The sequence below is a fragment of the Alosa pseudoharengus genome, unplaced genomic scaffold, assembly GCF_046254945.1.
Source record: "Alosa pseudoharengus isolate Yale_2024_CS ecotype anadromous, Long Island Sound unplaced genomic scaffold, YU_APseudo_1.1 YU_APseudo_1.1_scf_2, whole genome shotgun sequence".
In the NCBI taxonomy this organism is placed as follows: domain Eukaryota; kingdom Metazoa; phylum Chordata; class Actinopteri; order Clupeiformes; family Clupeidae; genus Alosa; species Alosa pseudoharengus.
In genome coordinates this window covers 52380704-52487862 of record NW_027468663.1, presented here as the reverse complement: position 1 = coordinate 52487862, position 107159 = coordinate 52380704, and the positions used below count along the sequence as shown (strand labels likewise).

The 107159-nt window shown below is 42.9% G+C and overlaps 2 protein-coding genes and 1 long non-coding RNA gene across 6 annotated transcripts in view; all 3 read left to right on the top strand.

Annotated features, from left to right (window-relative positions):
* The first annotated feature begins 5293 nt into the window (after window positions 1-5293).
* LOC143135401 (uncharacterized) lies at window positions 5294-13502 on the top strand. Its single transcript, XR_012988935.1, has 3 exons — window positions 5294-5385; window positions 12408-12717; window positions 12865-13502. It is a non-coding gene; the product is annotated as an uncharacterized LOC143135401 (long non-coding RNA).
* A 1669-nt stretch (window positions 13503-15171) lies between these two features.
* On the top strand, window positions 15172-79482 carry LOC143134820 (uncharacterized). 4 transcript variants are annotated; one of them, XM_076295498.1, is made up of 15 exons: window positions 15779-15828; window positions 15941-15972; window positions 20508-20591; window positions 21390-21691; window positions 62024-62075; window positions 63281-63556; window positions 68818-68853; window positions 69556-69591; window positions 69731-69772; window positions 70044-70123; window positions 70330-70426; window positions 70723-70818; window positions 72276-72482; window positions 72964-73045; window positions 79097-79482. In XM_076295498.1, exons 5-14 carry the CDS (start codon window positions 62024-62026, stop codon window positions 73014-73016), a joined length of 975 nt encoding a protein of 324 aa, XP_076151613.1. In that variant the 5' UTR covers window positions 15779-15828; window positions 15941-15972; window positions 20508-20591; window positions 21390-21691; the 3' UTR covers window positions 73017-73045; window positions 79097-79482. The 4 variants fall into 4 exon arrangements, with proteins under 4 accessions (XP_076151610.1, XP_076151611.1, XP_076151613.1 ...); XM_076295497.1 differs by having other exon boundaries at window positions 61961-62075; XM_076295495.1 differs by lacking the exons at window positions 20508-20591; window positions 21390-21691 and having other exon boundaries at window positions 15172-15828; window positions 61961-62075.
* A 5461-nt stretch (window positions 79483-84943) lies between these two features.
* Window positions 84944-107159, top strand: part of frem3 (Fras1 related extracellular matrix 3) — a 35998-nt gene continuing 13782 nt past the window's right edge. The window contains exons 1-6 of the mRNA XM_076295494.1: window positions 84944-89966; window positions 90042-90131; window positions 105349-105495; window positions 106065-106295; window positions 106381-106506; window positions 106697-106948. Coding sequence (XP_076151609.1) covers window positions 84944-89966; window positions 90042-90131; window positions 105349-105495; window positions 106065-106295; window positions 106381-106506; window positions 106697-106948 — 5869 coding nt within the window. The remainder of the gene's footprint in view (window positions 89967-90041; window positions 90132-105348; window positions 105496-106064; window positions 106296-106380; window positions 106507-106696; window positions 106949-107159) is intronic.

Here is a 107159-nt window from a genome sequence, read left to right as displayed (position 1 = left end):
ATGTTGACAATGAATGGTTTTGATGGTTGTTGGTGGCGTTATTGTATCACTTAGTTACAATGCACAATTATTCCCTCATGATTGGGAGGTCTTGTAGCTGCATTCACATTTCAAAACATTGCAATGTGAAATGCCACAAAAGCGGCTCAGGATTGTTTGTGAAAAGGTCTTAGTGAGTTAGGAGTCCTATTGACTTCTTCTAAGCTATCCCACACTTAGGTGCTACTTTTAGGGCTAAAATGCTTCGTGAAATACTCTTAGTTAAAAAAATTAGGAGTCCTAAAGTTACGAGTGACACATTGCTAGGTGTTTCTCCTAAATTCCCTAGTTAGGAGCTACTTTTAGCCTTAAGATTCTTTGTGAATACAGCCCCTGCTCTATAAGCACCTTATGTCGGCTTGGGATTGTTTTGATAGCCTATTGATGCATCTCAACTCTATTCCATCAAGGGTGGTGAAAGAGGCATTTGAGAGTGTGGGTCCCTCCATCCTCTCTATTATCAATTCATCACTTCTGGCCAAGTACCAACTCATTTTAAACATGCAATAGTGCAGCCCCTGCTTAAAAAGCCAGAGCTTGATGACACTGACACAATTATAGACCCATCTCAAAATTGTCCTTTCTTTCTAAAATCCTAGAAAAGGTTCTTTCATCAACTCCAATCCTTTCTATCAGAGAATGAGATGTTAGGCATCTTCCAGTCTGGATTCCGACCTAAACACAGCGCGGAATCTGCTTTAATTAAAGTCACTTAAGACTTGTTACTATCAGTGGATGCAAAGAACTGCGCATTACTTATGCTGCTAGATCTTAGTGCCGCCTTTGGCACTGTAGATCACTGCATTCTTTTAGAGCGCCTTGAGCACTGGGTTGGAATTTCAGGTACTGCACTGAAATGGTTTGAAATGCTCCCTTATCTTATGGTGTTCCACGGGGATCAGTGCTTATATTTGTATTTTAATCTCACTGTACATGTTGCCACTCAGTCAAATTATGAAAAAGCATATCCTATCATTGCTATGCGGATGATACACAACTGTATCTCCCATTTAAATGTGGTTCCTCTGGTGCTCTAAACCCATTGCTTGATTGCCTAAAAGAGATTAAACAATGGATGTCCACCAATTTTTAAAAACTGAATGAATCCAAAACAGAAATTCTATTTTTTGGTTCACATGAAGCTGCAAATAATGCAATTAGTGAACTAGGGTATTTTGCCAGATATGTAAAACCTTATGCAAGAAATCTTGGCTTTCTTCTTGACCCTGATTTTAAATTGTAGAAACAGATTAATGCTGTTGTCAAGTCATCTTTTTACCAAAGCCAAAACTATGTTTTCTTTCAAATACTTTGAAATATTGATTCATGCCTTTATTTCATCCCGCCTGGACTACTGTAACTCTTTATTTTGGTGTCACTCAGTCCACTCTATCCCGACTTCAGATGGTGCAAAATGCAGCTAAAAGGCTGCTCACCAAGTCTAAAAAGACACAACATATTTCTCCAGTTTTGAAATTCCTGATTACCAGTGAAATTTATTCACTTTACTCTACTTTAGAGTAGATTACAAAATTCTTCTTTTTGTCTTTAAAGCTTTAAATGAGCATGCTCCCCAATACTTAAGTGAGCTTGTACACTTTCACTGTCCTCCCAGAACTCTGAGGTCCTCAGATAAACTACTGCTCTCAGTACCTCAGAGTCATCTAAAAAAACGGGCTTTTTCAGTAGCTGGGCCTAAGTTGTGGAACAACCTGCCTTTTCACATTAGATCCACACCAACTATTGGTGCTTTTAAAGCCAAGTTAAAAGATCATATGCTATCAATGGCTTTTAAATGAAGTGTGGAATGTAATTATATATGCTATATATATGTACATATTATTTTAGTTTTATTTTCCTGTTGTGCTTTTTTGTGTCTTTATTCATTTTGTTTAACACTATTTTGGGTGGCCCACGATGACCCAGTGGTTTCCCTGTCTGGCCCACTTGTTAATGAAGTTGAATAGCCCAGAAGGTAATAATTGGAGAGAATTTGTTATAACCTCTAAATTTGAGGTGGTCAGATGCATTTTGTCTACACAAGCTGTCATTTAAACACAACATTTCCAAATGATTTTAAGGACATGGTTTTAACGTTTTATGTGTAGGCATACATGAGGATGCATCCTATTTGTATTGTCATTGCACAAGTAAAATTCTAGTTCATAGATAAAATGCTGTTGATCTGATCTGTCCCAGAATCAGGATCAGTGTCTGTGTGGAACAGGATTGCTGGAGGTGCTCTGATTGTGGCTGTGTGCAGTGCTGCCATCTGCTGGTGGTTGAAGAGACTGCAAAGAAGAGTCACACAGGAGGTAGGCTACCTTATCCTACTGTGGTTCTAAAACTTCATGTCTGCTAAATAATACTGTACTTTATTTCAGATAGAAGTGACCAAGAAAGAGTAAATTCCCTAATCTAACATATTATTTTGTATTATTATACAAACGTAAATATAAATAATACAAATGTTACTATTGTATTATTGTTATTTGTCACTTTGGACAAAAGTGTCTGCTAAATACCATAAAAATAACCATAATGGCCCTCACATTTCATGCTCTGCATGCACTCTGCTCACTCATCTTTCCAGCCATTTCATCATGTGACATATCATGGTTATGGCTAGCCCTTCCCTTGAGGTCAGCACTGCTGTACAGACAGTCATCTGAATGGACACACATGCATACTTCAGATCTGGAATTGCAATCTATCTTCTTTGTCTAGCCTATTTTGTAGCCCAGGCTATTGTCTCAGTCCATTGAAGCCCAGCTGAGATCAGTAGAGACAAAGACAAAACTGTTGGGCAGCGCTGCTTACCTCTGGGCTCCCATGTTGAGGTTCACCAGTTGTAAAGCAGCAGTGTTTATTCTGACCACACACTTTACCTCAGCTATGTGTGTTGGTGTGTACTGTTAATATCAAGGCTTTCAATAAATTAAGTTTGTATAACTTATCAGTGCTACATTGATCTTCATTGCACTTTTATGACATCACGATACATCACTGTATGGAGATCTTTTGTTGCATCATATTGCCGTCAACCTCCTTGGTGTCCCCAGAGTCATGGACGGATTATGAACTTTCGGGCCCCTGGGCCCAGATGTATTAAGGACCCCCCACTAATATGTGTGAGGGGGGGGGGGGTTGGGGGTCCTCCCCCAGAATTTTTTTAATTTGTTTGATGTGATTTCCTGTATCCTGGTGCATTGGGGATGGCCAATACTTTAATTAAATCAGATTCATAGCCTTCATCCTGATGTGTTGATATTGAGGCAATGATTCCATGCAAAGGCTTGGGCTTCAGGGCCCCCTGACCCCTTGGGCCCCTGGGCCTGGGCCCGGTAGGCTCGTGCAGTAATCCATCCCTGCCCAGAGTGCATTTAAAGTCTTGAGGAGTTAATCCCTTTTGAACACATCTGGCTGGAGAGCTTCAAGGCTTCATAAAGCTTCATCTTGCCCCCACTAGCTTGATGTCCTCTCATTTTCTCAGAGGGAACTGTGATGCTTACGGAGGCTTAGGAAGTGAAACATGAGGGGAATAGAAAGAGAAAGATCATAGCTCAGTTCAAGATCCAAATGCACAAATAGGCTGACACCAGACATAATTTCACTGCATTTCTTACTTCCAGTAACTATATGCATGTGACAATAAACTTCCTTGTATCCTTGTATCCTCCTCAGACTGATGACTGGAATAGACTTTTGATGTTGTGTGTGTGTGTAGTGTTAGTGTGTGTGTGTGTGCGTTTCTGTGTGTAAGCGCACGTGTGTGTGTGTGAGTGAGTGTGATTGTCTGTGCACGTGTTTAGTGCTTTTATCCGCCACCATCAAGCTCAGACAAGCCAGACCAATCGAACAAGTACAGTGCACACATACAGTACACACACACACACACACACACACACTCACTAATAAATACACCCATGAGAAAAATGTTGAATATCGTGTAAAAGTCAATTTCTCCTTTCTTATTTATTTCAAAAGGTGAATCTTTCATATTCTAGATTCATGACATATAAAGTGAAAATATTTCAAGCCAATTCAATTTCAATTTTTTTATCTTGATGATTACAGGTTGCAGCTCATGAAAACCCCAAAATTGGTTTCTCAAAATATTACAATAAATTATGTTATCATACAGAAATGTCGGTTTCCTGAGCCTTTAATTTCTTAGTCTTGTTCAGTAAACACAATCACAATTATGGGAAAGACAGCTGACTTTATAGTTGTCCAGAAGACACTCATTAAGCATTTTCCTTCAGACAACGAACCCATTCTTGAACCGGTTCCATTCAGAATTATTTTAACCGTGGTGCTATCTAGTCAACCAGCCCGCGTTTCCACCAGTTTTGAACTGAACCAAGGGTGCGTCATCAACAGTGGGTGTCCTCCTCTTTTCACATAAGAACAAATGTATCATTACATTTGGATATCAGGGTCCAATCAAGGTCCAAATTCTGGAGGAAGAGTGGAGAATCATGGAATCCAAGTTGCTTGATGTCCAGTTTGATGTTTCCAGTCAATGAAGCCTTCTGACAGGAGATTTTAGAACACTTCATGCTTCCATCTGCTGATCAAGTTCATGTCTGTGGAGTTTTCTTTCTATCTAGGGTAATTGACCACAGGTCTCTGCCTCTCAAGGTGTTGTTAGCTGGTCTATTCTCTCTCTGCAGATTCTGTGTTTGAGACTGTTCCTCCACGTATTGACATCTCTGCTGAAAAAAAAAAACAGCCTGATCAGCTTAAGGTGGTTTGCTGGTTGAGCAACTTGTTAACCAGCTTGTTTGACCACCCTATGATGGTTGAGCTGCTAGACCAGCAAAACTGTTGCGAAAACATACCTTCAGCTGGTTTACCCAGCTTACGATAGTAATTTAGCTGGTGTTGCTGGTCTACATTGCTGATTTAACTGGCCATGCCAGCTTATGTTGATCATTCTAGCAAAACAGCATGACCATCTTACACCAACAATGTCAAGCTTAGCAGGCTGGTCACCAGCATGACCATCTCACACCAGCTGTATCCTACACGACAGGCTGGTCACACCAGCAAAGACCAGCTAAAACCAGTATACCTGTATAAGCTGGTTTCTAGCTGTTTTTTCAGTAGGGATGTGGTTGGTGTCTATGCTGTGCTGTACTATTTCTGGCAGATTAACTTGGGACCCCATTTGACCAAAACTAGCATCTCTTCCTCATGTAGTTGGCCATAGGCCATGACATTTTCTGTTAGTTTCAGTATAATGTTCCCTCTTTTTGAATCAAGCACACTCATTGTTTCTCAGTAAAATGGAGATACATCTCTCTGCTTTGCTATTTCTTGTGATCTACATCCTGCAGACAGGTTAGTTGTTCTAATATCTACATACAGACAGGTTAGTTGTTCTAATATCTACATCCTATACAGACAGGTTAGTTGTTCTAGTATTTATCAGACAGGTTAGTTGTTCTAATATATACATCCTACAGACAGGTTAGTTGTTCTAATATCTACATCCTACAGACAGGTTAGTTGTATCTAATATCTATCCTACAGACAGGTTAGTTGTTTTAATATCTGGACTTGTTTGGACTGTTCCTACATCTGTGATGTATAGACCTTGTCAACTTCAATCATTCTTAGAGATTAGATGTCTACTTCTGCAATGAATTTGCATTAGTAGTGCTCTTAATCTAGTGTTCATGAGGGATATACCCTCATAGTGCTCGTAATCTAGTGTTCATAAGGGATATACCCTCATAGTGCTCGTAATCTAGTGTTCATGAGGGATATACCCTCATAGTGCTCGTAATCTAGTGTTCATGAGGGATATACCCTCATAGTGCTCGTAATCTAGTGTTCATTATACCCTTATACCGGGGTGGCAGACTCAGATAGGCAGTGGGCCTACATGAAGTACAATGTAGTACATGTAGTACAAAGTAGTGTGACTTTACAAATCATCATCAAAAGTATTTCATCTGTCAACTGGTTTGTCTATTATTTGATGTGTTTCATTGTTCATAAGTGTTATCATGCTGGACATGCGTAGTGCAAAATCTGGGGAACTCAGTTCCAGATGCGGCTCTTGATGCTACTCTCTCAGACTTGTATTAAAGGTGTCTGTAAAAAGGTTTATGTGAGTTATGGTATGAAAGTGTTGAAATTGACACTTTACATTTTTGATACCTTTGCTGTATCATTTCAACGCATATCCATATTATATAGAGGAGTGTCAAGTTAACCTCTTTAGATGAGAACCCATCCTGACAAATTATGGCGAAATGCTGACTCATAACAGCATGCATCCCTGGTACTCTGGTCCTAATTACATGCACACAGGAAAATGCCACTAAAAGTCTTCATAGGTGAAATACGCTGCAACGAATCAGTCAGTAAACATTGGTTGTAGTGTTATCCAATTGCGTCGAAGTCCGGAATCAGTCAGTAATCATTAGTCGTAGTGTTATCCAATTGCGTGCAGTGAGATTTTCAAATGCATGCTTGGTGCCTTCCCTTGAGTTCAAGTCAAGTCAAGTCGGCTTTTATTGTCAATTTCTTTACATGCACTGGTCATACAAAGAATTGAAAACATTAAATTAAATTAAAGTGCGAGACTGAAATATAGAACATATATCAAAAGATAGAAATATAAGACATATATAAAAAAAATAGAGGTAGTTGTGTTGTATATTTACATAGTCTTAGCTTAACCTTCTGACAGAGTGGCAGAGTGATAAATAACATTGATAACAGTTACATGAAGTTTAAACTTGTGCTTGTGTGACCCGTATATTTACATTGATATGCAGTAATTTCAAGTATATCAGGCTTGATGTGAAGCAGCAACACGTTAGGCTGCACAGTCACAGTGCAGTTCCACAGGGCGGTGTTGGGGGGGGGGTTAGGGTAGACAGGATCCTAGGTTCCTGGCTGGCTGGTGGGTGTGGGGGGCTGTCAGTGATGGGAGAGTGGATAGAGTGTTCAGCATCCTGATTGCTTGGTGGATGAAGCTACTTGCAAGTCTGGTGGTGCGGGAGCGGAGGCTCCTGTACCTCTTTCCAGAGGGCAGGAGGCTGAACAGTTCGTGTGCAGGGTGGGTTGTGTCCTTGACAATTATTAGTGCTTTGCGGGTGAGGCAGGTGGTGTAAATGTCCTGCACGGAGGGGAGTGGTGCTCCAATGATCCTCTTAGCTGTGTTAACAATGCGCTGGAGGGTCTTCCTGTTCTGATCTGTGCAGCTTCCGCCCCACACTGTGATGCTGCTAGACACGATGCTCTCGATGGTCCCTCTGTAGAATGTAGTCATGACGGGAGGCGTGGCACTTGCCTTCTTCAATTTGCGCAAGAAGTAGAGGCGCTGCTGGGCTTTCTTCGCCAGTAATGCTGTGTTGGTGGTCCAGGAGAGGTCGTCGCTGATGTGCACCCCCAGAAATGTTGTGCTGCTCACTCTCTCCACAGCATCTCCGTCGATGGACAGTGGTGGCAGTTGTTTGTGGCCTCTCTGAAAGTTGACAACAATCTCCTTGGTCTTGCTGACATTCAGCAGGAGGTTGTTGTCTTTGCCCCATTTAGCCAGCAGGTCTACTTCTTCTCTGTAGTGAGCCTCATCGCCCTTAGTGATGAGGCCCACCAGTGTTGTGTCGTCCACAAACTTCACCAGATGGTTGGAGCTGTGAGTGGTTGTACAGTCATGTGTTAGAAAAACTGTTCAGGTCATTTAGCAGAGAGGTGTTGTTCTCACAGCTCCGTGGCGCAGGCTTGTAGTCAGTGATGGCCTGTATGCCCTGCCACAGGCTCTGTGCATCTCTGCTGTCTTTGAAGTGTGTTGTTATTTTGTCTGTGTAATCCTTTTTTGCCTTCCTGATGCCCTGGGACAGGTTAGCCCTCGCTGTTCTTAGGCCAGCTACATCTCCAGCTCTGAAGGCTTTGTCTCTGGCCCTCAGCAGTCTGTGGACGTCTCCTGTCAGCCATGGCTTCTGGTTGGCCCGAGTGGTGATGTGTTTTATTTCTGTAACATCATTGATGCATTTGGTGATGTAGGAGGTCACAGTGTCTGTGTATTCCTCAATGTCAATGTGGTGGTTGTGGGTGGCAGCTGTTTTGAAAATATCCCAGTCTGTTGTTTCAAAGCAGTCCTGAAGTTGTGAGACGGCCACCTCCGGCCACACTCTCACCTCCTTCAGAACTGGTTTGGTGACTTTTGCTCTTTGTCTGTATCGGGGCAGCAGCAGGATGCTAATGTGGTCTGACTGTCCGATGTGGGGGAGGGGTTTGGCTTTGTAGGCTTCTTTCTGTTGGGCCATTTTCATTATTCGTGGCCAGACCCTTAAAGGAACACGCCACCCAATGTCAGTAGTAATACTGTATATGTTCTTACCTTAACTTTCACGAGTTGAGTCATACCTCTCCCATGTCGGTACGTGCACTGAAACGCTCTGGTGCGCGGCGCGAATGTTTAGCATGTTGCTATGCTAGCGGGCTCAGACATAGCCATAGAGGGAGGAAGATAGCAGTAATCAAAAACATCCACATTTTCCCTACTTAAATACAGTTGCAAGAGTAGTTGATAAAAATGTGTAAGGTCACACAACATGAAACGTGGCAATTTTCCAAGCGAATAAACAGGAGAACTACAATGTGTGCCGCAATAGCACTTGGGAGTACTTCGACCTAGCGTAGTAATATTAATTAACACCAGGGGTGAAAGTAAGCCGGTACTGGCCGGTACGGAGTACCACTAAAATATTTGGAGAGGAAAGAAAACTATACTGTCTCTGAAAAATATTGCACTTTCAGCATGACAACACAACTGCTAACGTCAAATTACCAGAAGCAACACGTTTCCCCCAAAATATATTTCATATACATCGTTCTGAACTGTATCTGAATTGTGTCTAAACCTCCCGTGCAGCTGGACAGACAACGAGCAAGCTATAGCGCGCGTACAGTAGCCTAATTGCGCCAACGTGCACTGGTATCCAAAGTGTTTTAGCAGACGGACGTTTCTTGGAAAGTCTCCGAAATAAATAAAAAAACATACAGGCTAAAGAAAAATATGTTGATGTTTCAATAGCCTATTCTGGTTTTATGTGTGCAGTGTTTCGCTGGAGAGACAAGAGACAGACAGCGTGTGTACGGCTTAACCAGATCTTGCGCAGCAATAATGAAAGTGTTTTAGCGGACAGAAGTATTGTAGCGACCGGCTGTCAATCAGGGAGTGCCCGCGCTATGCATAACCCCGGGCACGCTCATGGTTGGCAGCCTGGCGAGAGGGGGGCGGGACCCCTGGACAATATAGGCTACTGTTCGAGAAAGTTCTGCCTCTTTCGGTTCTGGGCCTGACACGGCCCGCTGTGTTATATGCTGCATTGTGTGCTTTGTGACAATAAACCAGTTCATGATAGTGAAACGCTACAGTATGTTGCAGTCTCCCAAATAAAAAGGCATGACTCAAAGAAACGTGTTTCATGATATACAGTAGCCTATATAAAAAAACGATTGGAAGTGGGAGCGAGCAGAGTAACTAGGCTAAATAAATAAATAAATGTTGAAATTAAGTGTTTGCAATTTATTCATAATCAAAAACAGATACAGGTGGGTTAAAGATATCTAGTGATACTAGAGTGATAAGAAGTCCTAGTGAATGCTTAGACTATAATACAGTAAATAAACAAACAAATAAATAATAAATAATTAGGCTAAGTGAAATTTTCGGCGCGCGCTTTGCGCGCACATTATAACTCTATATCATAGTACCACCAAGAAATAAAAACTACTTTCACCCCTGATTAACACCTAATTGTAGATCCTATCCACCGTTTGCAGCGAAGCGGAATTCTATGAAACATGAAATCACTATAATACTTCTGCTTGTTATCACAACCCTTCACAATGCATGTTATAACCATGATTGTTCACAATCTACTTTACCACTACCTGCTACTTTGCTAAGTCAGCTCAAACTAACGCCAGCAGGGCAGGTTGTCTCTATTTACGGAAATGACTGTGTGTGTGCCTCGGAGGCGGCTCTGTGGTGGATGAGTGCGCACAGGACACAACATATGCAGCCGCCTCTGTTCCTCCGAAGTCGAACGGTGGTGGACAGAAGGCACTAAGCTCTAAGGGAAGGCACGAGTAGGACGAGTCCATGACCTTAGGAATGTATGCCGGGTTCGGTCGTAATGAGACTTTAGAATCTCCTGGGCCAAACTGCAGACATGATGGATGCACCGATAAGGCGTGTAAATCACCAACTCGCTTGGCTGAAACCAACGGCAAGAGCAGTGCTGTCTTAAATGAAAGCATTTTCACATCCACCTCCAATAAGGGTTCGAACTGATAAAGCTTCCAACACCAGTGGCAAATCCCATCCGGGAGACAATGATTTAGTCACCCGTAAGCGGCGCGCTCCGCTCATGAAACGACAGACCAGGGGATGCTGTCCTACTGTCTTACCGTTTAAACCCACATGACACGCAGATATAGCGGCCAGATATACTTTAATCGTGGAGAACGCTTTTCCCTTGTCAAGGAATTTGTAGGAACGTTAACACAATCCCTACAGAACACTGAAAGGGCACTTCACCAGTAGAAGTGCTCCATTCTTCAAATACACGCCACTTAGCATCATACAAAGTACGCGTGGATGGAGCTCTTGCACTTTGAATAGTCATGATACAATTTTCAGGTAGACCACAAGACGTCAAATTAAACCCCTCACGGGCCAAGCCCAGAGGGCCAGGCGCTCTCTGCACAATGGTAGCGGCCTCGGGTGTGCGTAAAGCATCTGTGTTATCTCCGCTAACCAGTGTTTTTGAGGCCAATTCGGAGCTACCAGAATGACCGTGAAGTTCTCGTCCCTCACCCTGGCTAGGGTGGGGGGTATTAGAGCTAACGGAGGGAATGCTATGGCTAATGTTTGGGACAAACTAGCCGGCAGCTTAGAAGCTAGTTCAGCGAACTCTAGTTTGGAGACTAGCAAGCTCGACTGAGGGTAACCACTGTTTGGGGACAGGCTGGTTATTATAGTTGTTTGGAGACAAGCCTATCTGTCGAATACTATCGAATAGGGACCAGCGCCCGGCGAGCGAGTTGTGAGCCCGACTCTGTGGACAGTTAGCATAGGCCCTTGCAGTATCAACATTGTTTGCTTCTGAGCGAGAAGAGGTAGTTGAATGACGATACGGCACACGGGCTGTGGGATATATAGGGGACCGCCTTTGTGCGCCTTGCGTCAGACGTGGCCAGCCAATCATGGCTGGCGTAGTGAGAAAGTGCTTCTGAGGGATAAGCGGGGAGGCGTACCCCATATGTGAGATACCGAACGAATGCTTGAAAGAGAACAGTAGTATTCACAAGGTCTATAACTAGCCTATAACTAGCTAATACTAAAAAATCAATTAACCACCATGTCCTTATTCAACTTCAACTGCTGCTATGAGTGACCCTGCCACACCACCGCTGTCTGATAAAGGGAGTGGCTGGGTTGCTTTTTTTGTCATCTGACAAAGTAACAAATCGATTGCCATTATGAGTGAGAAAACGGTTGGAAACGATGTTTTGCATTAATGCTCTGGAAATGTATTTGTTTTCACTGACATCCTCGTGTTTTTGCCATTTTCATTTATTTCAGCAAACATTTATAGCATTGCTGGTTAAAAGCATGCATTTCCTTTCCTTAGTAACCATTGTTATAGTAGCCTAGGCTACACAAATGTGATATCGCGATATAGCTGAACTAGCTGGTATTTGGTCGATTCAAACGTCCATTTAATAGGCTATACACATAGGCTAGCACTGTCAACTAAAATGTGTACCAAAAAGCGAAGTTTCTGGCATTTCTATGCCTTGAACAAGCGCATAATATGACGTAGGCCTACACTTTGTTTTATTGAAATAGCTTCTGATGTCCTCCACCATTCTTTTCTTGCCCGACATCCTCGAATCGACAGCCAAGCAAAGATTGTAGAGCTAAGATCTTTGCAGCCAAACTTGTGCAAAAGTGTGCCAAACTTCTAATCGACAGCATAGGCTACAGGGAGCTAACCTGACTCTCGCCAGGAGCTAAGACAATCAAAAAACAGACCTGTCTCAAAGACGTATTTTGGGTGGCGGTACTGAAGTGGGAAATTATTTAACCCTTTGTGTACCGCAAGTTTCAACCTGAATATTGGTGGGGACAATTCAGTCATTATTTGATATTGGTGTGGACACGTCCTTCGGACCCCACGCAAATCTACGCCCATGGGTTCTTCAAAAAGCAAGCAAATAATGACCTGCTCAGCTGTGCCTGCGCTAACAATAGTGTTTAGTGCGCCACAGATTATGTTGTGCACCACTGTTTATGTTTAATTTAACTGAACACAACCTCTGTCTCTTCACAGCTGGGTCTCCTGTGTCCTCTGTGTTCAGCCAAACTGGGGGATCTGTCACTCTGGAGTTCCAGCAACAACAGCAGCTGGAGAGGGAGAGTATAGATTTCATACAGTAGTACTTTGGCCAAGTTAAAATAATAAAATATATTCCCCACAAAGGTACTGTTACAGTATTCACCCATAAAGGCAGAGTGGAGTTTAATAATGAGACCTTCTCTGGAGCTGAAGAACCTGCAAAAGAATGACAGTTGACTCTACAGAGGAGAGATCAGTGCTGGAGAGACAGAAGTTCAGGCTGAGTTCAGACTCTCTGTTCTGGGTAAGTGTGACTGATGCTGTGTTAAATAATAATAACAAAAATACATTTGATCACTCTCCAGCTCTATCATAAGGTGCAATGTGTGTGTGTGGGTGTTTGTGTGTGTGTGTGTGTGTGTCTGTGTGTGTGTGTGTCTGTGTGTTTCAGATCCAGTGGAGGCCCCTGTCATGCCTGTTGTCTCCAGCAAGTGGTCCAACAATGACTCCTGTAACATGGCCGTGACCTGTAGAGGTCATGACCTCTCTCTGACCTCCACCTGTAGCAGCAGCACCTGCTCTCCAGAGGAAGAAGTGTCCAATGACTCCACCCTCACCCTCTCTGTCAGAGGAGGTGTTATCATCTGTAACTATAGTAACCCAGTCAGCTGGGAACATGCCATCTTGAAAATGGAATCTATGTGTTCAAGAGATGCAGGTAAGAAAGAGATGGAGAGGTTCAGACACAGGGTTCATCTGTGTAACCATGGCAATCACATCATCTGGGGCAGTGAGCTGAAGACAGAGCTGAGCAGAGTTGTTCAAAATACATTTTAGTTTGTTCATAAAGTTGATTGTTCAAAACAATGTGAAAGTCTTGGGACAACAAAATGATTGGAAAAAAGTGTTCTTCCCACTGCATATTTGTAAGAATGATTATGTGGTTATAACAAAGATCATAATGATGATGAGGAAGAAGAAAAGGATGTTGTGTATCAGGGCTGGAGAAAAGGAAATCAGCAGGATTTACTTATTACTTAATTATTCTAATTAAATCACGATGAGAATATGTAAGCGATAATGTATAGAACGCCGGTCATTATTGGGAAAACTAGATGTACCGCAGAGCGGTACAAAATATGACCGCCGCCCAGTCCAGCACATTTTTTCCACAAAAATAAATCACGCTGAAAGGCCTATATGATTCTAACTGTCTCACTAAATTGCATTATCCACACTCAATTCTCACTGGTATCTGCTAGACAACAAGTACCAAAACATGATTAGTTCATAGATTTCACATGTAAAATTCATTTTATACAACCCCACCTCCATCTTGCCTGTTCATAATTCTGAGAAATTCTTGAATTGTGTGCATGTGTGCATGTACATGTTTATGTTATGCGTGTGTGTGTGTGTGTGTGTGTGTGTGTGCTTGTGTGTATGCCTGCGTATGTGCCTGTGCATGCAAGCGTACATATGTCTACTGTGTGAGTATGTGTCATACGTATGATTACTGTGAATGTATGTGTGTGTGTGTGTGTGTGTGTGTATCTGTTTGTGCACATGTGTGCACATGAAATGGGTTAACATGACCCCTGGAGGCAAACATACGGAAAAAAATGGTCATCCTAGGCCCTACAGTTCTCAAGATATTCACAGAGAACTGTGTCTGCCCTACCCTCCTTTCGGGGGGTCCAGTCCAGTGGGGGGGCTACAGATCAAAACGAAAAATTACGGTTCCATGCTATCCATGTGGGGGTACATGCCCACCAAGTTTTGTGTACCCCGGTCTTTCAGTGTCCCGGGAATCCTTGTTGGTGTACGTCACTAAATGTACACATAAATTATTTTATTGTAAGGCCCCCCATGAACGAAAGTACACAAAACTTGGCATGCATTCGGAGGGTGTCATAATGATCCTACACTTTTAATTTCGTGCAGTTTTGACCTTGTCAGCCAGAGATATTGTGATGAAAACACCTAATTTTTTGCTTTTTAATTTTTAACTAGGTGGCGCTATACATGAAATAAGTGGTAATGGGATGGGGTTGACATGCCCCCTTAAGACCAACATACATAAAAAAGGTGGACCTCCTAGGCCCTACGGTTATCGAGATATTCACAGAAAACTGTCTCCGGCCACCTACAGGCCAGTTGGTGTATAGTAACATAAATAAATTTATTGTGTGGCCCCCCATGAACGGAATTCCACGAAACTTGGCGTGCATACAGAGGGTGTCATAATGATCCTACACTTCCAATTTTGTACAGTTTTGACTTTGTTAGGTCACAGATACCTTCAATTACAACACCTCATTTTTACTTTTTTGTGTTTAACTAGGTGGCGCTATACATGAAATGAGTCGTTATGGAATGGGTTGACATGGCCCCTTGAGATCAACATACAAAAAAAAATGGTCCTCCTAAACCCTACGGTTTTCGAGATATTCACAGAAAACTGTGTCTGCCCTACCCTCGTTTCGGGGGTCCAGTCCAGCGGGGGGGCTACAGATCAAAACGAAAAACGATGGTTCCATGCTATCCATGTGGGGTTACATGCCCACCAAGTTTCGTGTACCCCGGTCTTTCAGTGTCCCGGGAATCATTGACAGAAATTTGGGCATGCGAAAAAAAAAAAAAAAAAAAAAAAAAAAAAAAAAAAAAAAATCTGACTAAACCTATATGACCGCCGCTTCGCTGTGCGGCGGTCATAATAAGTCCCGACAGGGCGAACCGGACCCCGATGCGCAGTGGAGGGGTCTTGTTCCGACCTGAAGGGACTTATTTTCCCAATAATGACCGCCGTTCTATACATTATCCCGCTTATTACACGGCTACTTGCCAAAACTAAATAATAAACTCCCAACGATATGACTTTAGCCTACATATCCTAGCCTATTTGTTACCGTTCATCGTGGCATTTGCTGAAACAAATAGTTCGCAACAACACACACTGAACTTGAATCAAACATTCTTTAGAACACAGCTGATCAACCGTCTGCTTTTACTTTTGAATGAAGTTCCAGTTTGAATGAAGTTCCTGTATTAGAAGCACAAACTCTGTTACCATTGACAGCGGTCATTATTTTTTTCTGAGGTCCTTTCTTTTGAAATAATGACCGCTAGAACTTTGGTAAATCCCATTCAAGTCAATGGAGCGTTCTACTTGCCTTGTGAAGAGCCGTGTAATAAAAATACGTAAAGTATTGTATATATTTGTACAGTGTGCATACAGCCATGCTGCAGAATAATGAAGGCAATGACATTTCTATTCTCTTCCCTTCTACACCCTCAGCAACTCCCTCCATGAGATTGATTGTGATCGATGTGATCATAGTGATTGCAATATTCCTCGTTGCTGGTGTTGCAACAGTATATGTGTATCGAGATGGTGCAACAGGAACAGCAACAGGTAAAGAGACATTTCTACATCTCTACAGGCACAGAGGCATTTGTAGCATCATATAACATATAACCTTCATTGGGGTTTTGAAAGAGAAGTGATATTCATCATGTACTTACAGGTCCAACTCAAGCAGAATACGCTGAGGTCACAGTAAGCAGAACTTTTCCTCCCTCATCTTCTCACGGCCACAAATTATATTTCTACGATAAAGACCTGCTCCCGGCACCTCTCACAAAAAAGCAACCTAGGGTGTTTCTGTGAATGTACTCGAGTCAAACTTTCATTCAAGGACATAATTAGGTCGGAAGCGGCACTTTTAAGCTTGACTGTATTGTCGTTTTCGAGTCAAATTGCCTTTGAATTGGAGTCGTAGGGGCACTACTATTTTGAATAATGATCACATCAAAATCGACACCACATGAAACTTTGATTGAAGTATTACCAGTGTCTCTACACATGAACTCGAGCATTCAGAACATTGTTTGTGTACACAGAGTTTATTAAAAAGAGAGCTTTTGGACAACTCACTTCTTGACTGGCAAGATGGTAGTGAGCAGAACTAAAGACATGACCTAAAGTGTGTTGAAACATGATACCGAGTGTGAACTTTTGTCTCATAGTTCATCTCGGCTTTTCCCCTGCATTTCGAAATCTGGCGCTAGTTTGCCGATGCTACCAACAGGTTTTCGATGGGGGTGCCTCGGGCATTGGCCTAGCCCTGCAAATAAATCACTGTATTACACGATTTACGAGGCTCAAAGTAGCTCCACACTTCATTGGTAGACTTCCGAGGGCCCTGATATTTAAAACGAGACATCGAAAACTTTGACAAAGCACTGGTAGTTTATTTACAAGACGAAATACAGACAGTACCTTCAGGAAGTTTACCGTTTGCCGGCATCTTGAATTTAGTCATGATAAGTTGAACAACGAGTACGAATGAACAGGTATGATAAGGAATCAGATTCCAAAAATAATTCAGTGGAAATGCATGAATTCCAGTTGCTGCTACTGGAAGCAACTGGAATCCATGCATTTCGACGGAATTTTTTTAGAGTCGAAGCACTGCCCACTGTATGTGGAGGCTACTGGTTGTAGGACATCCTGCGCCAGATTTCGGAGTGCAGGGGACAAGCCGAGATGAGCTATGAGACAAAAGTTCACACTCGGTATCATGTTGCAACACATAGTCAATATCACACCGAACTTCTCCTTTGAACGAAAGTTTCACTCAGGTACATTCGCAAAAAGACCCTAGACTGCATTTTGTCGAGAGTTTAAGACTGGTTTATCAATGAAACCCATTAGGCTACTTAGTTGCAGTCATTGCCGAAAACCCGGCCTCGCATAGATACGTGGTGGGAAACGTTTTCAGCGCTTTTACGGCTATCTCGGAATATTCTGCTTTGGTTTTGATCCAAAAACCCGCCAGAGGGGTTTCCTTATACACACTCTTAAGACCACCGTCATTTGCAATTTCGATCAACTGCTCTTCCTCCTGCGCTGACAAGTTAGGACTATTCGGGATATTGACAAATGGGTTGCGGACCCACTCATTGGTTTGCCGTGGATCTTTGGAGGATGGGAAGTAACGCTCAAACTCATTTGAAAGCGCAACAAGGTGATCGCGCACCAGCTGCGAGAGAAAGGGCCCTGCCTTAGTCTCTCCTAAAACCCCCACTACTGTTTGGAACATATCAAATACACCCTGGTCCACTCGTCGTCCCCAAGCTTGACTTTAAATGCAGCGACTTTATCTGCCAGTTTAAAGACAGTCGTCATTCTCCCCTGGAGTGACAGGTTGAGGTCATTAAGCAACCCTAATATGTCACACAGGTAAGCGAGTTTTGACACCCAGTCCTCATAACTAAAATGTGCAGCTAACGGTGACTTTTTTTCTGTAAGAAATCTCTGCAGCGGCTCTCGCAACTCAAACACTCTGGCCAGTGACCTGCTAAAGATGCTTGTTTTTTTGTTGCTCATTCTAGCAGTTTAGCTAACTTCGTGAGACACTACCGTTCGCCAAGAACTGATCAAGTGAAGTTAGCTGACCTGAGGCTGCGCAGCGCTGAAGGCAATACTGTATGTAAAAGTGTTGAAGGCGGGACAGACAGACGTAAGAAAATAGACCTTGCAAAATGCAAACATGCGTGCAATCAAACAACTGCATATAGGCCTATGCCTTGTAAAAACGTGACATTATTGCGAATTAAATTTAATTTAGTTTGCATGCATTTTTTTTTAAAACTCATGTTGTAGGCTACGGCCCGGTTAGGAATGTCCTGCGGCCCAGTTAGGAATGTCCTGCGGCCCGGTGGTTGGGGACCGCTGTACTACAGCCAGCAGCCTCCACATACAGCACTGTGCAGGATACACAGCTAGCTGCAGCTGATGAGAGTCCCTATGATCATAGACATATACACTAGGGGTGTAACGGTTCATGTATTCGTATTGAACCGAAACGGTACGGGCGTCACGGTTCGGTGCATGAATTTACACGGAGAATACACGGTATAAAAATAAATAAAACTCGTGTGCGGATTAATTAATGTCATGCGCAATTACTGTTAAGTAGCGAGAGTTACGGGAGTTCTTTAGCGACACCTAACGCAATCTTTAGCCTCGCCTTAGCTCTGAAGCTCTGATTGGCGCCTATGTTTTTTTTGTCAGGTCGTCGGTCGAGTCCGTCAGTCATTAGCAGCACTAAGGTTAGACCCACAAGAGTTAGAGGATCCGCTGGTCTCTTTAAGATCGTAAGTTTGAGAACTTCAGTTACAGTAACGTTAGTACAGGCGAAAGAGTGGTGGATAAGATGAAACTGTGTGTCGGCGTTGATCAGCAGTTGTTGGGTATGTGAGTGGAAAAAATGCTACACATATTCGAAGCCATCACCCAGATGATGTAGGCTACCAATCACTGAAACGAGGGGAAAAAAAACTTACCCTGCGCTTCAGCAGCCTTTGGATACACATAAAAATAGGGCCAAAACCTATGGCTTAAATTAAATGATTTCGTAATGACAGAAAGCTATGTAAATCGCGTGGTAATTACCTTTATGTTGGGGTAACTTGTAACTTCTCACATGAGGAGCTGGTAGTGTTAAGTGCATAGACAGCAAAATAAAGTGACAACGCTAACCAGGCTAATAAACAAACCATGCTACGGTGAGTTAACGTCAAAGGGCAAAGTCACGTGACTTCTAGTTGTAGTCTGTTTATGAAATAAAAGGAGCAATTTCGTTTTTTTTAAAAAGGCAAAATATTGTGATATTTTCACAGTTAGTAGGCTAGATTATTACTTTACACACAATACAAAAAAATATTGAGGCAAATTGTAGACCCTTCCATATACAACTAAACACAGATGTTGAAGGTCTTGCTTAAGTGGATTTTTAAAAATAATTTTTCTATGTAATTTGCACTTTCAGAAATAAGAGATGCTGTAGGCCTATTTTCAGTTTTATAGCTGATTGTCTTATTTTGTTTACAAGTTACAGATGGAGTCTGGGTACTTATTGTACTGTTTAGACTACATCTTACACACTTCAGGCTGTTCAGATAGCTAAGGGAAGAGACTGTATGACACTAGGTGGTACAGCCTGAGACATGTACAAAAAAAAAAATGCTTTCTGCATATTTGTTTTGCTTTTCCCTCCATTGTACCGAACTCGTACCGAACCGTGATGTCCGAACCGAGGTATGAACCGAACCGTGACTTCTGTGTACCGTTACACCCCTAATATACACTAGATGTCGCCTTGACTACTGCTGTTCATTGGAACGAATGCGTCAATCGAGACGCCATCTTGCTTCAGTGATCCACTCCTCTATAATGCATTAGCGTCAATCTGGGCAAAGATCTAGCGAAAATAAAATCACCATAAATCGTCAAAATCTCAAGCAATTATCTAGTTTTTTGGGTTGTTCCAACTGACAGGCATGTATTTATGGTTGAGTCTAGAGAAAACTAAGCTTAAGACGATAATAAAGATACATTTTACCCGTCTAGCCCCATAGACTCCCATTCATTCTGCACTAGCTAGCGGCGGCCCCTAGAGGAACAATGAGTAAACTGCAACCAGGTTCGATACAATGAAAGTAAACAGGCTCTTCTAGACAGGCTCTGGTTGAGGCCACATACCCCTCGTCTCGTTTACTCATGTAAGTTGTAATCTCACCAGAAGTTGCTGTAGATCTGTAGAACATTTACCTCTGCTACTACATAGGCTACGCCAGTCGTTACTTTTATAATCATGGGTCAGTGCCATGGGCAAACGAGATGTAGCTGAATTCATAAATGACAAAGCCATGAGAAAGGTGATTTTCTTACGTTTCAACAACAAAGAAGCCGATCTGCCATCATTGTGAGAAGTTCCCAAATTTGTCGCTAATCGCTAAAAAGGTTTTCTATCGCTGGGGATGGCCAAACGTCGCTAAATAGGTAACGCTGACAATACAGGAGAACTAGTTTAGCACTTCAGATCCCTGTACAAAGATGGCGGCGGTGTTGACGCATGCTGAGAAGCAGAAGGCGACATCTAGTGTATATATCTATGCCCTATGATGAGGTGAACCCCCAGATATACTTCCAGTATGTAGTAATCAGGAAAACACTCTTATTACTCCTTTAATGGGTATCTCTGCCTCCATATAACCCAACACAACCCTGTCATCATGTGCCTGTAGATCTGTCTGCAAACCCTTGATGTAGACACATCCTCTCTGGATCCACTCAAAAACCCTAGCAGCAATGGAGGAGTCGTTCCTCAGGTAAACATTTACAAATAAAAGTAAAGTGACTGGCATTTAGGTGACACTTTTATCCAAAGAAACAAAATTAGCAAAGGCAGGTTGGGGTTCAGCATGTTGTAATAGTAGTACTCAGCACAGGTCTGAGAGCATGGTGGTATTAGAGAATAGGTCTATTTTTCGTATTCTCATTTGGATGAGACTTGTGAGGGAACTGCAATGTTGATGAGGTGCTGTGGCCAGACCCAACTAGGTAATAGTAGTACCCAGCACAGGTTAGAGAATAGGTCTATTTTCCGTATTCTCATTTGGATGAGACTCGTGAGGGAACTTGAACTGCAATGTTGATGAGGTGCTGTGGCCAGACCCAACTAGGTAATAGTAGTACCCAGCACAGGTTAGAGAATAGGTCTATTTTCCGTATTCTCATTTGGATGAGACTCGTGAGGGAACTTGAACTGCAATGTTGATGAGGTGCTGTGGCCAGACCCAACTAGGGGACAGGATACACTCATTTACTAACAACTCACTTTTTACGAACAACTTGTTATCACATGATCTTCTATGCAGTATGTGCAGCATATTTTTCACGCCTATAAACCATTTCACACCCATTCCCCTTACATTTGTGTTTAATGTAGTGCAGGTGTACTGAATGCATGCATAGCCTATATGTTTATGATCGCTGCTGCAACACAGCACAGTCATATAGGATCCATGACACCCAAACAATTATTTTTTTTTGGGGGGGGGGCAGGATTTGCCTGTGGCTTGCTTGACGGAATACCCTCCGGATGTATTCTGTATGTTTGTGTGCAGACAGCTTCAAATGTGTCCAGCCAAACTGGAGGATCTGTCACTCTGGAGTTCCAGCAACACCAGCAGCTGGAGAGGGAGAGTATAGATTTCATCCAGTAGTACTTTGGCCAAGATAAAATAACAAAATATGTACCTCACAAAGACACTGTTACAGTATTCACCCATAAAGGCAGAGTGGAGTTTAATAAGGAGACCTTCTCTCTGGAGCTGAAGAACCTGCAGAAGAGTGACAGTGGACTCTACAGAGGAGAGATCAGTGCTGGAGGGAGAAGTTACGGTTGAGTTCAGACTCTCTGTTCACAGTGAGTGTGACTGATGCTGTAATATTGTTTAATATGAAACATTTTCATTTGGTTATAATAATAAATATTTATTTGGTTACTCTTACAATCTTTATACTCCACCATTTGGGGAATTACACTCATTTCACACCTCCCCTTAAGTTAAACAATTGATTTTTACCTTTCTCAAGTTCATCCAGCCGTTCTCTGGGCCAGATGTACTAACGTTTTTGTGCCCACTTCAGGCGTATTTGATTCGCAACGTGCACGTAAAAACACTGCGAGGTATGTACAAACAGGCCGCACTGAGGAAAAAGCACAGACTGCCTGTCGCAGGAGCTGCGAATGGTTATGTGTGCTTTTCTGTGTCATGCATATTCATTCATCGGAGGGTCAGGGGAAAGTGGGAGTATCGCACAAACACAGGGGAGTAGAAGTGCTAACAGCGATTGATTAGGTATTCCGCCATATGTAAGAAAACAGCGCACGTATGTTTTGCGGTGAAAAGCAGGTGTAATCCAAATCGTGGTTAAATGCGTCAATTAGAGAAACTTTTAGGGAAGCTAAATCAGTATTTAGAGCATTGGTTTTCTTCATTGTACTATGTTAAAAGCAACCTTAAAGGAGCCATATGTAAGAAATGTATTTCAATTAATCATAAAATGGCCCTGATATGTCACTAGACATTAAGAAATCATGTTCGTTTCAAATATTTATATCACTGACAACAGTAGTCCAGCCAGGATATTGTCATTTAAGTGGTGAAAGTGAGGTTGCAGCCCTCAACTGATGTTGATGTTGTGTTTTGTCATGTCATGTTGTGTTTTGGCCTGATGCGCCACTCTCTACCTATCTACTAATCACAAAGTCAGTAGTGTTTTGCCATCCGGGTTGGCAACCTCAAGTCAGAGGGGAGGAGGAGGGGATGCACCACTCTACAGTAATTTGAAAGTGATTGCAGTACCATGTTTGGCCACAATCTTACATATGTTCCTTTAACTTTTGTTTGCCTTTCTAATATCGTAGTTTCACTTTCACAACATACACTTCCAATCTGCTATACTGTATTAAAGGTGCTCTAAGCGATGCCACACGTTTATTAGGCTAAAACATTTTATGTCACTTACTGCAAACATCACCAACCCCAAGCTGTGTCCTGAATACACTGTAAAAAAATGCAATCTCTGTGGACAGCCCAGGCTCCAAAAACGGCAACAAAAACAACCTGGGCAAACCTAGCCCATAAAAACATAACAAACTGTTCCAGCAAATCACAGACGAGATGCACGTTTAGGAGAGTTTCAATTGCACGGGAGCAGCACGGGAGGGAGGGGGAGGAAGTAGCGAGCTAGCTCTCTGTTTTGTTTGAAAGTAAACAGAAGTGACGTTACCCAGCATCGCTTAGAGCACCTTTAAGTCATAGCCCTAGTCTACGTGCAGTAAATAGTTTAAGTATTTTTTAAGTAAATTAGTAGAACTACTAGGCCTACTCTGTATGCCGCTGCTCGTTGTATCGCTAAAGTTTTATTCTTTTTAATGTCGCAGTTGGTTAACTTTACATAGTGGTTCAGCTGTTGGCTGAGTCTGGCGATACCACTTTTAGCTCCAGCCTAGCATAGATCATTGAATCGGATTAGACCATTAGCATCTCGCCTGCTAGCATCACATTTAAAAGTGACTTATATTTCCGGTAATTTTCCTATTTAAAACGTGTCTCTTCCCAAGTTAGAAAGTGTAATAAGACTAATGGAGAATGAAACGTGGTGATTTTCTAGGCTGATTTGACATGGAACTATACGACTATTATTCAAGCGTAATAATCCAGTCACTAATCAATTCCTCTGCTGCAGCTTGCTGGAAGTTAGCCTATGGGGACTATTTTCAGGTGCTGCATGATATCATTGTGCTGCTGCGCAGATGGTCTTCCTTGATTATTACACTGGAATGAGAGTAATAAGAAGACAGTTTGGGTACTCTCCATTGGGAAATGTTTCTAACCCTAGCATCATAATGGGTGTAGACTTTACATCAACTTTGAGATCATTGGATTAAAAGAAAACACAGTTCCTTATCAAAGTAAATAATCATTGGTACCAATGATCCCCAGTTTTTTTAGTATGAACACATGTAAATCCAACAGTTAGCTGTAAAAGCTAAAAACAATACAAAACATTTTACGTCATTACAAACCCAAATTGTTTGGGAATGGGAACAAGAAGCATTGAACCGACAATTTAGAGTGCGAGGGAAAGAAAAAGCAGAACTATGGACAGAGAGAGAAGCCAGACATCCTGAAAGTTCCGGGAGTATCCCGCATATTGATAGCGGCTCCCTGACGTCCGCAAATTAGATAAAATCTCCCGGAATCTACAGTGAGCGATCAAGAGCGCGCATGCGAGACCGAGTGTGCATCTGTGTGTAGCGTGCACACGACGGGAGAGAGAGAGGGCGTGTGTGTCTGAGCGCATCCAAGACAGAGAGCATCCTAATTGGCCTGTTTCGCTAAATCAACCAATCAGTTTTCAGTGTGGGCGGGCTTTTATCTCTTTTCTCCCGAACTTAATTAATCAGTTCAGTGTATAGGAACAGAAGCATCATGGGCATGGCAGAATCAGTGCTTCAAAAAAGGAAAATGTTAGAATTTCAAAGTGTAGGCTACCCTTCTCTCATAAGAATGATAATGATAGGCCTAATCATGCATGCTGCACTGTTTGTAACAGTGACTTTAGCATTGCCCATGCTGGTTAAATGATTGCAAAAGAAATGTTGAGGTGAGTTTAACAAGTGTAAATTCATGTGCATAATCAGGCCTATACCCTGCCTACTAGATGGCTAGTACATAAAAAGAACTACCAAAATCTACATATTTTATTTTCACAATTTCTATATATAGGCCTTACTTATTTGGTGTACTGACTAGACATTATTGAACATATTAATCTGTATTGAAGTAGGCTAAAGTTTTTTTTTTTTTTGGGGGGGGGGGGGCTTCGTGATACCTCCCTGAAATGACTTTTTGCAGGTTGGGATGTCTGGAGAAGCAGAGTAGAGAGGGACATTTCCATGCAGATGAGAGAGAGCGAGTGGCTGCACCGAGGGTATCTGAGCATGAAGCCGAAGAGTGGTGACAGGTGCAGGTTGTGTAGCCAGCTGGGGCATTGGGCGCGCGACTGCTATGCTATGCGCGCGACTGCTAACCAGAAAGGGCACCGCACACGCAACTGCAAAACAGGACAGACACAAAATGGTGGATCTTCATCACAGCAGCGTAGCTGTGGTCCTGTGTGGACTCAGAACACAAACCGCGCATAGGATAAGCAGAACTTGATTCAGGAGTCGCCAGGTCCTGAGAATGACACTTCAGACTTACTTTTTGAACTGTATCCTCAACTCACATCAAATCCAACGACACAGTCCAAACTCTCTCTTTCTGTAAACGGAGAATTTATTTTTTGGTTGAAACTGGAGCAGACATTAGCACAATGGGAAAAAGGGATAGCAGCAAGTTTGCAATGTATGAAAGTTTCAAAAGTGTGCATGTGTCAGGAGCATATCCGAGACTTTGTCTAAGCCGCTAACGGTGGGATATGAACATAGTACATTACAACATTCATTTCTCCTCTCCAAAGTTTCCCCTGAAAATTTGTTGGGTCGGGACTTATTATGTAAGTTAAATCTCACCATCACATTGACAGCGGGAGGAGTGGGATTAGAGGGCCCCATTATGATATTTTGTCAGAAATTATGCCCTACATGGATAGGTTATGAGTGTAAATTCCCCAATAGCATATTTGAATCACCAGTGCCGACCCAAGGAGAAACAGACACCTGAGTATTTGCGTTGTATAATGGCAAACTTTACTGAAACTCCACCTCCGGAGTATTTAGAAAGTTGGTACCAAGTAGGAGAAAAAGTCGACTCTATTGTCATTGTTACCACCAGAATTGAAAGATTTGTTTGCCCATGCCAACTCTTATCCACATGTGGCTTTGGCTAAGACAAAGGGTGAATGGAGTGATATTGGCCTGTGGGTGAAAGAGTGTGTGAATGAGAATGATTGGGCACCGGTGCATCACACCCCACACTTATTTCACTCAGCTACATAAAACATATACTTCTTACAAAAGCATGGCTCCCTAACAGTGAAGCCAGCATACAGAGCTATATTTGTACAACCTGAGCCAATACAACAAAGGAAGATGGTAGCTCTGTCTCCTCAGGAAAGCTAAAGTATTTACTCAGCTGTTCCAATAGGCATGGTCGGCTACTGCAGAGCCTGGATCCTAAATTACGCGGAGAGAGCCAAGCCGTTACAGGCTTGCGCAAATGCATGCAAAAATCTGACTGACTGTCATGACTTCCTGGCTCAAGGCCGCCACAACAAAAAAGGGGGAGACCACACCGGAGTATATTTAACGCAAAATAGGTTTATTAAAGAAACTATGTACAGAGGTCAGTAAATGTAAGCCAAAGTAAAACTGTAGTGTATGTCAGCTTAATGAAATGTAATGCAAAAAGGTATGTCAGTGGGGAGTGTGCTGTCGAGCGAGCAAGCAAGAGGTCTCTCGTGGACTGGGAGGTCCAGGTTTTATGCGGCTCCTAATTACGCCACCAATTAGCCACGTCATCAGACTCCTAGAGCTCCCCCTGCAGGCCGAGAGACAAACACAAAACAGCATCCAAAAACTAACCGATCAAGACTTTGTAGTTCTTCAGAGCCCTATTTTTACAACCCCTGCTGTCTATACCACGTCCATTACGGACACTAGGGCTGGGATAAACGATTATTTTCTAAACGATTAATCTAGCGATTATTTTTTCGATGCATCGATTAATCTAACGATTCATTTTTTCAGTCCGATTTCGATTCGATTATCTCCCAATTAATTCACTAATAGCAACTTATACATGTTTATTTACATATATGAATGAAAAAAACATGAATTCTTTAACATTGCAATATATGTTTATTGCTCTTAAGATTCCAAAATAAAAGACAATACAAGTGCAAAGTAATACATTCTTAGTCAGAGGTAGCATTCAATAAAGTTCAGTAGTGTATGTCTAATTGAGTGCCTGTCATTTTAAGACGTTTGTGTGGGAATCCTTGCAATTAACATTAACACAGTTACAGTTTTTCTCAGTCGCTTTGGTGCTTTTCTCAGATCAGAATGAAAATTCTATTAGTTCAACCTCTACAACATTTTGTCATTTGTGCACATCATAGTAGCAATTTCTCCTTCCTCTGAACAAATTGCACATGCTTTTGGACATGTATCAGTCGCTTTGTCATGTCAGTCAAAATAAACTATACTTATGGATGCTGAATAGTCGTTCCCAATAAAACTAATAGTCTTCATTTCATTGCTTGAGTCATTACATACAAAATTGGTGAACTAGTTATCAAATTCTATCACAATGCTGTAGAATTGCAAAGAGCATATAGTAAAAATGTGAAATGTACATCAGTGTCTTGTACTCACTTACTCTCCTAACTACAGCAATTTCTAACTTTACTGTTTTCAAATGGCTGTACAAGTACTATATAGTGCTGTCTTGAGCATGTTCAGGTAGTGTCACCGAGTTCTGACCTTTTTTTGCATGGGAAAACACTGAGAGAATAAACTGCCATAATGAAAACATGACAAAGCCATTTGACTATCTTGTTCATAAACGATGGTGTCAAGACTTCTCATATTGATGACACTGGCCGTTTCATTGACATAAATACTTGCTTTTGAGGAATGGACTATCCATTTTGAGCAAGTGACCTGCTTTTTCAGGTTATCCACTAGGTTTTGCAGTTTGCACTAATTGTTTTGAGAAATGCACTAACTGCTGTGCAAATGTTAATAGTGATGTGAGAAAAGCACCAAAGCGACTGAGAAAAACTGTAAAAGGCTGCTGATGTGTGGATGCAATTCATAACGTAGTTAGTTCAAATAACGGTTCGTACTTCTCCTTTGGACAAGCACTTTTGAGTCTTGGAAAACACTTTTCCATTTACATCGGGATTTTGCAAACATTCAGAGTCAATAAAATGAGCCTGAGTAACGAATACAAGCAGCTGCAAGTAAGCATGCTAAACTTGACATCCAAAAAGTATTCTAACATTAGCTTTGAAATACTGCTTGATTGCATACTGTAACTTAACTTAGTTTAGTCTCCCCAATGTACTATGTTGTGATAAGACCTTAGCAGAGTTTACCTTAACTTTAATGCTGCAGTTTTGATAGGGTTGCCACCTGTGTCTGACAAAAATCCTGGACATTTTGACCATCCAATCGACCTTTTTGTTTGTAAGCAACGGCGCCTTTCGCACATCTAACCCAAGATAAAAACCGTCATTCTAAGCGACAATTGTATAGCTAAAATTAGTAAGAATGACAATTTCTAGTTATTTGTTTAGTTAATTGCTTTATTTAATAGCAGACCTTTATTATTTTTGTTATATTTTCAACAGTTTTTAGTTGTGGACACCTGGGGGCAGTATTGAGAAAAAAGGGGGAATACATAATTAAGTTCTGCTTTTTTGCTTATGTGGAATAAACTTTCCTTTCTCTGTCTCTCCTTGTCCCACACACTCTCCGTCTCCACCTTACCATTTGTAATGAACCTCCACAGTGCGTGCCCCCACCACCACCACCCATGTTATGCTACGTCATTTTTGTAGAGCCAATAAGGCTGTGCATACGTTTATGGACGTAGGCACGCTTCAATTAAACTGAAATACACATTTTGCGCATCATGTACAAAAATCCAGGACATTCAGTGTCCAGGATTTTTATTTTTATTTTCCTGGACAGACCATGAAAATCCTGGACAATCAGGAAAATCCTGGACAGGTGGCAACCCTAAGTTTTGAACAAATTTGCGCAGCATGGTCACGATACTAAGCGGATTTAATAGCAATTTAGCCCACTGTGTTCTATGCAGTGCTTCTATGTGGCAACAACAATCCTTCAACAATCGTGAATAATTTTTTAAATGCACATGCAGAGGAGGAGCAGCGGGCTCGTTACGAGAGAGAGCGGGCGGGGCGAGGAAAGGCTGTGTGAGTAAAAAGTGCAGCTCAATGAAATTATCTTATCTTTAATTTAAATAGTAGGACTATAACATAACATCAATGTGTGGTGGCCGGTTTTGATTTCGTGGTGCCCAGCCACAGATTAGTCAACGTATGGAAAACACTGAAGGTGTAAAATTAAAAATATTTAGCAGCACATGTTATGCTTGACGAATCGACGCTCATATTTTGCGTCGACGTCATCGATTGCGTCGACGTCATCGATTACGTCGACGCGTTGTCCCAGCCCTAACGGACACTATCATCACTATTGCCACTGGCACCTCCAGCTATGTTGGACAGAGACGCACCTCCATTCACAGACGCAACGTGACTATCAGTCAATAGACGATCGATCATATTCTCCAAAAGGCAGATATTCTCCTTCAGAATCAGAATAGGTGAATAACAGATCCAAGACTTCATCACACGTGAATTTTTTTTCCAACATTTGGTGTATTTCTGCTTCAATTTGTGTAAAACTATGGCCCGCATCGCTTCCACGTTATGGAGGAAATGCGCGTCTTCTTCGCGTGTTTCTCGCGTGTTTTTCATGTCCTTCTTGAAAACTTTGGAAAAAAAAGGTTGAACTTGAATCGAAGCTCTGGGTGTCTACTAGGGGTGAACGATTTTGGAAAAAAATCTAATTGAGATTTTTCTCACCAATATTGCGATTGCGATATGCAATTATTTTTAAGCTCTTTATCTTCTGTCTTATTCAACAAAGACAAGCAATATATTATTCTATAGTATGACCAACACAAAATTAGATAAGTTAAACATAAACTGTTCTTTCCTGGAGCCCAGGCCTATTAGGGGTTTGCACCGACGTCACGTTCTGGCCGGTAACTATGGTAACCCAGCACGCGCGGCCATATTGGCGATACTCAGTGAATGAAGTACAATGGAGTATTATGCACTTTGGATATCTTACGTGATTGTAGCCGTGTCTAAACAACAGAAAATCTCATCAAAATGCGTCTAAGATGCAAAGGCATATAGGGCAGGACTTGGACCACAAGAAAAGGCGCGATATTTCGAGAAATTACGGATTATTGGCAGCGCAGATCCATATGAGTTGGGTGAGGGAGACGAAGTACCAAGTTCAACCACAAGCGCCCCCCTTCCTCTGATAACTTCTGGCATTATTGTCCCTTCTCCCTGGTTTTTTAATAACTTTTGGAAGTCGATACCTACACCAGATGTTTTTCTCAGTCTGACCTATTAGTACAACCTAAAACACGGCAATAATTAACCATTTTCCTTGACGATGTTAGGGATTTACTTCAGTGCCTAATGCTTTCTAATGAGGCGAGTATCTCCAATATGGCGATGTCCAGATCTGATGACACGCCGTGCAAACCCCTAATGTTATGATGGCATTAGGTCATTGAATAAGATTGATGAATGAAATATTTTTTATTTAACTATTTTAATCACATTAGTAGACCTATATTTGTCGAACTTCCAGCCTTGTAAACATTTAATGATTCTTATACATTTCTATTTTGTTTCTATTTCATGTAAATATGATCTTTCGTTAGTTAACAGTTAGGTCTACATGCAGTGGCACTGACACCTTCTCCTTGTCCTGTGCTCTCCATACACGCGCGGGCACACACACACACGAACACACACACGAACGCACGCACACAAACACACAAACTCGCTCCTCTCCTCTGTAGGCTACTTGCACGTGAATCGGAACAAACTACTGTAGATTGTTGCAGCGCAAATAAATGCGGCCGAATGACCGTTCCGCTCGGTGTTAACTAAAGGTTAGCATCATCAACACCACAGCAATATGCATGCATGCAAATTAACTAGTTTGTTCATATCACAACAAAGCCAATCGCGGAGACAAAATTTTCTAAACAGGCAAAGTTAGCAGCATGTATGTAGCCTAAAGCCTTAGCTGGTAAGCTAATGTTAGAACAGCTGGGTTTTTGGTGGTTAGCTGTGTCAACTACTTGCGGATAACATTATGCATCAATTCATTACTGTGAGATAAAATGTTTGCGCCGCCAACCCCCTTGGATATCGCACTGTACTCCAGTCAGGGGCGCAGCTACCCATTTTTGAGGGGTATGCAACAACAATATTGGCGCCCCCCCCCCAAAACAAAAAACACAAACAACAAAAGCAAAATAAAAGGCCAATAATTTACACTATTACTGTGCATGAGTGTCTATTGAATATGTTTTTAAAGATATGCTGCCAATTTGATGTTTTACTTGAAGTTATACTTGATAAGTATTGATAAATGGTGCATTGCCACTTTAAGAGAGTCTTAACGGTTTCTCATAACGTCCTTTTGCCAGCTATTGCTCACAATGGATAAGGCTGATACTAGGCACTCTAGCATTGTTTGTTTGCACCACATTGACAACACAATATTAAGTTATTACAAGGAGCCTTCATTGTTAGGATATGGAAACATGTAATGAGTTGCTGCTGTTTGCAGTTTGCCATTAAAAGTGCAGTATGAGCATGGTAGCCACCTAGCTATCTGAATGGAATAGGCTATGTTTCAATCGGCATTATGCTTAACAAACGCTAGTTCGTCTGTTAACATTTATATTTGCAAGCCTCCATGTACAGACGTCATCACTTTAAATACTACCTGTTGCCTTTCACCGTCCACTTATTTAACTGCTGTTGCATCCCTTAACATGCCATCTCCTTTTCCCACTTTCTTTTTTTATTTTTAGTCGTCAACAGCTTTTTTTTTGCTGTATCCATCTTTTCCCATAGACGGCAACTCACTACTCGTAGGCCTATCTGCTCACCCAGCACTCACGGCGCCCCCACTCCCTCTTCTATTTCAAAATTCTATGATGGAATCTTATGAGATAGGGCGCTTACTCTAGCCTGTTAGTCCTCTAAAATGTTATAGACCATTGAGAAAATGTTGAAATGATTTAAAAACGGACAGCAGTAGCTACATATAGAAAATACCAAATATATGGCAAGCGCAATAAATGCGTTTTGGTTACGTCACATATTACAAAGTGTAATCGCAGCCTTTGCGGTTTGAAAATCACGTTTCATCATATCGCGATATCGCAAATGCAATAAATCGTTCAGCCCTAGTGTCTGCCAACTAGTGGCCAAGAGTACAAATGAGATTTGACACTGTACTCGCGTCTATCGTCTGTTTTATTCAGTAATGACGCTTGTCGCAATATTGCGACGTGGGCGGTTAGAGGGTTAAGGACAGACAGAGACAGAGAAGACAAAGATAGAGACATGCACACAATCAGACTTACCCATCCGGGGGCCGAGACAGTGCATCGGCCATCACATTCTCAACGCCCCAGATGTGACGAATGGACAATCTGTAGGGTTGCAAAAAGAGTGCCCACCACATAAGGCGTTGGTTAGAGTTCTTCAAGGACTGGCGGAATGTGAGGGAGTTGTGGTCTGTAAAGACCACCACAGGATGTACCCCACCCCCCACGTAGACGTCAAAGTGCTGGAGCACCAAGATTAATGCCAGGGCCTCCTTCTCAATCCACACAAAACAGGCAGCACCAACTTGATCCACACAATGTTCTATTTGCGGTAAAGGAACACATTCCGTTTTTTTGACCATGTTCATCTTTCTGTAATCTGTGCAAAACCTATGCCGACTAGGCCGAGCATCTCCCACGTCTATATCGTGCTCGATCAGACTGGTGCCAGTTGGCGTGTCTGAAAACAAAGACGAAAACTAAAAAATTAAAGACTTTAACTGTTCCCGTTGCTCCCCTCCCAAATGACTCAAAAGACCATCCAAGTCAAGGTTGTGCTTGATGCATAGCTGTTTCAATGCTTCCGCAAAGGTCTTAGATGTCAAATTGGACCCACGGTCACTTTGAACCACTTTTGCAATACCAAAGATAGATATGAATTGAGATAAGGACTTCACAATGGACTTAGTAGTGATGCTCGGTACAGATGGAATTGGATGTAGGGGTGCCGGTTTAATGCATGCATTCGGTTTACCCGCAATTTGACATACATGGTGTCGTGTTCTTTATAATATATATACGCGAGTCAGTCAACTGTGTTCCGAACATGAACTAACTTTATTTTCTCTCCTCCAAAACCATTCCCAGCACCAACAACACATTAGACCCCAACAGGACAATGTCATTAATCATTTTACAATATGCCACACATGGCAAGACTTAATAAACTTCGCTACATTCCTTTTAATTTGCGGCCAATAGAAATGTTGAAGCAGCCGACTGTAGGTCTTCTTCACTCCAAAGTGTCCATCTACTTCCCGTGAACAGTTTTTAACACAATACTACGATATTCATCAGGCACTACTACCTGCAACACTGGATCTGCCACCTCCATGTCTGCATGTGGGTGGTTGACGTGAACTCAAATTCAAAGTGAAAAAAATAATAATTCAAAAATATATGTCAAATGACATACAATTATATTCCCTTATATTTGAATAATTCAAAACTGAATGTGTCCATTTCTAATTCTTCATATATTTTGCATATTATTCACTTTTTGGTGTGGCAGTCCTAAAATGTGTCCACCGGTGCAACAAAATAAGGAATGACATTATTTAATTCAGAGAATGTTGGACAGATAAGATAGATAAGCCCAAGGCATATTAGTTTGCCCCAATTATATTTCCACATCAAACATACCCCCAAAACATTCAGAATTATGTTATTTATATACTATAAGATGTACACACAGAGACTTCGCCCAAATGTCTGGGTTACATTCATTATAATTAGTATAAAATATAGTATCTTTATTTCATCCTTATAGCTGCATAGTGATGATATCATTATTATACTATCCAACAATTTTTACATAATTTTTTCATTATGCAATTCACTGCAAAGTGCTCCTTATTTATTTGGGTGATTTGGCCCACAAATGGCTTCTTCTCGTACCTCACTATGACAAATTTCCCCACAGTGTACTCTTCCCCTTGCTCCACTTCATTTCCACTATTGTAACTTTCAGGACTCTTGGGCTGGGCTTCAAAAGTCTCAGAGGAGCCGCTTTCCTTTGCTCGATTGTCTGGCCTCGCCTTTTTAGGGGAGAAGCGGCAGAAACAGCTGAGAGCCTTGTAGAAGATCTCCCCTGGCGAGAATGACAGGATCTGGTGCGTGGTAAGTATGCCTGGGACTTTTGGTACAGACGGTGGCAACATCTCATGAAACATTTGTATGTCTGCCTCATTGATCAATTTGAATTGGATGTTGGGGACCTCTTTTTGGATCAGGATTTCATAAAGGTCCTTTGGGCTTTGTATGTCCTGCCCTCCATGGACATGGTTGTCGGCCATTGGCTTGACTGCACCGCCAACCCCATCCGGTGTGCCTTTTCCGTGGGCTCTCTCCGAGTAGTTCCACGTAATCCTCTTCAGTGGATATGGCACACTGCTTAACAGGTAACAGTTGGCCTTGTTCCTGTACTGAGTTACTGGACTATCACTCAGTACGTGCATAGTGTCAATTGTGTGGCCAGACTTTTTCACAATGTCCTGGGCCACTGGTTTCAGATGGGCCCAAACAGCACGCTCACTGTGGCTGAATCCGAGATAGTGGCGTAGGACTGTGACCCTGTGCATGTGAATGCCACAACAGTGTGGATAGAAGCCTGCTGCCTGTTCCCTCCAAAATTAAATGACTGAATTTCTGTATTCAATTTACAGGCGTAATTTTCAGAAAAGTCCATGTGCAGGACCATTTCATTCTCTTTCAGGTGTTCCTTCAGATGCCTGAACTTCTTGGCCTGATGAAGCCAGTTGAACTAGTGGTTGGCAATACCTTCCAACTCTTTCTGGAACTCTTCAACCAGTTCTCCCACTGTACCATTCTCAGTCTTCTTCACCCAGTTTTTATGTTTTGTCTCCGACCACCACATCTTCCTTCGCCAAGTGTTCCCATCTGGCCCGATCATCTGGGTTGTGTGTGGCAAGCTGGACTTCATCAAAGCAGCACTCAGTGCATGTGCGCTCCATGCATTTCAAGTTCTCAGTATTACAGGTTATGCTGGAAGAAGATCTGATAGGCTTTTTGATGGTAGGATACCACGCTGTTATAACGCATCAATAAGTAGACACAGGTTCTCGTGTTGGTAGCAGGCGCATGTATTGCGGCCATTTGATTTGGCTTCTGTTACATAAAATGGCCTGTAGCGTACAAACTGTCTGTAAGACAGTCGAAGGTGTGGTCCAGCAGTCTGGAGGTATTCCTTGTGCAAGTCAACCAACGATTTTGCAAGTACTCTCCTCTGCATTTTTCTTTTCTTCCAATGGTTTCTTTCTTCCCTGGAAGAAGCCTGCTGTTCTCATCCCTTAATAAGAAGGACTCCACTTGTTTCTTCTTTTCGTGGGCAGTGTTTTCTCGCTTTGTTTGTTTTGCTTGTGTTTTTCTGTCAGCATGTTTATCCATATTCCGTTTTTGCACGAGGCGTTGATTCTTTCGTCTAAACCTATTTGCTCTTCTTTTTTCAGCCTCAAGTTTCTTCATTAATGTCTCATTTTGTTTTCGTAGTTTCCGTAGTTCTTTGGTCATTGAAAATGTTCTTCTTTTTTGGGGTGTATTTTGGTCTTGGGGGAACTTCTCTGGTGTGCTACAAAAAACGGGTACTGGTACTGGGGCTTCATTGATCACTTCATGCAGAACCGGCCTTGCCACTGGGGCTCCATTGATAACTGGCCTTGCCACTGGGGGGTCATTGATCTCTTCGAATGGCTGGTCATGATCCTGAGGTGATTGTGGCGTAATATAAAGGACAGCATTAGTGGCTTTTTCCCTTGCCCTACATCTCCGCATTAGTGGCTTTTTCCCTTGCCCTACATCTCCGCTTTGACTCTCTCCATTTCTCTCGTAGCTTCTTCTGTGTTGCTGGCGTCAGACTTCACGCTTAGCTGAACAATTTTCTCGCATGCTTTCTTCTTCTGATATCTGGAGAAAATGATAAAACCCAACCATGAATACTATGATATGATGGTGCATTAATAATGTCATGAAATGTTTTAATTCTTAGGCAAAAATAACTTGTCAAATTTACTTTCTGCGTTTCTCTCTCAGGAAGTTCTCTTTCCTCTCAGGATCTTCATTCAGCCTCTCCCTAAACTTCCTAGACCTTTCCTTGGTAGTCATCTCAGCCTCTCACTTTCAACATGGAAATCAAACTAGCTTTAACAAAACAGGGAAGGAAGGTTTGAGTTGACGGGCCATCCAAATGCGGCCGTCCATTAACCTCCATTCATTTTTTAGACTCGGATTATATCTCTTTTGCATATTTAAACTAATTTTTCAATAAAACTTGTAATACAAACATTTTTTGTTTACATGTTTGCTTTCACTATGGTAAGGTTCATTATGATGGGAGTAAAGGAAAAAAATAAGTGAAACTGACTTCATGTTGTACTATAGGACAGTGCGTTGCACCAGTGGACATTTTCGAAATCAATGCTAGTATGTGGCCTAGCTATATGAGAGACATTCTTGATCCTGAGTAACAGTGTTAAGGTTTTCAATGAATGTAAATTGATAAAAAATATTCAGATCAATACTTAAATTGCGTTGTACCAAAGGACTACCTTAAGACGACCAGTTCCAACACTGCACGGAAATAGTGATATTATGAAAATATTTGAGACAGAATTGACCTTGTATGCAGTCCATCTGCTCCAGTGATATCTTCTGTCCTTCCTGATTCTGGAAGGACCCCTCTCAGTAATGGGGTGGTCACATTAATGTCTGTTTTATATCCACATAATGGCGTTGCTCCAGAAGGACACCAGTTTTGCGGACAAAATGTAATGTGTCATAATAACTCTACATAGGGACCTTAACACTTATAACCTCTAGATTCGGTAAGTAAACACTCATATGACATGCATTCAAATATTTTAATGTATTTAGATAAATATTTCATAAATTACAGTCATTTTAAGATAAGTAATACTACCCAGAACTGTTGCACCGGTGGACAAATGCCATGTTCAAAACAGAATATTTGCATAGTTGAAGAACGATACTCATTGTTTGCAGATGGATTAGATGTAGAAGAATGAACTGCATATTAAAAAATGAATTTTAATGAAATATTATCAAATTTTAGTTATATTTGTCACTGGGAACACAAAAATTGAGCACATCAACAACCCACGTGGCAACCAACTGCGAAGCAGCAAGCCATTCCGAACACAGTAACCGTTACCAGACTCATCTGAAGCCAACTCAAGATACTTTGCCAGACCTTTATCCTTTATCTGGGCATCCACAATTTCACTATGGGAGAGAGGTGTTGGTAATTTAGGAACAAATAATTTTACAGTACTGGACTTGGATACATCAGCCGTGTCCTTTGCCTGTGTCTGAGCTATTGCCAGAGTAACCACACAGGCAGTGAACACCTCTGGAAACTCCTTGAGACACTCGTCTGGCTCAGCCAATGGCTTAACCACAGGAGGTGGTGCTGGCAGGGGCGTAGATTTGCATAATTACGACTGAAATGTCCCCACCAATATTCAGGTTGAAATGGGGAAAAAAGCGCTCACATGCGCTACACAAAGAGTTAAATCATTTCTCACTTCAGTGCTGCGGATCATCTCGTACAGATCTTGTAATGTGCAGTAGCCTATAAGGGTAAATCGCGCTGATTTGAAGTTACCTATAATAACTACCAGTGAGCCGCAATCTCCTGCGCAGCATGCAGCGCTTCGTCTTTACTTCACTACAAGCATGAAGTGCGTCCAAATTCACCCATTCTTCTCTGTTGAACTTTTGTTCATGAAAGAGCCTTTTCTCAGCTTTTAAACGGTGCTAGCTAGCCACTGTTTGCTGTAATAAACAGTTCGCGAGAAAAATAACTTCAAGAGATTTAATAATTATTCTCTGCGCCCATCTCCACATCCATTCGTCTCGGTGGAATATCGTAGGCCTACACACTCTTCACGCAACACATGACAAACCATATATCAGAATAAACAGCAGACCTTACCGAACACAAAGGTGTAATGCATTCCCGTGTATAGTTAGCTGTTCCAGAGTAATCCGGTTTTGAAATAAATTATAGCAAAATTCAACATGGTCTTTCGGCTGCATTTCTTAAAACTGAGCTGTGCTTACATCGCCTAGATATCTGTAAATATTAGAATCAGAGAATATACAGGCAGCTCATGTTTGTCAATGTAGCCTTAATGATTTCTTTTCACAAAATGCTAAGCATGCATGTATTTAACTTTCTTAAAACTGAGCTGTGCTTAAATGGGCATGATTTCATAACAGACCAAATAGAAAATAAATGTTAAATATAGCCTACATATCTGTAGCCTACATATTAAAATCAGATTATGTAGGCTACACAGTGTAGTTAGATCAAGTTGGACAGTAGCACATTTTAATCATGGATAGTTGGACAGTAGCACATTTTAATCATTTTATATATTCGGAGGGGGGGGGTAGTGGGTAGTGTCCCCACCAAAGCTCAGACCAAACCTACGCCCTTGGGTGCTGGTGACCCCTCCGGCCAGACACAATGACCCGCCAGATTGTTTCCAATAATAATGTCCACACCATCTATGGGCAGAGATGGTGGAACCGCAATAGTGACTTCCCCATTAATAAATCCAGAGTACAAGCAGATCTTATGTAATGGCACTGAAAAAGATTGAAGTCCAATACCACATATTAAAACAACACTGCCCGTGTCTGAGACAGAAGAAAAAGGCAAAACAGATTGGCTAATAAAAGACTCGGATGCACCTGTATCCCGCAGAATTTTAACAGGAACCCTCTGAGCATTGCCTACCAGCGAGACAACACCATCAGTAATGAATGGACTCTAATCAACACTGATAAATTCGCTTTACCAATAATCTCCACTGGCACATTTGGCCACTCAGATTCCAAAGACTTATAGTAGAGCGGCTACAAGGCCAATTTGGCAAGAATCGTGCAAATTATGATACAAGCATGAAACTTGGTAGGTATGTGCTTATGACCAATACAATCAAATCTACCTGATTGGCCACTTGAAATAGTGGCCATTTTCCAAGATGGCCGCCAAAAAAGACTCCAGAAATTGATTTATTGCATAGAATTGACCTAGCAAATTATGATACAAGCATGAAATTCGACATGTATGTGCTTAAGACCAATACAATCAAATCTACCTGACTGGCCACTTGAAATGGCGGCCATTTTCCAAGATGGCCGCCAAAACAGACCCCAGAAATTGATTTATTGCATAGAATTGACCTAGCAAATTATGATACAAGCACGAAACTCAACATGTATGTGCTCAAGAGCAATACAATGAAATCTACCTGATTGGCCACTTGAAATGGTGGCCATTTTCCAAGATGGCTGCCAAAAAAGACCCTAGAAATTGATTTATTGCACAGAATAGTCAAAGCAAATTATGATGGACGCATGAAATTTGGCATGGATGTGATCAAGACCAATACAATCAAATCCACTTGATTTGCTACTTGAAATGCTGGCCATTTTCCAAGATGGCATCCAAAAAGACCCGAGAAATTTGCAAAGTTCAAATGTGCAAATTGCAAATGTGGTGTAAATAATTGTTCACTCTCCTTAAATATGTTTCCATAGATGATGAAGTGATACAGATATTAAAAATGTTCCACAATGACAAATAAGCCACTTATGACACACAAATAGCATGGTGATAACATGCTAATAATGCCAGTTCTTAATGTCAATGGAGGGTGTTGCGTGATGCCACCCCCCCAAACAAATAAAATGGTTATGACATGCTAATAATATAATGACACTAATATGCTAATAACGGCAATTCATGGTTTTCTCGATGTTGCTGTTAAACAAAAGATGCGTGTACACCAGAAACAACCTCAGCTACAAAGTAGCCAAGGTCGTTGAAGAACCTTTGTCATGAATTCGCTTTTTTCGCTCTGGATGTTTGATTTAGCTAATCACATAACGGCTCTGGCTTGTCAGCCTGGGACATTCGAAGATAAGAGCATTCCAATTGTTTTTTGCCGAACCGCTCATTACCATCATATTAGCTGACTTTTAATTGCTAAATCGCTTAATCGCTCTGGGGGTCGTTTCCAGAAAGCATCGTTTGCTAACTTGCGTCGCAACCTCGGTAGTACGCTCCATCGTTCTTGGATTTGGTGTTTCTAGAAAGGGTAGTTCGAACTCTCAATCGCAAACAAGGACGCAAAGTTTGGTCGTTTGAACTACTGCCTCTAGGCAGTCGCACTTGTGTCGTTCCTTGGTAGTTCCTGTTGGTGTCCGGAGCGCCTAACCAAAAATCACAACCGCCTAACCAAAATTTGCGAAGTGGATGTTTATCTCGTGACTCAATGATTGATCTATCCTGTAGCTTAATTTTGATTAAGACACTGCTCCTCTACTGGGCTCATTCTTGCTATTTATGTTAATTAAAGTATTGCCTTGATTTTAGTATTATAATCTTCACAGTCCCTAACAGCAGCAGTGTTAAATGGTGTAGTGGCTAAATCAGATGACTTATTATCCCAACGTTGTAGGTTCGATTTTCTTATGATGTGAGATTGTCCTCTTGCTTCTCGCTACCTGCAGATGAACTAGTGTGACACGTAGATTCAATTGTTTTTGACTGATGTATTGTACCTATGGTCTCTCGATGTAGAGTAACTATATACATAAATATGTATGGTCAAAACCTATTGTTGTGTCTCGTAGGCCTACTTTTACTCAGAGATGAAAAGAAGAGATAGGATGCGAACTCCGGCCGAGCGCGCAGTGCACCAACGCGCTGCCGTTAAGCCACGAGACAGTTAATAACCTATGGGATACCCAGGTATTTGTCCAGGCTATATATTTTTTCCAACACAGATATATAACACAAATAATGACTCATATTGGTCTGCTTAAGTTAACTGTTTTCTATGCTTGCAATAGGTTTAGGTTTTGGCTGATGGCAATGACAATACCAGCATTAATCACTCGGTTTAGATTAGAAACATGTCGACATAGGCCGTGACAGAACATTTCTAGGGGGTGGGGTATTACACGTTGCCACTGTTTCCACCAATGATATGTATCGCTGCATCATCAACAACGTTGTTGGAACTATGGTGTTCGAACGTCGGAGGTAGCGAATTGCGACACAGGTACGATGCTTTCTGGAAACAGGTGTAACAGTGTCGTTGTTTGGTCGCAAGTTGCGTCGTACCATGGTGGTTGAGCAACGTCGTTGCTAACTTTTCTAGAAATGACCCCCAGGTCGTCCAGATTGGTTCGCTCCAGGCGAATTCACTTTGGTCGCTTTATTCGCCGACCCTCCATAGACAAATAATGACTTCCGTCTTTCCGGTCGCATAGGTCGCTTTTGGTTTTACATGCAAATAACAGCGGTAACAGTTATTAACGACAAATAAGCCCCTTATAACACACTGATAACATGGTGATAACATGCTAATAATGACAATTCTTGATGTCAATGGAGGGTGGTGCGTGATGCGATACCATTGTGGTAATAATATGCTAATAACGGTAATTTATGATTTTCTCGATATGGGCGTTTAAAAACACTAATAACGTGCTAATGGTACTAACGGTAATAATATGGTAATAATGTGCCGCTCACTATAATTTCTGCTCTCTGCGACTGTCCCCACAATTACCCCAGAGTTAGAGAACAAGGCGACCAGAGTGAATCAATCAGCAGTGGTCCAATGTCGCTGTAAGTGACTAAAATTAATTCCGAATAACCTCAGTGGCTGGTTTAATTCAGATAGTTTTGGTCTAAATATTGTAAGGATATGGATAGTGATACAGTGCATATACTCAAATGTAAAACGGCATATACAGTGTAATTTGTGGTAGGAGAGTAGGCTACAAAGTAGGGCAGTAAGAACAGACAGGAATATTATATATGAGGCATACTAGCATATAAGTGTTCTGTGTAACCACTCTGAAGGCCTGACTGACCGCAACGTCAAAAAAAAAAGGTTTGGTTTGACTAACTGTAGCAACATTGCCCTTTTCCATCCTCAAGGTGAGGGTGGGTAAAGAAATATAACATCTTACTTGTGACATGGTCAGAATAATCAGCAATTGATATTGATATACTGCCACACCACTCATCAAAGGCATTTTCTTCTTCTCCACCTGCTGTATGTGTTTGCACAGCTTTGTTAAAACAGGCTTACATTGTTGAAAAACAAATAGCATTTTTATACACGTGCGTCTTTCTGTTAAAATACCTACACTAAATTCTGAATCACATTTTGCCAATCAGCCCAAAACGAATTGAAATTTAAATAACTGTTCCATGCATGGATTCAAAAGGTGATCAAAAGATCATACCTCAATCTGATTTTTTAGATTAACAATGGACAACGACTGACTGGTCAAAGTGCTGTCTGTGTCAGCAGGACACAAAAGAACAAGTCTCCTGATACGAATCCTGCAAAGACAGATAAAGATGGCTATACATTATTAGCAAAAAATATCCCACTCCCACTCTCTTAATGCATTGCCTATCAAACTTGATTGTGCAAGACTTAACACAGGAATGAATTGAATTTCCAATGACTTCATCATAGAAGGAAACAGAAATGTAGTGAATGTTAACATTGATTTGGGCCACATCTTCTAAATTAATTGCAATTAATGAAGTTCTAGTGTCTTATTTGCTGGCCATCTTTAAAAATGGCTGCCATATTACATTTTCAAGTTGCAAATGAGGTGGATTTCATTATATTGCTCTTTAGCACAAACACACAAAATTACATACTTGTATCATCATTTTCTTGCTCACTTCTGGGCTAAATTCAGTCTTTTGGCGGCCATATTGTAAAATGGCTTCCATTTCAAGTGGCGAGTCAGGTAGATTTGATTGTATTGTTTTTTTAACACATTCATGCCAAAATTCATGCTTGTATAATAACTTGCTTGATCAATTCTGTGCAACAAATCCATTTCTATGGTATTTTTTGGCGGCCATCTTGGAAAATGGCCGTCATTTAAACTGGAAAATCAGTTAGAATGTATTGTGTTGGTCTTAAGCACATACCTGCCAAATTTCATGCTTGTATCATAATATCTTTGGTGAATTCTGAGCAATAAATCAATTTCTAGGGTCTTTTTTGGCGGCCATCTTGGAAAATGGCCGCCATTTCAAGTGGCCAATCAGGTAGATTTGATTGTATTGGTCTTGAGCACATACCTGCCGAATTTCACGCTTGTATCATAATTTGCACGATTTTTCCTGTAGAAGGAGCCACATCTGATTTAACAGCCTCAACATGACCTGCAGGGACAGGCCTACTCTTAGCAACACAGCCAACAAATTTTCGCTTGTCTTACCCTTGCTGCGTGCGCTTAAAGAAAAATTCCGGTATTTAGCACCTTGAGTCCCTTTTCTGGTTTGTTTTGGATGAACTAGAGTGGTGGACACCGAAATTTTTATGATAGGTCCTGTCTCGACTTTTCTGACTCGTTTTGAATCGCCTTTGACTAGTCAGAGTGGCTGCCTACAGGCATGCTGAAACATTTCCTAAAACAACCCTTAACGTTCCGTTTTCAAAACTGTGCAACTCACCGAGGTGTATTGCCGAAAGTTGAGGGTTTTCAGAAGCTGCGTGATGTCTGCGCCTGGCAGCGGTGCTATGCCCGAAAATAATTGCAAATCTAAATTGGTCTAGTAAATCCCTTCGTGTTAATTTGCATTGATATTTGTACTCGATGTGAATGTACAGGTTACTAAATAATTATAAAAAATCTTAGAGTTATTTGATTCACTTTTGCAACGACATGCTAGCTGGAACAGTTGCTAAGCTAAAGCTAACCGGGCCATTTCTAGATTAGGACAATGGCTGGGTCGGCTATAAAACGCTTTGGCTCACTCATCCAACTCTAGGGACTGCGGGGAGTGGCCCAGTTTCACCTAGGGGTGGCGTATTCCTTTAAGCCTCTTACGGTCAATTTCCCTATCCAACTCTTGGTGTTTAAGCCTTTCAAACTCCAACAACTCACTATGTTTAAGCCGTTCCATCTCCAATAAACAATCCCTTTCTCTTTCTTGTGCTTCCAAATTCTTTTGTTCAAGCTGCATTTGCAACAGCTCTTTTTGTTGATCAAATGTCAGCTGGCTAGGTTTAAGAGACAACATGCTGGAAATCGTGTCTAAAATTTGTGTTGTCGTTGGATTCAACCCAACTGGTGCCTCTAAAAAGTCGTGCTGCCGGATTTCTAGTCCTGATTGGAGTGTCCCCGGTCTTTTCTAGATGACTTAGGAATGGTTAGTTCCAGGTCATAATGATCCTCTACACTGAACAGCTGATCTTTCGTCAATGTCGCTAACAACCCCTCCTATGGAGCTGCAAAAAACTCCTCCAATTCACTCATCCCAAAGTTTACTGTTACTCATTCAACACTTAAACAACCAACGCTCATATAAACTACAAATGGATCTTCCAGACTAACCAACCCTAAATAACTACAGCAAGGCAATGCAGCTCATGAAACAGGACAAACCAGCCACGTAGCTTTCCCGTATCTAAAACATTTACCCACCACCATATAAACCTAGCTTCACACTGTGCCCAAGAGCCAAGTTCTTTACTCACCAATACCGCTGGAGTCGAGCTGCCCCGACTGAAGCCAATTCAGCCCGGATCTCCACGGCGATGTCCTATGCCCAGACAAAGTAACACTCCAGCCTAAAGCCCCAGCGCAACGGCGCTGTAAACCGAGGATAAATGATTGCTCCAAAATGTTTTCTTCCTGCTACATAAACTGAAAAATACTTTGCGCAAAATATAAGGTTGGAAATGAAATACTTAACTCGACATGGACTATTCGCCACCCCAATGTACCTCAACACAAGCCCAAACAAATTACCACCTATGCGGTTCCCCCAAACCAAGTAGGCCAAATTTACGCCTGTACGTCTCATTCACCAATCAACGTCAATTATCTAGCTCGCACCCACACTATGCCCCGCATTAGCCAATTATCTAGCTCGCACCCACACTATGCCCCGCATTAGCCAATTATCTAGCTCGCACCCACACTATGCCCCGCATTAGCCAATTATCTAGCTCACACCCACACTATGCCCCGCATTAGCTAATAGTGGGAGTCGAAGCCTACTGTACATACCAAAGTCTGACGCTTACCGAAAAAAAATTACAATTCAATTACACCGAATCGAGCCCCCAAATGTCATGACTTCCTGGCTCAAGGCCGCCACAACATAAAAGGGGGAGAACACAGAAGTATATTAAACGCAAAATAGGTTTATTAAAGAAACTAGGTACAGAAGTCAGTAAATGTAAGCCATAGTAAAACTGTAGTGTATGTCAGCATAATGAAATGTAATGCAAGAGGTATGTCAGTGGGGAGCGCAGCCCTGCCGCAAGTGTGCTGTCGAGCGGGCAAGCAAGAGGTCTCTCGTGGACTGGGAGGTCCAGGTTTTATGCGGCTCCTAATTACGCCACCAATTAGCCACGTCATCAGACTCCTAGAGCTCCCCCTGCAAGCTGAGAGACAAACACAAAACAGCATCCAAAAACTAACCGATCAAGAGGGCTAGTGATGAACCCAGCATGGTAAAGCTGGAGCGTCACACTGACAAACTGACATTGACTGATGAATGCAAGATTGCTTTTGTGGATTTGAAAAACACATTGGCATCAGCCCCTGCGATGGGACTGCGGTGCTGGCATACGGTGTCTTATTTCACCCTCTGTCACCCTCTCACAGTCCGCATGAAGTGCAGGCCATGCTGCTACAGGCCCAAACCTCACATCTCAGGCCTGTTTTCCGGGTCACGAATTGGTTTTTGGTAAAAATTAACTTCTGATTATAATTTCTGCAAGTTTCAAATGAAATAGTTATTCAGTTTTGTTCTTGGTTGTGTTTATCGTACATCAAATCCGGTGTAGCCTATGTACACAGACATAAAAGACATGCTTTTTGTTGATTGGCAGCAAAAATAGAGTTTACATTATTACCTAGCAACTGCCGCACAACCACAGACCCCACTTTGCACACGCGCCTGTCTAGCCTAGTTGCTCTGTAGGAGCAGAAAGGGACAGCAGCAGGGAAAGGAGTCCAAAGTGAGTGTGTGTGTCTGCGTCAATGAGTGCATCAGGGCAAATGTAGGTAAGAAACTATATGAAATGTTTCAACATTGTACACCACGTGCATCATGCACAAGGGCACCAAGGGACAGAGGGGGTACCAAAATGTAGCCAATACATAGCTTTACTGCTAACTGTTTTTCTCTCTTTGAGAATGTTTATGATGTCAAAATGCACCAACTCTGTGTTACATGTGTAGCAGGCAGACCTTGTCTGCTTGCTTGCTCTTTCCTCCTGGCCTCTCCCTGGCCCTCTGCTAAAGAGTGGGTGGGGCCAATCATTCAATTAGGCAAACCATGCACTACTTAAGGAGCTGTACAGCAAGACGCTCGGTAGGAGGGTGTCTTGTTTTAAATTTCTGGGTGTGTTTTTTGACACTAGACTTACGTGGAGAATTCATATCTCCAGGGTAGTAGACAAGTGTAAGACTGTTCTGAATTTAATGAGGTGTCTTGTTGGGAAAGAGTGGGGTGCTGATTTGGCCTCTTGAAATTGATCTATATATACTTGATCAGGGCGAGGATCGACTATGGATGTTTGGTGTATGCCTCTGCGGCAGCATCAGTGCTGGCCAAGCTGGATGTAGTTCAGGCTACTGCATTGAGAACATGTACTTGAGCTGTGCGGTCCTCTCCTGTGTGCGCCTTGCAAGTGATTACTGGGGAAATGCCTCTGGGGGTGAGGAGAAGACAGTTGCAGGCCAACTATTGGGTGAACCCGATCATCCTGTGAGAAATGTTATTGAGCCAAGCTGGGAGAGTGTAGTGGCAGATTTGCCGAGTTTTGGGTGGACTGGAGAATCTGTGGCGCGAGAAATGAATGTTCTACATTGTTCCTTTTGCTCAACAGTAATATGGCCTGTGATTCCTGTGTAGCAGCTACATGTTCCAGAAATGGACCTGTCGCTACTTGAAATTAAGGAAAAAGATCCTGAAGTGGAGTTAGTGTATAGTTTTCATTGTCATATAGAAGAAAGATACCATGACTGTTTTAATATTCACTGATGGGTCAAAGGATCAGGAGTCAGGGGTTACTGGAGCAGCCTTTTTTGTTCCGAAAATGAAGGTTCATGGCTCAAAGAGAACGTCTGATTCATTACATGTGTTCACAGTTGAGCTATATGCCATCTTGATGGCTGTGCAGTGGGCGGATCAACTACGAGATAGGAAGGTGTTAATATGCAGTGACTCTGTGTCTGCAGTCAAAAGCCTTGGGAAGGGAATGTCAAAGGGGCGGCAGGATATTGTTTATGAGATACTATTGGCACTCAATAATGTAGGCAAAAAGGGAGTGAAGGTGTCATTTTTATGGGTGCCTGCACATGTGGGAATCAGATGGAATGAGAAGGTGGATGTATTGGCCCAGGAGACAACTCGAAAAGAAGCCATAGATGTTCCTCTGACACTGTAAGTCTGAAGGAAAGAGTATTGTGTGGCAGAATTATCTTATTAAATGGTAACAGCTTTGGGATCAAGACACAAAGGGCAGACATCTCTATTCCATTATTGGTAGTGTTTCTGACTCAGTTACGGCCTGCACTAGTGGTAAGCGGAAGGAGGATGTTATCATTGCAAGACTGAGAATAGGCCATACATGTCTGAATAGCACACTGTGTATTTTAGGAAAGCATCAGGACTGACTTTGTTCTTGCCAGCAGAGGGAGACTGTTGAACACGTATTGCTATTTTGCAGGAAGTATGAATCACATAGGCAAGACTTGTTCAGGTGCCTAAAGCGATGTGGGCTGAAGGAAGCGTCCCTAAAAAGTGTGCTTCATGTGGACACAAGTGTAGAGGGAAAGCGCCACTTTAAGTTTTTATCTGATACTGGGCTGTATGGGAGAATTTAATTTTGTAGAGCATTAGTCCAGCAGGAGGCAGCGATGCAACATTGTGGATGCCAGCTGCCGTAAAACCTAATAGAAGAAGACGCTCGGTAGGTTCCACTGGTTGTCCCTCGTCTGAGCACTGGGATCTACCGACCGTCAGCCCTGTAGATGGATGGATAGGCTGTCCTCATCTGTTGTCATTGAGAAAATTGGTATAGAGAAGAGTATGGGTAGCACAGCCTTTCCATCCACGTTATTCTCAGCGTAGGTCGTGCTGCTGCCTTGTCTTAATTTTGTTGTGTTTCTGTTTAGCTTTGCTCGCACTTAGCAACTGCCTGCATTGTACTTGTAACCTTTTGTTTTACCTTACTTTATTATCTTAGTTATCCAGTGTTTGTCTATTCCGTAGAGTCTGGGGGCAACAACTTTTAACTGTTTGTTAATTTGGCAGGCAGGGTTCTCGCTGGCGGGAGGCTAGTCAGTCACCTAGTGGTGGTGCAGTAAAGATGCACATTTTGGTGTGAATTATCAGAATGTTTGCTGTGGTCTGCGGTGTTACTATCTTTCTTGATGGTAATCTTTCTTGCTGTGTGTGTGCATGTGTGTGGGCTCTAGGGCACATTATCAGTAGTCTGCCTCCCCCAGGTAAGCCCCTGCCTTGCTCAATTTGCTCCATCATGCCTCCCCTATGGAACCTCTGTCTGTTAGTTGTGATCATTTAAAAAAAAAAAAAAAAAGTACAACAAGAAAACATAATAAATATTTTTATACTTTCCTAACCCGGACTAGTCTTTTCATGTCTTTTTGCAGCTATTCCCCTTTCCTTTTCCCTGGCTTCAGTTGAATAAACTTGGTCATGCTTTCACTGGAATTCACGTCTCTGCCTCATGTATACGAACCTGTGTGCAATGGTGCAATTATGTGTTCTCTTAACTTATTCCCTGGGTGCAAGGCCCAGGGTGGCGTAGTCTGGCTACAGTGATTGGCTCTTAGTGCTGTCCTCCGAAACCTCGCCCTGCTACACATGCAAGGACGATCATGCAGCGGCACCTAACTTGAATGTTACTTACTCTAATTAAATGGGAACGCATCTTGAGTGCGCACCAGAGAGAGAGATAGACTGGCACGTTCCAGGTGTCATTGTTGATATCCCCTTTTAATGAAACTTATAACTGCTTGTAACAATTAATATTATGCATAGTATTGTATAATAATTTTATGTATCAATGTGGCACAAACAAACAAGGCTACACTTTAAGGATTATCCTTATATCTTACAAGAGCTGGTGAAAGGGTTTTATGAGAAAGCTTAGACTGAGTGACCTTAATAGTTAGGGAAAGTTAGGCTTTTTTTCCGCCAATCTGCAAAAAAATGTCTTACCAATAGCTTTTTTTACCATGTGTTCCTATAGGTGTCTAGTAACACCTCCCAATTTATCCACGGCCAAATCCTCGGGGAAACACCTGGAGAGCCCATCAAGTTTGGGGTGCCCAGAGGGACTGTGCGAAACATTTTGTTGACCAATATTAGCTTTTGAGATGTCTAACTAGGGGTTTTTAGGGGAGCTGAATCTATCCCAGCCATTAGTTTTGAGTAAAAATGACTCCAAGTCCATAACAAATCCATAACAAGTGCTTTTATTGAACAATTACAAAACAAAACTTTCTTAATCAGTTTAAAATTTAACAAACCTCATCCCTCAACTCCCCTGCACTTCCTCACTCCTGTTATCTTCTGGCTGGCTGATGTTCTGGCAAGAGTTACCATGACAGTTCCAACAAGCAGAAATACACTTGACTCCTTGCTTTTTACAGCAGCACCTGAGAGTGTCACAGACGCCTGCACAGTTGCAGCTGACAAACTTCAGAAGGTAGTCTGGTGCAATGGGATCTGGTGTGACTGGTGCATAATCATGTTCTCCTTGTTTCTATCCACACTCAAGGACATCTAGTGATGGATTTTGTAGCAGTAGCCAATCTCTGGTCTGGAGATATGCCCGCAGAGAGTGCTATGCTGCACCTCCTGTAGTCGGAGGTAGTTTCTAAGGCTTGACACTAGTTATGTTGTCCTCATGAGTTTTACATGTTGCTTGCTGTCCACCCTAAACGTTGGACACAGCTTGTATAACAGTGTAAATTTACTGTCCCCTCAAAATAACACAACAAGCAGTCATTAATGTCTAAACCGCTGGCACCAAAAGTGAGTACACCCCTAAGTGAAAATGTCCAAATTGTGTCTAAAGTTTTAATATTTTGTGTGGCCACCATTATTTTCCAGCAGTGCCTTAACCCTCTTGGCCATGGAATTCACCAGAGCTTCACAGGTTGCCACTGGAATCCTCTTCCACTCCATGGCGACATCATGGAGCTGGTGGATGTTAGAGACCTTGCACTCCTCCACCTTCCATTTGAGGATGCCCCACAGATGCTCAATAGGGTTTAGGTCTGGAATAATGCTTGGCCAGTCCATCACCTTTACCCTCAGCTTCTTTAGCGAGGCAGTGGTCGCCTTGGAGGTGTGTTTGGGGTCGTTATCATGTTGGAATACTGCCCTACGGCCCAGTTTCCGAGAGAGGGGATCATGTTCTGCTTCAGTATGTCACAGTACATGTTGGCATTCATGGTTCCCTCAATGAACCGTAGCTCCCCAGTGCAGCACTAATGCAGCCCCAGACCATGACACTCCCACCACCATGCTTGACTGTAGGCAAGACACACTAGTCTTTGTACTTCTCACCTGGTTCCCTCCACACACACTTGACACCATCTGTATCAAATAAGTTTATCTTGGTCTCATCAGACCACAGGACATGGTTACAGTTATCCATGTCCTTAGTCTCCTTGTCTTCAGCAAACTGTTTGCGGGCTTTCTTGTGCATCATCTTTAGAAGAGGCTTCCTTCTGGGACGACAGCCATGCAGACCAATTTGATGCAGTGTGCGGTGTATGATCTGAGCACTGACAGGCTGACCCCCACCCCTTCAACCTCTGCAGCAATGCTGGCATCACTCATACGTCTATTTTCCAAAGACAACATCTGGAAATGACGCTGAGCATGTGCACTCAACTTCTTTGGTCAGCCATGGCGAGGCCTGTTCTGAGTGGAACCTGTCCTGTTAAACCGCTGTATGGTCTTGGCCACCGTGCTGCAGCTCAGTTTCAGGGTGTTGGCAATCTTCTTAAATCCTAGCCATCTTTATGGAGAGCAACAATTTTTTTTTTCAGAACCTCAGAGAGTTCTTTGCAATGAGGTGCCATGTTGAATTTCCAGTGACCAGTATGAGAGTATGAGAGCGAAAACACCACATTTAACACACCAGCTCCCCATTCACACCTGAGAACTTGTAACACTAACGAGTAACATGACACCGGGGAGGGAAAATGGCTAATTGGGCCCAATTTGGACATTTTCACTTTCACTTCAGGGGTGTACTCACAAGCGGACATTAATGGCTGCTTGTTGTGTTATTTTGAGGGGACAGTAAATTTACACTGTTATACAAGCTGTACACTGACTACTTTACATTCTTGCAAAGTGTCATCTCTTCAGTGTTGTCCCATGAAAAGATATAATAACATATTTACAAAAATATTAACTCAGTTAATCCTCATGAGTTTTACATTTTGTTGATCACCGTCCACTCTCTGCATTTGTCTCTCTCTCACACACACACACACTCACACACACACACTTTGCGTGTAACACACTGGTACTATAATCACAGATAGTTTTGTCTCAACATGGTGTGTGTGAGAAAGGACATTTTGCATGTGTGAGTATGTGTGTGTGTGTGTGTGTGTGTGTGTGTGTGTGAGAGAGACAGAGACAGAGAGAAAGTATCAGTGAAGGTGTGAACTTTATTTGTAAGTGTGTGCATATGTGTTTGTGTGGGTGGTTGTGAATGTGTTTGTGAGAGAGTCAATGTGCATAGATGTGTGTGTGTGTGTGGTTGTGAATGTGTTTGTGAGAGAGTCAATGTGCATAAATGTGTGTGTGTGAGAGAGAGAGAGATAGATAGAAAGAAAGTATCAGTGAAGGTGTGAACTTTATTTGTAAGTGTGTGCATATGTGTTTGTGTGGGTGGATGGGTGGTTGTGAACGTGTTTGTGAGAGAGTCAATGTGCATAGATGTGTGTGTGTGTGGTTGTGAATGTGTTTGTGAGAGAGTCAATGTGCATAAATGTGTGTGTGTGTGTGAGAGAGAGATAGATAGAGAGAGAAAAGAGTGTCCAACGTTGAGGGTGGACAGCGAGCAACATGTAAAACTCATGAGGACAACATAACTAGTGTCAAACCTTAGAAACTACCTCCGACTACAGGAGGTGCAGCATAGCACTCTCTGCGGGCATATCTCCAGACCAGAGATTGGCTACTGCTACAAAATCCATCACTAGATGTCCTTGAGTGTGGATAGAAACAAGGAGAACATGATTATGCACAAGTCACACCAGATCCCATTGCACCAGACTACCTTCTGAAGTTTGTCAGCTGCAACTGTGCAGGCGTCTGTGACACTCTCAGGTGCTGCTGTAAAAAGCAAGGAGTCAAGTATATTTCTGCTTGTTGGAACTGTCATGGTAACTCTTGCCAGAACATCAACCAGCCAGAAGATAACAGGAGTGAGGAAGTGCAGGGGAGTTGAGGGATGAGGTTTGTTAAATTTTAAACTGATTAAGAAAGTTTTGTTTTGTAATTGTTCAATAAAACCACTTGTTATGGATTTTTTATGGACTTGGAGTCATTTTTACTCAAAACTAATGGCTGGGATAGATTCAGCACCCCTACAAACCCCTAGTTAGACATCTCAAAAGCTAATTGGTCAACAAAATGTTTTCATTATTTTCGCCCAGTCCCTCTGGGCACCCCAAACTTGATGGGCTCTCCAGGTGTTTCCCCGAGGATTTGGCCGTGGATAAATTGGGAGGTGTTACTAGACACCTATAGGAACACATGGTAAAAAAAGCTATTGGTAAGAATTTTTTTTGCAGATTGGCGAAAAAAAAGCCTAACTTTCCCTAACTATAAAGTGACTGCACCATATACTGCAAGTTAAACAGCATACAATTAGCAGCATTTCTTAATATTTAATATATATATATATATATATATATATATATATATATATATATATATATATATATATATATATATATGATTTTCACAAATCAAATGTGGCAACCCTAATGCCAGCCTACGAATGTAATAAAAAAATAAATCATGCATAATTTAAAAAAATAACTCAGTTTAGGCTACTTGGCTACACAATAAGGTTTCTATACAGCACAGCGCACGTTCAATGAATAGGCCTAAATGAAAGCGGCTGCCTTGTCTCGCAATAAACATCCCAACACTCTTTCAACTACATTAAATGTAATAGTGAACCAGTACCAGTAGGCTATCAAATGCAGAAGATGTTCGGTTTGGTTTGGGATTTTATTTACTTTTGGACTGTTTGATTTTATTGCTAAATGTTGGGACTGATGGGCACTGAAATCTGGGGGGTATTTGATGGTTGACTATTATGTTTCATGCAATTGAAAAAGTGTCGGGATTTCCACCGCTGTTTATTGCGAGACAAGGCAGCCGTTCATTGAACAGGGGCTGTGCTGTAATGGAAACCTTTTTGCATAGCCAAGTAGCCTACATTGAGTTATTGTTTAATTATGCATGATTTACTTTTTATTAAATTCGTAGGCTGGAATGCCTTGAGTCGCGGCAACAACTGTGTTTAAATAGTATAGGGCCTATGCTTCAGCATATCTCGAAGGGGGCGGCAAGTGAATTAACTTGAGAGCGAGTGTTGGAAACCCATGGTGTAGGAAAACGACTTTTCTTTCTTTACCAACAGTATTACTCCAACCAACAATATAATAAAATATTAAGAAGTCTTATTTCATTGAATTAAATCGAAACAATGTCTTGCTGGTGGACTAATAGCCCATAACAATTATTAAGCTACCTCGTCTTGTATTTGGGGACCGGCCTTTATTTGTCCAGCTATAAATAGAATCAATCCCGGGCATAATTTGAGGATTTATGGTAGCCTAGTCTCCTGCTCATCCCGACATTAGCTGTTATGTTTATTAATAACAAACTCAACAAAGCCTACTAATGTAACTAATGTAAGACATTCATTTCAAACATGATTTCAAAACAAAAGAGGCACACTCTTAAAAGGGTGAGTTTCCACTAGGACACGGGCGACTAGCACTTTCTTTCTCTCCAATGCAGGGGTGAAAGTAAGCCGGTGTTGTGCCCCTTCTGGTTTTTCCACCTACTGGTTTCCGAGCTGTTTCCGAGCTTGTCCAGATGTCATGTATACCTATCAACAGCAACTGACTGCTACCCACGTCGACAGATTCGCTACATATTCATAAACATTTTACTGGCCTTTGCATCGCACCTCAATAAAAACTGCACTGAACTGAACTGAATACCTGAGCACTACATTACTATAACATTTTCCAGCGGGGAAAATGCTTTTTTAAAGTAACCTAATTTCGATTATCTGTGTCGCGCTGGATTCGAACCCGCATCAGCAAAAGTATCACCATGCGAGACCGCCTCGCTCTCCACTAAACTATCAGCATCTACATAACTTCTGGAACATACCGCTGTGTTCACTCAGTAGGCCATGATTCACCGTTTATCTGAATATTTTGAAACAACTGGTTACCTTGATTTAGGCTTCAAAAACATAACTGTATCATGCACTCTACCTTCTGTTACACCTCTGCGCTATTCATGTGCAAGGATTTGTAATAAATTCTACCAGGCAACGCACGGATCATGAAACAATGGGTCTAAAACAACTGGTTACCCTGGACTGAAAACGCATGATCTCGCTCTCAAACAGCTAGGCTGCAATAGCCTACGTTCCTTGGATGCATAGGCCTACACTGGCCTTTGCGTGTCGCACCTTAATATAATCTGTACTAAACTGAACAGCTGAGCACTATAACATTCTCCAGCGAGAAAAAGATTTTTTAGAAGTCGCCTAATGACCATGACCATGATCTAGATTCGAACTCTCTTCAGGAAAACGAATTACATGCATGACCACACCGTTCCCCACTACACTATCAACACTGTGTCGATAGTCGTTTAACTACTTTCTATCAGGTCATACATCACTGTTTGTCTGAATATTCCGAAACAACTGGTTACCTTAATTTAGGTTTAAAACATATCGTGCACTCTGCTACACCGCTGCGCCATCTGTGTGCAATGATCTGTCAAAAATTCTACCAGGCAGCATATGGATTCTGAAACAATGGGTCTGAAACAACTGGTTACCCTGGCCTGGAAACGCATGAATTCGAGACTGTGAAAAACAGCTACAATAGCCAGTTCCTTTGGTTTAGGACAAGCAGATTTCTATGGCCATGGCGTCTCGTTTTTCAAAGTTATAGCCTATGCTATCCTAAAACGTTATGTTTACGACGGAAGATAAGTATTTGCAACCCCTACAATGCTTTTCATTTCAGGTTTTTAATTTTAAAAGGTTAACCTCATATCCCTGTTATCACAAGCAGCTTGTTCTAAATTGGGATGAAACTGGTTACCTTGCCTCAATTAGGCTACAGATGAAACACAAGCTGCTTGCGCATATACCAACATTATGTGCTAGTTAATTTGCACCAAAAGCTCTCCAGCTACAGCTGTTGAGTGTTTGACAGCGAGATCATGCGTTTTCAGTCCAGGGTAACCAGTTGTTTTAGGCCCATTGTTTCATGATCCGTGCGCTGCCTGGCAGAATGTATGACCAATCCTTGCACATGAATAGAGGTGTAACAGAAGGTAGAGTGCATGATACAGTTATGTTTTTAAAGCCTAAATCAAGGTAACCAGTTGTTTCAAAATATTCAGATGAACGGTAAATCATGGCCTACTGAGTGAAAACAACGTCATGTCCTAAAAGTTTTGTAGTTGTTGGTAGCGGTTGGTAGTGTAGTGGAGAGCGAGACAATCTTGCATGGTGTTACTTTTGCTGAGGAGGGTTCGAATCTAGCGCGACAAATCATCGAAATTAGGTTACTTTTTTAATAAAACATTTTTCCCGCTGGATAATGTTATAGTGATGTAGTGCTCAGATGTTCAGTTCAGTACAGTTTATATTGAGGTGCGACACGCAAAGGCCCGTGAACTGTGTATGAATCCAAGGAACGTAGGCTATGGCAACCTAGCTGTTTGAGAGCGAGATCATGCGTTTCCAGGGCAGGGTAAACAGTTGTTTTAGACCCATTGTTTCATGATCCGTGCGTTGCCTGGTAGATTTTATTACAAATTCTTGCACATGGATAGCGCAGAGGTGTAACAGAAGGTAGAGTGCATGATACAGTTATGTTTTTGAAGCCTAAATCAAGGTAACCAGTTGTTTCAAAATATTCAGATAAACGGTGAATCATGGCCTACTGAGTGAACACAGCGGTATGTTCTGGAAGTTATGTAGATGCTGATAGTTTAGTGGAGAGCGAGGTGGTCTCGCATGGTGATACTTTTGCTGATGAGGGTTCGAATCCAGCGCGACACAGAGAATCGAAATTAGGTTACTTTAAAAAAGCATTTTCCACACAACTGCTAACGTCAAATTACCAGAAGCAACACGTTTCCCCCAAAATATATTTCATATACATCGTTCTGAACTGTATCTGAATTGTGTCTAAACCTCCCGTGCAGCTGGACAGACAACGAGCAAGCTATAGCGCGCGTAGGCTACAGTAGTAATTGCGCCAACGTGCACTGGTATCCAAAGTGTTTTAGCAGACGGACGTTTCTTGGAAAGTCTCCCAAATAAAAAAAACATACAGGCTAAAGAAAAATATGTTGATGTTTCAATAGCCTATTCTGGTTTTATGTGTGCAATGTTTCGCTGGAGAGACACGAGACATGTACGGCTTAACCAGATCTTGCGCAGCAATAATGAAAGTGTTTTAGCGGACAGAAGTATGTTGCAGTCTCCCAAATAAAAAGGCATGATGACTCAAAGAAACGTGTTTCATGATATACAGTAGCCTATATAAAAAAACGATTGGAAGTGGGAGCGAGCAGAGTAACTAGGCTACCAAAGCACTGAAAACACACGTGCACTGAGAACACGAAAGAACGCACGCACTTATTCAAACATTCCATGCACTTATTCAAACGTCCCATCACGTCCGTGGGAAAAAATAATCCAAACATACCAACAGAAAACCACAACGCTTCGAGAGAGATTCAAGTAGAGAGGACAAGTAGAAACTATACAAAGAAAATGCAGAGAAAAAAATATGATATGTTTTTAAAAAAGACCATAGCAATGAAACAGAAAGCAGTGGGATGCCCTTCCTTATGTGAAGATTTGGCTTGGCAAAGGAAGGAGAGCTGCTCATTCAACCCAAGGCATGGCTAGTCGTCAAGCAGATGAGGACAGCTACTTCAAGCCTCTTTGGAATTTATTTTAAGTGTTTTACCTTTTCTGTTCTGTTTCAACTATTCAGCTAAAACATAAATAAATAAATGTTGAAATTAAGTGTTTGCAATTTATTCATAATCAAAAACAGATACAGGTGGGTTAAAGAGTGATACTAGAGTTATAAGAAGTCCTTGTGAATGCTTGATAAGTAGACTATAATACAGTAAATAAACAAATAATAAATAATTAGACTAAGTGAAATTTTTGGCGCGCGTGCGCATTATAACTCTATATCATAGTACCACCAAGAAATAAAAACTACTTTCACCCCTGCTCCAATGGAATAAATTTTGCATAGGCCTCATTTGAGGCCGCTTTGTCTTCTGTCTCCACACCCTCGGGCTTGTTACGGTTCCCCACAGGAAAACCGCAACATAAATTGGAGAACAACTGGGTTAAGGCTCAAAAAGGGGTATTTATTCACGTTCCCTAAAAAGGGCAAAAAGCAGGCTCGAAAACCGGCAACAATGCTCAAAAGCGCTGAAAAACTGGAGACGACGAGGTGGTAGCAACCAGCAGGAAAACCCAGAAAATGCTCTGCATACCAGGTCCAGAATGTGCGCATCCTGGCTAATTGGATCACCTGATTAGGGAGCAAACATAGAAAATGGCAGGTAACAGCACCCCTACCACTCACAGCCAGTAGGGTGTGCCAAAAATCATGACGATAAAACACAAGGAACTTCGGGGGCAGTAACAATAGTAATAATACCTTTCAGCCATTGCAGCCGGAGGTGCCCCAAAAACGTAATATCCCAGAGTTCATAATTCTTTTCATCCCCGTCAAACAAAAGCCGCGACCACTATGTTCGGATGATCTTCTAGCGTTACTCATGGTGCTACTTCAGCACGCTATTAAACAAATAACGCAGTGTTATCTTGACTTAGGCTCACTCTGGGCCCATAACCTGTTAACAGAGTAGACGCAACGACATGACTGACTTCCAACACACAGCAACAGCTGCGCTCACTCAAGGTGATTTATTCAACACACCAATCACAGTACAGGTACACACCCACATTAACAATCACAGGTGTCAGTATTCAATCAATGCAATCAACTCAGGATGAAGTCAAATAAAAATCCATAAACAAAACAAAACAAAACATACAAGTTGAGAGCACATAGTTAACAGAGGCGCTGCTTAACAGCGCGCTCTGCATACATTAGAGTCTTTGTATAGCGCTGGTTATTGTGTGCAGGTCTGAGACGAGGTCCGCCGTTCTCCTCTTCATAAAATGGACTTTATTTCTCTGATCATCGTCATTTATATCAATGATTAATGTGAATGATGTCAGTAAAAAGCACAAAAAACAGAAAACAAACAGTTACAAAGAATAGCACACGTGGCGGGCTGGCTCACGGTACCGATCCACTTGCACGACACGACATACGCATGGGGTCGCGCTGCCTCCCCTCATTCAGTCGTGTGTGGGCGTTTAGTTTAAAATGTCAGTTAGCAGCTCATATTCAGTTCATTTTAACGTATCTTAAGTGTTTTTCCACAAATTGACCACAATTTTAGGCATGTAGGCTACTTAACAGTATACAACAGTAAACAAACTATGCAAGCCATTTCGAAATCTTGTTTTATTTAAACTACTCAATGCAATCTCAAATCCTCACCAGAAACACCAACAGTCAATATATTCATCCAAATCCTAGTTTCGTTTGTTTTATGGACTACTAGGTGGTCGTGGAAGAGATCGTTAAAACGTTATTTGTCTTGTAAGCGGAACCAAAGTTTCACAGGCACTGTTGTGGTAGAACAAAAGACCTACAACCTCGTGCTTTCATTGGATAGTCGCCTCACGTTCAACGGATTCATTTGCATAAAGATGGGCATCGGCCAGCTTTTTGACGCGCGACATTATTTCAAATGCAGCGCTGCCTTCCCAGAATGCTTTGCAGGCGCGTTAAAGTCACTTGACGTCACCCATAGGACTAGAGTGGAATGCGACACGACAAATTGAAGTGAAGTGCTAGTGGATCTGTACCGTCAGAGTTCGCGGGTCGCGGTAACCCGCCTGCACTCGGGAATATGCGCTGAGCGAGCGCCAGCCTAATAAAGGGAGATGGGAGTGACACAGGCAGCCGAAGCTTCGAGCGGGATTCGAACCGGGGATGCCACTGGCATAATTCCTCATGTCCTTGGCAGAGCAACGACATCTCAATAGTGCTACGGAGGCGCTGCTTAGCATTGTGCTCTGTAGTATACATTATAGAGTCTCGTCATGGCACTGGCTATACGGTCCGCGGCGGCTTCCTCGTAAAATTTTTATTTCTTTGACTATTGCAATTTATATCAATGATTAATATGAATGATATCAGCAAAATGCATAAAAACAGAAAGCAAACAGTTACAAACAGTCACGCACTTTGCAGCATGACGGCTTCTACATACAGTTGCGTGCGTTGCAGTGCTGGAGACGCATCCCATTCACTTTACATGTGACTTTTCACGTCATCCGTTGCCGAACTGAATTGTGGGTCCGTTGTGTCACGTTTCTCCCGTCGCTCACGTTGAGAAGTTCAGCTGTTGCTGCACCGACAGACGGCACCGGCCAATCAAGCCAATCGACGGACGGCACCAACCAATCAAATTACGGTTATACTTAAAGTCATTTGCATAGCTACCGTCGGGAACATCCACTGGCATGCGTTGACGGAATGCAACTGTGTGTAGAAGCCGTAAGAGTTTGCGTGCCCTCCTGCACTCGCGAATGCGCTGACCACCGGCAACTACAGACTGTGGCAACTAGTGACAAGGCTTTCAAATGCGGATTTTACTAAGAAAAATAGCATTACCTGTTAGGATATTACCCAGGATATTGTCACAGCTAAACCTAGCTTCTGTAATCTTTCAACCAAGGTTAGGAGTCATGTTGACTAAGGGTGTGCCGCACAGACAGTCGCTTATACAGTAGCACAGAATAGAAGTCACCATCACTGACTGTTAATTGGGCTACCAATCTTGCAGTCGCAATAAACAATGGATCCGAGACATTTTCCTGTCCCTATATTCTGTTTATGTAGGCTAATGTATTTGTGAATGTAGCCTGTACAGTGCAAAGAAATAAGATAAACTATGGTGCATTTCCATACTCGTAGAAATGAACATTGCGAGACACTAACTTATCTCCTTTTATGATCTCATTCAAGAAAGATTTTCTTTGACTGATCCTTGCACTATGCGAAAATATTTTCCACTAGCCTAAAACCGTGAGTCTGAAAGCTAATTGCGTTCACGTTCTCTTTAAAGTAACAGGCACACAATTAGACTTGCACACCACAAATGTGATGATATTGAAGACAAGTGTAGACTAATAATTAAAAATCAATATGATGTATTCAAATTACCAAATATATGTTTAGCTATTAGTCATTATGCAGATCATATAATGCTAAATAATTAACAATATACAGTATATAAAGTTCATATGAATTCCAAAATATGAAATAGAAACCTATGACAACCATCACTTTCTGTGTGTGTGTGTGTGTGTTTGTGTGTGTGTGGAGGGTCAATCAAATTCTATGATTGCCACTGATGTGAATGATCACACAATATTTAATATTACTGATGGCGTCAAGGTGGTGGGGGCCCCCAAACCAAATAAAATTTAAAAAAATTGCAAAGGTATCGAAATTACTTGGTATTAAAACAATAATGTTGGTATCATGACAGCAAGAGTTGGGGATGTGTCCCCACCAAAACTGAGACCAAACCTTTGCCCTTGCTAAATATGGAATAATTGCACAAAATTATAAATCTTTACAATTTCTATTTCAATTCAATTGGTGGACTATACATCTGCATATCTAATATTGGATCAAATTACATGAATATTCCATTTCTATGGATTCTTGTGAATATTTCAAGACCCAATATGCTATATCTATCATATTGCTAAAGACACTGCAGCTAGAAGGTAGATTTGATCACACTTGGCCGGCGGCCATCTTAGCTTACTCTCTTGGAAAGGTATGTAGTTGGGTGAAATGCGCAGCCTCAACACTAGATGCCACTAGTCCTGCATACAGCACATTTGAAGAGGCCCTATTATGGCCATTTGCACTGTTCATAGACCTCTGAAGTTCGCCTACAAAAAAGAACCAAAACGGCCATCTTTGCCCATATAAGGAGATCCGGTTGTTAATTGAAGCTAACTTCAAGTTGCATTGCAAGTTAGCTCTGGGGTAGCAAAAATCTAAGTGTGCCGCTTTCACGTACTGGAGATCACAGTATCCACTCGAAGGCAGAGGACATAAGTGTGTTCAGGAAAACGTCTGCATTTCAGACTTTTTCATCCCCGCGAGATCGCCAGATACCGGATGTCAAAGATGGCAGTTTTTTTGTAGGCGAACTTCAGAGGTTTATTGTTTTTTTGTGATTAGATTATTCCTGTGGGTTCATAACTTTGCAGACCACTTCCACAAAAAAACTATATAGCACACTACAGGAGAAGGAAAAAAGCATAATAAGGCCCCTTTAAATTATTCCTTTGCAAGAAACTTGTGCAAGAAACTTAACCCATAAAGAATACAGAACATTTTTACCAAATGTAATGCCCACCAAATATGCACTTCTATGTGAATACTGAATGACAGATACCCTAATCCATTATCGTTGACAATGAGGTTATAATTAACCTAAATACGTTATACAACATACTGTTTGTCTGACTTAAAACAGCTGACCATTTTGTAGAGCACATTGTGCCCATTTTAGCCTAGTAAAATTGCTTTGCAATGAGGCAATGTGTGTAATTTCCTGTCTTGAACAACTTGTCTCTTAACATCCTCTTTTTTGCGGTTTTGTCGTCCTTCAGAAGATAAAAGGCAGTTCGGTTCTCAGTTTGTCCCTGAGCTATAACATTCTCTTTACACCCCAGATGAAAAGCATGGAGAGACTATGGGCCCAATGCTTGTGGCTGCTTCTGCTGGGTATGTGACTGCACTCTTGACACTCCTGAAGCACACTCTGACGCCTGATGTGTGAGAGTGTGCGTGCATACATGTGTTCATGTGGTGTGCTTAAAGTGTTGACATGAGAAGGCTTTCAACTGTATGAATTTAAATTGTAAACTGACTGACTAATTCAATTTCAAAATAGGAATATTTATTATATAAGATTTAGGATTAGTTGTAGAATGTCTAAATATCTAAATTTGCATCAGTGTGAATCTAAACTGCATAATGTGAACTGTACTGCAACTTAGCCTGGATTCACAGATCATTGTGGGTTTTTTTTTCACTTGTCACCATCATGTTACATTTCCTGTTGCAGGTCTAATCCCCTTGTGTCTAATAAATTATCTTTTTTTCTACAGCTATATTTTCTTTTCTAATAGTGCTTATCATCCTAACTATATTAGAGAATAACTACCATATCATTTGTCAATTGGCTACATACTGCACTATGTAGCGATTGAGGGGATGTTCTGTATGCAGCTCTAGTGTGTGCATTGGTTATGATAGCAGATCATTCATAGACATTGTTATTGGTATAGGTAAACAATATTCACAGTTTGCCCTTAAGGTGCAGTCTTTGATATTCATTGCATCATTAAATTGGAAAAGAACTAAGAAACATCAGTTACTAACAACCTATATACAGCAGCATACATTATTTTGTATTAACCCATTTACGCCTAAAATGCCTGCTAAAGACGCCTATAGAATCCTATGGCATTCTAGACTAAATAACCTTATTTCCTGAGGGTTTTCTGAAAACATACAAAAAATTGTCAATGTCTACCAAAATGTTATATCTAAGCCTCTGTAGCACCTAGAAACATGAAATAAAAAGCATGCTGCGTTACGCAGCATCCAGCGGGAGGGTCAATGTTGCGCTACGCAGCATCCAGCGGGAGGGTCAATGTTGCATCATGCAGCATCCAGCGCGAATGGGTTAATGGCCATTAATTACCAGTACTGGTGACAGGGGTGCTGCTAGAGGTGGGGTGGGGTGGGGTGGGGTGGGGGGGGGGGATGTAAGGATAATTCTAAGAGCCCAGTACTGACAAGGGGGTCCAGATTTATTGTCCGTCATAGGGCCCAAATTATCTAGCAGTGCCCCTGACTGGTGACTTGCAGTATAATATACTAAAAGCAATGTTTCCTGCTCATGTCACTCCTATGCTTGACAGGTGTGCTGGTCAACATAGAATGTGAAACCCTTTCACTGGGCAATTCGACTGCAGACAGTGTTAACAACACCTTCAACAGCACCACCAGTGCGTCTGGTGCAGTGCCTGGGATCACCACAACCCAACTGCCGTCAGGAAACCATACAGAAAACAGCAGCACTCCCACTAGCTCTGTGACTAGCGTGCCAGCCACCACACCTCCGAGCAACACCACCACTGACACTGATCGGGGCAATACCACTAGAGAGGTTGACAAGACAGCTACACCCACAAGAGGTCAGTCCCTAGAGACAGATCTGAAGCACTCATACTGTACAATATCACATAACATGCAGTACAATGTAAAGTGTGTACGGGTCATTGACAAATAACGTGTTTTTAAAATAATCTTTAAAAAATGAACAGAATGCAGGTTTTTGAAGTTGGAAGACTGGAAGACAAGTCTTAATGACTGTGCAAAATTTACAGGGGTTTTAATTGATTTCTAGACTGTATTTGCAATTTCACCACCCAGAAAATGTCAGGTGCGCAACCAAAAGTTTCTAAAAAAAACACACTTGTTTATTTATTTATTTTTTGGTAAGTACGAGTGCTTAACACATTATTTTGTAGTTGACCTTGGTATTAAAAGTAACTTATGAATACTTTATTGTAGAGGGTGGGTATTTTGGTTTTCCCACTTTACATTTAAAATGTGAATAAATACTTTACAAATGTAAAAAGTATATTGTTTAATAGAAAAATTAGGTACAACACATTTTTCAACCATTTCTTCACTTTAATCCACTATTTCTTTGTGTAAATTAGTATTTTACCAGGTTGCACCACCTGACGATCCGGTTGCGCCACCTGACTTTTACTACTAATTTCAAATTATAGAGGCATCTTCTTGGTCACCTATATAACCTTTTGGCTTTGCTAGCAAGTGCATCCATTACATTTTCCAATACAATACAATTTATATATTAAAGTTTAATGTCATCAGGGTGATGAAACAGAGTGTGCATTAACTGGGACAGCTCAGCAGTGGCGGTTCTAGACTCAATTACTCCCTGGGCGAGATCCCCCCGAGCGCCCCCCCCCCCCCCACAACAAAAAAATCTTCTTTTTTTTTCAAACAGTCATTTTTTTAAACAGCAACGTTAACCAAAATGATGGAAATAAATAATCAGAACTTTTGAGGTTTTGACCGTTTTGTTGCAAAGCATAATCCATCTCATGGTGAAATTAGTTGTTGTGTTTGTTAAAACCGAATTATTATTTTATAGGCTAAGCATAGGTATTGTAACGATTTGATAACAAACCACACAGTTGTCCAATCAAAAGGTTTATTCACTGGGAACGAGAGCCGGGACACAGATAGACATAGACCAAGACCAAGACACAGAACACAATGCAAACAGGGCAGGTCAAGCACGCACACACACTACACATACAGGGGAGGACGCAGCCTCCCACACAAAAAGGATCACACACGAGGGAGAACTAAAAGGGAAACATGTTACAATAAAGACGCTAACATTACACACAAAACTAAGGAGAATAACGACATAAACCCCCCAAATGTTCGCTCTCGTATCCCAGGATCCCCTGCGCGGGAGAACGCGAACACTGTCTTTTTGCGCCGACGTTACACAGCTCCCCCAACAAGCCATTGCCGTCCTCGGCAATGCCCACGAGGTAGCCACATGCTAACGTCGGCGCGCGTCGCCCGCCACTCAGTTCAGTGCGACAGTACCGCCAACTCACATGGGGTGCACGCCGCAGGAGCTCACTCAACGGGCGCCACGCTGCTAGCAATCCAGTAAGGGCGTGCTAGCTGCCACGTGGCCGACCCGCTCGTCACCAGCTCCCTCTCAGCAGCCGCCCTCAGGCTGCACTTTCCGCGGCGTGACACCGCGGCACTCCTCCTCTCCAGACGGGGCCCTAGGTGGCCTTACAACCGTCGACACTGTACCAAGCACCGGGGTTCGAGGGGGGCCAGATGAAGCTGCGCCAACGCCACTCCGCTCCGTCGAGTCGCCGACCAGGACAGACAGGCACCGACTCCGCAGCAACCGGACCGCGCTGAGCTCTCCCGCTGCAGCTACCGTCTTCGGCGTCCCTCCTCGTGCTGCCATCTCGCAGAGCCGTACTGCTCTGTTCCCGGCCCGTTCCACTCCTTCGCGGCCTCGGCGAAGGCACGACCCCCGAGATGGTCGTGCTATCGAACTCCACACAACGAACTTTTTTCAAAAGGCGCCGGCCAACAGGCCAACTAGAACTAGCGCCCACACAGCACGGTGCCCCTCACACGCACCCAAAAGTTAAAGCACACACCAAAACAGTCACACACTAGATGGCCCTTCCGTCGAAGCTGCCCCACCGTCGTGAGTTCGCTGCCCTCAGCGGCTCCGCCAACCGTCCATCGTCTAGGAACCTCTTCCTCGCCGCACTCCCTCTCTGCTCACGCGTCGCGGCTCGCCGTGGAGTCAGCGCCCAGGCCATCGCCGTCCTCTCCGCGAACGCTTCTTCAGGCTCCTCTTCCGGCAAGAACTTCTCCCATGGCCGCAGGCAGCTCCAACCGAAAGCTCCTCTCCTCCGTCGGCAGTAGCGATAGAAGGCCCCGAGCTTTTTAGTAGCCCTTACAAGGGCTCTCTCTGGATCCTCTTGCGTGGGCCTCCACCCAGTGATGAGGTCTCCCGCTCCCAGCTGCTCCCGCTGAGTGGAGGCCATGTTCGAAAGTCGCTTCTGACACCAATGTAACGTTCAAAGGTTTCAGGACGCCAAGAGTTATTCAGAGCAAGCTTTATTGGCTCACGAACGAGGGCAGGGACACAGACAGACCAAGACACAGAACACAATGCAAACAGGGCAGGTCAAGCACGCACACACACTACACATACAGGGGAGGACGCAGCCTCCCACACAAAAAGGATCACACACGAGGGAGAACTAAAAGGGAAACATGTCACAATAAAGACGCTAACATTACACTTATAACTTAGGAGAATAACGACATAAACCCCCCAAATGTTCACCCTCGTGTCCCAGCATGCCTTTCGCTGGAGAACGCTAACACAGTCTTTATGCGCCGACGTTACACAGCTCCCCCAACAAGCCATTGCCGTCCTCGGCAATGCCCACGAGGTAGCCACATGCTAACGTCGGCGCGCGTCGCCCGCCACTCAGTTCAGTGCGACAGTTCCGCCAACTCACGTGGGGTGCACGCCGCAGGAGCTCACTCAACGGGCGCCACGCTGCTAGCAATCCAGTACGGGCGTGCTAGCAGCCACGTGGCCGACCCGCTCGTCACCAGCTCCCTCTCAGCAGCCGCCCTCAGGCTGCACTTTCCGCGGCGTGTCACCACGGCACTCCTCCTCTCCAGACGGGGCCCTAGGTGGCCTTACAACCGTCGACACTGTACCAAGCACCGGGGTTCGAGGGGGGCCAGATGAAGCTGCACCAACGCCACTCCGCTCCGTCGAGTCGCCGACCAGGACAGACAGGCACCGACTCCGCAGCAACCGGACTGCGCTGAGCTCTCCCGCTGCAGCTACCGTCTTCGGCGTCCCTCCTCGTGTTGCCATCTTGCAGAGCCGTACTGCTCTGTTCCCGGCCCGTTCCACTCCTTCGCGGCCTCGGCGAAGGCACGACCCCCGAGACGGTCGTGTTATCGAACTCCACACACAAACTTTTTCAAAAGGCGCCGGCCAACAGGCCAACTAGAACGGGCGCCCACACAGCACGGTGCCTCTCACACGCACCCAAAAGTTAGCACACACCAAAACAGTCACACACTAGAGAGCCCTTCCGTCGAAGCTGCCCCACCGTCGTGAGTTCGCTGCCCTCAGCGGCTCCGCCAACCGTCCATCGTCTAGGAACCTCTTCCTCGCCGCACTCCCTCTCTGCTCACGCGTCGCGGCTCGCCGTGGAGTCAGCGCCCAGGCCATCGCCGTCCTCTCCGCGAACGCTTCTTCAGGCTCCTCTTCCGGCAAGAACTTCTCCCATGGCCGCAGGCAGCTCCAACCGAAAGCTCCTCTCCTCCGTCGGCAGTAGCGATAGAAGGCCCCGAGCTTTTTAGTAGCCCTTACAAGGGCTCTCTCTGCATCCTCTTGCGTGGGCCTCCACCCAGTGATGAGGTCTCCCGCTCCCAGCTGCTCCCGCTGAGTGGAGGCCATGTTCGAAAGTCGCTTCTGACACCAATGTAACGATTTGATAACAAACCACACAGCTGTCCAATCAAAAGGTTTATTCACTGGGAACGAGAGCCGGGACACAGATAGACACAGACTAGGACCAAGACACAGAACACAATGCAAACAGGGCAGGTCAAGCACGCACACACACTACACATACAGGGGAGGACGCAGCCTCCCACACAAAAAGGATCACACACGAGGGAGAACTAAAAGGGAAACATGTTACAATAAAGACGCTAACATTACACACAAAACTAAGGAGAATAACGACATAAACCCCCCAAATGTTCGCTCTCGTATCCCAGGATCCCCTGCGCGGGAGAACGCGAACACTGTCTTTTTGCGCCGACGTTACAGTATCATTGCAAGATGGCTAACAAACGTAAAAGTTATACTAGGCTAGGCCCTATGAATTAACATTGACGTTAGCCCTTCACTCATGACATGATACTGTTATTATTAGGACATTACATACCTTTATCCTTTGCTCGTTTCTCCTCTTCTACTTTTCTTTTTTTTTGGAACTGGGCACCTGATGGCTTTGACCGCTTTCTGTCCATCGTGTTTGGCACTCGACAGTCGACAACAATCCACAAATTCCCATGATCCACTCGCGACCACAGTCAAGACCAAACCAATTCACCTGGGTGACCTCTTAATCGTTTTGTCACCTATTTTTATTAGCCATTTCACACAGTTAATTAAATGTGCAGGAATCATAGGTCTGCATTCATAACATTATGAGATGTGCGTTGTTTGGAAGAAAGTCAAGGTGTGACTGATTTTAGCCCACTAATAGACTGTTGTAGGCTACTATACAGTGGATCCCCATTCATCCCCCCTTTCCCGTTTCATTAAGGAGACCCAGAGGTGAACTGTCCCCGCAAACCCCTCCCTTCGCCCCTTCCTCTGCACAGTGCACTGCAGTAGGCCTACCTTCTGAGCAACAGGGGCGCCAATTCCCTAATTCCTCACACAAGTGATGGATAATAGAAAATAGTTTTGCGACGTTTATTATTATTATTCTTTTTTTCTTTTTTTTTTTTTTTTAAGCGCTCGTGCCGCCCCCTACAAGATGCCGCCCCGGGCGACCGCCCGGTTCGCCCGTACCTAAAACCGCCACTGCAGCTCAGGCCTTCTGTTCCTCTCAGTTTATATGAAAAAGGAAGATTTTTCCATCATAATTTGTCAGCTTATTCTGTCAAAAAAATTGTGAATCGTATACCAAATCATGAGTTCAGTGTATCGGTACATCCCTACAAATTTCATACTAATAGTTTATATTAATATGTGATTGAAAAAAATTATGTAGTTGGTTTAATTTGTGCACATGTTTTTCTTGTATCCCAATTTAAGTTACCAAGGACACTCACTCAGCAACCACAAGAGCAGGTACAGCACTTTGTAGTCATAGTTTTACTGTATGCACCACAGACACTTTGAAGTAGAGGAATCTATCACTGTAACAACATGCCTGGTAGCCAGTACTCAACACCAGAGTAATTAATCACAGAGTATGTGATGTGTATCTATGATATGACCTAATATGCTGAGGAAATAAATTCAAAGGGTCTTCGGGAAGATTTTTTTTTTCACATACAAGGAATTTTCAGGCCACAGATATATCCTAGGGGACACAATGAAAACACTCCCCTCAATGTCAACACTTATTTCTTTGCATTGATGTGCAACTATAGAGTTGATGAACTCCGGTGATATGCAAATTCCTTGCTGCAGACATTGCAAAGGACTTTATTTTCAACACTTTATTTTTACCAACACCATCAGGCCATTTTTTAAAATTAAATGTTCCAATCAATGATCCAGGCAGCACGTTTTCTTCTCTCTCCTTCATTTTACAGCCTAATTTTTACTGACTAGAACGGCTCGGGGTCAAAGGTCATACGGAATCGATTAATCTGCGCTAATTTTTTTAATCAGTTATTTTTTCTCAAATTAATTAATCGAAATGAATCAGTTATTTTGACAGCCCTAAAAAAAACACATTACTGTTGAATTTAAAATATGTGATTTAAAATAATGTATGTAGTTGGTTTAATTTGTGCACATGTTTTTCTTGTATCCCAATTTAAGTTACCAAGGACACTCACTCAGCAACCACAAGAGCAGGTACACTTTGTAGTCATAGTTTTACTGTATGCACCACAGACACTTTGAAGTAGAGGAATCTATCACTGTAACAACATGCCTGGTAGCCAGTACTCAACACCAGAGTAATATGATATGTAACAACATATTTACTTTGCAGTGGCAACTGCGAGCCAACCATATCAAGAAGGTAGCAAAACAGGTAAATGATTCAAAGCAGTAAATCATGTGACACCCAAACACTGATACCACCAGTAGGCTGCTTTTCCTAAGCATTAGCATTCATTTATGTATTTATGTATGCTAATGCCAGTAGCCATGAAGTATGTACACATCAAATGCATCATGACGTGCAACTCTAACCCTGACACTACCCTAAAGTAAAGAGTTAACACAACAAGTGAGAGATGTGTCAATTGTTGTATTGCATAGTACAATTTAAAAATGATTAACTAAGAAGATTTCCCCTATAGGATATATCATTTTGATAATCATCATTATAGCTGCAATCCTCCTTGTGGTATATTGTTGCTTCAAACAGAACAAAAAAAGGGTAAGGTCCAATACTTTTTGTTTAGAATATACAGAAGAATGAATAACTCCTTAACCTCCAGAAAATCTCAGAGAGCATTTAACAGAATGTTACCGGTGCATACCTGACTGTAGCTCAATGGTATTATTCTTTCTGGAACTTTTAACTGTATGATTGTCCAGCCGCAGTGACTGTTATCGTGCTGATGTTGTGTCTTTGACCATCAGAGATACTCCATTGACCTGCGCAATAAGCATGAGGACGCTGTGATCCCGCTCAGCACAGTGGAGGCTGACGCAGTGTTTGATGCTACGCCCGAGAAAGGTGCTCCTTGTGTCAGCCTATATGAAATGGTTAACTTCAGTCATTTGTGTGATGCATATTTGTTTGCATGACATCTCTTATGTATGGCCTGTGTCACTCCTGTTTAACTATTTAACACTGCATTTGTGGTACCTGTAAATTCTTCAGCCATCATTATGCCATTAAGATAGATCACTTCAGCTAGTACATCTACATTCTACATTTCATTTCTAAGCATAATTGAAGAGCACAATTGGCTTCATGGGACTTTTGCCATCCTGTAATGAATTGATGTGTTTCTCTGCATTTACCTGTAGAGATGGGGACCTTCACTGCCCAAGAAGCAGGTGCGGCCTCTCCAGAAGCTGCGGCCATGGCTCCTGAGCCTTCAGGGAAACCAGAACCTGCGAAGGGTAGGACTCTCTCCAGCACTCTCCAGCACCTTTTTAAGGAACAACTCCAAATGACTAAAAAAAAAACATTTATGTTTTTTCCACCATGTCCATTTCAGTATCCTAAGAAGTTCTCCGATAGGGAAGAAATACATGAATATATGAACATTGTCATGTAATTCTTATCAAAAATATTCCATATTCTTCATATTTTATCTCATCAACTCTTGCAGGAAGTTGTGATATTATGTAGATTTGGACAGATACTTGGTCCTCTACCATACATGGTGCACACAGCTCAACAGCCAAGATGGAAGCAGATTCAAAAAAAAATTCTCTTCTAATTTCCTTCCATTTTTCATGGGAATAGTTGATGCGTACTTCCTGTCAATACTGTCATACTTTATCTGTCAATCGCAATGCATGTTTCATCAGTTGCGGTGTAAAAGGAAACTATCACTCTCAAAATAGACTGGATGTATGAGGCTTTTAAAAAAAACACCAGCTTCACACTAGTACACTCAGCAGCACAACACAGCTCAAGAGCTGAACACGGGCCCCTGTGCATGCAGTACAGTAGATGACCACTGGATGGCCTCAGTGTCAGGGAGGAGGCAGGACAGGCGCTATGAGTCCCAATATAATATTAAGCTTGTTAAGTCAAATAGTGAAGAAAGTGTTGCCAAAGCATACAGTATCTAGAACTCAAACTCAAAGTCTATTATACAGTGTGAAGACATTTGTGTCATTTGAAGACATTGTGTCCATACCATTTGTATATGCCCATCACCACACTTCCTGAGGCTGAGGCAGGGTCACCAGACGAGCCTTTCCTCTTCCCTGCTATTATATACATGCATCAGCCATGTCTAAACAGTGCCTGCTAGCTAACTATACATTAGCACTAATTAGAGATCACAGGCATCTGTGGCGTTCCCATCTACTGTATGTAATGAGTGTGGAGTGGGGTGTAGAGGAGCCCAGACTCATGTGCACGCTGCTGTGCTGGTGTGTTCAAACACATAGCTCAGACACAGCAGAGGCCGAGGGGGTCAGTGCGTCTGGAGGGGCCCCCTTGCTCTCCTCACCTCCTCTGCTCGTAACATGTCTGTGGCCACCCTAAGGCCATGGGGAAAGCACAGGTTTCCCACAAGCTCCAGGTGTGTCAGGCCCATAACCACTAATCTCAATTGTCTGCCTCTGGGAGTGTGTGAATGTGAGAAAGGGGCCATGAAAGAGAAAACAGTTAACTTTTACTCGGCCAAAACTAGATTGTGGGAGGAATGCAGCTGTCGGAAATCTTCTGGGGTTTAATCATGCGACTAATGACAACACCTACCAGTAAAAGCAGAACAGTACTGACACAATTAGAAGACAGTGGTACCACACTATGCTTCTAAACAATATGTTTAAATGTTTGGGTCGGTAGTTAGTTAAATGTGTAGTTAAATGGCCATCATGTTTTTTTTTCTCTCCAGGGGAGCCTGTGGCAGGAGAGGAGAAGGTCACTGAGGCCAAAGTCTCCAGCTCCCAGGAGCCACTGACCGTTGATCAGAAGCCTGAGAAGATGGAGGTGGTGGATCTTATTGACGGAGAGCCCACCGTCTCCACCAAAACCTCTGTGGAGTCTCTGGAGGACCAGCTCAATGACAACAACAGCAACAACTACTGCACTAGAGCTAATGGTCAGTGCCGTTTACCCCCTAACGTCTTCAGATTATTCTTAAAGTAATAGTTAAGTAGTATGATGGATTTTTTAGTAGCCTAAATCCTCAGCAAATACTTTCAAATGCATCTGTCCTCTGCGTGCGCATACTGTACTTCATTAGAAACATGGTCATGGACCAGGGGAACATGGACTACAGCCACTTATGTATCTAATGTGTTGTAAAACAGTTAGAGTCCAGCTCCCGTGGCTCTGTTGCGTGGCGTTAACTCTGTAACGGTCATGGGTTGATGCCAAAGGAAAACTCTCATACTTGTAGAATTCATGCCTTTCTGGTGTTTTAGTCTGAGCTAAATGAATACCTCGTGTGTAACTGAAATCTGCTACAGAACTAGTCCACACTTGTATTCAGTACAATATAAATGTGGTATACTATATACTCTGTCTACTTCTCTTTGCCAATCTCCTTTTCTCTTTCCAACCCTCTTGCTGTGCTGTAGGGAGAGGTTTTAAGGGCAGTGTTTATGAGATCCTTCAGAGCGACCCATTTTAGGAAACACTGGCCTCCAGATCCTGACCACAGTAAGTCTAAACTTCCCCTTCCCCAACCACTTTACCATCCTTACAGCCCAGCAGATCTCCTGAGGTCATCAAGGTGCCATGTTACGTCTCCTCACTTACATTTGTATAAATAGGCGGTCATAACAGCACATCCTCTGATATTACTGCATATTAACATGTGGTCAGCCAGTATACATGGCACTTGGCCACATCAGTCTCCCTGCAGGAGATTCAACATTATCTCCTATCCCACACAGTAGCTATATGGATTTTCACTGAAGCATAGTTTTGTGGTGTGAAAATAGAACTGCAAGGTCAGACTCCTAAACTCATCTTTTATTTACCACCAGAAAAGAAAGAGGGATGGGGAAATGGGTTATTTTATGGTAAAGGAGTGGAAAATAAGCTAGTGCACATCGAGGAAAAATAAAATAGAATCATTTCCTCTTGTCACCACTCATAGAGCTTTCAAGACTGGGGCCTCTCCTCCTGTCATCGGGCACTTGAGGGAGGTACCTCGTCTTGGGGTCCTCTCATTCACTGTTGCCTGCCCAGTACCTTCGGCTCACACCTGGGAGCCTTTGAGCAGTGCGGATGGGCCCCTGACCTGCATGAGGAATTCTGGATGCCCCCAGAGGCCGCTGAAAAGCTCTGATCCACAGCTATGCGTTAGCTGACAAATGTCTGTGTGTGCAAATAGAGCGCAATTAAAAAGATGCTAGCAGGACAGAAGAAGTGGACACAGCGATGAGGCATGTCCCCCATGAGAGACTGCTTGGCTCTTCTCTCATCTAAGCATGCGCATGTGTCAGATCTCAGCTCACTCTGAGCTGTGTGAGAAAAGGTGTTCCATCTTTGGCACCAGACACCCTAACACCCCAGGCACAGGTGCACGTTTCACTCAGAAAGATCCTCAAAAAGACAAATCTATCATTTAAATAGTTCTTAAACAAACATAACAACTGAGGCTTTTAGAAAAGTGAATGATACGAGAATTTCATATTTCACTGGAATTTCTATTCAGGCCACTGGCGGACGCAGTTAAGGTGATCAGTGTTTGAACCAGTGGACACAACATAGGCTTTGTGTGAGGCCCTCACTAGGAATTCTCCTACCCAGGCCCTAACCCACATCTACCACCGAAACCACTGTCTGTGGTACCACCCTTCTGCTTGCATACTTTCCTTTCACAGTGCTGGCAGTGTGTGGAGCAGACAGAAAGCAGCATAAAACATCTCATAGTAGAGGCTTCGGTGTTCCTCCTCTGTATAACTTTTCTCAGAGTGCTTCGGTAGTTATACTATAGTTATTGATGCCCTTATATACATTAACCTGAGTAGCAGGGAAGCTCTGATTATGTTTGTGTTCACATCGCAATGATCTACACTTTGGCTCATTTTAGGGTTGACTTACTCCATATACCACAGACCTTAGTGTTTGGTTAAAAGTAAATCAGAAATGCTATAGTGTAGGGTGGTTAAAAGTAAATCAGAAATGCTATAGTGTAGGGTGGGCTGCATGAAATGCTGTACACAAAGGAATTGTCCCTACAATCGATTGATGTAAGTCACTTTGGACAAAAGTGCTAGCTAAACACATAAATAAATAAACAGACCTTTTCAGTAATGTGGTTAAATTCATAACTTGATATCAGAAAATATTACAGTACACTTTGTATGTAAATACATGCTTTCTAATGTTATATTTACTTATGAAATACTGTGTACCATTCTCTTACATTACATTACATTTTTCAAATGGCTTATATGACCTAGACTCTGTTGTTAAAATGTGGATATATTATTTACAGAGAAGAGCATGGTGTCATTTTTATACCCTGAAGTGAAACTGGATAGTCATTACTGAGCACTATTAATACTACTTTAAAAAAACAGTGCAACAGTGTTTTCAGATATGGATGTGGTTTTCTGTTAAACAATGAGGTCTTTATGTAATTCACTCGCATGCAAGTGTATTGTCTTGCAATGTCCAGAAATGAGCAATGGACCTGAGAAAGAGTAAAGGCTGAGGGAATGAACCAGAGATGAGTAGAGACATACGATGTCAGGAGGGCAAGTCAGGGAAGGAAGAGAGAGTGCATCTGGTTGTGCAGTTGCTTTAGTGCTGAGCTGGAGGCATGAACTTGAGAGTGCCACCCCTCCCCTTCCTCTTTGTCAGCGCACAGGCTAGGGAGACAGCAGTGCGGCCCATCAAACAAACCCCAATCAGCCCAGGGCTGTACCGCCATTACATACCGTGTCATTTTTCTAATGAGCACTGTACACTTGTCATGTCCACCAGTAAGTGGAAAACCATTTCCACCTCTGTCCCCCAGCCCTTTGAGTTAGTGGGAATAGGAAGGTATGACCATGGATGACAGTGTCATAAATACATAGGGAGTAATAACAGACATCCACGCTCAGTCCAGCATACCTGCCGCTGGAGAGCCCCCCGGGGGGGAGCAGGGCTAATAATTAAACAGACCTATATCAAACGGTCTAACCCAGAGCAGGAGACCTCAGGGTTGCTGACGGAACAACATGTCTGCCCTTACACATAGAGATGCTTTGTGCACGTGAAAAGCTTTATCTTTTTAACAGCATAGCCAGCCATACTCTTACACCTAAAACTTGGACTAGAGTGTCCATGGCTATTTGACATGTTTGGTAGGTCCTGGAAAATGTAAAAAACAACACTTATGCAACATCCTCTTTTGACATCTGCCACATCACTTCAGATGAAACCATTAAGAGAAGTAATTTTAATCTATGACACCCCCCATCCCCCTCCCCACACACACACCAAAAAAAAAGCACAGAAAAAAGTATAGAGACATGAAAGCAGTAGGCGTGTTGTTAATGACAGTGAGTGTGAATGAGCTTCCTGAGTGCTGAGTTTGATGTGGTGACATGTGTGGTGGTCATTTCACCTGGGCCCTGGAGGGAGGGTCTGCTCAGAAGCCTGGCTGACACATGCACAGCTGAACCAGCTGCTAGCAGCCTTGCAGAGGCCTGTCTACCTGCCACACATGACCACCGAGAGAAGTGGCCAGCTGCATTCACAGTGCTTAGCTGGGTTAACAAAACTGGGACTCTTTTGATGTCATGATGTGGTGGTGTTTGCCATTTTAATACAGCGATAACAACTACAGTTTACAGTAACTGCTGGTTAAGTGAATTTAGTTCATCTGATATTCTCAGGAACTTAGTTGCATCATGAACAGGAAATGTGTTATGAAATCTCTTTCTTAACTTACATATTTTAGCTTAGAGCTCTAGTACAATTCCATTTACAACATCATGATTTTCACACCCTGTGTTACAGTAAAGAGTCCAGTAGTCTGCTGATGTAAAACAAAACCACACAATGAGTGTAAAGCGATTTTCATGTCATGTGAGGTAGGAGCGTCAGTGTATCTGTTTTTGGCCATCTTAATATAATAACTAAGATGATGAGTACTCCTAATCAGAAGACATGCCATTTGTTGGGAAGTTACAAGTATGTCCACACAACCTGTCAACAGCTTTTCAGAAAGGTGACATTTTATATGCAGAGGAACATCCATCACTGGCTACATTCATTTGCCTCATAAACCTTCTGTGCGTTTTGGTTTGGTTCTCTGTTTTAGAGGCTGTGTACTGTATGTATAGCATGAGGATGATACTTGATAGGTGCCCTGCAGAGAGCCATTGGTTTATAGTCAACCTGTGAGTTGGAAGGCAGAAAGAATGCCCTTTTCCTCTAAAGATCTCCATCCATGCACTTCTCTACCTCTCTCTCTCTCTCTCACTCTCTCTCTCTCTCTCCCAGCTGTCCATCCATTTAGCTTTCCTTTTATACCTCAGCCTTTCCTGGGCATCCTTTGCTCCAAGTGCACATTTAGAGCAGCTAAATCTGTATGAACAAGTGGCAAGTTTACGCACAGGTCATGTACAGTGGCAGTCATTCCTGCACTAGATAAACATTGTGCTGACCTTCCTGTATTTTAGTGTGTGTGTGTGTGTTGTAAGTTGTGTGTGTGTGTGCAACCTCACGCCCTCTGTGACCTGCTCACACCCTTTTGTGTGCTGCTTTTCACTTTGTTTTCTGAAGAATGATTCAGTATTCTCTGTATGGCTGGCCACAGTAAGGGTGGTGTGGTTTATTTAGTTTACAGCTTCTTGGCACATCAACCCATAGGTTCAACTGTTTAAAAAGACTTCCTGTTACAGAAACAGTAACTAGCCATTCCATTCATGCCTCTTGTAATGAGTGAAACATTTGATCGACATCTTTCACTAATACAGATAAGATCTTAATGATAGTCCAAGTCCAAGGATGGTATGCTTCCTTGTTTGTACAATATGAAAGAAAATGTTGACACGAAACAGACACGTTTCTTAGGAAGAGCCTATTTTTACACCTTAAAGGCGCTCTAAGTGATGTTGGATACAGTCACTTCTGTTGACGTTCAAACAAAACAGAGAGCTAGCTCGCTACTCTGGGCTGGACCCTGGGCTGTTAGAAAACCACGTAACATCGCTTAGAGCGCCTTTAAAAGGATACGCCACCATTTGGAGAAACACGCTCATTTTCCACCTCCCCACATCATTCAGCTTACAACATGTAAAAATTAAGCAAACTGATAGATTATCTGGGGGATATTTATATGTACAACACAATAGCATGTCATTGCTACTAAGGTTTTACATGCCTGTGATGTCCAGAAACTAACTAACAGGGTGAATTCTGCCCGTGAACAAGCACACTATTCTAATCTAATACTGAGAGCCATTAAGCAGCAGTACTCTTTCACTCATGCTGCTCCAATTGTGAATTCTTGTGGTGGTCTTGGGTCCGGTGAGTTGCTCTGATCTGGCGCTCACTGACAGACGGACACGTTCACCTGCTGCTATCAGTCCACAGCATCAGTGCTGCATTCCTGAGACCCACACAGTGGCGGGCGGTTCCCCTCATCCTCATCCAGGCCACCTCACCTCCCCATCTGCACGGGAGGAAGAACACTCACAAACTCAGAGTGTGTGTGTGTGTGTGTGTGTGTGTGTGTGTGTATTCATGGTTAGACATTTCTATCATATCAGCCCAGCTGAGATAAAGCCCATGACAGCTCTAGGATACAGAGTTAAGTGTCTGTTCTAAAGGAGAAAATGGCTACAGAGTGAAGTGTCTGTTCTAAAGGAGGAAATAGATACAGGTTCTGAGGTGCTCCACCAGTAGGTTTACTGCAGAGAAATGTGGTGGAAACAGGTAGTTCTGTTTTAAACTTGGTCCTGTTGAGCCGGCATAAATAGAAATGTCTAGTCTAAATGAGCTTTGCGTCTCAAACACAAAGTAGATGGGTTTAATATGTGTGAGTGTTGGAGGTCCTTCACCTTCTGATCTAGGGGTCATCATATGTTGAATTCCAATTAAGCACAAGCGTTTAATATTTGCTCCACAGAAGGTCATCCACTGAAACATTTTGAAGCGTTTATCTATAAAATATATATAGATACTGACTGTAGATTCTCATTACAATATTAAATATTCCTGTGTAGGCCTACTTATATTTTTTTCAGAGATTAAGTCTTAGTTGGCATTTGGTTGTTCATATCTTAAAGAGAGACTGAGACTCTTAGTAAAGCATCTTCTGCGTCAACTTTAGCTGTTTAAACCATCATGGTTTAGCATAAATCAAGCATTTCTAGGGGTAATACAGGTTTTCTTTAGCTGTTTAAACCATCATGGTTAAGCATAAATCAGGCATTTCTAGGTATACAGGTTTTCTTTTGCTCGAACAGATGTCATTTGCCCTAGGGTGAAAAGTCATGTCAAAGGGCATGTGTACAGCAAGCAGAGGACAGAGAGAGAGAGAGAGAGATAGAGAGTGGTGAGGGAGAGAGAGAGAGAGAGAGAGATAGAGAGTGGTGAGGGGAACTATGGTAGAGGAGCTGTGCACCGGTACTGCTCTGAATCCTGTGATTTAAAGTCTTAACTGTCATGTGATAAATCCACTTGTGTACAGCGTTGTCTCTGTTTCCAAGGGAACATTATATTCTATTGCATTTTCATATCAAATGTCTTGTTTTACAGATAGTTAAACCGTTGAAAAGGATGTTGGAAATGGACCTCCACCAATTCAGTTCAAATGTAGCCTACTACACTCTCTCCAACTCTTTATTGTTGTTTTACTAGTTTCACATGCAAATGCCATTCATTATGATTTAATGTTATTGCATTTACATTATTGTATTGGTCTATGCTTCAGTGTAATGTGGTAATATGTTTCCAGGTATGCTTGTTTTAACTTCTGGTGTCATTAGTAATCCATGGCAGGTGAGGTGTCTGGCTGTCGTTCATCACTGTCATATTCCAGATGAATTTCTTTTGATGTTGATAAGGTTTTAGATTCTTGCCATTCCTATGTAAATTTGCACATTCCTCTGTCATTTAGAAAAAATAAATAAATGTTTCCCATATTTTGACGCTTAATTATTGCTGTAACTATTCCAACAATTTACAACCCCCATCATTGACCCCAGCATTGATAAATGGATACAAATGGTTAAAATGGTCCAGGGATCCTACTGCTTTGGATGTCACAGATGAAAAGGAGCTACTGAATTCTATAGGCAACTTGCTGTTCACCTCTGGGCTAGACTACTGCACATTTCAGTGAAGCTCTTTGGGCTATCATCACAGTGTGGATTGTCTTTTGGTAAACATATAATCCCTGCTCTTGGCTCAGGGCCTCTGCTATCCACACGGCCCCTGCAGCTCCAGGTGCACATGAATACAATACATTCCGAACTCCGGAACTAGTTTAACAGAAATGTTGTAGTAATGACATTTTGTAATGAACTTCATGCTGGAGCATGCATTCATTTTATTATACATATAATAATAAAAATATGTGTACTATATAATCAGTTTTGCATGTTAAAAGGTTGCTACGTTGAGCTGCTAAATTAAGCTTGTTTCTATGGAAATTCAGCTAGTTAGGGACAGATAGCAGAGCGACCAAACCCCTGAGCTTAGAGCAGTAAGCAGGTCTTATCTGCTAATAAACTGTCCAAATGCCACACCGTTGCAGCTCGGGCGGGATGTGGAATGAGGGCGCAACCACAGTCATGGGGGCTCCATGCCAGCGGGGAAAACCAGCCTGCATACCCGCTGTGCTCCTGTGTCAGAGGGGAGGGGATCTGGACACTGGCTATTTATACAGGGCGAGTATTTAGGGGAGCGCGTGCTTGAGATGCTGCGATGTGCGAAAGCAAAGAGAAAGGGGCACTCTCCTTCTGGGGGAGCTATTTCTGAAGCAGAGCTAGCAGCCCCACACAGCGCAGTGCAACACAGTCCTGTTTTCTTTTTTAGATGAAGGGATGATGCCAGAATGGCTACTATGGCCTTTAAGGACTTCTCTAAACATGGGAAGAATGACCTCATGTGACATGGCCTGGACAATGTCAGCATGGTTATTGAAAATGTGTGTATTAATATAAAGACAGGCATAAACTATTAGGCCACGGAACACTACCGGACACACGTAGGGATGTTCCGTCATGCCACTAGAGATTTGGTGGGGCCAACGTTGCTACTCGTCTGATTTCCTCTTTGAACAGCTGCAAATTATTTAAGGACTCCTTTCTCGTGCTACACAGTCACACAAAGGCTCATGCACACACACACACACACAATAACACAAAGGTAAAAAAGCCCTTGGCTCTCCATAGTTAGCCAAATGGGCTTGATGTCCATTATTCAAGCTTTCAGTTGTCATGTTTGATCAGTCCTAAGCTTCCCACAGAAACCCAGTCATAATCTCAGAATATCCATGGTGATTACTCTCTCCTCTCCTTACGTATTATCCTCATGTATCAAAGGCTACTAATCCCATCCATCGCTCATTTTTTTCCAACAGTAGGCTACCCATATAATGTCTCAGGGACTTCACACAACTTCTTGCCAGACATTGTCATTTTGCAGATGACCTGACAAATGTTATTATGTTGACTTTCTCACTTCCAGCAGCACTTGTGATGAGTCTGACATGCAGTACTGTAGATCAGACAGGCCGTGGCAGGAGAAAGCACATCTGTTAGCCCCAGATGAGAGCTGCTGTCACACTCCTGTAAAGTCCAGGAGGATGATGATCTGAGAAGATGATGCATAGTCGTGTACAGCTGCACCTCGGCAGTACATCAATGCATTGGTGTACTCACCCGTATGTGTGTTTGCTCAGAGGTTAGGAGATGTGCGGTGATGATAAGGCCTAGTGACACTCCTGAGCTGTGTAGGCATGACAGGCATGCATGTGCAACTTCTGTTTCATTCAGAGAAGAGAAACAACAAGACAACCAATGCTGAATGACCCTTAGTAGAATTCAGCAAAGCAGGGTTTATTAGCATGTACAGTATAAAGGTGAATATGCTTTCATAAGCAAACACAGCAAACATGCTACAGTAACATTTTTACATTTCATTGTAAAAATTCCAGTGCTAAAAAGTTTGCTGCATACTTGTCTTTGTGAAGTGCTGCAAAGTCAATCACCTGTCAGCAACTGCTGCCCTGTCTCTTCACCACCTTATCGGGCAGCAGGCTCAGCCCTCCATTCATCAGTGCTGATTAAAGGTCTCTGTCATCGTGTCTGCTCCAGTAAGGAGAGGCAGTACTGGGCACGAGCGAGAGAAACACTGGACTCTTCCCAGAAGACCCCCCCCGTCTCTCCCTTCACACCTGAAATTGCACTATGAATTACTCACTGACTATTTTAATGGGAATGCAGTGATAACACTTAAAAATATGCCCTCATAATATTTCATAAATGAAAAGAAAAAAAGTTTACATGCTAATAGTGGAATGTTGCATTATGAATGTGCTTTTGTTTTGTCAGCAGGGTTGTGCAAAATTTCCAGAACTGAATTGAAACTGGCTCTTAAATTCCAATTTAATTCTTGAATTTCACTTGCATTTCAATTGAGGTAACAAACAGGAAGCAGAATTGCAATTTGAATTTTGCACAACCCTGTTCTAAACTAAATCTCGGGAGAACAAATAAGGCTAATGTGAAATGTCGAAGGGGAATGGAGGTTGCATATGGATTGCAGATATATTAAAAGAACAGGTTTGTTTGTTTCTATAGTTACAAATTCTACTATCAGTTTGTGTCCAAAACTGGGTGCCTGTTTAGGCCTCAGTGGAAAGGGAGGGAGTACTTGGTTCTATTATTGCAATGTAATGAAATGACCTGTTTGAAATGGATGCACTGACTGCCCATGTAATCTTAGGTATGCTGTGTGTGTGGACAGGGCTTTGCCACAGGGAAATAACCATGGGGGTTGTAAGCAGTTCTGAGACAAACCATTCAATAGATTCAAGAGGTCCTTTTATTTTGGTCCATACCACTGAAGGTGTCAGATTTGAGTGCAGTTCGCTCCATGCGTTTTTCAGTCATGTCCTTGTTAACTTCCTCTATGTGACAAATATATCCAGCAATGTTCCCTGCATAAGCATGCATTTAGATTTAGATAACAGATAAATGAGTTACAGCAAGTGATTCTGGATGGTAGCCATGAATAGTCTGAATGCTGTTTGCATGAAACTATGCAGAGTTGTGGGAGATGGAGAATCATTTCCAACTTACACCAAAGGAAAAATTACACTGCATGATAATCAAAATAATTGTCAGAAATCAATATTCATTGTTGTAAAACAGGATGCAAACAATCATCAAATACAGAAAATGGAAGCACGGTCTTAGTATTTCCCATGGACATGCGCAGATGGACTGCAGATCTGAATGTCAGTGTAAAACATTGCTCCATAAATGGAAAGAGAGTATTTATATCTTGACGTGACCGCACACCAAACTCATGACGTAGACTGGTGTATCTAGCCTAATGCTTTGGTCCCAGTGTACTGTAACTACAGCATGTCCCCTTTACAGACAACACACAAGAAAACAATGCACTCAAGATCACGCACTATCTGCTTAGCAGAGATTTTTTATATGCCAGGTATCTGCATTCTGAAGACTCAGTGGGAGCCTTTGGATGCCTTTTCTGAGGCTAAGATCATGTGTCGCATCATGAGATTAAAGCCATCATCTTCATGGTAGGTGGGGGGCATGCATTGGGGGGTTTCCATCACTGTATTTAAACACAACACCCGGCGACAGTAACCGCAAAGGATATATTTGGACTTTCTAGGAATAATTTATATCGGGTGTTGTCAGCTTCCAGTGTCCTTTCACTAGGTCACTTTGAAACATGATCTTTATGTTCTTTCACCAAATAAGTGCACCTTTGTTGTTGAATTGCAATGACCACCTAATTGTGGTGTGATTTCTTACATATGTCTCCTCTTTGGTTTTGATTAATAATAAAAAAAATAAAAATAAAATAACTTGTGCGTCATGTTAGTGTGTCCCTAAGTATTTGTATTCTTCTTGGTTTTGGATAAATGTTTTTACTGTCAGGAGAGGCTTTTGCCCCCCGTCTGTCCAGGAAGTGTAGGGCCTGTGTCTGAGTGCACACCTGTCTGGACAGCTGCTCAGCGGTCTGCGTGTGGGTGCTGGGGCACCTCCGGTGCCGCCCTGTCTTGTTGGGGTCACCCTCACTGGGGTGCAGGCACGTGAAAGCCAGTCCGCTCTCCCATAAACACTGCATTCCACTGCAACCACCCAGCAACTCCTTCAACCAATGACTCTTAAATGATTCATTTTCACACATTTGCAGTAGGCCTATAAGAAATGTTAGGTTCATTCAGGTTAATGTAAAGGGGCTTTGCAGTTATATATTACCATGAAAGAAGCAAAATCTGCCATTTGAATTTTTGTCTTAGCAAAACAGTGAGTTGCGGGGATTTGGACATACAGTCAATATTAAGTCATGCAAACTAAATGTTGCAAATTAATGTGATGATCTTGTGTTTAAAACAATTTGTGGTCTTTCAAAAGACCTAATCACCCTGCTATTGAATTGAAGTAATTCCAGGACTATATCAGCTACAGTAATATGGTTTGTCTTTGTCATCAGTGGTAAGTGGCATGATAAATCACAATCAGTCAAGTCGCAAATCAAAGCTTTGGTTCATCATAACATTTTAGGACAGATCGACTTAATGAATGCATTTGAATAGTTTTCTCTCAAACCCGTTTAGCATCATAGAATGCTATAGGCTACCTTTGACCAATAGAGAGCGCTGTCGCTGCCATTTAGCCTAATGAATGTGTGCGGGATGCCTGAGGGGAACAAATCGTTTCTGTAATGGTAGATTTAAAATGGCCATGCTCAGTCGTAATTGTCGCAGACTCATTTCACATCTACAGAGAAAGTTAAGCGAAATCATCATGACGAACTCCGTGATCTTACCATTTGTTCCTTAGGTTCTTGAAAATGGGCTACTTTCGCAGATAAGGCAATTCCAACTAGGCTACGTTTATTTTGATACGCAGAGCAATTGTTTACTTCGAAAATGTGATAATAGATTAATAATTTTTGGCTGAGAACAGAACAGTATGCATGTTTTTTGTCTCTTAGAATTTACCACTGGTGAACAACATTCCTTTCAATCTGAAAAGGGCTGTGGGTGAGTGGAGAATGAGCTAGGGGGAGGGCGAAGTTAGGGGGCTCTTGGCTTGACTTTCTTAATTTAGTCGTGGGAGAGGGCAGTCCTGGGGTGGAGCTTACCGCTGTCAGTGTAAGTGTATTACCTGCAGACCTTTAGTGGGCGAGGGACACTTACCCTGCGTGTATGTGAGTGTGTCACTACCACAAAGTGAGAAAGCAAGAGGGAGAAGGGGAATGAGGGGTAACTGAAAAGGAGACAGCATCATCTACATTTCAAAAACTGCCTGCTGCCTTTTTGAAGTTGGCCTTTGGCAACATATTTAATTCTTTGTAAACTGCACATTTTCTGCAGTGCAACTGGCTGTGGATATGGCTGGTTGTCTGCAAAGGACAAGACTTTCTAAAGCATGGGCTTTTGCTCTGCTTGTGCTATTTAGTGTCAGCTGCTGCCTTTCAACTGTGCAAGCAGAGCCATCCATACCAGCATACCTGTTCCGACACAGATCTGGACCTAATGCTGATTCGATTCTGATCGCAAACAATGGAATAAGAGTTCCCTTTGGACGCTCTGTCTATCTGGACCCTGTTAATGACCTGGTGACTGAAGTGCAGCCTGGAGATCGTTGTCACATCACTGTCCTGGACAATGACCCATTGGCACAGAAACCTGGAATTTTAACCCCCAAGAAATTCCCCTGCTCCTTTGGCCCTGAGGAGGTCAAGTACACACATTTTGGATCCAGGAGCCCCAGCAAAGATCGGGTGAAACTCCAGCTGAGGTATGACTCACACACGGACACAGTGGTCGTGCCTTTCATGCTGGAGGTGGAGGTGGTGTTTCAGCAGCTGGAGGTTCTGACCCGAAACATGCCCCTGGTTGTGGACAGACTGAATGGTCAGAGCAACCCAATTGATAAAAAAGGCCTGGAGTTTGCATATGAAGATGACGTCACAAAATGCAAGGTGACAACACTGATTGGCGCAGGTGGACTTCCCAGGTATGGCAAACTTTCAGATAATTCTATTAATGGCCAAATGGTTAACTGTGATGAGTTTGTTAAGAAGGGCATTCGTTACGAGCACACAGCTACAACCAACTCACCAAACAGAGACTACATCCCTATGTTAGTAGAGGTACAAGACAATGACGGCAACACCATTCAGCAGGAACACTTTCATATCATGGTTAGAATTAAAGAAGGATCTGAAAATACCCCACCAAAGCCCAGCTTTGTTGCAATGATGATGATGGAAATAGATCAGTTTGTGATGACTGCCATTACAAGTGACATGCTGGCTGCTGAGGATGTTGAAACAAGTGCAGATGATTTAATCTTTAACATCACCTCTCTCCTGGGCCCACAGCAGGGATTTATCATTAGTACAGACGACCAAAACCTGCCTATCACAACTTTCTATCAGAGAGACATTAAGGACCTGAAAATAGCCTACAAGCCTCCGTCTGAAGATTCAGATGTGGAAAGAATTTTTCAGATTGAATTTGAAATAGTGGACACTGAAGGCGCCGTGTCTGACCCATTCGCTTTCATGATTGTCGTTAAGCCCATGAACACAATGGCCCCCGTAGCAACTAAAAACACTGGCCAACTGCTGTTTGAGGGCCAATCCAGACCCCTGTCCAGCGACCAGAATTTAGAGATTAGTGATGAAGACAATTTAGAGAATGTGAGGATCACTGTTGTTGACGGTCTGAAACATGGAGAGCTGACTGTGCTGGGCTCCCAGCGCAAGTTCTTCACACCGGCTGATCTGGACGCAGGCATTGTTGTCTACCAGCACGATGGCAGCGACACATACAGTGACAACATTATTTTCAGAATGACTGATGGCAGCAACGAGGTCGAGTTTCTCTTCCCCATCACTATCGCCCCCACTGACGATGAGCCGCCAATTATTAATGCCAACACTGGCATCGTGCTGCATAAGAATGAGATGATGCAGATTTCACCCTTCATACTGAGCGCAACAGACATAGACTCTGAGGACTCCACCATTAAGTTCATACTGGAGGCTCCATACTCAACCGTTGGAGAGCTTGTCCTGAGACAGGTGGAGCCTCCTGCTGACCCGTCCACCTGGAAGTTCAGTGAGACAGACGAGATGTTTGAACAGGTTGTGACAGAGTGGTTTCAGCAGGACATTCTTGACGGAAAACTGTTCTACCGCCACACTGGACCTCATAGTACCACCACTGTGATAGATCAGTTAGTCTTCTATGTCCAGGATGACAACGACCCACCAAACAGATCAGGCAAACACACTTTCATTGTAAAAATTCAACCAGTTGATGACCTACCCCCAGAGCTTTACCCTGGAACCAGCCTTCATATGACTGTACAAGAATACGAGCTAACTGCTTTCAAAAAGAAGTTCCTGCGCTACACTGACCTTGACTGTGATGACAGAGATCTAAAATACACAATCAAAAAGGTCCCTATGGACACAGATGAAAATAACCCAGTGCCCTTGGGTAACATAGTCCTTACTGACAGTCCTGACACAGCTATCACAGTATTCACTCAAGCCCAGATCAATCACCACAAGGTGGCCTACAAGCCTCCAGACCAGGAGTTAGGCATCACCCCTAAAGTGCTTCAGTTCACATTCATCGTTGAGGACACAGCTAGTAATTCAGTTGATGGCCTTTTCACCATTTTCTTGCAGCCTGTGGACAACAAGCCTCCAATGATCACCAACACTGGCTTCACTGTGGCAGAGAGAGGCACCTACATCATCACCAAGAATGAGCTTGATGCTTCAGATCAGGACACAGAACTAGAGAATATAATTTTCACTGTGACCCAGATTCCTCGCTATGGGCATTTGCAGTACCTAGGAATAGATATGTCAAAAGATGAGACCTTTATGCTTGAGGACATTGAGAGCGGACGTCTGGCTTATATTCATAATGGTGAGGAATCACTCAGTGATGTTGTCAAAGTAGATGTGAGTGATGGCTTCCATGAAGTACCCATTATCATCAAAATCACCATCAAACCCGTTGATGATGAGACGCCCACCATCATGTTACCAGCTGGGCTCCTCGGAGCCTCCATTAACGTGTTGGAGAACGGGGCAACAGAGATCACCAGCAATGTCATCCAGGGCCATGATGAGGACACAGATGACCTGATGTTGACATTTATTGTGGAGGAACCACCCAGGCTGGGTGAGATCTTGGTGAATGGGGCGCTAGCAGAGCGTTTTACACAGCAAGACATCATCAATGGAGTTGTTGTGTATGCACACACCAGTGGTGAAATTGGGCCTTATAAGGTGCATGACTCTTTCAATCTCACTATATCCGATATGTCTGATGAGTGGGTGGTTGGAGGAAACCAGGTCCAAGGGGTCACAGTGCAGGTCACCATCCTACCTTTGGACAGCATCCCACCTATTGTGATTGTTGGGGAGCAGTTTTTTGTGGTGGAAGGGGAGAAGAACACCATCACTGTTGACCACATTCAGGCTGAGGATGTTGACACCAACAACGATGACATCTTATGCACTATAATTGTCCAGCCAACGTCAGGCTACATAGAGAACATCTCTCCAGCACCGGGCTCAGAGAAGTCAAGAGCAGGCATTGCAATCACTGCCTTCACTATGAAGGATCTCAGCCTAGGCCATATCCATTATGTCCAAAGCATCCACAAAGGCGTAGAGCCTGTGGAGGACAGATTCACATTCCGCTGTTCAGATGGCATCAATTTTTCCGAACGACACTTTTTCCCCATTGTAATTGTGCCCGCCAATGACGAAAAGCCTGAGATTTTTGTACGTGAGTTTGTGGTGATGGAGGGCATGAGCCTTGTGATTGACACACCCATCCTGAATGCAGCCGATAGCGATATCCCTGGGGATGAGCTTGAATTTGAGATCATCAAAAACCCCAAGCATGGTACCATTGTTCAGCAGATGAGTTCTGGAACAGTCCCAGTTGTCAAGTTTTCTCTCGAACAAATAAAGGAGGCCTCCAACATCGTCTATGAGCATGATGACTCTGAAACTAAAGAGGACAGCTTTGAAATCAGGCTCTCTGATGGAAAGCACACGGTTGAGAAGAAGGTGCCCATTATAGTCATCCCTGTTGATGATGAGACACCCAGAATGGCCATCAACGATGGTCTGGAAGTTGAAATTGGAGAGACCAAAGTAATCAGCAACAGGGTCCTGAAGGCTACCGACCTTGACTCTGAAGATAAGGAACTCACCTATGTAATTCGCTATGGGCCTGGACAGGGCTATCTCCAGCGCATTACCAAACATGGAGATGTGATTGGCAACATAACAATAGGGAAGAACTTCACACAAGATGAGGTTGACAAACGACTGATCCAATATGTTCACACAGGCCAGGAAGGAGTCCGTGATCTCATGAAATTTGATGTGACAGATGGCATTAACCCCCTCATCGACCGATACTTCTACATAAACATCGGCAGCATCGACATGGTCTTCCCTGATGTCATCAACAAAGGTGTCACCCTCAAGGAGGGAGGCAAAGTGACCCTGACCACTGATCTTCTGAGCACCACTGACATCAACAGCCCAGATGAATACCTGGCCTTTAGTATTACTCGTGCCCCCAGCAGGGGTCACCTGGAGTGCACTGACCTCCCAGGTGTGCCCATCTCCACTTTCACACAGCTGCAGCTGGCAGGGAACAAAATCTACTACATCCACTCTTCTGATGACGAGATGAAGATGGACAGCTTTGAGTTTGAGGTGACAGACGGCTACAACCCTGTCTTCCGAACATTCAGAGTGTCCATCACTGATGTGGACAACAAGAAGCCGGTCCTGACTGTGAACAAGCTGGCGGTGGAGGAGGGCGAGTCCAAGTTGATCACACCTTTTGAGTTGACAGTGGAAGACCGTGACACACCTGACAATCTGCTCCGCTTTGTGGTCACTCAAGTCCCCGTTCACGGTCAGCTTCTGTATAATGGTAGCCAGCCTGTCAACACATTCACCAAACAGGACCTGAATGAAAACCTCATCACGTACAAACATGATGGAACGGAGACAAACGAGGACAGTTTCTCATTCACTGTTACAGATGGAACACACACAGAGTTCTATCTGTTTCCTGACACAGTCTATGAGACTCGCAAGCCCCAGACTATGACCATTGAGATCAACACTGTTGATAACGGCGTGCCACAGATTGTGGTGAACAAGGCAGCGCCGACTCTTAGGGCACTGCACACAGGGCACCTGGGCTTCTTAATCACCAGCAAAGCCCTGAAGGCTGAGGACAGAGACAGCCCAAGGAAATTGCTCCGGTTCTCAGTGGCTGAACCTCCGCAGCATGGGTTCATCATCAACACCGCCCTGGGCAATGACAGCATCAAGACCTTTTCACAGGGTAAGCACCCTTCTGTTTCTTTTTTGCATCACTATTATCTAACATTGTAGCTCAAGTATCTATTGCTCTCTCCAGCTGACATTGATGACATGAAGATCTGTTATGTGCTGCTGGATGGTAGCAATGCCACAAGTGACATCTTCTACTTCACCGTCGAGGACAACGGTAAGAACATTTGTACATTGCAATTTTGTGTGTTGCCAAGTCTAACTCTTTAGACTTTTCCCCAAGAGTTGTAATGTTACACAGCAGGTGACATGGCCTCCATTCATGTCAGATTTGGCTCTTGTTTGAGGGGCTTCTGAAGCAGAGGGCGGTGTGCTGTGTCTGTCATGCTATAATGTTTGCATCACAAAGGCTTAGAGCAGTTGGCCATGACTGGCAGGCCCTGGCTATCCCAAACACACACACACACACACACACACACACACACACACACACACACACACTGTCACTGTCAAGGGGTGGGCGGGGGGCAAGGGGGCTTCAGGGGAAGAAAAGGGGTCAAAGGGAAATCAGCCCAACTGTGTAGGTGGGTGTTTCTCTAGCCTAAAGGAGAGGAACAGACAATGAAATCCTCTCAGAATTGTATTGTCACCTTAACAATTGATTTTCAGCCAGGATTTTTCTATAGTACTCAGATCTCTTTATGGTCGGCAGCGACACCATGAAATGTAAGTTGCCAGCTTCTGTGACAAAAGTATCCCGAGTATTTCCTGCTCATTTGAATGGAACTCAATCCCATGTACCCAAGAATAGTGCAACCTTTTTAAGTGTATGTCAGTATCCCACTCACCCAGATTCTAGCTTTAAGCGTGAAATTAACTCATGCAAGTCATTGCAGAATGATGAGGATGTTAGAAACGAAGCCACTTTTTTCTGGAAGCTGTTAGAACTATTTTTTATTTTTGCTTGTCATCACCAGTCTGTGAAGTGCTTAGTAGCAGATCATTTCCCTCCTCTTTGGAGAGGCAATATGTTGGATGGATTTAGCTTTCAGAGCCACAGTGTATTTATATTCCTGAGGAATTTGGTTTTGGTCAGGTGGCACATAGCAGTGCTGTCTTCAGTTTCATAACTATCTGCTAGCTCTTTTTGCCAGTTATCTTTCAGAGATTTTAGTAGATGAGAAGTACATATTTATGTCAGGCACGTGTACTGTATGTCACAGACTCCTCTGATGGCCATAGAGGAGAGCTCCGCTCCCTTAAGAGCATATCTGCTTATATGTTGTAGTTTTATGGTGAAGTTAGTCCTATGTATTCATTTGTGTTAGTGTGACTTGATTCTTGAATTGCTTACCCGTTTTGATTGATTGATTTAGTAAAATTGGAATCCAGTGAATGAAAAGTCTTCATATACCTTAATTTTACAAGTATAGACCACAGACAGATGTACTACACAGGACAGGGCAGGTGGACAGCAGTTGTTATGACAGAAGTTTTATAGAACAGTGTTTCTCAAACTTTTTCAAACCAAGGACCACTTAACCAATTAAGCAAAAACTCACAGACCACTTAGTTAAAAAAAGTAGACCTTCTTCAACAGTATACACAATAGGCCTACTGAACCACCTGCATATTGCCTTTGCACCTTGCTTATTGTGTCAAAGGATTCATATGCTTTAAACTGGCTTAGCTTACTTCAACTGTTTGGATTAACCAACAAGTTGGTTCAACATTGCAAACAACTCATCTATATAATATTTTACCACGTCTGTTCGCGGACCACTTGGGATAGCTTGCGGACCACCAGTGCTCCCCAGACCACACTTTGAGAAACACTGGTATAGGAGACACATGCTGTGGGGTTTAGTAATCCAATCCACACTGTAAAGTTCGGCTTGTAACCCCTCTAGGTAGAGCAAACGATCATAATTGTAGGCCAGTGACAGAGGAGAGTGTAGACCAGTGACAGAGGAGAGTGGTATTCTTAAAGGCTGTTTAAGCCAGAGCTTAAAGCAACACCAAAGAGTTTTTTGTACCTTAAAATAATGTTTCCAAAATTGTTTTAGTGGTTCATCAACTCGTAACAGGGGGAACGGCACTTCTGCATTCGCTTCGCGGCCCTCTATCGGCTATTACCGCACTATGTAAGTTTGCCAGATCGGGTAGCGGATCTGTAGTTCGATGGAATGAGACATAAGAAACTAAAAATTTGACTTGCATGATATCGCAATACATTGTACTTTCATAAAATCATGCAACATATTCTACCTTGTCTGTGGACATCGTTATTTGCAAAGCCGTTGCTGGATAAACAAATAGCGTGCGTGCGACAGAGGAAAAGTTCTTTGGTGTTGCTTTAATATATCACTACAGCATGCAGGTCCCTGCTTTCAAAGACTCAAGTCTCAAAAATAGTGAAAGGGCTTACTTTACTCATTGCCTTTTTTTCTGCTTTGACTTTTTCGATTATCTTAAAAGATTGCAACATTTTGGTGGCAGTCGTGGCCTACTGGATAGGGCTTTGGGCTTCTAACCAGTAGGAACGGCTGAAGTGCCCATGAGCAAGGCACCTAACCCCTTACTTCTCCACTGCTCTGGGTTAGTGTGTGCTTCACCTCACTGTGTGTTCACTGTGTGCTCCGTGTCTCCGTCTTCACTAATTCACAGATGGGATAAATGCAGACACCAAATTCCTTGTATACGGAAATATACTTGGCCGAGAAACCTGATTTACATTTGCTTTTTTTTTATCTACAATGGCCACCTAGTAACTCTTTGGATCTTGCTGTTTAGTAAAACTCCTGGCTTTTCAGCCATAAATCACCGGGATTCCTCCAGTGTTATCTTAGCATCTTTGAGTCTTTAGCCTTTAGGTTAGCTATAGGGGATACCTTTTGTTACAGTGTAGTTTTGGTTTGCACAGGATAGAGGAACAAAGCCAGTGGCGTAACTATAGTAGGTGCAGCAAGTGCAGTCGCACCAGGGCCTGTGACCTCCCGGGGCCCGTCGCTACCCCCGCCCTGCCTCCTTTTTTTTTTTTTTTTTTTAGAACTTTAGAATGTTAGAGCACGGAGAGTGAAGCGTCACTTTGACGATCTATCGGAAGATGAGCGCTTAACCGATGCAGAGAGATACTTCAAAGTGCAGGTATTTAATGCAACTCTGGACATCATAATCAGTCAGCTCTCCCAAAGATTTGCAAGTATGCGGGAAACTTTTCATGTGTTTGAGTCTTTACGTCCTATGACCCTTCAACTCGCAGGTGATGATGAACTGCTTGAAAAGGCAAGACGTTTGTCAGACCATTAGGCTATAGCAGGGACATTGCACCGACATTCCCAACACAACTCCTCTCATTCAGGTCTTGCTTTAAAGCAGAGATTTCACAGAAGTCATCTATTTTTCAACTTGCCAAAATGCTGGTGGTAGATTATGACAGTGTAACATCCACATTCGGGGAAGTGTGTACTCATGTTGTTTCTGACATTGCCTGTGAATGTGGCAACAGCTAAGCGATCTTTTTCCAAACTCCAACTTATTAAGACCTATACCTAATAAGCAGCATGGGGCAGGAGAGGTTAGCTATCCTGTCCATTGAAAATACGAGAGCCAGAGCATTAAATATTGGGAACACCGTTGACGAATTTGCACAACGAAAGGCTCGTAAGATGGCCTTCTTCTAATGGCCTAATTCACGCATATTGGGGGTTGTATGCATATGAATGATTTTATTTGGTTTCTGGACGGTTAAATAAGTTAGGCCACATTAAGTTTTGTTTCTGCGCAGTGCGAGTTTATAAGCAAGCAATCTACGCTTGCAGTTTCAGCAGAGGGTTGAAGAAGCGCATTGAGTGTTCCCATAATTCCATGCGAGTTGATGTTAATGCAGTAATATTAGATTACCCTGGCCTGCAGGCTGTTAATAAAATTATTTTTTAATGTTTTTACATGTAATGGGTATGTAGTCGTGTGTTTTTTATTTGAAATTGTAATCTGTACCTACTAAACTACTTCGGTGCCTCAGGCCCTTTGCATAAACAATTGAAGTCACCCTTAATGTGTATTGCATGTATCAGAGCTAATTCATCCTGGGCCAAAGTTCGTCGGTATGGGGCCCGCTTAGCGCTCTCGCACCTGGGCCCACCATTGGCTTGTTATGCCACTGAACAAAGCTCCCCAATCAAACCTCAAACAACTGCTGCCATCCGGCAGGTCAGTCTGAGTCATGGCTGTTCAGTGCCCAGTGTGTGCGCTGTGTGCAGGAGGCACATCTGGATTTTGACAGGGCCTGACGGTTTTCTCTGTCCTGTCCGACCACAAAGAGAGCTATAAAGTGGCCAGTGGCCTGAGGGATTGACCCATTTAGCCCCCTCCCCCCCTTTTAGCGATTAAGTAAGAGGTTTGTGGTTCTCTGGACAAGTCTAAGCAGGTTGTGGGCTTTGTTGGAAGATGAAAAGTGTTTGGCCAAACTACTTTTGGGTGGGGGTGAGGAGAGTGATCAGTCAACCTATAAGAGCAAGAAGAATGCCAGAGGCTGAATGACAGGCACATGATCTTATGAAAAGACACTAGTAGGTAGAATTCATGCAGCAGTAGTCTGTAAAATTATATTTGTTGTTACCACTGTTCAGTGGTTAAATAAAAGATTAAGGCTGCTTACATTATCATAAGATTAGATTTAGAGCACCATTTATAGAAGTGGTGATTGAGCTTAAGCGAATTCTGACTCACTGGTTTCCATCATTTGTCATAATTTGGTAGAACCAACCTGAGCCATGTCTGGTTGTACTGCAGTGGCTTCCATGCGTATGCTGAGAACGTCAGATTCTTGCTGAGGACAAACGAGTTTCCTCTGGCATTCGCAGCATTTTAAATGGCAATCAGATGTTATGAATTCTCTTGCAGTCCATCTAGCATCTTCTCCACCTTGAAGGGTGTTGGTGTGGGCAGCACATGCCTGGACACGGGCATGCAGTCTCCATGGCAGCAAATCAGCTGGATGGTGCTGCCTATCTTGGTTCCTAAGGTAGTTTCCCCAAAAAGCACTTCATGGCAACTCTAACAGGCTGGAATACCAGATATTGCATCTCCTACTTGTCTTAAATGAATAAAGAGCAAAAGGGGGGGGGGGGGGCAGATAGGGAGAGAGATCAACATTCTGCTGAGAATTATTCCTCTCAATTTCTCTGTATCTTTTCCTCCTCATGGCTAATAACGGAGACTTCAGGCCAAAGCAGATAAGAGTTAGGGACTCTCGGGTTTACAGATGACTGTAATGGCTCTTGCTGGCATCTGATTGGCCGGCGGCAGCTACTCTAGCACACAAGAGGAAACAGAGGAGAGATTAACTGATGGAGGCAGCTGCCTGGGGGCATTAGCACGTCTTAAATGCAGTGTGTCCGGCATACCTGCCACTTTGCCTTTGCGTGTGTGTGTGTGTGTGTGTGTGTGTGTGTGTGCGTGTGTGAGTACATGTGTGTGTGTGTGTGTGTGTGTGTGTGTGTGTGTGTGTGTGTGTGAGTACATGTGTGTGTGTGTGTGTGTGTGTGTGTGTGTTGGGGGTACTGGCTGAAATATGCTGGGCTACGCATGCACTTCTGCTCCCATCCAAGGAGAAGAAGCTGGCTCAGCACCTAGTGGTCCTGTACTGAGGGGTTTGAGGCCCATTCTGCCTCTCCAGTAAATCTCCAGTATATCGTGCCAAGTGTGTGTGTGTGTGTGTGTGTGTGTTTATGTGTGTGTGTGTGTTTGTTTGTATGTCAACATTTACTGTAACTGTGTGTGTGTGTGTTTGAATTACTGCGCAGATGGTGAGATCTTAATCAGTGGCTGTCAAAGGGAGGTAGGAGTTCTATGTGGGGAAAGGGGTGTGTGTGGGAGTGCGCTGCTGGAATTTTAAGCCAAAGAGCTGTGAGCTGGCTTAGTGTTGGCTAATGGTCTATATCACACTGTCGTGGGTCACCTACTACAGCTTGGGGGATTACTAGTTGTCTAGTATCGTAACACCCACAATTATCACCACTTTTGTTTGGAAATTCTAAAACAACGATGTTTTTAACACTTCAAAATAACATTTGCTAAATGAACCTTACATTTTTCAGTAGCCATAGGTGTTTAGATTTGAACAAAATCTGGTTTGGTTCTTAACGGGAACATTTACTGCCTGAAATATCCGATTTTGTTTACCACGCTCGGAGTTATAGTGCTGGCCTGATGGGTCGCCTATTTACGCCGTTTCAATGGCACATGAACGGTTAGACTGAGAATTCTCGTCATGAAATTAAAATTCCACTGGAGCTCCAAGCGGATGTGTACACGCAGCCTTACAACACTGTTTACAGCTCTTCGAGTCACGGTAAAATGTCATTTTTGGTACATAGCTATACAGTAATTTAGATACACATATGGTGTGGGTGCTTGCGTTTCTTTAGTAATCCGCCGTCTTGGTTTGTATAGAAATGGCTATTAAGTGACACATACACGCAAGACGGCGGAAATATGGGACCGACGGTAATAGGGGGAGTTCCGATAAATGTATTGTCCCTTGTATGAAGATAAAAAGATGAAATCATAATGTTGGAATGTTGATGTACTGGGCCTCTAACACAGTGGGAAATATGAAATATGAATTATTAGTTAACATGGGGGAGTATTTTAACTTTAATCTTTTTTTTTCATGATGTCCAATGTAGGATCTGATCACAGTTCTGTTACATCCTAAATGTCACAAGAAAATATAAAATATTTAAGAAAGTACACTGATGAAGTAGCTTCTATTGTTTCAGTTCACAAAATTGTTAGTTGAATCCAGTCTTGGCCTTAGTGGTTTCAGTGGATCTAGTTATTGTTAATAACTACACTCACGGAGCTTTATGGTTCCCTTACAAAAATTACGAAAAACGTATGAAAGTTTCCTATCTTTCTGTTTTTATACAGTAAGCATGGCTTTACTAGATAGATAGATAGATAGACAGATAGATAGATAGATAGATAGATAGATAGATAGATACTTTATTGATCCCCAAAGGGAAATTCAAGTAAATGGTAAATCATGGTGACACTGATACTATGCTCCTAACCACGGTACTAACATGGTATCCATAACACTTCAAAGTAGCTAGTGGTTTTAACATGGCACTTTACTGTAACCATGTTACTACACCATGGTTTTGTACAACACAATATTTATGATGCTAGTTGGGTATGAGGAACCATGTTTTTTTGCATAGGCCCATGTACCACCGTATTATCTTGGTTTACTATGATCCAAACAGAAAGCTCTTTGGTCATCCATTTACCTACATTAGTGGACAACTAATTTCACTAAAACGAGGTCCCAAACAAATCCACTTCCATAAGAAACCATTTAGTCCTTAAAGGAGAATTCAGGTGTGATATTGACCTAAAGTGTATTGAAACATGATACCGAGTGTGAACGTATGTCTCATAGCCCATCTCGGCTTGTCCCCTGCACTCCAAAATCTGGCGCTAGTTAGCCGATGCTACCAACAGCTTTTTCAATTGTGGTGCTTCTGCATCGGGCTAGCCATGCAAATAAATAACTGTTTTACACCATTTACGAGGCTCAATGTATCTCCACACTTAATTGGTAGACTTCCGAGGGCCCTGACATTTAAAACGAGACATTGAGAACTTTGAAAAAGCACTGGTAGTTTACTTACAAGACGATTTATACAGACAGTATCTTCACGAAGTTTAGCGTTTGCAGCCATCTTGAATTTAGTCACGATAAGTCGAGCTACAAGTAAGAATGAACAGGTATGATAAGGGATCAGATTCCAAAAATAATTCAGTGGAAATGCATGGATTCCAGTTGCTGCTACTGGAAGAAACTGGAATCCATGCATTTCCACTGAATTATTTTAGGAATCTGATCCCTTATCATACCTGTTCATTCTTACTCGTCGCTCGACTTATCGTGACTAAATTCAAGATGGCTGCAAACGCTAAACTTCGTGAAGATACTGTCTGTATAAATCGTCTTGTAAGTAAACTACCAGTGCTTTTTCAAAGTTCTTCGTTTTAAATGTCAGGGCCCTCGGAAGTCTACCAATAAAGTGTGGAGATACATTGAGCCTCGTAAATGGTGTAAAACAGTGATTTATTTGCATGGCTAGCCCGATGCCGAAGCATCACAATTGAAAAAGCTGTTGGTAGCATCGGCTAACTAGCGCCAGATTTTGGAGTGCAGGGGACAAGCCGAGATGGGCTATGAGACATACGTTCACACTCGGTATCATGTTTCAATACACTTTAGGTCAATATCACACCGGAATTCTCCTTTAACTATGGTAAATAACCATGGTTCTTTAAATAACCATATTTTTTTTTTGTTTTTTATGGTTAACCATGTTTATTTTGGTTTTACCTACAGTTAAACCTTAGTATGACCTTGGACATAGACCTGAGAAGTAGTAGTACTTGCTTTTTTTTTTTCAGCGACAAAAAAAATCATATTTTTTCTCAGGTTTATGACCAAGATAGGCTTTAACCACAGTGAAACCATGATAAAACCATGGTGAACCAAGATAGTCATGAACCATAGTTGGTTAACCATGAAAACCGAAAAGCCATGGTTATTTACCATAGTAAAGCCATGGTTCATTTTCATAAGAGGTTTTTAGCCCAAAACATGTCCAATCTTAGTGTCTGTCAGCATGTGAAATAGTGTATGTTAGTCTTTACTCCCTGAATTGGACAAAATACAGCTTCAGCATATAGTGTCAAGAATCCGGTGTGGTTCCCCCGACTCCATGAAACAAACCCCTGGTGTCAGGATGTTAGTGGATACTGTGCATTACAGACTCCTCTTCCGCGGACGGTATGCCCCAGCTGGGGTGGGTGCCACATGATCATGGGTATCATCATGGTCGAGACGTAGGAATGCACTTCCTATGGGACTGCAGTCTGCAGCACACGACTGGGTCTGGGAGTGGGAATGCTAGCAGGTGTGCGTGGAGAACAACCATGTGCAGATCTGCTTTCCAGACCTGCTGTAATTCTAAACCAATTGGAGATGGACTGATAACCCTCTGGCTTCCACCTTTACTACCGGTAAGCTTCCCTTGGAACAGGGTGGCAAGCTCTTGCCGTGAAGAAGGAAAAGCACAGGGTTTATTGAAACAGAAAAGCAAAGAAGAGGATGCTATTTCATGCCCACTTGAGGAAAGAGCTTTAAATGGAATCTTTCTCAGTTATGCCTCCAGCTCAGACACATGCCCTAACTTTACTTTTGCCGTGTTACAAATCCTCATGTCATATGAGGGCCAAACAGAGAACCAAAATGAACAGTTAACCATGTTCGTACTTTACAAATGAACAGTTAACCATGTTCGTACTTTACAAATGAACAGTTAACCATGTTCGTACTTTACAAATTAACAGTTAACCATGTACATAGTTTACAAATGAACAGTTAACCATGTATATACTTTACAAATGAACAGTTAACCATGTTCATACAGTACTTTACAAATGACTGAATTTGTTGTATTTTGTCGCTGATCTGTTATATCTCTATGCAGCGGCCTATCAAGTGCCCTGTTGTGTGACCCTAATGTGAAGCAAGCATGCACATCTGCAGGGGGGCATACTGACTGTTAGACGAGTGGAACCTGCCATGGCTGCTTCCTGGTGTACACTTCCTAATGGTGTTTTCAGATCTGACCTGTCACTGGTGTCGACAGTCCCGGCTGAATTTACAGTGAGCCGGTGCCACTGCGGGTGTGTGTGAGGAGAGTGAGCGCTGGGAGACCGCCACTGCCCCTCGACCCCTCGACCCCTGCGCTCCGCCCGCGCTGATTTATGGCCACGCAGGAGCCTGGCTGAGATGATGTATGGCCCCGGGGTTATTCTCGTCTCGTTCATATGGCAAATCTGTCTTGGGCCGCTGGGATCCATCACCCCGTCTTCTGACCAAAGCCATCGGTCCCTCTGCCCTCCCCAGCCTTCCCTATGACCGTTATAGTGATAATGTCTTGCCATTATCAATGTCTGCAGTACCTTTTGACACATAGACACCCTGTGCTTGTTTCGGTGAACTATATTTCCCATTCCTACTTCCTCCAGGTCAGTCGTAAAAAAAACCCTCAAAAAACTCACGACTGTGTGTGATTACAGGTTGTTGGGTGTCCCAGCAGACTTGTTGGCTGGCACATTGACTCTGAGCCCTCTGTGGTGTCCCAGCAGACTTGTTGGCTGGCACATTGACTCTGAGCCTCTGTGGTGCCGGAGTTGCACTGAAAGAACACAGGGATGTCCTCTGCAGGGATCTCCAATAATATCCTGCCATTCTCAAAATTCCTAGTTTTGGAATGTCAGACATTTCGAGTAGAGTCCGTAAGGCACACTCTAGTCTCACCGTACAGCACGGCCTTGGTGGACAGGTCACAGAGGGGACCGCGGTGCCAAGCGCCTGTTAATATTTAATGTGCAGAACGAAAAGATATGGCACGTATGTCTGACATGAAACCAATGCGGGTGACCCTGTTTGGGATGTTTGTACTGACACGAGGGAAGATGATGGGTAAAAATGGAAAAGTTTTAATTAGGAAATGCAATAATCATCATGCCGCCCCCTGTCACTCAGTGGGGGATATACTTAGCTCAGGAGTGGAGGGGGGGGGGGGCTGGAGCTGAGTTGCCCGGCCTTGCATCATGCAGCGCAGTATGACTGACCTCTCAGCGCGCGCGCGGCCTGTCCCCTGGCTCACACCTGATCCGCAGGTTAAAAAAGGCTCAGCATAGGTGTCGGATGAATCAGATCAGATCAGAGAGGAGCATTTTGACTGTGGCAGATTTAAAGAGAACTCAGTGTGCTATAATGATTAAACCTGGTTTAATGCCTGTATGCAAATTAATTTAAGTCAAGCAATACTGCAATCCTATTATAAGAAAATATACATAGTATGGTCTTTGATTTCATAGTATGGAAATAGTTTTGCCACAATCAAGTGAACACAAATGATGATGCCCACATCCCAATGTGAACTCTGTGCTGGTTTGACATGCCAACATTGCTATTGTATTAACAACTATTGAATGGAACTATTGAATACACACATGCTTGATTTATGTGAAAATGCTGTTACTAAGCGTGATTATGTAGTTTGGAACATTTTGGAAGGTTTCAGCATATATTAAACATAGGCTTTTGGATGTATGTTGGATGTATAGATACCTTGTTTAGTCTTTGCTCATGTTAGAAGTAGAATGACGGTATAACAGTTAATGTAAAACTAGAATGGCACATTCAGCAGAAGGATCCTGTACATTGTCTGTCTGGGTGGGCTACAGCTCTTCTGGAGGATTATGATGTGGTGCAACTGTCAAATAAATGTTGACCCCGGTCTGTCTGATTATCATTAAGAGACAGAAGCATGTGGCCCTCTCCAATCAGCTTCTGCCTTGGGTGCCCTGAGAACAATCTTGGCATTCATCTGCGGGCTGGCCTCAAGGTGTTAGTAAATTAGCCTGACTCACAGGCGTTAACATTTCACACGCGAGAGAGTGCCCAGGGCACTGCAGGATGACTGCACCTTGGGAAGGTCTGGATGAGGTCCAGTAGCCCCTCTACAGTACGTCTCCTAAAGCAATAGCCGCCACACTCCTGTTGATATACTGGTGTGCTAATGCCTGCAATTAACATAAATCACCCCTAATTTATTAAGGGTCCCTACCAACCGAATGTTGTGACCACTGAAAATTTGCCAGCAATAAAGCATTTCAGCCTGGGAGAATTGCTGTTTGGAACAGTAATTTGAACTGTGTTGAATGTCCCATGACCGATGGGCAATGTAAATGTTAGTAGTAAATTTTGCCATAAATTTGTACATGAATCAGGTTTCTAGCATGAATCACTTCAACACAGCTATTCCTGTCATTTGATTAAAGTTCAGCGCCCATGCTAGCAAGGCATGTGGTTGTAACTTAGCGTTGCTGTCTTTCTTTACATTATTGCACCCATAAATACCAGGAGAATCCAGGGCAGATCTCCTTGACAGCATATTGAATTTAGAGGTGTAGAGTCTGTTGTGCTTAGACTCAGTGTAGCAGTGTGGCAATTTACGACCTAAGACAAGAGAAGAAGAAGGACACAAGGTCACAGTAGTATTTACCAATAGCGCAAGACAGTCTAAATAGTAATAAACTGTTAGTGGTCTCTGAATAAAGAAATAATACTGGCTTGGTGTTTTAGATAACGTATAATTAAGTTGTATGTAGTAGGGCGATTTCAAAGTAACACAGTCAGCATTGCATATGTATACTAAGGTACATGTTTAAGTGCGAATTTAGAATTTGAGTAATTTAAATCATGTTAGAGCTAAAGCCCAGAACATCTGCTGGGTTCTGAGAAAGGCAGGTAGATCCTTGTGAATAGCTGTGCTGTGGGTCTGGGCCACCCAGACTGCCTGCTGTTTGCTCTCCTGATGCCTGCCCTCCTCTGGAGAACAAAAGGTGATGAGGAGGGGGACGCACAGGACCGAGTGTGAGGTGTCAGGCTTCAGCTGTCTGTGGATCTGCAGGGGAACATGGGAAGGGAGTGACAGTGTGTGGCTGTGAGGAGGAGCTGACTTTACTTTTGCAGCTATCCTGTCGAAGGTCCTTTGGTCAAGAGATGGTCTCCATGACCATACATGACAAGAGACAGTGATTTGCACCATGGTCCATCTGAAAGATTCTGTGACTGGCTTTTCCTATATTGCAGTTCACATAATGAACAAAGACATGAAGTAATGTTTGAGTCACTGTGCTGTGTACTGTGTATGGTGGCGACACAAGATGAATGTCAGTAATGTTGTCTTTCAGCCGGGCAGATCAGGTCAACGCTAGGAGGGATCAGCTTCTCTTTCAGCATCATCAGTAATCCAAGGCTGTTTATCACACCTCCTCCTTAGCCAGGTCAACAGGTCCAGATTCATAAACATGCCAAGAAGGGACTCAATTTACATTGCAATTTACAAGTTGTTAGCCTATATTACTTCTAAGATAAAGTAGTTCACAGAATAGATTTAAAACATTAGAGCTTTTTTGCAAACAAAATGTCAATTTGTGGCCAGATCCAAGCAAGAAAAACATCACCTCATACTGGTAATTACAACAATTTTGTGTGGATTTGTTTGTGTTGCAGCTAGTATAAAGACAATCCTGAAAGCAAAAAAATCGTACATGTTTGCTGCATGCCCTATTTGGATGTGGCATGGACATGGGAGTCAAAGCTACAGAGCAGATGGCAAACAAGACTTTTTGTCTGAGCTGTGCCCATATGGCTACAGTATGCCATATCAAACTCTAGATATCCCAATCACATTTACTGGGCAGACTGCCTGGAAGTATGTGTATGTTTATCCATACTACAGTGTATACAGTATGCTCAATGAAAAACATTTGCAACCATATAAACAAACAGTTCATTTTCTAGGCTTCCGTTTGGCTACTGTACTGCTGTTGCTTCTGTTGAGTTTGACACGTCACTTAGGAATCTAGGACAGTCAAAGGCAAATATGATAAATGCATCCTATATTTTTAGCTGTGTCAGTTGGACACATGAGCTTGTTCAGGGTCAGTGTCTTTGAGCTGAGGCTCCTGTGTCACAGAAGGCTCCGGATTTCCTCTGAAAATCAGGTGATGTGTCTCTGGGAACGGGGGTTGAGATGTGGTGAGGGGGAGCTAGCCTACTAAAGAAGTTTTAGTAGTATGTTAGCATGTCTGTTAGTGATAACACACAGATTTTGCCTTGAATCCTTTAGTGGGAATGTTTAGCCAAAATCAACACATTTTTATGGATTTCTTGTTCTTCTAGATATGAGGAATATTCCTTAGATATGAGGAGATGTTTGAAACATGTTTTGTGATAGTGATAGTAATACTTAAACCAATCCCTCCCAAATCTCCACTATTTACAGCAGGATCTGCAGTCACCCTTATTTGGTCCTGTACACACACATTGTACCACTGAGGGTGAGTTTAGACTGCTTCCTGGTTTAGGGAGTCACTCTGGAAATTCAGTATTCTTCCAGAAAAAGCCAAGACAACAATGAGCCTCTTCAAAAGAGACTAAGCAAGCTATACATGTCTTTGAATGCACTGAAAAAAGTGAGGATTAAGGTCAGCTAAACCTCGACCCAGGCTCTCAAGTCCACTCAAGGGAATGACCAAGAGAGGCTGGACAGCATTCTGATGAGGGATAATATTAGTCATGGGACAGTATGGCTTAAGGATAGCAGAGATGGGAGCGCAGGATGGCTTAAGGGCAGGCTGGGATGGGAGCGCAGGATGGCTTAAGGATAGCAGAGATGGGAGCGCAGGATGGCTTAAGGGCAGGCTGGGATGGGAGCGCAGGGCTCTCAGGGCTCACTACAGTGTTGAGAGGCAGCAGCTCAAGCAACAGTCTCCTCAGACTTAACATCATAACGTCACCCTCACATATGGACCTTGCAGGACACTCATGCCTTGAAAGTGTGTGTGTGTGTGTGTGTGTGTGTGTGTGTGTGTTTGTGTGTGTGTGTGTGTGTGTGTCTGTGCGTGTGTGTGTGTGTGTGTGTGTGTGTGTGTAGAAGTGTCTTTGATGTTTTAGGAGTGCCAGTTTTCCAGATTGATAAGGACTCATTACTAAAATATACTAAACTATACTGAGATGATGACAGTGGACTGTCTGTGGACACATCTGTTAAGAGGTGAGGTCAGCCTGGTCAGCCAGCATCCGCTCTCACTCTGACACGGCTGTTGATCACAGAGGGAATGGACACTTAATGGTCTCCTATTGTTTTGTGGCTGCCACAACCATTGGCCTGTCTGGGTTTGTGACACTAACCTTACAGATTGGCACTCCATCTATCAGAAAGAGAAAGAGAGAGAGAGAGAGAGAGAGAGAGAGGGAGAGAGAGAGAGAGAGAGAAAGAGAGAGAGAGAGAGAGAGAAGGAGAGAGAGAGGGAGAGAGAGAGAGAGAGAGAGAGAGGGGGGGGGTAGTGTGGGGGTGGGAGCTAGCTAAGCATGACAGCCTTTTAAAATGATATGGGACCCCAGGAGTGGCACCTGCACTATATCCCCCATTAAGAGGTGACCCCTTGAACCTCCCCTCCTTCTCTGTAGCGCTGCGTGAACTCGTTAGCCCCGCTCAGGGGTCAATGTTTGTCATGACTACATTTTTGTGGAGGAAATCAGATAAAATCCCAGAGGACCGGAGAGGCCAGGACTTCCAGCATGCGGTTGGTACTTCACTGAGACAGATCAAGTTGCTCTCCTGTTTGTTGGCTTTGTGGAATCCCCTTTTCCTTCTGTTTCTCCAGAGCTTAGCGAGCCAGGGGGAACGCTCATTTGAACTGAAGTCTGACCCATTGTACAAAGAGCGTTTGCTTGGAAGACCTGCTTTGCCAGTTTAGCTGGAGTCATCGTGTTTCCCTTGTGTCAACAGGGGGCAACAAGTTGAAGCCTCAGCCGTTTAGGCTCAACTGGGCTTGGATCTCCCTGGAGAGAGAGTTCTACCTGGTGGATGAGGATGCCAAGTTTCTGGAAGTGACGCTAAAGCGCAGAGGGTACCTGGGAGAAACCTCATTTGTCAGTGAGTATCACCTATGGTAACATTCCAACAACCCTGTATCACCTATGGTAACATTCCAACAACCCTGTATCACCTATGGTAACATTCCAACAACCCTGTCAACAAACTGCCACAGTTATGGTCAAGCATGTGTGTCAAACAATTCAATAGTACAGTGCACAGTGTAGCATATGAACGAATGGACAGCTGTTGTGTATTTCTAGACAGAATTCTGCATGCCTAATGGCCTTGCAGTGGCCTGTGTGAACTAGGTGCCAAGTGGTGTCTTTCACAGGTCCATTTGTGTAACCACTCTGGCCAAAGTGCCATAGAGTCAGTGTGTCTGAGATGCTCTGAGAGCCTCGGAGTCCTTTCTTTACCTTCCCCATGTCTGAGTCATCTCCTGTTTCCTGTCTGGGAGAGGATGACTGTGATTGATTTAGGGAGCAGATAGGGGTCAGAGGTCAGACACACACAACATTCTAAAGCTGACTTTGACATTCCATAGCCCTGCTCAAGCAGAATAGCATTATCCTCAAATTTGCCATTTCTTGTAGAATATGTATTGATTGCTTAACATTAATCTCCAGGCATTGACACCAAGGATGGCACTGCAGAGAAGGACAAAGATTTCAGGGGCAAGGCCCAGAAGCAGGTCCAGTTTAACCCAGGTCAGACCCGGGCCACCTGGCGAGTCAAGATCTTCACAGACCACGAGTTTGAGACGTCCGAGACCTTTGATATCCAGCTGTCCGAGCCAGTGATGGCTGTGCTTGAGTACCCAGACACAGCCACCGTGGAGATAGTGGACCCTGGAGATGGTGAGTCTGAGAACAGAGAAAAATGACATTTCAAAAGGCCAGCCATGTTGATCACCACGCCCGCGTCTGTCCCTCTCCCCTCCAGAGTCCACAGTGTTCATCCCCCAGGCGGAGTACCACATAGAGGAGGACATCGGAGAGCTGCTGGTCCCTGTGCGCCGGACTGGAGACGCCAGCCAGGAACTCATGGTGATCTGCTACACACAGCAAGGTCAGCCTTCCTCTTCCACCATACTGCCTACTGATCAAAACAGAAAGGCATCACTGTATCTGCTATTCTCTCTTAAAGAACAGCATTTTGTCAATCAAGCTGTCAATCATAGATGTGGATTGTTGGATTTGATGGATTGTTTAGCATTATACATTACTATAATGTGATAAAATCCCAAACTTTAATTCAGGCAGTGCCACGGGCACCATTCCCAGCACGGTCCTGTCCTACTCCGACTACATCACTCGTCCTGAGGACCACACAAGTGTCTTGCGCTTCGACAAGGACGAACGTGAGAAGTCCTGTCGCATCATCATCATTGACGACTCCCTCTATGAGGAGGAAGAGAGCTTCAATGTGTCGCTGAGCATGCCCATGGGAGGCCTAGTGGGCGCCAACTTCCCCAGTGCCCGCGTGGTCATCCTGGCAGACCATGATGACGGTAAGTGCCAGGCCCATACCAGCAGGACGCTCAGGTCACTAAGTCTAATTAATGATCAGTTCCCATTTACACTGCATGCCCCTGGGCATGCTCAGATGCCTGTACAAAGAGACTTTACTATTGTACTTTGAACCCACAGCAATGTTTAATATGGATTCTAGGTTAGGGCTGTAGTTAGCATATTACACATTAAAAACTACAGTTTAGTGTA

What these genes read in the sequence shown, in the direction of transcription:
- LOC143134820 (XM_076295495.1), top strand. Translation starts at nt 15,654, where the DNA reads ATGCTGCAGAATAATGAAGGCAATGACATTTCTATTCTCTTCCCTTCT. An exon ending in TGCAACAGGAACAGCAACAG is followed by an intron (nt 15,829 to 15,940) that starts GTAAAGAGACAT and finishes ATGTACTTACAG; the next exon opens with GTCCAACTCAAGCAGAATAC. An exon ending in TGATGCTACGCCCGAGAAAG is followed by an intron (nt 70,427 to 70,722) that starts GTGCTCCTTGTG and finishes ATTTACCTGTAG; the next exon opens with AGATGGGGACCTTCACTGCC.